Source organism: Juglans regia, chromosome 15, assembly GCF_001411555.2.
Source record: "Juglans regia cultivar Chandler chromosome 15, Walnut 2.0, whole genome shotgun sequence".
NCBI lineage: Eukaryota > Viridiplantae > Streptophyta > Magnoliopsida > Fagales > Juglandaceae > Juglans > Juglans regia.
In genome coordinates this window covers 14723469-14867647 of record NC_049915.1, presented here as the reverse complement: position 1 = coordinate 14867647, position 144179 = coordinate 14723469, and the positions used below count along the sequence as shown (strand labels likewise).

Sequence of the window (144179 nt, the reverse complement as noted above, 5' to 3'; positions counted from 1 at the left end):
AATGTTCACTATAAGTTGTTTTTTTTTTTTTCGAATTCACTATAACTTGGTATATTTTCCATTCAACATCTCTCTTTTTTGTTTAATAAGAACTTCTATTCTGGGTAGAAGGTTGATCAAACTAGAACAACAAGAAATGGTGAACCAGATTCTTAGCATTTGGGGAAAAATTGTTAAAAGTTGGTATATCTGAAAAAATTAATCTTTGATGTTGGCTCAAGTGTAAAGGTCTAGGTTTTGGTGGTATGCTTCCTCTAAGTCTAAGGTTGAGGGTGCAAACAATTTATATGGACCATCATACTGGTGAAACTTCCTCTTGAATTATCCGATATGCAGTTGCGGGAAACTCTTTACTAAGAGCTTGTATACTCCCAAAATTAGTTGAAACTTTGTTTTCGAACATTGGTGCCAATCAAAAAAATAAAATTATTCCAAAAATGGAGAAGTCCTTGGAAAAAATATCAAAGTCTATTGATAATTAGATATAAAAAAGATCATCTTATTGTTTTTATTTAACTTTTATGAATCATAAATGAGAAATGATGCACAACAAACATTTTTTGCTATTTGTTTTAAATGGGGGTAGTTAAATAAGATGTAAAGTTAAATTTTAAAATGAAATATGTTTTTTTATGAATAGACAATATCATAATTAATTGTAAAATGGTTATATGAATGTCATTATTCACTATAAAATAGATAAAACGTCATGTTTTAAATTAGACTGCGTTTGGATGTTAAACTGAATTTAGTTGAGATGATAAAATATTATTATTATTTTGAGATTTGAAAAAGTTGAATTGTTTATTATATTTTATGTTGAGATTTAAAAAAATTATAATGATGAATTGAGATGAGTTGAGATAGGTTTAATAACCAAACGTTATTTCTAATGACACTACTTGTACAGCATGTGAAATCTATAAAATACTTTAAAAAGTTCATAATTGATGAATGAGAAATATTACTTTTTCATCTTAAATGAATAACTACTTAAAATGCATCGTATAAGCAAGTGTGATTGGAGAATGGAGAGAACCTGTGATTGGAGAGAACCAGCAGAGGAGAACCTTCCATTCATAACATGCTTTCAATGTCTCACGCCTCACTTATGGTATATGAGAGCGTATTTTTTTGCATAAAGTAGACGGTTACTGTCTACATGGATCCTCCAAACTGATGACGATACATGATATAATATTAAGATTTTAAGAATGTTTTCTACATATATTTATACAATAGATTTGTTATGATCATGATGATTAAATGTTTAATCAAATTACTATTCAACAGTCTTAGAGTTTTTAGATCAATAGTTGAGTTTTTAACAATTGATATTAGAGCAAAAACAACATCACGAGTTCAATTTACGGAATAAGACATATAGGCTAGATTAAAATGTCTTGGTACTGTATATAGGTATGATGATAAGTCATTAAATTTTGATAGATGAGTGAAGCCGTAAAAAAGAAAATAGTTACCACTACGTCAGATTCGGAAGTTGGGTGGAATGTTATGATCATGAGGGTTAAAGGCTTAGGTCCCGTTCAGATAAAGAAACGGTTTCATCTTATCTCTTATTATCTTATTTCATCATTACAACTTTATCAAATTTCTACGTAAAATATAATAAATAATTTAATTTTTTTAAATTTTAAAATAATAATTAAAAAATAATATTTTAACGATATTTTATTCAACTTTTATCTAAAATTATTTCATCTCATCTTATTATTCAAATATAATTTTAACAAAATTAATATTCAACGGTCTTAAAATTTTTAAATCAATAATTAGGTGATTAACAAAATCAACTGCACTTTCTCACGTAAACTCTCGCAATCACTTCGATATTTCCTTGAATTCACGAGAAAACGTGTCTTTGCTTGGGCGGCGGAAAAAAAAGGAATAATATTAGATATAAATTTTAAATAGGTAAATTTTATATAAATTTTTTATAAAAATATGGTCTTATTAATAAAAAATAAATTTTTTTATACTTTTTAAAAATATGATATTTTTTTTTACAAGGATTGCATGATATTTGTCTCTCGTACAAATCATTCCAAAGAAAAAACAGTTCCTCTTCTGACCGGTGTCTCTTATAAAATGGTGTTATCGGAAACCAATAGGAAGCTGCCACACAAGCCTTCCTCCATTCTCACTTTGGGGACGCATAGCAGGTGATCATCTTCCATCTTCTCCTTCCCGCTCGACTTTCTCTCTCATGCAGGTCGATCTCTCAAGGAAATGACTAGAGTGAAATCGCTTGAAGCTCTCTCTCTCTCTCTCCCCTTCGATCTCAATCAGTCGAATCAATATCGCTGTTCTCTTGAATCTTGGCTCCCCTTAGCAAGCAGATAAAGCAATTACCATCAAAAAAGTAACCCCGCTTGGCTGTATTAGGTTTCATATTGCTAGTAGCAGCATGTGTTGGCTTTGGACGAGTTGAACCTGTACTGCCATTATCTTGATCTTCCTGATCTCCTTTGCTAGATTGAGTGCTTGGGGTATGCGGACCTGAAGAGGGAGAATTTTTCAAAGCATTCAGCTGCTGAAGCTTCCGTATGGTTGCAAGGGGTACAACGTAGAAATTCTTGCCTGGCATTAGAGTTGTCTCAGGTTCGACAATTGCCCATGGCTGCTGGAAAACATGTGGATGGGCGACGCAACATCTTGGGTTCCGATGCATGACCTCTGCTGCAAGGACGGGCCTATCATGGAGCTCAACATTGCGACCAGGATGAACAATTTTAACTAGCATGTTTTGCGTGCTGCTAGTGCATAGCCATATGCTTGAAATGGCTATCGATTCTTTTGTTTGATGCATTGATGTTATCGATCGTCTTGACAAGGTCACCTGAAATTATTATATCTGTAACTTAGTTAGCCAAACATCTAAAATCAAATTTTCGTGTCGTGTTCTAGTTTCAAAGTGGGGATCAACATTTTGTATTACCATTTATGTATGCAAATGCATGAAAGAGAGAGAGGGAGGCTCGAGAGACAGAGAGAGTGAGAAGGCTTCGGATCGAGAGACAAAGAGAGGGAGCAAATAGAGAGGGAGGCTGGAGAGACAGAGAGGGAGGGAGGGTTTTCGCTTTCGGAATCAAGAGACAGTGTGAGAGAGCAGAGAGAGGGGGATTGAGAGAGAGAGAGAGTGAGAGAGGGGGAGTGTTTTGGCTGTAGAGAGGGAGGGAGGGGTTTCGTCTGTTTACGCAGAGAGAGAGTGCAGAGAGAAAGGAAGTGTTTTCGTTTCAGAGAAGGAGGGAGGGCTTTCGTCTGCTGTGCAACTCTAGTGTTCCTTTGTGTACCGCACACGTGGCAAGTTTTCATTGGCTTCCGATATATGAGGATTATAGGAGACACCTGTAAGAAGGTTTTCTTAAGAAAAAATTAGAAGGAAAAGAAAAAGAGAATAGAAACTCGGTTCGGGCCGGGAAGTATCGGGCCGGGCACGATCTAAAAATTGCCGTCCAAGTGAATCGGGACGAAATCGAGGAAAACAACAGGTAGACCTCTTCTTGCGACTTGCCTTTCCCCCTAACACAAATTAAAGATCTCTTCACAGTTCCCAGTAGATCGATCTCTACGTTCTCACCTCCTCAAGGTTTGCTCTTCTTCCCTCTCTCTTTCTGTTGCGTCCCTTCGATTTTCTGTGGTTTTGGCATATTGCTGCAACGACAATTAGGTTTTGCGCTCTCTCTCTCTCTCTCTCTCTCGTTTGGACCAAATAAGAAATTTCCTCGTTAGGTTTTCTGTTATATCTAGGACTTTGTATAAACTAATAGTTTTTTACTCATAGGGGGGAAAATTGCAGAAATATGAATTTTGGCTCGAGATGTCATTCGCAAAATCATTTTGGAGTTTTTTTTTTTTTTTTTTTCACCTCTAAGCCTTAGTTCTAGCAATCTTCAATTTCTGAGTGTACTTTTGCGTTAAGATCCCGCGTTTGCTTGCGGAGAAATTAATTCCACCTGAGTCGCTTGAAGTGAGGTGGATTTTGTTTCGGTCTTCAATATCTGAAGATTTCCTCTTCATTTTCGGAGGTTACGGTTATGAGTCTGGTTGCTTAAGAAATGGTTTTTTTTGTTTCCAGTGACGTAGATCTCTTGAGACCCAATGGCCATGATTGATGAGCCTCTCTATCCAATTGCCGTCCTAATCGACGAGCTCAAAAATGAAGATATTCAGCTCCGATTAAACTCGATCCGCCGGCTCTCCACAATTGCTCGTGCCCTTGGGGACGAGAGGACGAGGAAGGAGCTGATTCCTTTTCTCAGCGAGAACAATGATGATGATGATGAAGTGCTTCTTGCAATGGCAGAGGAATTGGGGGTGTTCATTCCCTATGTTGGAGGTGTTGAGTTTGCGAATGTGCTGCTTCCACCATTAGAAACTCTCTGCACAGTTGAAGAAACGTGTGTGAGGGACAAAGCAGTAGAGTCCTTGTGTAGAATTGGGGCGCAAATGAGGGAACAGGACTTGGTTGAGTACTTCATTCCTCTGGTTAAGGTTGGATGATTGAATTCCCATTTGTTCTCTTTTGAATTTATTTAGTTGGTTCTTGTGTTTACTCCATCCTGCACAATTTTAGATAGGTTTGTAGAAAGTACTAGTGGAGGAGTCAGACATATAGACATATTAATAACTGCATGCTTTTATGCTGCCAAGGCAGGATCAACTTTATAAAACTTAAACATTTTTGCATATATTGGATATTCTTATGAGGTTTATAACGTGCACAAATATACCATGATAAAAGTACCAATCTTTTTTACATTATGCTTAGACCAATTTTATCATCTCAGCTAGTGGTGTTATTCTTTTTTAAGTTACTGGGCCTTTAATTTGCTAAAGATTCCATTGCCAACAATTGTTCTTCTTTTCTGAACTATCATCATACATGATCTTGTGACTCCTCATTATTATTAAAACGACACTGAACTTTCTTTTAACACAAGAATCTCTCAACATTTAGAGACTGGCTGCTGGTGAGTGGTTTACTGCTCGAGTCTCCTCATGTGGCTTGTTCCATATTGCTTATCCAAGTGCCCCAGAGACGTTAAAGACTGAGCTACGAACAATTTACAGTCAGCTTTGTCAAGATGACATGCCTATGGTTAGGAGATCTGCTGCAACAAACCTGGGAAAATTTGCTGCTACTGTTGAAGCTGCATATTTGAAAACCGACATTATGTCTATATTTGAGGATCTGACTCAAGATGGTATGTTACTTCCCTCTGGATCTGTCAGTTTACTCTGTTTAATAGCGTAATTTAATCTGGTTGCATTCTTTGCTGATTGATTTTCATGACGTGGTTCTCTTGTGTAGGCTCCTGTGCTTATTTTCTTTAATCTATTTATTGATTAAAAAGAACATTGGAGATGGGTGTTAATTATTTGATCTCCATTAACATTTAATGGCTAGTTTAGGATAGGTCCCTTGTTGTCCTGACCAGATGAAAGCAGGGGGGTAAAATGCATAGTGAATTCTAGAAAAAGAATGGTGCTGCTTGCGCATACTTACTCTTGTATCCTTCCATTTCTAGATATGTCAATTATTTGGTCAATCATATTTGTGACAATCATATTTGTGTCTTGCATTCAGTTCTATTCTTTGAATGAAAATAATTGTTAGTAGTGTTGTTGGACGTGATTATTTTCCCTTGGGCTCCTTGGTTCTGGTTACATATCTAAGTGGGTTACCTCACTGACTAGATGCATTCCTTGCCCTGATTGTTAATTGTCAACTTCTTTTCTATGATTCATCCATTTAGATTTTAATTTCATTATTTTCTTAAAAACATTGTTTTATAGTTTTTCATTACAATAGTGATTTTTCTAACAATTATTTCCCTCACAGATCAAGATTCTGTTCGGTTACTGGCTGTTGAAGGTTGTGCAGCACTTGGAAAGTTGTTGGAACCTCAAGATTGCGTGGCACATATTCTCCCTGTCATAGTTAATTTCTCACAGGTGTTGATTTAGTTGTTAATTGTGAAATTCTAAAATTAATCATCAGCTTGTATTTTTTTGTTAATCTATATCAATCTCTTTTGGTTGCTTTTTACAAGTTTCTGTAAAATATTTTTAATTACAATTCAGTAGTTCTTAAATGAAAAAGTCAGTAACATTAATCTTTATCGTACTCCTTCAGCTTCTTTATTATGTTTATAATGTTTTGTTGGTTAGCTTATTTATACTAATTTGATCAGCCATTTTCTGTGCTGGTTTCCATATGGGGTTCTATAATATGTTTGAGAGTAAATATTGGACATTTTTTTTTCTCCATGATTCCTTGTCATAAAAAAATATTGGCCATAATTTTATAATCACTGTTGCTAATACAATTCCCAATATTCTTTGGGCCACTGTTTTCGTTTTGACTTACTGCTTTTTAATTTTTAATCCTGAAAAATTTTCTTGAATTTCTGTTCCGAGGAATGTCAATCCAAAATTCTTTTACATACCAAAAAATTCTCTCAAAATAAAAGTTTATCTTATTATTTGCATCGTTTTTGTAATTTGGAAAAACACTAAAACTAGAACAACTTTCACAAAAACCTAAAAGTACCTCAGAAAAATTTCTCCCCCAAAACATCATTTCAATTGATCCCACCACCTTTTCAAATTCCAATAAAACACATCTCAATCCAGATATATTTTTATGGGCCCACCATTTTAACAAAATTTCACAAAAACCCATATCCAAGATTTTCTCGAAGATTTTATAAAATTTCAAGCAAATCTTCAATCCCAAACAGGCCCTAACTATATAAAAAAAATGGAATCTTAGTGACGGACAACAGCTTAAGTTCACCGTGGGAAGTTATAAGTGGCAGTTTTACCCTTAATTTTTAAAGGTTTTTGGTAATCCATCACATTCATTCTCTGTTTAAGGAAAATTTATATGTTTTTGTTTGTGGTTTGTCCTTGCATATATATATATATATCTATATATAGACCTTTGTTCCACATCTTTTACATATAATTTCTATATATATTTCAAATTTTTACTTCTTTTTATTTTGATAATTTCATATCTGAATGGTGAAGTGCATTATACCATGCAAGTTTACCTTTTGCTGTGCCAATTATTTTCCAACCAGGATAAATCTTGGCGTGTCCGTTATATGGTGGCAAATCAATTATATGAACTATGTGAAGCCGTAGGTCCTGAACCTACCAGGTATTTTCACTTTTCTTGCAGAGTTGCTGTTATTTTGAACATTTCTAGACTATTTCAATAGTTTCCAGTCTACTGTCAGGTCTGGTATTTTATTTATGTTTTAATTTCTTTATTTTTTCCATTGCCATATGAAAATATCTTGTGCAGAAACCGAGACCCTTTTTTTTGTATTTCAGTAGTTTCAAAACTGCCTTTCAATATTATTTACTTGTCACATTGCTCTCTTCGTGAGTTGGGCATCTATTTTGCTATGTTTTAAGGACTTGTTGCTTAGATTCTCATTGATGGTTATGGTAATGTTTACATATTTTAGGTCGGACCTGGTACCTGCATATGTTCGGCTACTTCGTGATAATGAGGCTGAAGTACGCATAGCTGCTGCTGGAAAAGTTACTAAGTTCTGCCGGATATTGAGTCCAGAACTTGCAATTCAGCATATCCTTCCCTGTGTGAAGGTATACTTACTCACCAAGTAGTTAGTGATTTGTTGTTGTGAACTTGATAGTATATTGTGTATTTTCTCTCCACTTATAGTGCTGTTCAACTGTTGCTTTATCGATAATTTATGACTACGTTCTTTGCACATGCCACTTGTTTGATATTTTGACTTAATAAGGATTGTTTGCTATAGGAACTGTCAACAGACTCGTCTCAGCATGTTCGTTCTGCATTGGCTTCTGTTATAATGGGAATGGCACCAGTTTTAGGAAAGGTAATATCATGTCCAGGTGCATATGTTGTTTCTCTGTCTTAAATGGAAATATAGTCCCTCCATTCATTTCCATGCGCAAGCAGAAATGAATATGGCTTAGCCACTTAGGCTATGCAATGTTTCTAGCATCAATAATTATACAGATGCGATTTGAATTGTTAAACATAGTTAGACTATTCCGGACCATATTTTGTCTCTCATTATCTGCATCAGCAGTAAATGGTGCTGTAAAATATTGCCTCGTTATTTCCTCTGATTTTTTATGCTCACTTCTTGTGTTGTTTCCTGTTGGCCAAATGCATCTATATATATACACATTTATAGCTAGTGATCTAATTGAAATTTAATTGGGGAGCAGGCTAGTTAGCACTATAACTTCTTTCAGTGAAATAAGTCTTAGGGCATTTATGATATTTCTCTCCTTGAACATGGCATAAATTAAATTTCAGAATTGCATACAAGATGTATCACTGGAATTGACGTGAGTATCTTGGTGGCTTGCGCATTCTTGGTGTAATTCAACTCTCTCTCTCTCTCTCTTCCCCCCCACTTAATCATGCTATAGAATTAAGATGTAACAAGGCCATTCATGATGTAATCAGTGATGGTAGAAGCACAACGTGCTTTGCTTACTGAAAGTACAGCTCATTTACAAAAGCGCACATCAAGGGCTCGTTTGGACACTTGGGCATTCTTTGGTTACACACATGAGATGAGATGAGATAAAGTTGAAAGTTGAATAAAATATTGTTAGAATATAATTTTTTAATATTATTTTTATTTTGGAATTTGAATAAGTTGAGTTGTTTATTATATTTTGTATGGAAATTTGGGAAAGTTGTAATGATTATATGAGATGAGATGGTTTCATTTGTGTAACCAAACCAGGCCTTGGAATATATCAGAATATCTGTAAATAATAGTGAAATGGTTTGAGTTAAAATGTTTTATTGGGTTTTGGAAAATGTGAGAAAAAGTTGAACAAAAATATTATAAAAGTTAAAAAATTGTTTGAATATAATTTTTTAATATAATTTTTATTTTGAAATTTGAAAAAATTGTGTTGTTTTTGTGTTTTGTTTGGGAAAGTTGTATTGGGTTTTGTTTTTGGATAATGATTAGGTAATGAAAAAGTTGAACATTTGAAATTGAAAAGTGTTTTGTGTTTAAGTAATGTTTGGAAAGAAAATATCTGTGAATATCTGAGAATACAAACAAGGCCTAAGTGCATTTTTTCAAGCGAGCTTAAAGTGCAAAAATTGTGCTCTTGTAATTTTTTGAACAAAAAATGTAAATAGTCAGTTTTAAATTGTGAATGTTATATACTTAGACTGACCACTAAGGTTAATGTTTATGTTTCTGTTTATGAGTTGTATCAATATATGTTCTGAAAGTTTATCAATAAATTGCTGAGGCGTTTTGTTTACAGAATCTTGTATTCTTTAAGCTATGCTATGAATGATGTGTAGCATCATAGCCCTAGCGGGAAGGGGGTGTTACACTTCTGAATTTGGATTTTTGTATTTTTCCTGTGTATAATGTACTTGTGCTGTGGGTTTCAGGATGCTACAATTGAGCAACTGCTTCCTATTTTTCTTTCCCTTTTAAAGGACGAGTTTCCTGATGTCCGGCTGAATATTATCAGCAAGCTTGATCAAGTTAACCAGGTATTATCAAAATTTCATGTTCAAATGGTTAAGAGTTCATTTGTTCCAATTTTGACTTTTTATTTTCTTCTTTTCACTTTTCTTTATTGTATTGTAGTAATTATGCAGTTGGAAGCCATGTGTAAATGCAGGCACCAAAAAGACATATATGCATGACATATACACAGGCACCAAAAGCACATTTATGCATGATGTGTAACATATATGTATCCATATACAGTTTACACTCCACTTGTACCCACACATTATTCTGTTAGCATCACAAAATATAAAAAAGGCTTTCACATTTTCGTGATAAAAGTATGAAGATTGAAATACTTATAAAAAAAAGAAAAGAAAAAAGAATGAAGATTGAAATAATGTCAATTCTTCCGCTACTTATAATTTTTCTCATCGTGTATATGAGCTATGTTCCTTGCTGCATTTCATTTTGCTTGGGTTATGACTGATTTCAGCGTTGTCTTATAAATTCAAATCCTTTGACTTGAAGCAGCCTTTTTGTTGCTTAAAACCCGGTTGTTTTTTGTTTTTTTGTTGTTTTTATTGTGGCCTCTTCAAAGTGCCGGTCACCACAAGTGTCGTACTGAACATTGTAATTAAGTTTTAATCAAGTCTTGTTGATGGTTGTGTTGAAGCAGGTCATTGGAATCGATCTACTGTCACAGTCTCTCTTACCAGCAATTGTTGAGCTTGCAGAGGATAGACACTGGAGGGTTCGGCTTGCAATAATAGAATATATACCTCTGTTGGCAAGTCAATTGGGTGTAGGTTTTTTTGATGACAAGCTCGGTGCCCTTTGCATGCAATGGTTAAAAGATAAGGTTTGTATAGATTTGGGTTATTGACTACTGATTATGTCTTATGCTTTTGAGTATCTGTTTTGATTTGAACTTTCCTCATTTTGTAGTAAGGTTCTACATTGGATGTAATCCATTCTCTCAAAATTTTCATCCTCTGCAGTGTTACTATTATATTTTGAACACTATTCTCCTTTTGGTAGGTTGGAAATTTATATTTATAGAACTGTGAAATTCTTTATGGGAATTGGTACTTCAGGTTACAGGATTTTCCTTTTTTTCTTTTTTTCTTTTTGGTAAGTTAAAAATTTTATTAAGCACAATGTAATAGGCGAAGCCCAAGTACACAAGAAGTATACAAAAGAAACACCTAGCTTACAGGATTTTCCTTAAACACCAAGAGTTGAGTGTTGTGAGGGGTGTATTTTGAAATTTTTTGAGGAGGGTGTCTGGGATTGAAAGGGGAAGAAGTGATTTGGCCCCACTTGTTTGGTGGGGTACCTCATATGGGACACCCCTCCACTGGCCCATGATTTAATTGATAGTCTGTTTTTGCTGAAAGGTTTTTGAGAGGAAGCTTTACATGGTTTAACTAATGATTTCTTAATATTTGCATTTAGATATATTCCCAGCATTGATTTTCCAAAATTTAGTGGGAATATTTCTTGATATCCTTTTTGATCACTCGTATACAAATGCAGTTTGCTCCTTCGAGTTATTAGTGTTATATCTCCTCCTCAAGGCTAGCTGGACTGGGTTGCAATTCTTCCAGTTTGTAAATTGTTAAGTGACCCTTACATTTGGATGCTTTTTATATTAAACCAAGACGCTGTACACTATTATCCACTGGAAGTTTCCATAGTCCATATTTTTTAGAGTACTTGTTTTCAATAAATATATTACATGATATTTTGTTCAGCAATAGTGGCTTTAATGGGTTTAATTTCAATGATTTTCTTGTATCTTTTTCTCTTTCTAGTTAGGTGTTTTCTAGTATACATCCTGCCTACTTGTATGCACCTTTTGCCTTTTTAATATTCTTTTATGAGTGCCTTGTATTCAAATTTTTATTACTGAAAAAGAAAGGTGTTGGGTCCAGCAAGGAGGGGCATGCCTGTTGGTTTTAATTACTGTAATATCTGACTTGCACAATAACAAGCACGATTATGCAATATTTATTGGCTTGCATCTTAACATGTGGGATATATTTTGTTTACTTTATTAACTACTGACATTGGCTGTAGGTTTACTCAATTCGTGATGCAGCTGCAAATAATGTGAAACGCCTTGCAGAAGAATTTGGCCCAGAGTGGGCAATGCAGCACATAATTCCACAGGTTCTGATTTGTTACTGATATTGGTTTGTATGGACATATTATCATAAAGTTTCCTCTAGGAAAAAAAGAAAAATTCTCAGATTGATGTTGGTACATGACATGGGAAATTTTATCTATATTTTTTTATAGGTTATCAAGAAGTTTTACTGATAATAATAGCTATGCCAAGTACACAGAACGTATACATGAGTAATTCCTAACTAGGATTTACAACCAAAATAAGAACTCTTGGACATTAATTAAGCCCATTAAAATGTATTACCCCGCCCAAAAGAGCAAGTTTTAAAAAAGAAAGCTGTCAATTCATCCATTGTCCTCTTGCGGTTTTCAAAGCTTTTATCATTTCTCTCTTGCAAAATAAACCAGCACATGCATATAGGGATCATCTTCCAAATTGTAGTCACCTATGGATTTCCTTGGAGACCATTCCAACTTGCTAGGAAATTCACTAGCCTTTTTAGGCATGACCCATGTCATTCCCACAAAGAGATCATTCCACATGGTCTTTGATATAACTGTCTTTGATATATGCAACATGTCTCTTCCTGACCCAAAGAATTTAGATTGTAGCTGTCCTTATGATCTAGATTATATTTTCATGTCCTTGTCACCGGCCACTTAGTGACTTCAAAAACCAGAAACAGTAGTCCCCTTTTCTTGACTAGGTTCTTGGTCTGGGGTCGACAGCCCGTATAAATATATCTTTTTGGTTTCCTGTTTTTGGTTGCTGATATTATGCATCTCATATGAATGGATGGGAGTTTCTTGTTTGGGAGGATTTGGGGTGAGGTTACGAGAGGATTTGTGTTGAATTTGTTTCTATTGATGCTTTATCTTATTTAATTTACTTGGGAATTTAGTTATCATTACAGTTACTCTGATTTAAGGAGGTTGTAACTTGTTTCAATTTTGTAGCATATAAGTTCTTTATTTTTTTGTCTTTGGTGTGATTCTTTTGAACAACTTGAATCTTACAGGTCTTGGACATGATTAACAACCCCCACTATCTGTATCGGATGACCATTCTACATGCAATTTCTCTACTTGCTCCTGTGATGGGCCCAGAAATTACTTGTTCCAAACTTCTGCCCGTGGTCATCAATGCATCAAAAGATAGGTAATGATGGGTCCTAAAGTGTGAAGTGTGGTTCCAAACCTCTTTTATTTATTTTTGTTTATTATGAATTGGACTTGGTTGTTGACAATTGCTTCTTCCAGGGTTCCTAACATCAAGTTCAATGTGGCTAAAGTGTTGCAGTCACTTATTCCCATAGTTGATCAGTCTGTAAGTTGCTAAATCTATTTTGCTTTATTAAATAGATGAAAATCATATCGAGGAATGCATTATATAGCAATATGACGTATTTCGGATCGAGAATTGTTGCAATACTGGAGTTATTTATAATGTTTATGGTGCTTATAGACAATTCAGTGTAGGTATGTCATCTTTGCAAATACTCCTCTCCTCTTCCCTTCCCTTCTCGGGATGCGGTCAACATTAACTTAGGCAGCCCACCAAGGCTTCATTTTATCCCACTTGCCTTTTCCAATAAAGATTGGCTGCTGATTGGGATGCTTTGCAAACAATGCAGGTGGTGGAGAAATCAATTCGTCCATGTCTGGTTGAACTGAGTGAGGATCCGGACGTTGATGTCAGGTTCTTTGCTACCCAAGCACTACAGTCAAGTGATCAGGTCATGATGTCTACCTAGATTGACCACGCCATTGATTTTTTTTTTTTCTTTCCTTCTAATTTTCTGTTCTGTTTCGCTGTCCTATTTGGATAACATACTGATATATGTATTATCTTGAGGTGCTAGAAGATTTCTTTTCTTTTTCCCCGCCCAACATTTTTTTGCCCTCAGATTCCCCAAGACCATTTGTGCATAAAATTATGTCGTGTCATGCAACTACATTTAGCTCATATGATCATGTAATCATCCTTGTTGGATTTTACCCCTCATATTCATACATATTAGGGACCTTAATCGGTTCAACCAGTTTCAAATTCGAGGACTTGTTTGGCTAAAGAAAGATGTGAAAGTGTTATTATTTCAACCTTGATTGGCATGCCATGTACAGCTCATCACGGGATCCAGCTAAAACAGCTGTTTTATGAGCAGAATATCCCAGCTTTACCTTGTCATCTGCCTTGTGAATTCTGAAACGTTTGTGTATCAGAGGTGGTTGTACATCCACAAAAGCAACTGCCAAGTGTCCTGCAAATGATATATATTGAGAGAAATTATACGTAGTTTTATGCTTGCTTGGACCCCTGCCATTGGAGCGATTCTGGGATTCGGACAACACTGGTACCTCCGGGTAATGTTACTCCATCTGTGGATATTGAAAATTTTTTCTCATCAGTCACTATTTATTATTTCATACCCCACACTCTATTAAAAATACCTCCGAAAAAAAAATTATAGGTGGGTGTGTAGTGAATAGGGGCTAATGCATAGTGTAATTAGGCTAGAAGTTCATTGGTGTAATTCAAGCTTCATATTAGCTGACAATATCTTTAACATCTCCTCACCAAGTTTGTTGGTTTTATGTCACAAACTTGGATCATATCCTATCCTATCCTAATCAAATTTGGGAATCCATTCATCGAAACATAACATAATAGCCTAAAAGAGAGTAAAATTGACTTCGGTAAGGGTTTATATCGTGACATGGGTGTAATATAATTGACTTGACTGACTTCTTCTACTAGGCTTAACATCTATGACAATTAAAGGATACAACTAAATTATTATTTCCAATCCGCGACGAATGAGAGATGGCATTCAGCAAGGCATGACACAATCTATTCTCAAGAGACCCAAAATCCTGTTACATGAGTTTGAAGACTGAGAAGTGGATAGTGGATATCTAAGGTTGCGTTTAGATGTTAAGCTCAGTTCAGTTCAGTTGAATTTCTTATGAATAGTAGTTAGTAGTGAGTTGAGTAGTAGATGAAGTTATGTGGGGCTCATCTAAATTGAGTATAAAATGTATTTGAATGTTAAAATGAATTTAGTACTTCTTATAAAAAATTAAAAAAGGTTGTGGGTTCCATGTATAAAGATGTTTTAAATTAAAAAAAGTTGTGGGTCTCACGTGTTAGAAGGTTTTGAGCTAGGATGAGTTTAGTAATTTGAGAGTTGGATGTTTAGATATTAAACTAGCTTAAAATTAGACTGAATTTAACTGAGTTAGAAAACCAAACGCAGCCTAAGATTTTCTTATACAAATTGTTTTCCCTCTAAATGTACGGAAAATAGTTTTAATATTAGTTATCAGTGTGTTAATTTATTATTTTAAAAAAAGAGAATTCAACTAAATAAGAGTATCATGCCAAAAACAAAATGATGGGGATATGTAATGGAGATAATAGAATCTAGAGTTTCACGGAGGTCTTGCATTATTTACTTTTTTATTTTCTAAGCAAGCTCTATATATTATAATTGAGGATATAGAAATATATGAGTAAGGGGTAGGTATCTCTATAAACACCATTTCTTAACTAGTGCACCTATATAAAAAAGAAAAAGAAATTAACATTGAAAATAAATAAATATTTCCTATCGTTCTATGCTAAAGGGAGCTGCATAAAATGATGGTTTTATACCATTCGAGAATGGGATTGTAGTTCCATAACCTTATGTCATGATGATGGTAATGATTGTATTTTATCTTGCAGTATTTACTTGCTTGTCAAGTTTCTTAGTTGAAGTCTTGATGTTGACTAGACCACCTATTCAAATAAAATAAAAAATTGTAGGTCCCTTAACGTGAATGGGGTTTGAAAATGTCACAACCTTCCACACCACTGACCTGTATTGCCACAGGCCCACAAGACTCGCGACTTGGTCTTCATCGGCTGGCCTTGAAATGCCTCCCATTAGCATTAGCATTAGCTATTTCATTAGATAAAACTTGAATCATTATTTTTTTTTCCTTTTACTTCTCTCACTTAATACTTAGATTATCCATTGAAAACTCTATATAATAATAAATTATTATTAATTTTTGAATTTTATTAATTTTCTTTTAATTGATTTATTTTATATCTTGAAGATTTTTCATATTTTATTTTGTAATCAAATAATATATATTTTGTTAATCATTATAATTTATAATGTGCACTTTTTCAATAATTTTGTATCTAATAACATAAATATTATTACATTCATTCAAATTAAATTATTATTTTTGCTTATATTTTCAATAGTCTTTTTTCCCCCCGAATGTAACGGTAATATCTAAAATTATTTGATTACACTCACCTAAAATTTCATATAAATGTCTTTAACTTACCAAGCTTTCTTGACCAACCAAATATCCACATTTTCTATATTTCTTTGCCAACTTTTCTTCTATTAAACAATCATATCTATAATTCCCTCCCTCAATATTAAAAAAAAACAATCATATCTACATTTATGTATAATTTTCTTCTCATGCCAGACTTTCTTGTACCCAACTACTCATAATTTTTGTTGTAGTTAACAGCCTCATTGGCATTTTATAAATAGATCAACTGCTATAATTATTTTCCATTCATCGGCTCTTTAAGTCATGTTGTTGCCATTTTCCATACCTTATCAAATGAATCAAAATTGGATCTTCATCCTTCAAGCCCATCTTGAATGTTGGGCTCTTGCTAAACTTGTCCCAAGTGGATTGCATCAATCATTGCATTACCTTCTCGATCTTCTTGGTTTTTGACCTTATAATTGGCCCATCTGAAACTTGCAAAAGATCTTTAAGACTAGGTTCATGTTGATGTCCATCATTGAGATTTTCAATCTTTCTTTCAATTCTTAAAATTCCACCATTTCGTTTTTCTATGATGATTCTTTTGAGACGATGATTTTTTTGATAATAAATTCGATATGATTGTAGCAATGATTGTATAACAAGATAGAAGGATAGCAGGGGAGGATCTAGTTTTCTTCGTCATCCGTTCCTCCAATGTGATCCATTGGCAGGTCATCAATGCCGTTTCCATGATTATTTTGCTCAACCACCATTATACCCTCATAATGTTTTTAGGACGTTCTGTATGGGTCATGATCTATTTTTACTCATCTATTCTACACAGTAGAAGCTTATGATGATTATATTATCCAAAAAAGTGATGTTAGTGGAAGGTTTGGATTGTCTTCCCTTTAGAATATGGTTGCAACAATTAGGATGCTCGCATATAGAGTAACGAGATATCTTATGGATGAATATTTGAGGATCATATAAAGCATTGCATAGTTTGGTATGAAAAATAATTTGTTAAGGCAATCATGACAACTTTTTCTAACAAGGACTTGAGGTCTCCAAACAACATCAATATAGCAAGATTACTAGATGAAGGACAATAACGTAGATTTTCAAAAATGTTGAGGAGCATTAATTACATGCACAGGAAATGAAAAAAAATGTCACAGTGCTTGAAAATGTATGCACTATAGTCATATTAATGAACGAACTATTATTTTGAAAGTTGTTACATCTTACCATCTTCGAATATAACATTCTTTTTTTAGTTTACTTGGATCTCATAACAACATTAGCATACTGGATTGATCTTCTATATTTGTTGTGGTGACCCAAGATCATGCTCCTCCGTATAGCTACTCAATCAATGGCCATGCGTATACAATGAGATTTTATATTGTTAATGATATATATATTTCTTGAACAACATCAGTGACAACAATTCCTAATATACAAGAAAATAAGAGAAAATATTTTGCTGTACTCTAAAAGTCAAAAAGGAAATATGTAAAGCGTGCATTTGGAGTACTTCAATCTAGATTTGCAAGTACATGTAGACCTGCTAGGTACTTCCATTGTGAAATACTAAAGGATATTAGGTACGCATGCATTATCTTGCATAATATGATTGTTGAAGATGAGCATCATCTATACCTCGAAGCAGACGGGTTCTTTTTTTTTTACAAATGGATGATACTCCCCATGAACCAGTTTCATGAGATCGTATATTTAAATTTATGGAGTTCATTGAGCAACATCATCATATTAGAGATAGAGTAACTTATACTCAATTCCAAGCAAACCTCATTAAGCATTTATGAAGTATGCATGGCTAGTCATAATTTAACTACAATTGCAAGTAGAGGTTTTACAGTGTAATATTTATATTGTCTAATGAGTTAATAAAGACATTTCATTTTAGCTCCTTTTGTTATAGTAAAACATTCATAGGAATTGACAAAACAAACATTCAATTGGAACAAGCATTCACCGAATTGTTTACTAACTTTCAAGTTTTACAATATTCACTAAATATTTAGATTTTAAAAGCATTAATAAAATTGAAAGTTGGTAGACAACTTGATAAATGCTTGTAAAATTTGAAAGTTAGTGAACAATTTGGTGAATGCTTGTTCGATTGAATGTTGTTTTGTCAACTCCTAGGAAATGTTTTACTATCATAGAATGAGCTAGGATGAAATATTTTCGTTAACTCATTCAATAATATAATATTACAACGTAAAAGTTCTAATCACAATTGTAGTCAAATTTATGAAGTCCATGCATACTCTATAAATGTTAGATGAGGTTTGCTTGGATTCGAGAATGAGTTCCACTCTTTAATACAATAGTATTGCTCAAGGAACTTAATAAATTTAGGTATATGACCTCATGGAACTAGTTCATGGGGAGTGTCGTCTATTTGTTCATAAACGAACTCTTCTGCATCGAGATATAGATAACTCTTATCTTCAACAATCATATTCACAATGGAAGTACTTAGCAGGCTCACACCCAATTGCAAATCTAGTTTGAAATACTCCAAATGCGCGCTTCACATCTTCCTTGCTGACTTTTGGGCTGAGTAAAATGTTTTCTCTTATTTCCTTGTGGAGCAGGAATTGTTTTCACTAATGTTTCCTAAGAATGATTTATACCATCATCAAGATAATATCTCATTATATACTAATGACCATTGATCAAGTAGTTACATGGAGGAGAATAGCCCTGGGCCAGTGCAACAAATATAGAAGATCGATCCAGTGCGTTAATAGTGTTGTGAGACTAGGTAATCCAAAAAAATGATATTTGAAAGATCATAAGATGCAATAGCCTCCAAAATAATAGTTGGTTAATTTACATGACCATAGTACATACATTTCCAAGTATGGAGACAAATTTCTATTTCTAGTGTATGTAATCAACCTCACCAACGTTCCTGAAAATCCACACTATTGTCTAACATCTAATAATCTTGCTATATTGTTGCTGTTTTGAGACATCAAATACTAATTAGAAAAATTTCCACAGTTGCCTTAATAATTTTTTTTTCACACCCAATTGTGCGGTGCTTTCTCTGATCCTCAAATACTTGTCTATAAGTTCTGTCGTTACTCTATATCCGAGCATCCTAATTGTTGCAGTAATCTTCTAAAGGGAATATAATTTAAGTCTTCCACTAGCATATTTGTTTTTGACAAAATAATCATCATAAACTTCTACTACATAATAGTTGTGAAAAATAGATCATAACCTATTGAAAACCTCTTCTTGAAAACATTGTGAGGATTTACTGGTGATTTAGCAAAGTAATCATGAAAAAGTCATTGATGGCTTTCAACCTTCAATGGTTTATGTCGGATGAACGTACAAGGTTGAACAAGACGACGACATAAGCTATATGCTCCCTTGCTAACCCTTAATTCTTGTTCTACCATCATTGCTACAATCTTATCAAATTCATTATCTGTATAATCATTATATATAATATGGTCAATATCAAAGGATCTATAAAGAAATAAAAATGGTGTAATTTCAAGAATTGAAATAAGAAGGATTGGAAATTTCAAGAGGCTTGGTTTTGGATGAGCGAGAAGTAGTTAAAGCACTTGATCTATTTATACAATGCCAAAAGATCTCTTAGCTTCAACAAAAATATGATTAGCTGGATACAAAAAAGTGTGGTATGAAAAGAAAATTAAACGGAATTATAAATATGATCGTTGAATAAAAGAAATTTTGGCAAAAAAGAAAAGTTTGATAGAAAATGTTGACATTCAGTTGAAACAAGAAGGCTGGTAAATCAAGAGTCTAATCAAAGAAGATATCACGGACTAATCCGAAAAAAATGACCATTGAAAATATAAGTAAAAATAATAATTTAGTTAGAATGAATGTAATAATTGTTATGTTATTAAATATAAAATCATCGGAAAATAGCATTATAAATTATGATAATTAAAAAATATATATTTTTTTATTAAAAATTAAAATGTCACCGATAAATCTAAAAATTATGACAAAAATAAGTTGTAAAAAAAATATATTTTGATATTATATAGAGTTTAGATAGATAATTCAGTGTGTAGATTAGATTTTGAATTGAATAGGTAAAAGACAAAAAATATGATATTAGATAAACTTTAACCAGTAGGTTAGCGAAGCTGATGCTAATGTTAGGAGGGCATGCATATTAGCTATTTATTTTATTTTATATTCATCCTCTCTATTAAGCAGGTAATGAACCTTAATGCTATGTTGGAGGATTGTATTTTTGGAAAGTTATCCGTATTGGTCTATAATTGTTTCTTTCAGATGATCATGTAATCCTTGGGTAATATACTTTTAGTTCATTCACTACTATTTTACTACTCAACTATTTTTTTCCTTTTACTCTTTAAACTTGGATTAAAAATCTTAAAACATGAACTTCTTACATAATCTAGAAGAAAATAAATTCAATCAACTAATGTAATCATGTAATTTAATTAAAATTCAATTCAATTAAAATCGACTTAAAGAGCAAAAAAATGTTAATTTTTAAAAGGCCAAATGAAAACAATTTGTGCACATGGTTTGATCTCGACGGTTTTGTTGTTTTAAAAGGCCTCGTAACGATGCATTATCTCAAGTCAAGAACAAAGATTATTTTTTCTAGCCTTAAAATCATTGAAGTAAAGATCACATGAACATGACATATATACCCAACTTATAATATTCCAATTCCAACTTACAATGGTTAATAATAGCAAACACTTGAGCATAAAGAGCATGGTGTTAGACTATTGTATCTTATAGCTTGTTTATAACTTTTTGTCATAGTTGATCAACCATATATTCATGCACACTACAACATATTTGGCCTTGTGCCACAACTTTTTTTTTTTTTTTTCCAGCGGATCAAAACTTGTGGTAAATACTTACTTTTACCCACAATAGTGATGTCCCTAGAAATTAATGATGAATTTGTCACTAAAAGCCACTATTTTTTATTTTTGGCAACATAATATCGAAGTAAATTTTCCTGACATTAGAAGTCAATTTTGACGAGTCTTTAGTGTATTAAAATGGCATTTAATTGCCGCTACTCATCTGGTTTCCATTTGGGTGATTACTTAATCCTTTTCTGACGAATCAAATCGCCACAATAGATGGCTTATATAAATAAAGCGTTACTGGAACCTGCGGGACTTTTCCCCTCTTTTTTTTATCAGTCTCTCTATTTCACTGCATACTTCTCGTTTGCCCGAAACTGATAAGATGGCTTGAGAAAATTTATATGACTACAGATCAGAAATCATAGTTGTCCCTTTCTTGTATCCTTGAACCAGAAACCATTGAATCATCTTCGACAGTGACCATTAATCATGGTTTGGTGTTGCAGTTTTCTAGTCGATTGTCGATATTATTGGGAGATTTTCTATCCCTAGTACCGACTGCTCAAGCATCCCCATCCCTTCACTGGTCTTACAAAAATCAACAGTTTCTCCTGCCTTTAATGAGCTAGCAAAGGGAGTAATTGGAAGCTACGATTAGGTAAATCTCCCTGAAATTATATTTAGCCTCTCCTGTTTTGCGGCATTTTTTTGTTTTTCTCAATTTTTTTGCAGTTGGATAATGAAGGGTTAAGAGGTATTGCTTGGTAAGTAGATCTGATATAGCAGGAAAATTTTTAATGGCATCTTATATCTGGATAAAACTCTACAAGCCAAAAGTCTGGGATACCAAGATTGTGAAGCATTTAGAACTCTTTTAATAGTTAGGGTTAAAACTCTTGATTCCCTTTAACCCCTTACACAAAAATCAATTAATACAATATTCTTAAAGAATATACGGCTAAGTTTCTCAGCCCCCAATATTCACATGTTGCTTCCCTTATGAAAAAGTCGATTCTCCTCCTTCTCTTCACCCTGTTGCCATACATAAAGTTATAGCTTCTAGATCATTTTAATATACTGCAAGTTCCATCAAGCAAAATGATATTATTGATTTTTGTGATTCAACTATGTTGACTAAGATGAAATAACTCTGGTTTGTTTGAGTTTTGCTCACTTTGCTGATAGTAATAATATTTTTTATGTTAGCTGGTAGCTAGGTACCTCTAAAAAACTGATATGGCTCATAAGTTAGTGTGGATCCCATTTGCTCCATTGACATTTAAATTAATTCTATTGGATTTGTAGTAATGAACGAAGACTTTGTATTTTACTATATTTAAAGAATTCTCGAAGCATGCCGGAAAGCTAACTTTATATATCTGGGGATCGTTTCATCATGCACACTCCTATAAGCTACTTGGGTATTTTCAATAAGGTAATTTAACATTCCAAAATTAAAATATAAAGGGGTGAAGTATTATAGAATTAATGAGACCTATTGTAAAGTATATATAGAGATAAAAAAAAAAAATAGACTTCCCAGTTTATGGAGGGTTTTGCTTTTGCTTTTTTGTTTTTTTTTTTAAGATTCTATTTTTGTATTCTTATACTTCCTTCATCAATGTTGGTGTCTGCGTTGTCTTTCGTTTTGTCCGACGGTTAACTTGTGATGTTGCAACCTCTTAAATCTTGGTATATTAAGGCTAAGTTGTTTTGGTTCACACTTGGTGTAATACTTGCCATATTTGACTTGATATAGGGACAACTGCCTCCTAATCTCACTTTACACATACTTGGGAACACTTGTGAGTTGGGGTCTATATATTTTCTTTGTGTATATGCAACTTTATGTTTGTTTGTTTTTTTTTTTTTTTTCCCACTTTTGTGTTGCCAACTATTTTTCTTGCTAATTTGCTTAATCCACATAATTTACTAAAAGTGTACTGAATTCTATGATTCAATAGAAGATTCTATTAAGTAGAGCTAGGTTCATGGATATTACTCTCAGATGAGTGGGCAGATTTTAAACTTTACTGGCGTAATTGACTAAAAGACCATTATTGTTTCATCAAGGGGTATGAGCTTTTTTGCTTTTACATTCTTATACTACATGGTTTGAAGAGCTTGATTTAGTACTGAGGATTAATTTAAAGAACCAACGGTAATAAATCAATTTACATTTTTGTAGTTCAAACAATACCAGACCACCTTGCTTCTTGCAACTTTTATGTCATTTAGACCAAAACCAAGTCTACTTCTTGTGGCGACTTTGATGATATTTTTAAATTCGTTAAAGTCTTAAACTTGGTTATATATATATATATATATGTAGGAATTAGCGTGTGTGTTGAACTTTGTGGCTTAAAGGTTTTTTTCCGTCAAATTATAGAAACATAATTGTTACACTTTTTTCAATTGTAGTTGCCATGTTCTCTGTTAAACAAATCATTATTTTTGTATTATTACATGCAAACCATGTAGTATTAACGTAATTCATGGAGCAGTAAACTTCTTTGTTTTTCATAGTTTTCTCATTTGATATTTTGATAATTAATACCTGGTATAAAGATTTCATCTAGATCAGTGTGCCTGTTAAAACAAGTTGGTGTTTTTTTTGCCTTTTTTTTTTTGGTATAGAAAACAGAACTTCATTTAGATATTGGAAACAACAATTACAGACAATTATCAAGCCATCAAGCTTGAGAAATATAATATGGAACATAATCCCACCATAAAGGCTTAACTGTCTGCTAGACAAACATTCCTAGCTAACATATGAGCTACCATATTTCCTTCCCAATACACATGAAAAATTACAACTTTCAAAATGTGAGGAAAATTGTTTAACTTCATAATATACCCAAGCAAAGAGTTATACATGATGTCATCCTGTAAATCTTTAACACAAATCAACCTGTCACTTTCTACAACAAGTTTTGAGATTCCCATCATAGCACACAATTGCATTCCCCTAAAATTGCCATAAGTTATAAAGCTTCTATCCCATCCATATCGGATTCAGCTTTACTTGCAGCCATTAAACCCCTACCAGAAACATCCCTTAATATAACCCCAATACCTATTTGTCCCAAACTCATAAAAAATCACACCATCAACATTTAATTTCAACCACTCAGATTGTGGAGGCTGCCACTTATAGTGCTGCATTAACTGAATCCTTGTCTTCTGTGTTACTTGACTATAGCTTCTCAACATAGATAATGCATTATCTGCTACCTGTTTTGGCTGTAACAATACTTTATCATGCACGTGTTTATTTATGCGAAACCAAAAATAAACATGCAAAAACCAAAGATAAACATGCGAAAGCAAAAAAGATTGGTAACTTATCATGCATTTTCCTCTCACATAGTTCCAGTGCCAACTCACAGATTGTTTTACCTCTATCAAACACCAAACCTGGAAAATACACTTGCATCAATCCCTATAGCAAGTCACAGATCACTATTGCATGAGTAACATCTTCTCTGCCATATAAACAGAATAAACATGCGAAAACAATAGCTTCTCAACATAGCTTCTCAACATAGATAATGCATTATCTGCTACCTGTTTTGGCTGTAACAATACTTTATCATGCACATGTTTATTTATGCGAAACCAAAAATAAACATGCGAAAACCAAAAATAAACATGCGAAAGCAAAAAAGATTGGTAACTTATCATGCATTTTCCTCTCACATAGTTCCAGTGCCAACTCACAGATTGTTATACCTCTATCAAACACCAAACCTGGAAAATACACTTGCATCAATCCCTATAGCAAGTCACAGGTCACTACTGCATGAGTAACATCTTCTCTGCCATATAAACAGAATCTGCATGTAGCCTCTGTCAGAACTTGTTTCTGCACTAAATGTTTCCCGGTCGGTAGACCATTTTTACATGCACATCATGCAAAAACATTGTTATCTTCACTTCATGGGATCCATTTGAAACAAACTTATCTTCACTTCATCTGCACTGAACTCCTTAATCAATTTTTGATTCATATGATCTGAAACTTTTCCAGTTAAAGGTAGTACATTAGTCCAATGAAGCACTGCTAAGAGATGGATTAGAATTAGCATTTAAGTGTTGAAAATAAAACAGAATCACCCTATCCCTCTTATCTACTTCTCCCTCTGAAAATAAGACATAATAACCTATCCCTCTTATCTCTGCATATGCGAACTCCTTAATCAATTTTTGATTCATATGATCTGAAACTTTTCCAGTTAAAAGTAGTACATTAGTCCAATGAAGCACTGCTAAGAGATGGATTAGAATTAGCATTTAGGTGTTGAAAATAAAACAGAATCACCCTATCCCTCTTATCTACTTCTTCCTCTGAAAATAAGACATAATAACCTATCCATCTTATCTCTGCATATGCTATATGTTGTCCATATCCTATCAACCTTTCCACTACATTTGTGTTGCATGATTATTATTTTTTATTGGTTTGGTCTTGTCATTTATAACACTTGCTATGGGATAAAGGTACATTCTTCTTTCTCCTCGTCATGACACCTCCAACTATATGCTTCTCGCTTTGACAACCCTATTTATTTTTTCTCGACTAAACGTTGCATATGTTATTTTTTATTAAATTTATATCATGTCGTTTATAACACTTGCTATGGGATAAAGGTACATTCTTCTTTCTCCTCATCATGACACCTCCAACTATATGCTTCTTGCTTTGACAACCCTATTTATTTTTTCTCGACTAAACGTTTGCATTTGCATCTTTAATAGATATTTTCACCTCAAATTTTAAGTGCTTTCATTACGTTGCCATGGCTTTTCATAGATACATGTTCTATTAAAATGAGAATTATCTGACATAGAGACATATTCATCTAAACATATCAAATTCTATTTCGTAATTACATAGTGAAATTATGTGGGGTCTAAAGTATAGCAATGAATTTCAACTACTTTGCTCAAAATAGATCACTTCCTCCACTTTTCCCATTCTGATTTGTTGTTGAAAAGTCTCATATCATTATACTTTGCTCACTTCAATAAGTCTACGTTATTTTCTATTATGAACATACCAACCGTGTATTTGTTTTATTAAGATTTAGATGGATAAATCTTGGATACATATTGAAGATAGATTGCGGTCCAATGAATATGCTGAAGGAGTTAATCAATTTATATCCATGGCTCAATCCAATGCCCTGAGGGTGATTCCATTAGGTGTCATTGTCAAATATGCCGTAATAACTTTTTCCATTTGATAAATGTTGTGAAAGATCATTTGTTCTTGAGGGGGATTGATACAAATTATACGAAATGTATATTCCATGGAGAAAAAGACCTTTTCACTGCCACTCGTTCATGCAATGAGGATGATGGATCTGATTTCAGTGACTACATTGATGACGTAGACAAGATGTTAGATGACATCCGGGTGGGAACATTTATGGTTAGTACAATTAGTTTAAATGCTCGGGATAGTGAAGGTGATATTGCACAACACAACTTTAGTGCTCCAAGACACCAAACCTTTGAATAGTTGTTAAAGGATGCACGACGTCCACTCTATCCATCATGTACAAACTTCTTGAAGCTATCATTTATGGTGAAGTTGTTCCATGTCAAGGTAGTTAGGGGTTGGAGTGTAAAGCCCTTTAACATGGTGATAAAGCTATTGAAATCCGCGTTCCCAAATGCTCTCTTCCCTGAACATTATAACGATGCTCGTCGCTTAGAGCGTGGATTGAGATTTAGTTACACCAAGATACATGTATGCCCAAATGATTGTATCTTGTTCTGGAAAGATAATGTCGACAAACGTGAGTGCCCTATATGCAATGCATCTAGGTGGGTCTCATTGATAGGTAAAGAAAGACTTCCTCAGAAAGTGATGCGTTATTTTTCTTTGAAGACAATGTTACAATAATTGTTATGTCAAAGAAGACAGCACAAGTCATGAGATGGCATAAAGAAGAACATATTGATGATCCGAGTTGTATGAGGCATCCAACAGATTTTAGGGTTTGGAAAGCTTTTGATAACAAGCATGATTAGTTTGCCAAAGATGCTCGTAATGTAAGGCTTGGACTTGCAAGTGATGGGTTTAACATGTTCAATAACATGAGCAAACCCTACAGCATATGGCCGGTAATACTTTTGCTTTACAACTTGCCCCCTTGGTCTTGCATGAAAGATCCATACTTTATGATAACATGTCTAATTCTTGGTACTAAATCATCAGGAAATGATATTGATGTCTTTTTACGTCTTTTAGTTGATGAATTAAAAGAATTATGGGAAGATGATATTGAGACATATGATGCATTCACTTCACAGAAGTTTCGATTACATGCAGCATTACTCTAGACTATCAATGACTTTCCTGCATATGCCAATCTTTCTGGATGGAGCACGAAGGGAAAGATGGCATGTCCTACATGTAATGGTAAAACCGATTCTATGTGGTTGGTGTATGGGTGTAAACATTGTTATATGGGTCATCGTCGATGGTTGGTGCCGAACCACCATTGGAGAAAGAAAAATCATGCTTTTGACGGTAAAAAAGAATATCATGTTCAACCATCAGTACTTACAGCCCAATCTACACTTGAACAACTATGCATGGTCCCTAATGTCCAATTTGGCAAAGGTTTAAGGAAGAGGAAACATGCACTACAAGATTTAAATTGGATGAAAAAGAGCATATTTTATAATCTTCTGTATTGGCTAGACTTGGGATTGCGACATAACTACGACGTAATGCATATTGAGATAAATATTTGTGAGTGTATTAGGAACATTGCTGAGTATCGATGGAAAATGTAAGGACACCACAAATGCACGTAGGGATTTGGCCAATTTCGGACCGAGGAAAGAATTACATTTATATCATGGTGGTGATCGTTGCTCAATGAGTCTTGCATATTACACCCTAAATTGTAATGAGAGAATATCTTTTTGTGAGTGGTTGTCACAAGTTACATTTCTCAATGGCTTTGTCTCAAATATTGCTTGGTGTGTGAACATTAATGAATGCAAAATTTTAGGAATGAATAGTCATGACTGTCATATTTTCTTACAAAGGTTGCTTTCAATCGTGATTGGTGGTTACCTATGACCCGATGTCCGCCTAACTTTGACCAAGTTAAGTACTTTTTTCAAAGAATTGTGTGCACAAACATTGACTTTTGAATCGTTGAATCAGCTTCAAGCAGATATTTCTATGATCATCTGTAAACTTGAGATGATATTCCCACCTGCATTTTTTGATATAATGGTGCACTTGGCAATTCATTTACCAGACGAGACATTACTTGCAGGACCAGTGTAATACAGGTGGATGTACCCTTTTGAGAGCTACCTAGGCAAGTTCAAGCATTACGTCCGGAACAATGCTCGTCTTGAGAATTCAATTGCTTCAGCTTATGTTCATGTTGAGTGCTTGACGTTCTGTTCAATGTATTTAAATGACATTGAGACTAGATATCACCGTGTTGAAAGAAACTCAGACCTTCTACAACCATCAAGTCAAGAATTTTTTTCTGTATTCTCACAAAAGATGTGTCCGCAAGGGTCATCTAACACGCACATGATGTAAGAAACACTATTTGCAAGGGCCCACTGGTATGTGCTTAATAATTGTGGCGAGATCGAACATTACTTAGAGTAAGTGGTTAGTCAGTATTTAGCTAATTTAGTACTTGTCCAATCCATTTCTAGTGCAGAAAATAATAGTATGTTTTTGCTAGTGAGCATTATAACAAGATTAAAAGGGAAGGCACAACTAACATTGAGAGTAAGCACCAGGCTCAATTTCCCGGTTGGTTTAGGAAACACGTAAATATTTTCAACGTAATTTTTGTAGCTTGCATAAATATTCTCATGCATTGACGTTCTGTAGGCGTTATAATTAAAGATATTACGAGTGCATCTTCAAGTTATATATATACTAATTGTAGTTACATTTGACTTATCTAATAGATTCGAGTGGCGCGTATGATGAATCCAGCCAAAGTCATTGATGAAATCTATGCACTCGCATATGGTCCTGACAAGTGGGTTGCATCGTATGCTGGATGTATAATGAATGGAATTAGGTTTCATACAAAGGGGGTGAGATACATTGTCGAATACAAAACAACGGTGTGGTTGTCCGTGGAGAACTAGAATCAAAGCGAGTGGACTTCTATTAGGTGTTGAATGATATTTAAGAATTACACTACATGAGATGGCTTAAAGTTTATTTGTTTCAATGTGATTGGTGGGACATCGGCGATAGGAAAAGAGGGATATGTGTTGGCGACCACTTGACGAGTGTTAATACTTCTAGAACGTGGTATAAATATGAGCATTTTGCTCTTACATGCCAAGCTCAACATGTGTTTTACCTAAAATATATTAGTTTGATGGGTAGTTGGTATGTGGTCCATAAGATAGGAATGTTTACAACATTTCTTTAGTTCCCTTGGCTGAGAGTGATGATGATGCAGAATCCTCTGACAGTGATGCTTATCAGGAAGATGAAACTAATATTAGAAACATGTCGTATGTTAACTGTAGTGACCCAAACTTGTTGAATGCATAGAGTAGATGAAGAACCCTTGCTCATTGACCCTTCAAGGATATTAGAACATGAAAGTAGATCAAAACAAACTGACCAAGAGGCATTTTTTGAAGATGATAGCTTTGGTGAGGAATTGGAAAATGATAACATAGATGACTATAGTGGTGGCAGCGGGGAAGAGAATAATCTTGATGATGATACTACCTCATATTCAAATGATGGTATGGGCAAGTGCACGATATGATTTTATATAAGAAACATGTCGTTGGTTTTATATGGGTTTAATCTTACTTTGTGTATATATGGGTTTTGACAGAATGAATATTACGGTCATATCAGCCACATAAATTGGATTCAATGTGCATTGAAGAGAACAAACAGACATCAACTAGGGAAATATATAACAAGGTATGGTCAGTCTTTTTTCCCACCAAAAGACTTGCAAACCAACCGGTATGTGCTAAAATACTATTGTAACTTGATAAGCATGGTTTCTATACAACTCATAAATATATATCCCGAATATATTTTATACTACATAAGTTCATAGCCAATACAATAGATGCATGAATCTACATAATGACTCAAATTGCATTACTCTTATATGCAGGTGAAGGCTTTTGACTTTTGTGGCAACCTCATTTATAACGACGTTCATGAGCTGGAGTTGCATTACTATGTATGTTCTAGGGTGTGAATGTAATCTCCAATATAAAACTATTTCTTCTAAGTCCGTCTAATTGAGTGATGGTAGATTTTATACTTTGTGGTGACTATAATAGGTTGGATAAATTCTTGCTGTTTTCATTCACTATAACCATCACTTCCTTTGAAAAATTTGATGTGATTCTCATAGAATTAAGATGGTTTGACAGGTCGAAAGGAGTTATAAAAATCATACATGCATGACCATAGCAGGTTACTACCTCTCCCCCTACATGCGTGCCTCCTATAAATTCTAATAATGAAATGGGTATTCATCAGTTCACTTCCAATTCCAATCAATATTAAAAACTGATTATTCGTAATGCATTAACATTAGGTATGTGATGAAAAGCCAATCAAGTTGAAAAATAACAATGGGCTCATCAACATTGGCTACTTAATAATTGGTGCTAATTTGCTGGGTTTAAGCCTATTTAAAGTCTTGAGATGCAATATTTCAATTAAAAGCCCACTGATTGGCTACAAGATAGAAAATAATGGCTTGAGTTCGTTGTTGTCGTATTCCCAAGGAGGTGCAATATGGAAGTCTTGTTGCTATTGAGTGTGAGACCATTGCTCTTGTTTGAATAAAAATGGAAGTCTCCACGTTCATATAAGTTCAAATTTTTATGACCTATTCATTATTGCGGTCCAATTTATGATCTAACAACACCTAGACGGGGGGTTGAAAGGGATAGAATCAATTTCAACACTTGCTATGGGAAACAATTTTACAAAAGTATTTGAAAGAATATGCAAACTAACTCATTATTAAATTAACATTATTAATGTTTTTATACTTCAATTGTCCATTTGCTTATGGAGCCATCCAAATTAAAAATATATCTAAATCCTACTCTTCTCGTTGGTGGTTTAGCCAACGGCTATGTATGTGAGTTTGTATTTTATTAACCCAATTTATTTTTTTATAACATGGTATAAGGATGTGGTTTTTATTGTAAACTTTTTTATTTTTTTTATAAATATAACACAGTGTTAGCAACTATTTGTAAAAGAAAACTTGCAGTAATATAGCTTTCTACAACAGTTGCCTTAGGACATAGCAGATAAAAATAAGATAGAGCTTAGAGTGGGAAAAACAAAGTTGAGGTGGGCAAAATAATAGATAACCTCAGATATCAACATACTTTGCTAACTCTACCTTTCCCATCCATACAATGGTTAAGCTGACCATGCCACCCCTGGTTCATATCACTAAAAAGAATCAAACCAATCACTTTGGTCATATAAAAATAGAGTGGACAAAGTCTGGAAACGAAAGGTGACGAGTGCATCTGCTCATTTCTCTACTACCTGATACAATTTTACAAAGTGAAGCAAGCTAATATCCAACGTGGGGTCTAACAAAGACCAAGGATCACACTATTGCTAATGTGCACGGAGAGCTTGGGTTTGTAGTTTCTCTCTCTCTCTCAAATGCTTTTTCTGCTCTGTACATAACACTTGCTGTAATGTATTAATAAGAGAGAATCTATCATATATTGTCATACTATGCACTTGCTACTATTGCATTCTAGTTTGAGTGGCTAAGTCTCTTATTAAAATTAAAGTTCATGCAAGATGGAGTGATGGGTTTATTTCATATGGTAGATTTTGATGGCCACTTACCCGTACAAAAGAACTGCATTTTTTTCTCAGCCAACATGTAATAAGCATTCTGTTGGTAAAAATTATAGCTTTTTTTCAATTCGATTTTATTTTGCTATTTGTTACATGCATGTTTCTTAGAGAAGGAGGCAAAATTATAAATTTTTTTCCCTATATTCATTGGGATGTTTGATGGTAGGAATTATAAGTTTTTTTTACATAATTTTGACATGCAATTCCTCTTAAGAGCACTCTCATTGGATTAACTAAAAGCTAAATCTAAAGAGTATTTAGCTATTAAAGAGTAAAATATGCTCACATTGGATTAGTCAAATTCCAAATATTTGGAATTTAGTTACAGTGACTTTGAAAAGTTTTTCCAAATTTGAAAGTTACTGTACATACATCAAATACATATTTTATTAATTATTTCTCTCTCCTTCTTTCTATCACATATTTTATCACAATTAATATATTAATTTGACTTAGTGATATATTAATTTAATAAGAACATGATTATTAATTAACATATAATAAGTAGAATAGTAAAATATAATAAAATTAAATAAATTTAAAATTAAAAAAATTATATATTTTTGAAATTATTAGTTATTCATTACCATATAATGAATAAATGTATACTCTAATATAGAGATTTGATGTGAATAACCAAAATCAAATTCATATTATATTATTTTATTATTATATAATGAAAAAATAGCTATTCCAATGTGGAGATTTATGTGAATGGAATAGTCAAAAGTCAAATTTCTTTTACATTCATCAAAACTCTCCTTTAACTTTGGCTAATACAATGAGAGTGCTCTTTACACATGTTACAAATGTTATTGAGATAACTGGTGTGTAACAGTAACTTTTAGCAACATATTTAACATATAAGTCTTATTTGTTGTTGCAGTCCATTAGCGTAAAATGCAAAATTGATAGTTTGATATGAATTTGACATGAATGATACCATGCTGGAACTTCATTTTCAACTCCATATCACTTTCATTTATACAAATATTTTCACGATTCACCTATCGTAAATGATCCAGGATTCATATACATGTTAGCCATTCACAAAAAAATTATAAAGCATGCATCTTTGCTATGTTTCCAGCTCTTGTTAGGTGAGAGACTTGGACTTGTTCATGAAAATAGGGGAATAAACTAATAACTCATGTCTCTTCCTTATCATAAGTACTGTAGTACACCTATTGCATGTATTGACAATGGTGAGATGGGTAAGAGGAAGACTCCACGGACGAGGTGGACATTGTGGGCACGTATCAGTAGGTAGAGTCTCAAGGTTACATCATGGACCTCCACTATTGCATTATGTATGAGATACAAAGTAGGTTGAATCATCAGATGACTCAACTCAACGAACAAATATGTGTGTGTATGAGGCCATAGAAGATGCTAATGATCCTCCTAGGACTGTGGCCACTGAACGTAAGTTGAAAGATTGACCCTTTTGAGAATAGTAATGTTTATCCCACCTTTTCGATCACTTTGTCAAGAGAGCTCTAATAGAATTAATGATGTTGGGCTCAGATTCTACAGATTTACCAACTTGAAAACGTGGTCGAGGACCATCAAAAGACACGTTATTTGAACGCCTTCGTAAATTTGGGAAGATACCATTGAATATTAAGGATGGACAAAGAGGTCCATTGTGCGAGAATTACAACATATTTTCTGGATGAGTGACAACGGTTGTGAGGCTTCATGCAAACAAGCGCCATGCAAGTTGGAAAAAAGTAGACAAAGAGGAGAAAAATGAGCTCATTGATCGTGTTCGAGTATTAATTTTATTAATTGTTTAGTATGAAACAAAATTTCACTACTGCAAACCAACAGTCTTAAAAGAAATGCAATATTCACTAATATTTTTTTTCATAGGCTGGCTTTATATTGGATTGGACACAAACTTCCCATCGTGAGTGTGTGACAAATGCACTTGCTCGAAAATACAATGCATTCCACTATCTATTGCGTAAGCAATACCTGGGGTATGCAACACAGGAAACGACACTTTCTGGTGGGACAACTTGGGTGGAGAAGCCTGTATGGGAACACTTATGTGCAATGTGGTCAAGTGAAGGCTTCAAGGTAAATATTTATGTATATTAAGTTCTTTCTTTGTTATATCTAATGGTTTACATATCATTTTTTATTACTAGTACGGGAGGGATTATTATAGAGAATGATGAAGTAATGTTTGAAAATATAATATCAGAAAATGTCAAAGAGAAATAGAAAAAATAGGCGAAAACAACGGATCAACCATATAGGTGGCAGGAAGCCTTTCATTAGGATACTAGAGGAAACAGTAAGTTGTAGGTAGTACATTCATATACGAGAAAGAGTTATTTCTATTATATGATTGGAGTACCTAACAAAGTCTTTGATAATAAAGAAGGAACAATCCCCGAATTTGGTAGCTTTTTATAAAGAAGTGCATTGGTCAAGAAAGAAAGGTAGATTTATCACCGACATTGCAGAATACAATTACGTAAGTGGTTAAATCTATTGATGTTTTTAAATTAAAACTTCTTAAATATTACATAATGTTCATTATCTATGGGATGTGGAATCTGATGCTTGAGCGGTTGAATGAGACCGAGGTGGATGAGAACATGGATGAAGTAGCTAATGCAGTATTCAAGGAGGTTTTATGATATCGACCAGGTTATGCAACAGGACTAAGCGACTCTATTATACCTGAACCATCTATTTCATTACAGAATAATAGGGATTATTAATGCATTGTTGAGGAGAACGAGAAGAACAAAAATGATGCAAATTTGTACAAGAACCTGTTAGAGGCCCTGAGATATGATTTATTAGAATTCAAGAACCAATTTAAAAACTATGACAAATTGATGAACACTCGCATAAAAGATTTGGAGTCTCAAAGAGAGTTTCATAACGAGACTCCCATTGATGCTTAGGCATCTTGGGTACATGAAATCATCCCTGCTTTTGATTTTTTGAACTGCTGCTGAAGGTTGATCAGCCAGTTGATGGGGACGATGGTGAACAAAAAAAATTTCTGTTGGGCAATTTTGGATGTGGCTTGGTTGGAAGTGATATGAAGGTCATATAGTACATGAATGTTGACAGGTGCATATTACTCATTTGCATTCCCAGTCCATGTATTTAATTATTATTCCCCATATTATCTGGTTTTTGTCGTACCATGCATTTAGATAAAAGTGGTTATTCGCAATTTATTTTAGAAATTGTAGGATTGGTTTTTGGATATTTAAGATAGCTTATGTAGTTGTAGATATTTTTGCCATTGGATATTTAAGATAGTCCATAATGTTGCATTTTTTTTGCTATTGGATATTTAAGATATTGTGTAATTTCTGCAGATTTTCTTGCCATACAGATATCTAAGATAGCATATATTGGGTTGCAGATTTTTTTACCATTGGATATTTAAGTTAGGAATCATTAAATGAGTCCAGAAACTATCATTAAGGGTAGAAAGTTACTAATGAGCTTTCTCTTCTTAAAGTTATTCCTGTCTGCTAGCCTCCACAATTATTAATAACACGATAGTAATGGATAAGGCTATCTTGTTATTTTTATGCAGCAGGTGTCGATCAATTAGCAAGGGGACTTGAATGGACAACTATTTTAAAGACACAATAATGCCTGAGAGACTAAGTGATTTGGAGTAAAAGTGTTTTTGAGCCAAGACCACAGCTCATGCTTTTCACCATACATTTCTTGAATCTATATGTATGAATTGCTTCTGCAAGTTGCCATATTGTTGTAAACTTCTTTGCTTTGCTATGTTATTTATATTGGCTAATTTTGGAGTTGGTATTTTATGTGGATCATGTTTAATGATAACGGAAGAAATATATAAAATATGGTGTGTATGTATGGAAGTGCTTTACCTAGTTTTGGAGTTGATAGAATTTATATCAATTCAGTTTTTATGATGATGGCATTTTTGAAGCAGTGTTATCGACATAGCATATCAGAGTGTGTGAACGGGTCATTAATGACCAAATGGTAAAGAAGAATAAAAATCAATGGAAAAATGATGGCCAAAGACCATTACAGGTAACAAATATGGGCATCAAATTTGACTAATATGTAAAGCGCAGTCCATATTTCTCCCTCAAATGCAAGCCAATATATAGATATATTTATATATATATATATTATAGACGTATCCTTGCATAAAAATATGTTTTAGTGGCAATATTTTAGACTTGCATGCAGCTTGAATACTATAGTGCTAGGCGAAACTATTTTTTTTTTTTATGAAAAGTTTTTGCCGAAGTTGACTTTTAGCAGCAGGATCAACTCCTTAATAAAACTATTTTTGGACGAAACCAGTATGTCATTTGATCTTTGGTGATGAAGTATCTTTGAGGAAATTGAATTTTAGCAGAATAAAAAATTGCCAAAAAAGTTGTAGAAATTTTTGTTTTAGCAGCAAGATCAAATTGACAATAAAAGTATTTTCAACAAAACGTTTTGTCAATAATGATATATTACTGGTGATATTTGGCTGATGTAATTTTCTTTTAAGGGTGGTATCAACTTGTTAATAAAACCAATTTACAACGATACTTCTCGTCATTAAACTGATGTTTTGATGATGGCTCGTTGTCGAAGAAGACTTTTTTGGCGACGTATGCTACCAATAGTGATGTATTGCCGCGATTACCATTTGTAGGAGAAGGGGAATAGTGACAAAATGGTTTGATGAAAAAGATATATTTTTGGCAACATATTTGCGTGGCAATTAAGTATAGTGTGCGATGTTGAATGATCTAAGAACTTTGTTTCATATTAGCAACGACTAGAGTTGTCATAATAAGTATACATTTTCGACAAATTGTACTTTTGCTGAATTTAAGACTTAAATTGACATTTTATTATCTGCAAACGTGCGGCCACTTGATTTTGTTGGTATTAGTGTTTTATGGTAGTTTTTCCAACTTATTGCGGTAAAAGTCATCGTAACAAAAACCTGCAATCGTTGTAGTGGCAGTTAATTACTCGTGTGTCATGCACAAGGAAGCGCACAAGAGATATAAAATAAAACGCTTGTTAAGAGTTTATATGAGTATGATATCAGTTTAATTAAGTACTCTGTCATAAAATAAAATTACATGCATGCAATAGGTGGCGACATCCAGATTTAGAGGGCATAAAATTAAGAAACTCAAAACAATTACAAAAAAATTGTGGGAAAATTTGGTTCTATGTCATAAAAGAAATGCACATGAATGAATGGGAAGACCTAAAAACCATCATGCATGATAACCATTGAGCCTAGGAGTAAGAAACATATTTTGTAGGCTGCATTATACCAATAACAAACAATTACAAAGAATAACAACATCCGTTCTTATACTTCCGGAATGGATGTCAAGGAACTTGAAGAGCAATCTAAGAATGGTCGACTTGCCTGCAACCATATTACAATTGTAATGTGATATTTTTCAAAGAAATCCCACCGCCAGGGTGAGGAAGAAAAATATAAAACAGTGTGAAATATGCATCATCTCACAAACCAAAAAGAGAAATCTATGGAGAAATTATAATTTGCATATGAAATGTGATCATGGGAAGGCAATGGGATTAAATGGACTCCTATCTATGTTACCGTAATGTTGGGAAGTGAAGTGAGCCTTTCCAAAGTCTAGTTGTTTTGATTATGTGGCAATAATTATTTGAATTAGGATTTGTGAAGAAAGTTACCAGGGAGTGCTGCAAGAGTTTTGAAAAATAAGCCATGGTAGAGGTGTAAAGGACCATGACAATGCATCCTAGTTCCCACCACAACACAGTAAAGTGAGCCCTTCTCATCAACATCACAATCTTAACCAAAAGTTATAAATTTCTAGTAGGTTCGATTCTTGGATGTATATATTGCTTATAAAGTTAAAAAAATCAAATATTTAAGTGGGTTTTTCAAATCTAATACCACATACTGCATGACTAGTGAAACTCTATAGTCCTTGAAAATTTGAAAAACTTGCAAGCATCTCCATGCCCTAAGTCCCAAAATTTGCAATACCCATCTCACAAAATCCATAATACAAACAAACTTTTGTTCCCTCCCTTCACCCCTCCTAGTACACAAGCAATACTCACTAATATGAAGGAAAAATGGTAGTGGAGTTACCTACAAAGCTGAGCAGAGGAGTGGTGAAACAAATCTTACAAACTCATTAGCTATGAATTGGAGACCACAGGGGGTTGGGCAGAGAAGGGGGTGGCACTGGTCAGAGGGAGGTACCATATAGAGATACTCATTTTTCTCCATAAAAGACCTAATAGGAAGAGTGTGGTAACTCATTATAAAGACCATGATGAGTTTATTTTTAACCCGTGTGAGACTTTTCAACAAACGCGGGGTGCTAGGCAGAGGTAGGGGTGAACACGTGACTAGATGAAAGAAAATTCGAAATGACCTCCTGTCCTCAAAACGCGTGTTTCAACATGTAAGAAAAAAAGACAAAACTCACGTTAAATGTGGAGTGTGGGGTGAATAGTAACTGATGTATAGAAAGATTATTTATCAAATCTCATCAATTTGCTAACAAATATTTGATAATTATTCCATATTTCACCCAGATGAGTAGCTGTTTTGTTTGGTATGACAAAATAAAATATAAAAATTGTATATTTAATTGTCTCGAGTGTTGCAAGTGTAAAAACTACACGGAAGAGCATAATATTGTTATCAATCATATATACTATATAATTGGATTTGAAATATTTATTTTAAAATTTAAATTTTAGTAATCAACTTTAAATCTGAATTTTCTACCCTTTTTTTTTTTTTTTCTAAACAAGTAAGTATATTTCATTAGAAAAAATGATATAAAAGGAGGGGATGAAGTTTTTCAACAAACACTCTAGAATGATAACAACAGTATAAAGTGGTAAATAAAAAAAAAAAGTTTTTGCGATCAATTTTTTAATCTTCATCCATATAATACGAAGAGGAAGCTATTTTAAATGATGGAAATAAGCTGTTTATAAAAAATTGTGAACAATAGGTCTCGTTTGTATTCATAATCCATCTTAGGTTACGTTTGGATGTTGAAGTGAGTTGAGTTGAGTTGAGTTGAGATGATAAAATATTGTTAGAATATTATTTTTTAATATTATTATTATTTTAAGATTTGAAAAAGTTGAATTGTTTATTATATTTTATGTTGGGATTTGAAAAAGTTGTAATGATGAGTTGAGATGAGTTGAGAGATGTTTGTCATCCAAACGAAGCAATCTATCTCAACTCATCTCATCTCATTATTATAATTTTCTCAAATTTTTACACAAAATATAATAAATAATTTAACTTTTTCAAATTTTAAAATAATTTTCTTAAATTTTTATATAAAATATAATAAATAATTTAATTTTTATTCTATTATTCATAAATTATTTTAATCTATCTCAACTTATTTATAATTCAAACTACTCCTAAAACTATTATTGATAACGTTGAAAGGTCCATTCAAATAGTGACGGATGTATTATTACTTGTTATCTTGAGATAATTTTTTTTATAGAGAAATAGGCAGTATCTGAATTGTCTACTCTACGCGATAGTCGGTAATACAACACGGTTTTCACGCTGACTAGGGGAAAAAGAAAAAATTATAATAATAAATAAAAGAATACTGTTTCTTATTTGCTTTCCCACTTGGCGCTTCCCGTCCTGGACGGGACGTTCCAAGATCTTTCCTCCTTTGATCCCAAACTCCCTTTACATGCATTGCAGCATTGACTCACGCACAGAGTCTCTCGGGCAGCTTCATGTACTCTGAAGTCTGAAGATTAAAGAAGAACAATATTGGCAGGACACCCAGGACTCTCGCACTCCCTCCCTCCGGCTCCTAATCCTCCTTAGCTTCTTCTGTGGACATGGATTCTGATGATGCACCCCTACCTATAAAAGGGGTTGTCATAATCTCTCTACCACCTCCAGACAACCCGTCTCTTGGCAAAACTATCACTGCCTTCACTCTCTATAACACTCCGAGAACCCAGTCCCAAACTCAGACCCAATCCGGCCAGCAACAACCCCATGGCAATGACAATCACCAAGACCCTCTCCCACTCCAACAACACCAACCTCCAGCCAACCCTCAAGCTCAATCTTCACTCTCAATCAGCAGAACCTCTCTTGGCATCCCAAGAAAACTCTTGGCCTTTCTAGGCATCTCTATGCTCGCTATTATACTCTATTGCTCTGTTTCTTCTCAGACCCAGCAAGAATTGCGCCGCTCAGATGATGATGATGATCATAGACCCAGTTCGTTTCTTTTTCCTTTGTATCCCAAATGGGGGACTAAAAAAGGGGACTTGAAGCTTAGATTGGGGAAGCTTGTGGATGTTGACAAGGGGGATTTGATTTATTCAATTGAGGATGGGAGGGGTCCCCGCATGATCGACAACTTGGTTGCTTCTAAGGCACAACTTGATTCCGCTGCCATTTTACCTGTTAGAGGAGATGTATATCCTAATGGGTACGTGTTGATTACTGTTTTTGTTTTTTTTTTCTTATTATGATTCATGGAGATTGTAATGCTTTCTGTGAATTAAGTAACTAGAGCCAGAAAAGGAATTGTGGGGGGACCACGTTTTAACAATTGAACTTTATATATGTTAGTGCTATCCACTTTTTATGAAAGTTATGTTCACTCACCGGTTATGAGCTTTGCATGCACAATAACTACCTGATCTTCTTCTTCTTCTTCCTTTTTGTGTGGGGTATCCTATGAAGCTTTCAACAGAATTATCTTTATTCATCTTTCATCCCCCCTCCCTCTTCTATCGCCTGACCTAGTTTCAAAGACTGAGAATAACTACAATGATTTGAGGTCCTCATGATGTTTCCCTGTTAGAAAAGGGCACAATAGGAGCGGAATATACAAAGTAAAACTCTACTCCCATCACTTTTTCTACTGAATTGCTTTTTATTTTTTTGTTTTTACGGAAGTGTTTTTTGTGATTTTTTAAAAATGTTTAAGGGGTTCTCATTTAAAACATAATTGTGTAAAGTGTTGTGAAAAATGTTGTGTAAATCATTTTTCTTAAAAAAATGTTTGAAAAAAAAAAAATTGCACATTCGGTGGCTTCCCTTGGTGGGTGTAGCATCACTCATATACAAGCTTATCAGTCACCAATACTGTGTTACTCTCCTCTAAACTTCAAATGACTATTGTTGCTGTATACAGGTCACGGCTTTGTCATGATCATTATGCCTTCAATTGTTGTCTGTTATGCTTGATGTTATTCCTGCCGCTAACCATTTTCTTAATCTTATAGTTTGTATTACACGTACATGCTTGTTGGGAGTCCTCCAAAGCGTTATTTTCTCGACATGGATACTGGGAGTGACTTAACTTGGATTCAATGTGACGCTCCTTGCACTAGCTGTGCTAAGGTAAGGCCTAATTTTTGCTGGTTGTTCTGTTATTTGGTTTTCAAAATCCTTCTATATGTAACTACAGGTATTCCCTGATTTGCATTTGTTTTCTAATCAATGCCTCAGTAGTTCATTGGCCTTTATTACATTAATTTTGCTCTGTTTTTTTGAGATTTGATTCCATTTTCTTTTCATATTTACTAATTGAATGATTTGAATTCCATATATGATAAATGCATTTCTTCTTTCGACATTATATTTTTTTCCAGCTATATCATCTTATAGGGTTTATGGTTATATTTCCATTTTTATGCCCTGTGCGCAATAATGTCCGTACTATGTTTGACAAAAAACTTTTTAATTAATTTTATCTGGTTATCGAGAGTGAGTTTATGGGAAAAGTTCAGCATTTTTCCTTGAGGAGAGTGACATCCCTTTTCTTCTCATTTTTTATGATCAAAATGCTAGATACCACCCCCTTCTTCACCCTTTTTTTGATGATGTGGAACATCAACATGATAGAGCTCTTTGAACCCACTCCTAGGGAGTAAACCCCGAATAGTGGCCTCACCCATCAGAACCATGTATCACGTAGTCTAGGGGGAATGGCTAATAGGGAGTTGAACACAAGATTTTTGAGTTTAGGACTCATCCCAAACCCGTCCTTTGACCATCAGGCTGCACCCTGATGTGTTGTCCAAAAAATAAAATTTAAAATAAAGATGAAGGACAAGAATAAAAAACAAAAACATTGAGAAGGATAGTTATCTGGCAAAATGGGAGACAGGCTCCTGAACAATTATGTGATATTGAGAGCAGCCAATCAGAAAAGATAACCTTTAATCAAATTTTCAGTTGGAAGATATTTTGATTCTAATGTATAAAGTTGATGTAGGGAGCAAATGCTTTGTACAAGCCAACAAGAGGCAATGTGGTACCTTCTGAGGACTATCTGTGCACAGAAGTTCAAAGAAATCAGGATTCTGGACATTGTAAAACTTGCAAACAATGTGACTATGCAATTAAATATGCCGATCAGAGCTCCTCTTCGGGGGTTCTTGCAAGAGATGAACTGCATCTAATAATGGCAAATGGATCATGGACCAGTTTAAATGTTGTTTTCGGGTATTTCTTTCTCTTTTCTCTTTTCTCTTCATACCAAATTCTGGATTGCGTAAATTCTTTAGTTTCACACTCAAATGCTGATTTATACATTTTTTGTTTGTCTCTAAGATGTGGATATGATCAGCAAGGCCTACTCTTAGATACTTTGGTAAAGACAGATGGAATTCTTGGGCTAAGCGGGGCTAAAGTTAGCCTACCTTCCCAGTTGGCGAGCAAGGGGATAATCAACAATGTGGTTGGTCATTGCCTTACCCCAGATGCAGGTGGTGGATATATGTTCTTAGGTGATGATTTTGTACCGCACCGGGGTATGGCATGGGCTCCTATGCTTAATAGCCCAGAAATGTAAGTCAACATTTATGAATATTCCCTCCCCCTCCTTCTCTTTCTTCTATTACTTAGAATATGTGAGGCTTCACTTATGAGGAGACAAATATTTTATGGAAGAGAATACATATTTTGAGATCCAGTCTGCAAGAAATAATAGTTTTCTGGACAGTCTTTTCTGGTAAATGTTTGATTTTCAATTATCGTTAGCTCATTTTTGTCTCATAATATCTGGTTGATTTAAATTTGTGCTTATCTCGTGCTTTAGATGGAAAATAAGTGTTTTATTTCCGTGATAAATTCTTCTGCTTATTTTCCAAAGTGTATTCCATGTCTTAGTATGATGTTTTATTCTGCTTCACAATTGATTGTTTTTTCCATGCTTTCCTTTTCAGAGATTATTATCGTACAGAGATTGTGAGAATGAATTACGGAAGCAAAATTCTTAGATTAGGTGTGCCTGACGGCCAAGTAGTTTTTGATAGTGGCAGTTCTTATACGTATTTTCCTCAGCAAGCATATTCTGATTTAGTTGCTTCTGTAAGTGCTTTTATTCACAACCTCCTGGAAAATTCTAGATATTCTTCTTATGTGGCACTTCCACTATTGTACTGATTACTTATTAACTATTGATGCAGCTTAATGAAGTTTCTGGGTTTGGTCTCATTGAAGATAAATCAGATCCGACATTGCCAATTTGTTGGCAAGCTGAATTTCCAATCAGGTATTATGGCAAGTTTGGTTGATTGGGCTGCACCTGGTATCAGCTCAATTATAATTGTATTTATTACAGCAAAATAAATCTCTGAGCCTCCTAGTTAACCAAGTTACTAATTACTTACATTTTATGGTGGTTACTTCCATAAAGACAGCAAAGAAAGTGCATCTAGTAATGCATTTCTGAATAATTAAAAGGAATAGGAAATTGGACTTCTATGAAAATAAAAAAAGGTTATTAAAGCCAAAACCCTGATTGTCTGTTTTTCTGTGTACTGCCGTTTCCAACTTAACTAACTTATTATAGTAGAGACGTTGAACATTTTCCTCCACTTTAGCCATCTCTTCCAGTTCCCCTGCTGGTGTTCTACACCAGCATGAGAATTGCTGTGGCAACGAACTTCAATGCTGCCAGGGGTTTTATGCCTAGCATTTGCAGTTTTGCACCACTATGCCACTACTGTCTCCACCACCAACACCACCACCCACAGCTATTACTGAGTTAAATGCCTAGCAGGAATGTAATGTGCGGACATGTGAAGACAAGGAAAGATCGTTAGAGGAACTGTTAGCATCATTTTATAGCACTCTTTGTATTTGGGCCATTGCTGTTGATTTCAATGGCGTGGCCCTTCATGATTTTCTTGTCTCTCTTGCGCCCTCTTAGCCAGGGCTCCCTATTGTACATACTGGGCTAGGCCTATTCTTTGAGTAATATAGTTTTCTTAACAAAAAAAAAAAAAAAAAAAAAGCCTAGCAGATGCATGTTCCATAATAAATGACGAAATCTAAAAAAAAAAAAAGAACAACAAAACGAAGATGTTGTCTCTCTCATGGATCTTTCAGGTAATAAAGTCTATCTGAAAAAGCCAGAAAGATGGTTTGTTGTCAACACTGCCAAAAAAATGTTGTGGAATAAATCTTTTAGTTTGATTATTGGACTCCCAAAGGATTTTGTTTGTATAATGCCTAGGCATTTGGAGGGAGGAGTTGCCATACTGATTAGTTCAATGTACTCGGTTACTTTAGATACCAAAAAACTCATTCATCAGGCTTTGATTATAGATTCCCTAAAGGGCATCAGTTAGATAATAATGTGTATTTTAGTATTTTTTACTTTCAGTGAATGATTTAACACCTTGTTATATTATGTTTGTGTTGTTATATTAGAAAGGATTTTTTTTTTTTTAGAGTTGTGGAGGTATTTTTTTGTGTTATGGACTATTATTATAATTGTTGTTTTAGCTGTGTCATTTTGGTGAGTTCTTTGGGCCAGTGGAAGGCACTTTTTTTCAAAGCCATCATCTCATTCCTTGTCTTGACCTTTATTATTTTGGCAGTAGATTGACATTTCACTTTTTGTTCCCGTGACTAAGGGAAAACTTTTTATACATTCTTTTTTCTTGCTTTCTCAAATATTCTGTAATTTAAAAGATTGTACAAACATTGTGATTTATTAGATCAGCCGAAAATCATGTAGGAGCCTAAATGTCAAATTAAAAAATGAGCTTCTAACAAAATTCTGGCATATGAGCAGCTGACATATGGCTACAGATTGATCAATTAAAAAAAACAAAAACAAAAACAAAAATTACAATGGTATCTGCTTTGAGTTACTGGTCCATAAGCTATTCCTGCCTTTTGGTTGTCATGATATGGCCTTGACATATAGCTCAAGTTCTTTGTAACCTTGAACCAAATCCACTCTTGCTCCCTGCTCTGTCAAACAAATGTAAAACAAGCCCAATATCATGTATAACATACAGTTAATTCAATATTCTCTTGCCTCAATTCAACCACACTTTTAATGCTTTATCAATCACGATGGATACAAAATTCTAGAAGCTGCTTCTGTATGTATGCAGATCTGTCTTGGATGTTAAGCATTTCTTCAAGACTTTAGCGCTTCAATTTGGGAGGAAATGGTGGGTTGTCTCCACAAAGCTTCAAATTCCTCCAGAAGGCTACTTGATCATTAGTGTAAGTACTTACTTTCCTTCTACATAGGATTTTATCATTACGGTGTTTGATGTTTAATTTTTTTTTTGGCCATTCTGTAACAAGAGTTCTTCTTGTAGAACAAAGGCAATGTGTGCTTGGGTATCCTTGACGGAAGCAAATTGCTCGAAGGATCAACAATTATACTTGGAGGTATGCCTGGTCTTAGAGACTATTGTAAAATTTTTTTCCTCTTGGCATTAATCATAGCATGAGCCCTCATTCCACCCAAACATCACTCTTGATGGGAACCCGCTAGAACCAGAGCTGGGCTCTCTGGTTTTGGTTTCTCCAACTCTTTTTAACTTATCAGATCCAACTACTTGGTTGGATAATTTTCTGTGTATTACGGAAATTTGTGCACCCAAATCTTTGTACCTGGCCCGATGAAGTCTGGCACTAGGCTTGGAATGCACATAGACTGGAGAGCACGACAAATCCTGGATACTTGAGACCTATGTCTAATCCAAATATTAAAGGTATATCCGTGGAGAATTGAACCCAGGCGTTCTAGCTAGAATGTTGTACCCTTGGCATTTGGTCCACCTCATGGCCTTTATTGGATAGTATTATTGCAAACAGAATCACTTTTGTTTTTCTAGTTTGTTTAGGATATAGTTTCTTTCCACAAAGAGTAATGCTAGATACAGTCTAGGGTGTGCAAGTCCTGTGTATTCCCTTTGAAAAAAATGGATCTACTATTAAAAGAATGATTTTTTCATGTGGGTCTTAGATTTATTCACTTTTTTTAGAGGGAGTGCACGGAGACTGCATACTAGAACTGCAAATATAATTTCTTTTCCACAAATATTGAACTTTTCCATACATTATTATTGGTTATCATGTTATATTATTACCTTTCAATGGGGTGCTGGAGTTGTCTGAATACATGATCTGTGCAGATGTCTCATTGCGCGGGCAACTGGTGATATATGACAATGTGAACCAGAAAATTGGGTGGGCACCATCGGATTGCCTCAGGTCCCAAAGGTCTTAACCTCTCCCCTTCTTTTGACGGAAGGACATCCACATTGGAGTTATGGGACCTTGGAGACCGGTTTCCTTTATACATAAAAACCCGGTTCAGCATTTTCTCTTCGTTTGTGAATATAATATATAGAGCAATTATTAGAAAAAAGGATGAGGATAGTTTAGGAATATGTCATAATAAATAAATAATTTTCCTTATGATGAGCTGACATTATTCATCAATTTTTATTTTATTTTTTAAAAAATAGGGATACTCCTAGTGTGATGAAAAGTGCATATTAGGTATATCATATAGAGCAGTGCTACATCCCCTGAGGGTGTAGCATGAGACCCGTCCTGATAAGAATAAAAATGTTTTTTATTTTTTATTTTTTGATTTTTTTCATTCATTTTTTTGATATTCTTAAATATAATCTTTTTAAAAAAATTCACAACATCACTAAAAAAAATACTTTCTTAATCATTAAATAGAAAAAATAAAAATAAAAATTGTCGGGACCTAACATTGGTGACTAACATTTTTGTTTTATATAACATTACTCAATTTATGATGGAAAGTAGCTACATACTTTATAGCTACACAAGATTCGCTTAGGTGCGTAGGGGCGAGTGTCCCACATTCCCCAATCAAAATGGGATCTTGCTGGTGGTGGATAGCAATGTATGGTGGCAATATATGAGCTCTAAAAATCTGGAAAATGAAGCATGGACCAAATATGGAAAGCTCGTGTGGCTTACATGCGCACTAGAAAGAGCGATGGAAATGGGAAAATGGCCAAGTGGAATGATAGATTGGGTGGAAGGGATTCTGATTGTGGGATGTGTGGTGCATGGAGATGGGTGGACAGATCAATGACCCGAAAAGATAAAGGAGAAAAAAAAATTTTTTGACAATGGGAAGAGGACAAGTCCAAAAAGGGAGAGGAAGAGAAACGAGTAGAATGGAGTAAGAGAAGAGAGAGAGAGGGGGGAGGGGGGAACACTACTACTAGGAAGATTGAAGTCATGGGAGAGAGAAAAAGAACTAAAGAGAGACACCCTTCTAAAAGGGTGGTGGAGCTTAGTAAAGCCTATCATTATATATATATATATATATATATATATATATATGTCAGATGACCCTCTCCTTTCACGTAATGTGATATGTTTGAGATTCTTATTTATGATTTGCTTAATTATAAATAATTGAAAGTAAATGAGGATGGTGCTTACGTGGTTCAGCACTGAGACCTATGTCTACGGGTTTGGAGAGTAAATCCACTATAAACAGAGTTTAACACAAGCTCTCTATCCTCACAAAACTCTCTACAAGTGCTTCCAAGAAGTTTTCTCTGGTCTTCGAGTTCTCCCTTCGATTTTCTAGTCTTCATTCTCTCTTCAAAGAAGGTAAAGTCGTAAGGTGCAGTTTGGATTGAGAGTTAATCTCAACTCATCTCATCTCTTTTCATTTTATCATTATAGTTTTTATAAATTTTTACACAAAATACAATAAATAATTCAAAATTTTCAAATCTCAAAATAATAATAATATTAAAAAATAATATTTTATTTAATTTTTAACTTCTATATCAACTTATTTCATCTCTACTCACTCTCCAAACGAATCTAAACCTTCTTCCCCTTATTTTATAGTCTATCTCCTTACTTTATGTCGTATCCTCTTACTTTATGTCTAATCTCTTTTACTTTAGATCTTTTCTTCCAACTTTAAGTCCCATCATTACTTTATAGTTGGTTCAGGAACAAAAGATCAAAGAAAGAAACTAATGGTTGAGAATTTCTCATTTAACAATCAACAAGAAAAAGCTTGGTTTGGAACATTATGATGCTCTTTGCAACATAACTTGAAAGTAAGTGCAGGGATATATATATTATTGATAGGTACATGTGGAACCACTGTAATTTATATGGCTTATATAACCCTGAGCTTTGCTTCATACAACTACATTATTGGGCATTATTAGTGAGAAACATGAATTTTAAGAATCATTTTGGTGCATCTATGAGAGTGCATGCAGTTGTTCATCAAGCAAGATTTTGAGTCATAAGATCAGATCCCAGCAATCTCTCTCCACGAATTATCACACATGCGATTGCTTTCCTATAACTTTCCTTCCTTCATTTTTATTTATCTTCATCTCTCTCTCTCTCTCTCTCAAGTTCTGATTTTAGATTATATTTCTCTATTTTTTATTCACTCATTTTCTTGTCGAGATTGAAGTCACTCATCTTTGCAGATTGCACGATGTTTTTATACTACAAGTAGTTGCATATTGGGGATTGAAAATAGATATTTGTAAGGTGTCGGAGCTATTTTAACATAGCCCTTATGAAATTATCCTCCAATGGCCGATGTAGCTTATCTGGTTAAGCGTTATTCTTATAACATTAGTAGTGGTTTCTCTATATGCATATGTAAAATTACATTTTTTGGATATTGATTTTATATATCAAGAAAAACTCTCACATTGAATTATGCATCTTTGAGTCAAATAATAATAAAATATTATTATTATTTTGTTTTTCTAAAATTATTATTTTTTATTTCGGAGTTCATTCGGTTGGTGTCGAGAGAGAGAGAGAGAGCGACGAGAAAGAAATGTTTTGAGAGAGGGTTTGTTTCCGTTGGTGTCGAGAGAGAGGGAGGAGAGAGAAAAAAGTAATAAAATACGATTTTGGGAGTGAACTCTGCATTTTTAAATTTGTAAAAATACTGTTCATAGTTATGCAAATTTTTTGATATCCATAATTTAATGCAATCCAATTTAAAGTCATATTATCCAAATATATTGATGCATAATCTAATACTAGTGCTAGATGGTTTAGGATTGACATTACCGATAAATCATGCCCAAGGAAAGCCCTTGTTCCTTCCATCCGAATGCATGCAATAACCAGTGCAGATTGGTCGGCAAATCTCCACACGTATCTTTGATCATCTGTTACAATGCCAGCACGATATGGGCTCGGCATAGCCATTTGAGGCATTGAATATTATGAAGGCATGGAATTTTCAGATTTTTTGCAGACGAAATCCCCTCTCTTACTATCCCAAGAAAAGGCATTGCATTTCCTTCTAATGAATGAATGCATGACATTTTCAGATTTTCTGCATGTCTTTGCGTGGCTTCTTGTCTTTTCTTTCGAAATTACCGAGCAAGACTAATCTTCACAAGAAGTTGCTCAGAATTACTAAGCAAGACCTATTTTCACAAGACCTTGCTCGAGATGAGCGAGCGAAAAGAAAGCATATTCTTACTCGGGATTATCGAGCAAGGCTGATCTTTATAATTGACATTCTAATTTAAAAAGAGAAGTACTTTAGGCAGTAGTACTACAAAATAGGCAGCTTCTCTCTATCACTACAACAAAAATCATATTCACACGAGCACAAGAAGTACAAGAAGTTGATAACTAGGAGATAGTAGTTAAAGGTGACGAAAACCAAAAGTACAAATACTATAAGAATATAACATGGAAAGGCTATAACATATAGCATAAATAAATACATGGAATGTTTTTTCTGTATCTCAAAAGCATTAAATTAGGTTTTGCAAGCCCAAATGAAACAGAAAAAAATACAAAGATAAATGATGATATTTCCTTCTCTTGAGATCATTTTTAATGGAAACTGACAACTTAAAAATTGCCACTATCCGTTCGACACCCGATTTGTCCAACCCGAACAAACACGGGTTCATCGGATCAAAACTTAATACTGGGTTTTATACAATGCAACCCGTCAAAACCGAAAAATACTCTGTCGAATTACATGAAAAACATCTCAGACTCTCTTCTCCCCATTGCTAATCAAGTGTTTCTTACCTCGGCGAAGTACGTACTCAATGTAGAGAAAACTTTTGTGATCTACTTTCTTAGAATTCTGACAAAACTCAGCAATATGAGTAATTACCTACAGAAATTTCGATGAAAATTGCTGGAAATGAGACGTTACTCTCGGAAAAAAAAAGGTAGTTTGGCAAAACCAATATCCGTTAATACACGGTCAATATATATAAAAAAGTAGTTCTCAAATCTAATGTTGTTTAGTGGGCACTTCATATATGCATTCAAGGATACATTCCACTAGTACGGATGCTTTGTATTATTTTTAAACAATTTTATGTAATTATAGCTAGTCTCATGTTTAAGAAAACATCATGCTGTAAACTTATTTATCGACATGATAACATATACATTTTTGTAAGCGGGGTTACTTTAGTTAAGACGAGCTCATAATAAGTTAATTAATCCCCCAATCTTCTAATCTTGTCCATTCACAGAATGTAAGTCGAACTCGTAAACAGTATTTACACATTTATTAATAAGTAAATGATGCTATTTATCATCTTTTCAATCATTCTTATTTGATGTTACTTGAGGAGATGATGAATGAGTAGTGCTACTTACACGTACAATTTTACCACAATAGGAACCCTCTCTCTCACTCCAAAAAAAAAGTCTCCAGATTTGATTTCCTTCTCATAATTCTCCCTACCTTCCCTCCTTTCTCCTCCCTCATTTCTCCTCTTCATCCTCCCTCCCATTCCCTCATTTCTTAGTTTATTTTTCTTCCTTAAGGCAGATAAAGTCAAATCTATAGTTTTTCGACAACTCTCAAGAGACACGTGCAGCACAAGAAGTCTCACAGCTGCAAATCGTTAGAACGATAGTAGCAATTTTGTGAAAATCATAACGGTGCGTGGTTCTCACGCGCCACCCCTTCCAACAGCTATTCTCGTCACACGTACCAGATCACCAAAATCGCCACCACCAGATCTTTTAGATTTGACTTTTGTGGATGAAAAGAGACAAACTTGTTGCCTTCACATGCCATCAAAGTTTACCGGAGTTGGTCCAAACTGTAATACATCATTTTTCTTTCTTATTTTCCTTATTGTATAGTAAAAATAAAAAAAGGGTTCGTCTCTTGGACGGTTGTGTCTGTAGAGGTTGAGTCCTTCATTTCTATGAAGGGTGAGGTTGAGTCTCTGTTTAGATAGAGTGCTGTCTCTTGAATGCTTGTCTGTATAGAGTATCAACATAGTGAAGTCCAGACCATTCCAATAGTAATACTGGTAGAGCTCCAAATGGTTAATATGTGGATACACCTGCATGTATCCGATCATATCTTGATAAATGAATGACAACATTTCATTTAAAAAAAATACTTTACGCCAATATTAAACGTATTGAGTATCCGCCCCATTTTATCATTTTTTTTTATTTTTAATTCGAATTTCAAAATTTTCACTATTTCAATAGCTAACACATCAGCACGTATGGTTATGCAGTGGTGGAACCTGCAATTTTTATGAGGGAGGCCGAATTTTCTACCGTGTGACACATTTATGTAAAATAAAAAGAGATTAACAATCATAAAACATAACTATATCTAAAATTAGATCTCAATAATTCGTTACATACACGCATAAATAAAATTTTAAAAACAAAACTTAATATATATTTCAGATTTCTAACAATAATGTTTCATGGAATAATATTCATCCATTATTATTTTTGTAACGAAATATTTAGAATTTGTTGTCTTCATAAAAACTATCAAGTGATCTTTTAGAATTTCATCTTTTATTTTAGTATTTAAGCTAGTTTATCAAGTTTCGTGTAAAATCTAGATATTTTGACGTCACATTAACCATATAATGCTATTAATGAGACCTTAAATAATTTTTTCTTGCTCAATAAAGTCTAGAGGATAAAACCTTGAACGATTTTTCTTATATTTTCAGTTTGAATTCCATATTAAGAAGTCTAATATTGTATAACAAAATACTTTGAAATCCATATTAATAAGTTTATTATTTCTTTTATTCTAATTTAATTTTGGTAAGGCCGCATCTTTTAAATTAGATAATATATAGAAATTATATATACAAAATCGAGACTATAAGAAAAAATCTAGAGAGAGACATTTCTAAGCATATTGAAATTTTAAAAAATTTTAGAGAGCATCTAGGGATTATAAGTTTTTTTGGGGAGCCATTTTTTATATTTATAAAATTATAAATAAAATCTAGGAAAAATTTATTAGTTTTCAAAAATTTTTTGGGGGTCATAATGTAAACGTAGGTCCACCGCTATGGTTATTACGTGAAATTGTAAGTATATATATATTTTTTATGATAAAAAAAAACTGTCAATAAGATAATAGATACCATTCCTCTTTGTCAATAAAAATAGGGTTACTACTATGTCATCTAAATTTGTTTACTTGGTATGTTCTTATTGTAAATTATATTTTCTTTTGCCTTTTCTTTTATATATTTTATGAATAACTTTAAATATTTAAAAAAAAAAAAAAATATTAATACATTAATAATCAATTTTTTAATTATTAAATTAAAAAAAATAAAAAAAAATGAGCTGTTTTTTTTTTTTTTGAATAAAACCTCATCTTCATTTCATCAAACCCATAAAAATATATAATAATTTTTAAATTTACAATGATAATTTAAAAAAAAAAAAAATCCTTGGTAACCTAACCAAACCAACTAAACTTCCGCCATTAATTTCCTTTCCGTCCGTACCGAGATTCTCTTGCCGCGTCAAAACCACCTCTTGAATCTCCACGACCAAAGCCCGAACTTCCCAGGGGGAGAAAGATGCAATTCAATCCAAATCAAATCTCAGACCGATTGATCAAATTCATATTCATTTGACACTATATTGATCTCAGCCATCTTGCATGCACGGAATTATAAGCTTTTATAGTAACAGTAATGGCTCGGATCTTCGAGTACTTTGTGGTGTGTGGGATCGGTCCGGAGATTCGAACCCTTGACGGCAACAGGGGCTTTCATGGCACCGGGGTCATGTACCTGTCTTCTCTGCTCGATCAGTTCCCTCCGCCCAACCACTCTCTCTACCCTCCTCCACCTCCTCAGCTATCCACCGTAAGTTGCCGCGACCACAACATTACTAGAAAAATGCGTTTTTCACTCATTTTGCCCTCAAATTTTGGCTTTTTAATTTGTTTTAGACGCTTTCTTTTGTGGAAATTTGAAAGTAATGTTGGGACTGTGATTGCAGTGTGTTCTACCAGCTGGGGTGGAGTTTTATTCATCGGGCTTTGATGCCAATGATGCTTCTACTTCACCGAGAAGCTACCCGATTGTTTTAACCGGTGTGTCTAAACTAAGCATAATCTTAGTTAGTTATTTCTTCAAAGAAATTGGTTATAGGATACCAATATGTATAATTATCGTTTGCATGCACTTCTAATTTTTTTTTGGTTATTGGACCCATAAGTTCTCGGATTCATGTTTAGCATAGCTAAGAAATGGGGACAATATGATCCTAATCACATGTACGAGTATCATTGTTTTAATGCCCAATGGGAGGCCCTGGCAACATCTGGGCTCATACTCCAAAAGGACTTGTCAATGGTATAATTGGAGTTCTATTGGAACCATTATAAAGAGCATTAACTTCTCCCTCCCAAGCAATGCATACACTGCCTACACACATCAATCAATAGACAATACGGGATATCACAATCTTCAAATTCCTGACGTCCTTATCAAGCCAGTCCATAGTATATGGCATGGTTCAAGTCCCACACTTCTTCTTAGGATATACTTTGATATCATTTGTAACGCCCAATGGGAGGCGCTAGCCATATCTGGGCCCATACTCTAAGATGACTATTCAATGATACAATTGGAGCCCCATTGCAACCATTATAATGAGCAAGAATTTCTCTCTCCCAAGCAATGTGAGATTCCATACATCACCTAGGCACACAAGTCAATAGACAGTAGGGGGTATCAAAATTGTAAACACCCCCTTTCTCTTGGGTTAGGAACACTATTAACTTAAACATTTCATGAGTCAAGTATAAGATAATTCCATAAACATAGAAAACACTCCAAAACTTTGTTGAAAAAATTCAATTCTAGTAGTTATTGCAAAACCATAAACTTATTAGTCTTGCTAAAATTCTTAGGCCTGGTTTGGATATCGAGATGAGATGATCTTTGAATGGTAGTGAAATGGTTTGAGTTAAAGGGCTTTATGGGGTTTTGGGAAAGGAGAGAGAAAAAATTGAATAAAAATATTATAAAATAAAAATTTTGTTAGAATATAATTTTTTAATATTATTTTTGTTTTGGGATTTGTAAAAGTTGAATTATTTTTTGTACTTTGTTTGGAAGTTTGGGAAATTTGTAATAATTATGTAATGATTAGATGAAAAAGTTGAAAATTTAAAATTGAAAAATGTTTGTTTTTGTGGTGTTTGGATATTGGGATGGGATGGGATGAGATGGAAGCATCTCTCTATCCAAACCAGGCCTTAAACTCACAAAAGAACTTGGTAAAGAAACTCTAATAATAGGATGGTAAATCGAACTCTCGGTATTGGTATCCATGAGCTAAGCTTGGCCTGTAGACCCATTATCAAACTCTTTATCACTTGGGATGTTTAAAACATATAACAAACAATGAGTTGAATACTCAGTAAGTAATGCATCATACAGTAAATACTATGATAAATTAACTATGTTATCACTTATAAATAACATACATAACCTTAACTTTAGTGCTCCAGCAATTGTAAGTGAAGTTTGCATTGTGTTACTCAATACTGCTATTTTTTTCTTGATCCCAGTGAGTGAAGTTTACATCCCTGAACATATGTTCCTTTCAGCTATAACTCATTTAGTGCTCCAGCAATTGTAACTGCTGGAGCCCACAGATAGATGTCAGGCTCCACTTTCCCTAATTGTCCTACAGGTTATGCTTGATTTTTGTTCTTGTTTTCAAGTAAAACCTTTTTTTTAATAGGTAATCTTATCTCTGGTATCTCTTTTTCTGCTTCTCCACAACTGACCAGCAGCATTGGTTATCGTTTCATGCCATGCTAGAAACTATGAAACTAATAGAGAACTCTTTCAAAATTATCTTTGAAAAGGGAGGAATTCTTCCCGACTAAATTTCCAGCTTCAGCCAAGTTTCTTGTCAAAGTGGTTTCGTGTCATCTGAGTTAAGTTTTTGTTTCAAATTCTAAGCATATTTCACTGTGGGGCATGAAATGTTTGAATGTTGATTATGAAAGCCAAAGCTTTTATACCTTTTAAGTGAAGAAGTAATTACAGTTTGGTATCAGTATCATTTAGTCCAGATGTTTCTAATCTTTGTGCTTAGAGTTCACTTTCTTGAGTCGCCTATTAAACTGTTATTCTTTTTGTTTTAAATATTCATTCTTGCTGCAGAGGGTGATGGGTCAAAAATTTATGTTAGTTGCATTGCTTTCCGGGATCCAGTGAGCGAAGATATTGCTGAAGCTTACCATATACCAGCAAATTCTTTTGCTGACAAATGTATCTGTCTTGTTTCTCGCTTGCCCAGTTTCCGTGCCATTAGAAGCACACTTGAGGAACTATTTTCACTTTGCTTTTCCCCAAATGGAAGTAGGTGTGTGCCCTTTAGAGATAAAATTGTGATTGTGTTTCAGTCAGCATTTAAGCTGGATGTAGACATTCTATCTACAATCCATTTAGATTGAAAAATCTTTTTGTATTCTTGTCATTGTATTTAATATTATCAGTTGTACAATAATTTCAGCAAGCCATTGTGGGATGTTATAGCACATATTGTGTCCAATGTACCTTTGCCTAACCCTGGAAGAGATCGGGTTTTATTTGCCATAGAGAATTGTCTGCTTTCTGTGGAGGCTCCAGCCAAGGATGGTCTCCCCCATGCTGATGTATAATCCTCTACTTCTTTATGATTTCTAAGCTTTGTAGCTTCCTTTTCCAATAGCATAATTCAGTAGTTGTTCAAAATAACCTAATTATTTGCTAATAATCCTCTATGTCATGAATGCAGATATCATTTCAGCCACTTGTACAGTGCTTGGATGTTGACAACTTAATTAAACTTTTTGCTGCTGTGTTGCTTGAAAGGAGGATTTTGCTTCGATCAAACAAGTACCCCCCATTACCTAAAGACTTGATATTGTTCCTAGTAAGAGTGATCATTTTATTGAATGACAATGAGCTGTTTCATAGCTGTCATCTGATTTTGTTCCACTCACATCTAGAAGTGATTTATGGATGAGACTCATAACAAAATATCAAACTAAAATTGGATCTTAGGTTCTTTTTTTTTTAAATAATAATCATCCAAATTAATGGACTGATTAAATTGTTCTTGTTTCAAGTATTTTTCTGCTCCATTTTATGGAGTGGCACATGCATAAAAAACTCTGATCCAGTTTTCCATGATGACTCTCATTGGGAAGATCATATAATTGCATTTTGCAAGGGGTGTTACCAGGTGCTTTTTGACTAGCATTTTGGGCTGCAAGGTATCCTCTCTGCTCATGAAATATATTGGCCTTCTCTTGGGTGCTTCCTTCAGGGTCAAGTTTATTGGGATGGTGTGATTGAGAGGATTATGAGCTGATTGGCTCGATGGAAGACGATGTATTTGTCCTACGGTGTTCGGATTAGCTTGACAAAGAGTGTTTCTCGAATTTGCTTTCATATTCCCCCTTTTTGTTTTCTTTGCTATTAGCATGGCCAATCAATTAGAGAGGCTACAACGAGACTTTTTATGGAGTGGGCTAGGAGAAGAGCTCAAATGCCACCTAGTAAATTGGGCTAAAGTGTGCTCTCCATCTTTAGATGGTGGTTTGGGAGCTCGAGACTTACTTCTATTCAACTATGCCCTTCTAGGGAAATGACTCAAGCAGTATCAAAATGAGAGGGAGGCCTTGTGGAAAGCTGTAGTGGATTCTAAATTTTGGCGTGCTTGGGATGGATGGTGCTCTAATGAGGTATATGGGCCATATGGGGTGGGGTTATGGAAGAATATCATAAGAAGATGAGAGTTTTTTTTAGTCACACTTGACTTGAGGTGAGCGATTAGCTAGGACTAGATTCTAGCATGATTTATGGTGTGGTGACGGGACCCCAATAAAGCTTTTATAGCATGCATTTTAGTCGAGTTGGACTGGGTTCTGCCCAAAAGAATAGTAGACCTCTTTGCCAATTGGAGAGGGTTGCAGGGTAGCAGAAAAATTGCAGCAGCATGGAAAATGACCACTATTTTCTAATGTGGTGTATTTGGAGAGAAAGGAATGAGATACGTTTTGAGGATTATGAGCAGGTTTGGGAGAAACTTGAATTTTTTTTTTTTTAATACTTCGTTTCTTTTGGTAGATTCTGTAGATTGTAATGGGCTAAGTTTCCATGATTTTCTTGTCTTTTTTTCCTATTTCTAATTAGGTGTTTCTCTTGTATGCTACCTGTGAGCGGCTTCTCACCATCGTCTAGAAATACTTGGGCTTCTCCATCCATTTATGGGCCTAATGGGCTGAACCTACTCCATTTCGAATATAGGCCCATAATTTCATATCCAATCCTATCTCCTCAATACTATATCCTCAATTAATAGGTACAGCCTAATTGGCCCAATAAAATAGTCTTCCTTCTAGCCTTAACAAAATTGGGCCCGTGGTCCAAACTTATAAAATCTTTATCCAAGCCTATAAAATTTGGGTCTAGGCGTTACAAGCTATTATTCTCTCACAAAGTAGGGTTGAATGGTAGATAATATGCACAAAAAGCAGGATAAGGTCTTTTTAACTTGAGAGTTCACTAGGGTGGTTTGGATTCAAAACTCATCTTAACGCATCTCATCTCATCATTACAACTTTCTCAAATTCCCACACAAAATATAATAAACAATTCAACTTTTTCAAATCCCAAAACAATAATATTAAAAAATAATATTCTAACAATATTTTATTCTACTATTTACAAACCATCTCAACTATTCTCTGAATCCAAACCACCCAGTTCTCTAAAGGCATTCATAACTTTGTCTTTGGTTAAAATCATGGTTCCCACCACTGCTGTTGTCCTGCCAGAAATGGTGTGCTTCCTTGAGGTTCTGTTCACCCTTATTTGTTTGATGTGGAGCTATTTGTTTAAAATTTAATTAACGCCTATTCTGATTATAATTCTTCGTTGTCACCTTATTAATCATATTAATTTATTTTTTTCTTTCTAAGTTGTATAAGAATTTTCACTTCATCTATAATAATTCATTACATTGTTATGATTCTAGCTGTGCAGATCCTGTGTATTAGTTGTCTCTATTGTGTTTTTTCCAGGTATTCGCTTTTAACTCTCGTATCAGAGGCCATATGTCATCTAATTTATCCGTTTCGGTGGCAGGTAAGGTTGGATTTGAAGTCAACTGCTCTTTTGATGGGATAGAAAACAATGTTTGCATCATAAGTTACATTATGTCTGGAAATGGCAACATTTTATTCATTAATAGTAGACTATCAATTACTATATGATGCCTTTTATGATTCTTGTTATGGATTCTCTTCTAATCTTGTTATGTTTGTTTTGCTGAAGCATGTCTACATTCCATTGCTATTTTTCAGTGGAGTAGACTATATTGATGCTCCTACACCGTATATGATGGGTCTCCATTCAGGTGTTGACACGTCTGGTCTCACAATGGATGGCGTAAGTTGTTTTATATAAACTTCAGGGTTAATTTAATTTTTGCCCCTTTGTTATTAGTTATTATTGTCTGGTTCTTATCCCATGGTGTTCAAGTTGAAGGCAGCAGTGCTTCTTCTCCTTTTTGTCCCACCAGCAACAACCCAACTTATTTGGCTATATGGAAAGAATTTTTTAACTGCTAATTTGATGCATGCTCCCCATTTTCAGTTAGTATGCATGAAAAATTCGTAACTTGTAAAAACAGAGAAATGCACTAAAAATTCTAATTAGTATTGATGTGTCATCTAAAAAACAAAATTCTAATTAGTTTCACCACTTCAATATACGCTGTTGCAATTGGGTGAATGTAAATGATTCATTTGAAGTTCCATCTATATGAATGTTTGCAAACAATTTCTTCTCATATTAAGTGTTAACAACTCAATAGATTATCGTGCATTAGCTTAAAGACATTGCCTAGTGTATGCTATGCAGCCTCAGGACATCTGGAGAAAGCTTTTGAAATGTATTCCATGAATTGGTTAAAAGTTGTTTAGTTTTAATGGCCCGACTTTTCATGACTTTCTAGTTTCTAATACTGTGACCTAGATAGGCCTTATCTCTTGTATATCATTTTGTGTACTTGGGCTTTGCCTATTCTTTACTAATAACATTATCGTTTACTTATATAAAAAAAAATTTCTTGAAAAAAGATGGTCCACAGCCAAATTTAGAAGCAATTTATGTTTCGTGACTTTGATTCTCAAGCCTCGGGAAGATGTAAATAGAAGGTGGAGATATTATTTTTTTCAGCCTATACATGGGATAGATGAGAGCCTGTGACAGGTCATCTATATTCTCTGGCCTATTTTTCGGCAATGATATACCCTGACCATGCTTTCTGACAAACATCTTGTAATCCGTGTTTTAATATATATGCATAGAAGAATAGGTATAACAATCAACCCAATTTCTGAATCTAATTTATTTTCTTTTAAAGTAGCCTTTGGGCACATGGATTGATGTGTGGAATGATTAATAGGAAACAAATATACAAATTACATGAACATAGTTGAGAGTGATTGACTGGGAGAGACAGAGAGAGAAAGAGAGAGACCAAAAGTTACCGTGTATGTTTTTGGGAACCTTCACCTATTCTAACCCTTATTTTGTGTTCATTTCCATTTCTGTTTCCTTTTTGGGCCCACTTGCAGTTTGGTTCTGCATGCAGGGTAAGGGTGTTAGTGACCTAGCATATAGTTAACATACTTCCATCTTATTTTTTTAGGTCAGGCTTCCAGGATTCTCTAACTTTTTAAATGGTTATAATTTACCAAAACTAACTCTCCAATGCTAGAACATATTATAAGTTGTTTGCAGAACATTTTAAAAGTTACCCTCCAAGAGGTAATTTAAGAATTAAAATTTTCTTACATTTGACTTTTCAAATTTGGTATCTGTTGTTGTAGATCACATAGTTTGAGGTCAGACTAACATTGCAAGACTAATGTAGAGCATAATTAGCTCACTTCTTATTGCTTAAACTTTCAGGACTGTTGGTTTCTATCATGGTCTAGAATAGCATTCCCCAATTATTCATGTAGTATTGATAGACAACATAAAAAATTGTTGATTAGTGCATATATGATTTCGTTTTCGTTACTACGAGAGGAGTCGTTATCAATATTTAAGCTTAACGATTATCTTGCTAGTTTTTTATTGAGTTGGGCTACGTCCACGGAAGAGTTGCATGGAATTTTTACAGACCAAGATGAAAACAATTACTGTTTATAACCGTTTGCATGAACAGTAGTTTTTTGGTCTTGGTCCTTGTGATTTCCATGCAACTTGTCTGTGCAAAAATCATCTCTCTTTTTATTGAGACTGTTCGCATAGTCTCACACTGTTTGTGCATGGCATACTTTCTTGAATTTAACTCAATTTAATTAATATTTTTCCAACTATAGGTAGTTGTGGTAGAACTCGAGTATAATCGTATCACCACATCGGAAGACATTCCCCCTTTTCCAGAGCCAGAATTAAGCTCTTTGCGTGAGGAGATCATGCAGTTGCTGTATCCCAATGTTGTGGGGATAGATCAGATGGATGGCCCATATAATGCATCCGAGAAATCATCTATATGTGGCAACAAACCTTGGGGAGAGGGTCATGACCTTAAACTTAGGTAATACTTGGACCCCATGTGAAATGTTTATGGTGGATTCTTAATTTCTTAGAGCTAATTATTTCAGTTTTCAACACGTAAATAATCTTTTGTTAAGTAACATGTAAAGAAATATATTGTTTTGGGTGACACTTTGCATTTGTGTTGTTACAAATTTGTGATTTTGTATGCTCTTATTCTAGAAGGTGGTCTCTGTTCAAAATTAACAGAACAATTCTGCTCTATGATTAATGGTTTAAGTTTCCATAGTGTTTCCGTAGAGACCTTTATTCAGCAGATTAAAGTGAGGTTTGTAACAATTACATTGGTAAATTACTAGAATCCCATTTCTGTTTTATGCCTGCTCTAGTTTTTAGCTTGATGGTTGTCCTTTATGACTGACTGCATGAATATTTTAGGAGAATATGAAGCTTTTACTTTGTTTTTAATCGTAGTGGACCTTTAAATTTTTCAGTGTGTTGTGCTTTGAAAATTCTAGTTAGTACTTGCATATCTCGTTGCTTGAAAATTTTAATTTTGTGGTCTTAGAGGTAAATTCCTTGACAATTCTAATATCTGTGAGCAATTAGAGTATATTTGTTTTCTAAAGTTAGACTCTCAACCTTATTACCTATAAGATAAAAGCTATCAACCTTATGGGCAGATGAAGCTGGCTAAACTTTTCCCATTGGCATTCTTAGGATATGATCTTTTTAATAACCAGATTGTTGCAATGTTTTTCGTATGAAAGACCCATTGCTTTATAGGCTAGAGCATTTGGTTCCTTTTTTCAATCTTTTAATCCGTTACTTTTTTCATATGATTTGTTTATCCTTTTTAATATTTCTATTTGAGTAGGATTTTGTCAGGTGGATCTTATAGCCAACTTGCATGTTAACTGAGAAAAATGTGCCTAGTAGATATTTCAGAATCTACAAAATAGATCCGCAACTTCAATTTTAAAGCAAGGGCATATGTACATGTATTTGACATTATAAAGCTGTCAATTAGTTTGCCTTTTTTTTAAACATAATGATATCTATTTTGTTACTGCTTGTTCACTCTGTTGAACTTCTTTAAGATTTCTTATCTTGTACGAATGGTGATGCTTTAATATGCCGATGCAAATTGTTTTATCACATAAAGAACTGCAGTTTTGATCAAATCTGACAGGGAAAGTCTGATTATATCCATGGAATATGTATGTGCAGGTTAATATTTCTGAAGTTCTTTGCTTCACTTTTGAGTGGCTACCGAAATTTCATTGTATGAAACTTTTATCTTGTATCTTGCAATGTGGTTTTAGTTTGTAAACTTCCACTCGTTCATTTCAATTTTTTGTGTTTTGGTAAAATCATCTCAGGAAAATACAGCAAGTCAAGTCTTCAACAGTCCAGCATTTCTGAAGAGGCGCTCTCGGTCAACCAACCAACCATCAGAGCCTATGGTGATGTTATGTTGTTCCACTCATTTTTCTGTTCTAATTTCCAACCTAATTAGCTGAATTTTAAAATTGCTATTATGGATGTTTTTGTTCTCCCTATCATCAGCTTTAGGTAATGAATAATGTTTTTTTTTTTCACTAGAGATTTACTAATACATGTTGAGAATTCAGTATTTCTGAACTGTGTCTCTCTTTGTTGGCTTTTACAGATAACGCAGTTTCTAGATTCTCATGGTTTCTTGGATTATTTGGAGAGAGGTCTGGGCTCTGGTGAAAATAATAATAATAATCTCCTTGACAAGTTACAAGATGCGATTGGAAGGGGTCAAAATCCTATTTCAATACTTCCTTCATCTTTGGTAGAGCCTGAGATTATAACAATATCCGATCCTGATGTGGGAATATCAGGTATATTTGATGTCCATTTTTTGTTGAGATTTCCTGTTGTATAAATCAATAATTTATAAGGAGACAAAAGTGGTTCAAATTGGAGTTGGTAATATTCATTTTCACATTTTCTTTTTCGTTCTTCAGGATCAGGTGCCAAATATACTTATGATCGGTTCCCCTCAAACATTAGAACAGAAGAGCAAGAAGAAAAGCGGAGGCAGATTCTTGCAGCAGCAAGTGGAGCTTTTCAATACTCTGGAAAGCATACTCCTAGGTTTATATTTTCACATGACAAGTTTAAAATACTCTCTGTTTGATATATATTGTATACAGATCATCATGCCTTTTAGTGCAACCCTTAATATGTCTCTATCTTCATCAGTTCACCTTCTATACTGGGGGCTAAGAGTTCCAAAGCAGAAAAAAGTCTCAGTCCATTGGAGAGGGCTGTAAGTTCTCTACACCATGCCCAACATACCCTAATTAGTTTCCAGGTTGAACCTTAGAATTTTCCTGATTTGGTTTCACTTTATTGGTTCTTATCTTTACAGGCAGAAAGGGAGCTCATGGTTTTGGATATAAAAGTGAAGCTGCAGGTGAAACCTTTTTTCATTTTATTTATTTCCCTTTGCATTTATGTTGGAGTTTTCCATGTATGACATACCCTATCTTGAGTTGATTTCATGTTTGAATGGTTCTTTACATTTACTTTCTATAATGGTCAATAAACAAGCAGTCATTATCAGATAATATCTAATTATCTAGTTACCCGGTTTCTGTTTTGACATTTAAGGTTTAAAATGTTGTTATGCTGGGGTTTGAGGGGTGGCCGTTCTGATATTGCTTATTCCTTATTCTCACTACTGCAAATGAGAATATTAAGTTTAAGCTTTTGGTGAGCTCTTGATGTTATATGTTTCTCTGGGATCATCAAAGCGTTGCAGTTTAATATAAGGGCAGTAAACCAATGGGGCTGATTATGAAATGAAATCCTTCATTACAACAATTGATTGTATGTGGGAAAAATTCCTAAAATAAAACTTTTAAGGAAAATTGTATGTGTACTCTATTATTATCATTTTATTTATTGGCACTGGATGTCTAAGAAAAAAGTCCCGACTAATCTTGGGGTGAGGCACTTAGTAAGGAGTTTTCCTCAAGTGCACCTTGGGTAATTTCAAGGGAAAATTCCTTTAGTCCAATGGGCCCTAGAAATGTAGTTCTGTTGATTTGTTGCTGTTCTTCTGATTCTGCAAGTGTTATAAGAGCCTTTTGGCCATTGTCCTTTGCACTTCTATTTCAAGTGTTGTGGTTTTGTTCTTAAACAGGGTTTATGGCTGCGACTTCTGAAATTGGGAGCAACTGATGATCCTCTTTCATCTTTTGAGTATGGCACAATCCTTGGTATGCTCCAGTAAAAACTAACGATCTCATTAACATTATAGGAGAACTCTTTATGTCTAAGTTACTGTTTCAAAATCTGCTTTAATACTTATAAGAGTCACGAAACAATATCTATTTGTTGGCTTTTTGCAGCTATGATTGAATCTGACGCAGAGGGAATTGGTGGTAGTGGGTTTGTTGAATGTATCAGAGAGCATATACATTCAGTATGTAGATCTAGAATGCAATTGTGTTTATTGTTGTTGTTGTTGTTGTTCCTGTTACTTCTACTATTTTGTGGCATTAAGCTGACTTTGTACTGGATTTATGCTCTCAGGGATGGCATTGTCAGCTGACACAGGAACAGTTTATTGCAGTTAAAGAATTAGTATGTATAGTTTAAGTCAAAGTTCCCTGGAAATTGATTGAATATAGGAGTAGATAAGTATATAAATGTCAGAAGTTAGAAAGCTCCATGTTATAACTGGTTTCACTGTATGTGGCAGCATCATTTAATTTCTTCAATTCACTTTTGACATTTTTAGTAATCAATATATCAGGGTTCAGAATACAAGCAATCAAAGGCCAATTTTTTAATTTAGTTTGTTGGAATACTTCATTGAAACTAATTTACTCATAATAATGTGCAATGTGACTTGGAGGCCGAAGCTTGATGACTTACCGTTTGAGACAATTGATTCACAGCTGGTTAATGTATTGGAGAGACCTTTTGTGGAAGATGAGATCTTCAAGGTCATATCTGGTATGGTTAAGGACAAAGCGCCGGGCCCGGATGGTTTTTCAATGGGTTTCTTTCAAACTTGTTGGGATGTGGTGAAAGGTGATGTCTTGCGGGTGTTCAGTGAATTTCATGCTTATCAAAAGCTTGAAAAATCACTTAATGCGACTTTTATCGCACTCATTCCAAAGAAAAGTGGGGCGTCGAATATTGAGGATTTTCGTCCAATAAATTTGATTAGCAGTGTCTATAAGATTATTTCAAAGGTCCTTGCTAACCGGCTCAGTCTAGTGCTGGAAAATATTATCTCCAAGCCCCAGAATGCTTTTATTCATGGGAGATATATACTTGATTCGGTGCTCATTGCAAATGAGTGTTTGGATGCTAGGTTGAGGGAGGGAAGTCCAGGTATTCTTTGCAAGCTAGACATGGAGAAGGCTTATGACCATGTGAACTGGGATTTCCTTTTGTATTTATTGAAGAGGTGTGGCTTTGGAGATAGGTGGATTTCCTGGATGCGTTTTTGCATTTCAACAGCCCGGTTTTCAGTGTTAGTTAATGGCACTCCTGCAGGTTTTTTTTATAGTTCGAGGGGTTTGCGACAGGGTGATCCTTTATCTCCCTTTCTTTTTGTCATAGTTATGGAGGCGCTGAGCAAGATGTTGCAGGCTACTGTTAGTGGGGGTTTCTTATCTGGTTTTCAGGTGGGAAATGGCTCTGGTAGCTCTTGTATCATTTCACATCTTCTTTTCGCAGACGACACTCTGTTGTTTTGTGAAGCGGATAGGAGTCAGGTCCAAACTTTGCGTGCATTATTACTTTGTTTTGAAGCAGTATCAGGACTCAAGGTGAATCTTGACAAGTCTGAGATGGTACCGGTGGGGGTGGTCCCTAATATACGCAATCTAGCTAGTCTTTTGGGTTGCAGGGTGTCCTCGCTCCCAATGAAATACCTGGGCCTTCCGCTAGGTGCTTCTTTCAAGAGTAGAGCTATGTGGGATGGGGTGGTCGAAAAGATAGAAAAAAGGTTGGCTGGATGGAAAATGGTGTATCTTTCGAAAGGGGGTCGTCTCACTCTTATCAAGAGTACCCTTACAAATCTTCCCACTTATTTTTTATCCCTTTTTCCTATGCCTGTTGGGGTGGTGAATAGAATCGAGAAACTATTCAAGGCATTTTTATGGGGAGGCTTAGGGGAGGAGAAGAAAGTTCATTTGGTTAATTGGAAGTCAGTATGTTCTCCAGTTGAGTATGGGGGGTTGGGTGTGTGTAATTTGAGAACTTTTAATAAAGTGTTGTTGGAGAAATGGCTTTGGAGATATCATATGGAAGAGGGTTCTTTGTGGAGGGAAATAATAGATGCTAAACATGGAGTTGATTGGGGTGGTTGGTGTTCTAAAGAAGTGAGAGGGGGGCATGGAGTGGGGCTATGGAAGTTTATAAGAAAGGGGTGGATTATTTTCGTAAATCATATCCGTTTTGTCGCAGGTGAGGGTAACCGAATCAGTTTTTGGCGAGATGTGTGGTGTGGTGAGCACGCATTGGAAAGGGTGTTTCCAGCTTTATATCGTATTGCAGTTAACAAGGACGTGTCTGTGGCGGAAGTGCGATTATTTGCACATGGCTCGCATCAGTGGAATATTCTGTTTAATAGAGATATTCATGATTGGGAATTATCTATGGTTTCAGATTTTTTCAGCTTGTTACATTCTTTTGGGTCTACTATGGCACAACAAGACAGCTTGAAATGGAGGCTCCAGGATCATAAGAAATTCTCAGTAAAAGCGTATTATAAAATTCTGATTTCTCAGGATCACACCTCATTCCCATGGAGGAACATTTGGAGGTCTCGAGTGCCTTCTAGAGTTGCTTTTTTTGTTTGGAATGCTGCCCTTGGGAAGATCTTAACCACGGATAACTTGAGGAAAAGAGGATGTGTTGTATTGGATTGGTGCTACATGTGTAGGAAGAATGGAGAATCGGTAGATCATCTTTTACTACATTGTGATGTAGCAAGAGGGCTATGGGATGAGATTTTTCGACGGGTCGGGGTGGCTTGGGTAATGCCTAGGAGAGTGGTGGAGCTCATGGGTTGTTGGAGAAAATTGCAGGGCAGTCATCAAGTGGCAGCAGTTTGGAGAATGATTCCGTTGTGTATCATGTGGTGTATTTGGACGGAACGGAATATGCGCTGCTTCGAAGACAAGGAACGAACAATGTTGGAGCTGAAGAATTATTTTATGCACACTTTATTGCTTTGGTTTTCAGCTATTGTATTAAATGGGGATGATATACATGAATTCCTATCTTTAGTTTAACACTCGTAGAATGTATCTAGGTGTTCAAATGTATACTTCCGGTGTACTAGGTATATGCCTATTTCATTCACATCAATAAAGTTTATATCTTACTTATCAAAAAAAAAAAAAAAACTAATTTACTTGTTCTATACAAATTCTGACTTACAGAAACAATGCAATGCCCGGAAGTTCCCCTAAAGATGCATTATGCACCAGTTTGCTCTTTACTTTAATACATTTTATATGGATTTTATATGTTTGTGACTCCAATACCTCTTCCTCTCTCTAATTACAATTGATATATAAATTCAGCTTAAAACAGCAATCAGTCGTGCAACCTCTCGGAATGACGTGATGACCATCAGAGATGCTCTTGAAGTCTCGGCTGAAATGTATAAGAAAGATGCGAATAATGTTTCAGACTACATCCAACGACATCTTATCTCTATCTCTATATGGGAGGAGTTACGGTATGAGTTGCAGGCTAGATTTTACCAGATTTTTTTAATAATACTGCCAATCTTGTTTTCCTTCTCAAACTTGGGAGTTATGGTATGCGTGCTTTGATTTCTTTTTACCCATCATTTTCAATATTTCACGTGGAGATGGAATAGCTTGATTTCTTAAGCTACTTTATGCTTTTATATATGACAAATATAATTTCTAAAACAAGAACTTTGTTCTGGTTGAGCCATGATATCCAGTCCTACATTAAATGACCATCAATTTGATCTAAATTTAGAAGATATTGAAAGATCATGTTAATAAATATTAGACAACATATATAATTTTCAAAGCTATAACTTTGTTTTGGCTGAGGCACGTCATCTAGTCCCACATTGAATGACCACGGATTTGATCATTTAATTTAAAAGAACTTGAAAGATCATGTTAATAAATGTTAGACAATTTAGAATTGTTAAAGTCTAGAACAGTATGTGTTCATTCCTGTACAGTGCTTTGTCTTCTTTTCTTTATATCTAAATTCTTATAGTTATCAATTGAAAATGCCACATTCAGAAAATTTATCAGTAAGGTTATAAGAAATTTTAAATTTTAATAATTTTGTCGTGCATGCCACATGTGTGCGACTTGGATCTATATTAATTTTTAAATTACGGTCGCACTTAGCTGGTTTAACTCAGACATACATCATTCCAAAGTACATGCTATGGAGGTTTTTGTACATGATATTGCATGCATTATTCCATGTTTTGCATGATTGTTAATCTCCAATCTTCTGGGAGTTTTACACTTGGGGGGAACTTTGAAAAAGCCTCAATGGTACCTTTATTGCTCTCATACTCAAGAAAGCAAGATGTATGGAAATCATAGAATTCCGCTCTATTAGTCCAGTTGGAGCTGTGTACAAGATTATCTCCAAAGTCCTCTAACTTAATGAAAGTGGTGTTGGAAAGGTTTTGTCTACAACTCAAAATTTCTTCCTCAAAGAGAGACATCCTAGACACAGTTCTTATCGCCAATGAGTGCATTGGTAGCAAACTTTGTTCTGGTGCTCTAGAAGTACTATGCAAGCTGGATTTATAGAAGGCATATGATCATGTTAATTGGGACTTCTTTAGCAGTTCGAAAGGCTTGAGGTAAGGGGACTTGCTATCTCCCCTTTTTTCTTTGTTGTTGTCATGGGGGTTTGAGCAAAAAATAATGCTGGCTGTTGCTATGAATAGTGACTCCTATCAGGGTTTTTGGAGAGCTATAGAAGTTCTGTTGAGTGGCTTGTGTTTTGAAAGCAGCCCCCAACGGGAGGCCAAGATATTTCAAAGGAAGCGAAGTAACCTTGCAACCCAAGATATTCGCCAAGTCCTGGATATTATGTACACCACCCACGGGAACCATTTCAGACTTTGAGAGATTTACCTTCAAGCCTGAAACCGCTTTGAAGCAAAGTAATACAGCCCTCAAGTAATACAAATAATTGTCAAAATACTATGGAAACCAGAAAATACAAAGAAAGCTTTTTGGAAAAACTTGCCCTATTATTTCAGCACGTCTCCTTATCAACATGAATTCCCCCAAATATATAAGGAAAGTAGATAATATGCTATACACGGGAAAATCTAACTGATTTCTAATATTCAGCCTATATACATGGTAATATATCTGTACAGTTAATATTAACAGAGAGAAGTCCTAAATTGTATACATTAACATCCCCCTCTTCATGCTGATAACACTAGTGCTATTCAGATTGCACTAGTGTTATCAGTATGAAGAGGGGTAGAAGTAGTCTGAGGAAACCCAAACTCCTCAAGAAGACCACGTAGCCATACAATTTCAGAACAAGCAGTAGACATGACATGATACTCGGCCTCAGTAGAGGATTTAGAAACACGAACTTGTTTCTTACATCTCCAAGAAATTAAGGCATCACTTAAAAATATACACCAACCTGTAGTAGATCTACACGTATCTAGACACCTAGCCCAATCAATATCACTATAGGCAACAAGTTGAAGAGATGAGCCTGTAGGAAAGAATAACCCACGAGTAGGTGAACCTCGAAGATAGCGGATGATGCGCTGAACTGCAACAAGATGGAGATGTCGAGGAGAAGACATAAACTGACTGACCTGATGAACGACATAGGAGATATCGAGTTGAGTAATAGTCAAGTAGATAAGAATCCCAACTAGGCGCCGATAGAGAGTAGGATCATCCAGAAGGCCCCCTTCATCTTTCCTGTATTTGACATTTATCTCCATAGGAGTATCAGTGGAAGAAGGGTCCTCCAAACCAGCCAAGGTAATAAGATCTTGAATATACTTATGTTGGCTCACGAAAATAACATTAGCCCGATGATGTACTTCCAATCCTAAGAAGTATGTGAGCTGGTCAAGATCTTTCATATGGAAGGTTGCATGCAACAGCTGCTGAAGCTTAGTAATCAAATCATAGTCAATGCCAGTAATGATAATATCATCCACATAAACCAAGAGAAGGACTATACCCGATGCAGACTTGTGGAAGAAGAGAGATGAATCATACTAACTTTGTGTAAAACTGAAGGTAAGAAGTGTATTGTGAAACTTCTCAAACCAAGCCCGGGGAGCTTGCTTGAGCCCATATAGAGAACGCCTTAACTTATAGACATCATGAGGAGAAGAAGTAGTCATACTAGAGGGAAGCTTTATGTAGATCTCTTCTTGGAGATCATCATGAAGAAATGCGTTCTTCACATCCATCTGATGCAATTGCCATGACTGTGAAGCGGCAATAGCTAAGATGGTTCGAACCGTGGTCATTTTGGCAACAGGAGCAAATGTCTCCTCATAATCAACCCCATATTCCTGTTTGTTACCCAGAGCTACTAGGTGAGCTTTGTACCGGTCCAAAGAGCCATCAGAATGAAGCTTTATAGAGAAAACCCATTTACTCCCAATAGGCTTGACTGTAGGGGGACAAGAAACAATATCCCAAGTGTGATTCTCCTCAAGTGCTTGAAGTTCTGTTTGAATTGCTTGTTGCCAACACTCATGTTCCATGGCCTTTTTATAACAAAAGGGAATGAAAATAGAGGATAAAGTAGCCACAAGAGAGACATGGGAGGAGAAACCATATTGATCAGGGGGTTGAGAAGGGCGAGACTGGCGAAGAGTGGTGGAAGCAGGAGTAGGATCAGGCGTCGGGTCAAGATCATGAGGGGGCACAGAAGAAGTAGAACCAGACTCATGTCGACTACGATCTTTCATACACAAAACTAGGTTTGAACCTTTCCATAATTGTCGGGGAATTTGAAAAGTTAGGCAGAAGAGATAAAGATGCAAATGACAACTCAATATGAGATGAAAAGAAATATTGATTTTCAAAGAAAACCATATTTCTGGAAACCCGTATACGAAGAGCATGAGGATCATAACAAACATATCCCTTTTGAGGTATAGCATAACCAAGAAAAGCACACTTAACAGATTGAGCAGTAAGTTTATGCCGCTCAAGAGTAGGGAGATGCACAAAACGAACACAACCGAATGCCTGGAGATCATAATATGAGGGAGAATGACCAATGAACTGAAGTAGAAAGTGCTTCACACCAAAAATGAGGAAGAATAGATGATTCAATTAAAAGGGTTCTTACCATATCAAGAAGGTGACGATTTTTCCTCTCAGCAATACCATTTGGTTCGGTGTCGAAGGACAAGAACTCTGAGAGATGATCCCTTTGCTTTGAAGAAAGTCTTGAAACTCATTAGACATGTATTCTTTGCCAGAATTAGAGCGCATGACCTTGATGCTGGTAGAGAATTGAGTCTCAATAAGTGCAAGAAAGTGCTTAAATACTGAAAAAGCTTCAGCCTTAGCCAATAGGAAGAAAAGCCAAGTAAAGTGACTAAAGTCATCAATGAAAGTAACAAAGTACTTGCAATGCACATGAGAAACAACCTGTGCAATTCCCTAAACATCACTATGAATAATATCAAAACATTGTGTGGCATGAGATGCATGATGAGGAAAAGGTAGAACTTTACTTTTGCCAAGTTTGCATGATGTACAATCAAGAGAAAGATCAAGAGAACATGTTTTATTTCCCAATAAACCAGAATGAAACAAAGTACGAAGTACATCAGAGTTTGGGTGGCCTAGACGTCTATGCCACATCTTATTTCCTGAACCAATAACATTACATGCAAAGGAAAGTAAAGGACACTAGGAATAATGGTAGAAGGAGAAACGAGGAGAGGAAAGAGGCGTCTCACTTTAGACTCTTTCGCGATCATCTTCCCTAACACTTGATCCTGCACAACACAACCAGAATGAGAGAATTGGACATTACAATTATTATCAACCAATTGACCATTAGAAATAAGATTTGTGGAGAGGTCAGGAGACACAAAAACATCAGTGAAGGAAGATGAAAGATCACCAACAACACTGATAGGCAGAGAACTGCCATCAGCGGTGTTAATTTTCAGATTTCCATCATAATTTCTGACATTAGTAAGAGGAACAACAGTATTGGTCATATGGTTAAAGGCTCTGGAGTCAAAATACCATGGCTTAGAAGAAACTTTATGGTTACCTGAGAGCCCAAAAGCAGAAAAAGTAGAAATGATCATTCATCTGTTGTACCATTTCAAGAGTGAGTGTGTTCGGGTTTGTTAAGGCTGTAGGAGCAGGAATATGAACAACTGGCGAGGCAGCAGGCAATGCAGTAGAACTAGAGGCACTAGCAGAGGCATGATAAGTAGTACCCTGCTTCCTTTCAGGTCGAACGGGACAAGCAGAGATGATATGACCCTATTTCTTGCAGTAATTACAAAACTTCTTGGGACAATCCTGAGCAATAAGACCAAAAGCTTTACAACTAAACCACTAGACAGCACGCATGTCTCTATCCTTATTCCTCCTTTGTGCTGCATAAGCCACAGTAACAGGTGCACTAAATTAGCCCGATGTTCCACGCCAGCCTGAGTTACTATACGCTGCTCCTCACGAAGAAGTTCACTCAAACTAGCATCCAGAGATGGTACAAGATGATGATTCATCAGATTAGAACGTGCAATTTCAAAGTCAAAATGGAGCTTCATCAATAATTGATTTCTTTTGCTTGTTTCATGCACTGCTTGGACAGAGAGAGCTGCAGCGAGAACATTAGCATAAACAATGTCTGAATAGTCAACCCAAAGATTTTGAAAACCAGAAAAATATTCCTCAATGGAGAGACTTCCTTGTGTGAAATTAGTCATCTCATACTCCAATTGAAAATGCCAAGCCGTGTTGTCTTGATTGTAAACCTTGTTGAGGTAATTCTATATGTCAGTGGCAGTTTTATAGGGCCTAAGATTGTGAATAAAGTGAGGCTCAATGGAGCCAAGGATCCAGGTCATGACCCTAGCATACTTGATTTCCCATTTTGACAAAGCCTTGGCATCTCGAGGTGTGGGATCACTCCCATCTCTATGACCCCATAACTCTTTTCTCATAACAAATAAACGGAATTGAAATTCGCAGGCAGAGTAGTTTTTACACATGAATTTCACGGTAAATGATTCAGAAGTCATGATGCCCATAAAAAAAATAATAACTCTAACAAAAAAAAAAACCTGCCCACTCTCCCCACAAACTATGCCGATAGAAGCACCTGCACGTGCACACCAAATGCCGACAGCCCAATTGCTGCACAGACCTTGCCGATAAGCACCACACAGCCCCAGATAACGCCGATAGTCTGAGAACTATCACCCACAGCCCACAACGTATCTGTTAGGGACCTCGGTCTAGTTCCTAAACACTATGTTGTCCTCGCCTTGGTTCTCCTTGTGATGACCAAATGCTTTAGCCTTCTTGCTTAGTCTTTGATCAATAATGGCACTTATGATGGCAATGATGGGTTTCTAGGTTGATGAATGTATGGTGTTTAGTTATGGAATTGATGATGATGATGATTTCGAGTGATCTAAGTGATGGTTTGGTGTGTTTGATGCAATGTGAAATGGCGTGAAAGTTGCCCTTGATATTGGGACCACTTGGATGATGCTTAGGGTGTCAAGATAAGGTAAAATGCGATGTATGAATGGCCGAATCAATTGGCCTTTGAGTGATCTGTATATTATATAGAAACTTTACAAGAGAACTATACATGGGAAGAAACTAATTATCGAGTGATTCTAGCATTCTTAGCCTTATATGGAAACTATATTTCTGTACAAGCCTAAGTAACGGAAGTAAAGATGAGATAAGGAAAGAAGAATAGAAGGAAACTATATTGATGATGGACAGTGCTGTCCATTGACAGCCCCCCTCAAATTGATGCGGGTTGATCAACAAGCATCAATTTGCCACTTAAGAAACAGTGTCTATGGCGAGTGAGAGCTTTGGTGAAGATATCAGCAATTTGTAGTTCAGTGGGAACATGTGGGAGAGTGATAACACGAGCTTCAAATGCTTCACGGATAGAATGACAGTCGACTTCAATATGCTTCGTGCGCTCATGATAGACAGGATTGGCTGTGATTTGAATAGCACTTGTATTATCAGCATGTAGTGGTGTAGGATCGGTCTCAGAGAAATCTAGCTCAGCAAGCAAACCTCGAAGCCAAATAATTTCGGAACAAGCAAGAGACATTGCCCGATACTCAGATTCTGTAGATGACTTAGAGACTCTGTCTTGCTTCTTACTCTTCCAGGAGATCAATGCATTACCTAAGAACACACACCAACCAGTAATAGATCGACGTGTATCAGCACAACCAGCCCAATCAGCATCGCTATAAGCAATAAGGCGATGAGAATTGCCTGCAGGAAAGAATAAGCCACGGGCAGAGGTGCCCTGAACATAGCGTATGATCCTACGGACAGCAGCCAAATGAAGATGACGAGGGGTCTGAAGAAACTGGCTGACTTGTTGTACTGCAAAGGAAATGTCCGGTCTAGTAATGGTGAGATAGACAAGACTACCTACCAACTTCCGGTATAAACTGGGATCCTCAAGTAAATCACCCTCCTCTTTGCGAAGCTTGACATTCAATTCCATGGGAGTATCAACCGAAGTGGCCTCCTGTAGGCTAGCTGTAGCCACCAGGTCACTAGCATACTTATGTTGATTGAGTGAAATACCAGATGAACTACGATGCACCTCAAGACCAAGAAAATATGTGAGAGACCCAAGGTCTTTCATATGAAATGACTCAGAGAGATGAGTCTTGAGCTGCCAAGTAAAATAGAGTCGGAACCAGTAATCACAATATCGTCAACATATACCAAAAGAACAACAATACCCACATCTGATTTCCGAAGAAACAATGAAGTGTCATACTTGCTCTGCTTGAATGAGAATTGTAATAAAGCGGTTCGAAATTTATCAAACCAGGCCCTTGGAGCTTGTTTGAGACCATAAAGAGAGCGACGAAGCTTACACACATGCGAAGTCGAAGGAGTACTCAGTCCCGGTGGTGGTTTCATATAAATACACTCTTTAAGATCCCCATGAAGAAAAGCATTCTTGACATCCATCTGATGTAGTGGCCAATCATTAGAAGCAGCAAGAGCTAGAATCGTACGAACAGTAGTCATCTTAGCCACAGGAGCAAAGGTCTCTTCATAATTGACACCATATTCCTGATTATTCCCAAGAGCAACAAGTCGAGCTTTGTAACGATCCAAACTTCCATCAGATCGAACCTTGACTGAGTAAACCCATTTGCAACCCAGAGGAGCAATTGTTGGAGGGCATGGCTCAATGTCCCAGGTATGATTGGCCTCTAGAGCGGCAATTTCTTCCTGCATAGCTTGTTGCCAACAGTCATGCTTGGCAGCTTGTGAGTAGCATGTGGGAATATCAAAATTGGATAAAGCAGCAGTAAGAGCTGAAATAGAGGTCCCAGAAGGAAAACCATACCTATCCGGAGGTACAGACACTCGAGGAGAGCGTCGTACCAAGGGCTCTGGAGGTGCTGCAACTGACTGGTTCTGGAGCATGTTAGGATCAGATATTGGGTGAGCCATGGGAAGAGACTGTGGGCGGGAGCGTCTCGTATACACAATACCTGGTTTAAAGCGAGAGCGGACAGGAGGAAGATTTGAGAGTTGCTGCTCAAAGGAGGGGAGGACCACAGTGGAAGAAGAGGGCACAGATGACACAGGAAAGAAATGTTGATTTTCAAAGAAAATAACATTCCTAGAAATGCGTGTGCGATGTAAATTAGGATCATAGCAAACAAATCCTTTTTGACACACATTATATCCCAAGAATGCACATCTAACAGATTGAGCAGATAATTTATGTCGCTAACAGATTGAGGAGGTAAATGAACAAAGCATACACAACCAAATGTACGAAGATTATCATAACTAGGTTGCTTATCAAACAAGCGGAAATAAGGAGACTCCATGTGTAAGACTTGGGAAGGTAAACGATTAATCAAATGAGTAGCAGTTTTCAGAGCCTCGACCCAGAACATGGATGGAACAGAGGATTCTAACAAGAGGGTACGTACCATGTCAAGAAGAGTGCGATTTTTGCGTTCGGCTACTCCATTCTGTTGGGGAGTAGCGGGACATGAACGTTGATGAATAATACCTTTAGAAGCCAAGAAAGCCTGAAACTCATTAGACAAATATTCACCACCAGAATCTGTGCGTAATGTCTTAATAGTCGCAGAAAATTGATTGTCAACATATGCTAAAAACTCAGTGAAAGTACGAAAAACCTCAGATTTGGAATGAAGGAAATAAACCCAAGTAAATCTGCTATGATCATCAATGAAAGTCACATAGTATTTAAATTTCTCATGTGAACTAACGGGGGAAGGTCCCCAAACATCACTATGAACAAGATCAAAGCAGTGAGAAGCTCGACTAGCATGCAAAGGAAAAGGAAGAGTTTTGCTTTTACCAAGTTTACAAGAATCACACTCAAGAGATAAAGACAAACGTTCTTTATTACCAAGAAAACCAGAGTTCAATACATGAGATAAAATCTGAGTATTAGGATGGCCTAAACGACGATGCCACACCATACTTAGATTAGGAACATTATTACAAGCAAAAGACGTAATAGAAGAAACTGAAGAAAGTGCTGGAACAGGTAAAAATAGTGGAAACAAACGCCCCACTTTAGGTCCCTTCGCGATCGGCTCCCCCGTTACCTGGTCCTGCACAACACAACCATCACCAGAAAATTTAACAGCGCAATTGTTATCCACTAATTGACCAACAGAAATAAGATTAGTGGAAAGTTGAGGAGCAAGAAACACATCAGTAAATGTCGAAGAGGCATCTCCGACAGCAGCTATGGGCAAAGAACTACCATTGGCAGTTTGAATAGCAGATTGACCAGCATAAGGTCGAACATGACACAGAGCAGTGGGCGTATTTGTCATATGATTAGAAGCTCCCGAGTCTACGTACCAGAGTTTAGTAGAATTTTTACCTTGAAACCCCATCGCAGACAATGCTGAAATTAGCATCTGTTGCACCATTTCAGGAGTGCAATAAGTTGCTGCAGGAGATGCAAGATCAGAGGAAACACCTGAGGAAGAGTCATGTACTGCAGAAGTCGCTGAGGGAGAAACAGACACAGAAGTCTGAAATGCGTGAGCCTGACGATTCTGGGGACGGATACGACATTCTTTGATAATATGTCCCTTTTTCTTACAATAAGAACAATATTTTTTAGGACAATTGGCAGCAATATGCCCATAGGCCTTGCAGCAGAAACATTGCAAATTTTTAGAAGTCATAGGTGATCCGTGTCCTTGGGCAGCATAAGCCACAGTCACTGTACCAGAACTACCATGAGATTGCTCCAGAATAGCTTGAGTACTAAGACGTTGTTCCTCGCGAAGTAACTCACCAAAACAAATATCCAGCGAAGGAACAGGAGATCTGTTCAGTAGAGAAGAGCGAACAGATTCATATTCCGAACGTAGTTTCATAAGAAACTGATCACGCCGGCTAGTCTCATGAAGCTTCTGAATAGTGGAAAGTGCAGCAACAGGAACATCCGCGATAACCAAATCAGTATATTCATTCCAAAGAGTCAAGAATGCCGAGTAGTAGTCTTGGATGGAAAGACTACCATGTTGAAACATGGCAATCGCATGTTCCAACTGAAAGCGACGAGCATCATTGTCTTGATGATAAACTTTCTTCAGGTAATTCCACATGGATTGAGCGGAGCGATGAGCCCGCAAGTTAGTGACAATATGTGGCTCCACCGAACTAAGAAGCCAAGACATGATCCGAGCATCAAGTACATCCCAAGAAGGCGAAGACGCGACATCTTTGGAGTTTTCAGGATTGGATGTTTGTGCAACATCCGTGCCATCAATATGGCCCCAAAGGTCTTTTCCCTTGAGGAAAAGTTCAAATTGAAAAGCCCAAGTAGAATAATTTTTGCCTGTAAATTTGACACATATAGGTGCAGAATCCATAGCAAAAAAATGGAACTCGAGACGAAAAGAAATTCCAGAATAAACTTTAAGGAACCCAAAGAAAATGAGTTTCTGCCGACAAATGTGATAAGGCAAAAAAAATAATAATACGAAGACCAAAAAATTAATTTTGCCGAAATCACCCACTCAGAAACGTAAACAAGAACGCAGGAACAGAAGCCCAGACCTTAAACAGAGCTGCCGAAACACACCACTCCAGAAGAAGAGCGTGTCGATGGAGGAAGGAGATGCCGAGAGAGCCCAAAAACGAGACAGAACCTGCCGAGAAAGGCTACCCCAGAAGCAGAGCGCCGAAAAATACGAAGCTCGTACGTCTGTCGATACACGAGAAATCGAAGATGCCGAGAGGACGACGCCGACACACGAAACCGAGACAAATCGAAGATGCCGAGAGGGACTGCCAAGACACAGACCACACCGACACACGTAATCGAGACAGAAGACGATGCACGCGGGCAACAACGAAACCGAGAGAGAAAAAAATCAACCGGCTCTTGATACCATGTCAAGATAAGGTAAAATGCGATGTATGAATGGCCGAATCAATTGGCCTTTGAGTGATCTGTATATTATATAGAAACTTTACAAGAGAACTATACATGTGAAGAAACTAATTATCGAGTGATTCTAGCATTCTTAGCCTTATATGGAAACTATATTTCTGTACAAGCCTAAGTAACGGAAGTAAAGATGAGATAAGGAAAGAAGAATAGAAGGAAACTATATTGATGATGGACAGTGCTGTCCATTGACATAGGGTTGGTATGGTAAAGTGTAGCTAGGGTTTTGGGTTGTGGCTAAGGGGGATTTCGAGATTGGGAAGAGTTGGACTAGGGTTGGAGTCTAGGATGGGTTGCTAGGGTCTGGAAGGATATGGATGAGTGAGGGTAGGGCTCCTAAATTGTTGGAGACAATTTGGGAGTGATAGGAATTTCGAATATGGCAGGAAAGATGAAGATGGATGATGTTTGAATGAGTCTAGGGTTGTTCCTTGAGTTTAGGGGTTTGGAGGTGGAAGATAGGGTTTGGATATGGCAAGAGGATGAAGGTCTTTGGTTGATTTGAGTGATTCTAGGAAATGAGTGATTTTAGGGATGGAGTGATTCTAGGGAAGTTCCTAGAATTTAGGGATTAGCTAAGGTAAGATAATGAAGATCTTTTGGTTGACTTAAGTGATTCAAGGGATTGAGTGATTTGAAGGATGAAGTGATTTTAGGGATTGGATTTAGAAGATGGATGAGGATTCCTAAAATGTAGGAATTACCTTGTGAGACTCTAGGGATTTGGCTAGGGCTTAGTTGGATGAAGGAAGGCTAGGGTTACCAACTATGACAAGATGTGTGTATGGAATGTTGGAGGCAATGTGGATTTCGGCTTGGGCTAATGTGGATGGAGGAAGGCTAATTTTTATAAGAGGCAAATATGGGAATTATGGGATTGGAAAGTTGGAGGCTTAGGGAATTTCGGTTATGGCAATTGGTGAAATGTATAGAAGGTGGATTTGGTCTTGGATGATAAAGGAAAGATGAAGACTTTAGTTTTGGTGTTTATAGATATTTGGGAAATCAAAGGATATGAAGAATATGGCTTAGGATATGTTTGACATGCGAGAAAATGCAAGGAAAATATATGAACAAGTAGAAAATATAAGAACAATATATTTTTGGATTTTTGAATATAGAATGGAAAATATAGACAAGAGATTGGTAAAATGAATCAACACCTATTCATGAATTATAAGGTGATGAAACATAAGATCGATAAAAAGAAAGATAAGTGATTTAACTCCTATTCACGAATTGCAAGGTGATGAATCAAAAATAGATAAATGGACAACACCTATTCACGAATTGCAAGGTGTTAATCCTCTCATTGGGATTCACAAATTTCACCCAAAAGAGCCCAAGTGCAAAAGCACTGAAAGTGTTCTTTAAGAACACACCAAACCGTTCCACAAAGGAAAAATGTCAAATGATCAAAAGATGTAAACTAAGATGCTAAAGGTCCTATATATAGAGATTAAATCCTAATAGGTCCATTGATAAATAAAATAATTAAATAAGTGATAATGGCGTGGGGCCTATGACATTTGCCCTTGGTGGCCTAAGCTGGCCCATGGCATTGGCCATGGGCATGCTGTGCATGGGCCTGGGCGTGGGGTTGCCTATTGGTGCTGCCCACTGGTGCATGGCTGACATGGCCCAGGCAAGGGTCTGGGCTTTGGGGCTGCTTGATGGCATGGCTGTTGGGCATGCCTGTTGTTGTTGCTGGTGGTTTGTAGTCATGGCTTAGGCAGGTGGCCTAGGTGTGGGCTGCTGTTGCTGTGCTCATGGCATGGGAGCTGCATGTTGATGATGCGCCCATGGCCTAGTTAGGTGGCATGGGCGCTGGGCGCTAATGCTGTGTGCAGGCCCAGGTAGGTGGCTTGGGCGTTGGGAGTCTACTAGCCTTGCTGGTGCTGTGTGCATGCGTGTGCGGGGCATGTCCTGACATGGCCCTGGCATGCTGATGGCCAGGCCATGTGCTGCTGGTGCATGCTGAGGCATGTCACTAGCCTCACTTTGTGAGCATATTGTAGAATATTTTCTTCACTTATGCAGTCTTTTCTTATGTGTTGAAGTTGTTCTAGGTATTGAGATTATTTGGCTGAATCAAAATTAGTGCCTATAGGTGTCGTGGCGGAAATTGATTAGTTGCTAGGATTCATGTATGCAAAGTGACATTACTTAATGAAGTACTTAGGACTTCCCTTCCATATGGGTCGCTATTCAAGGCAACAAGCTATTTTGATGATATACTTGAGAAGATGGATTGTCGTTTGGTAGGATAGAAGCAACTCTATTTATCAAAAGAAGGCTGACTAACTTTGATCAAAAGCCTATATCCAACTTGCCTGCCTACAATCTATCCCTATTCTCTATACCAGCAAGTGCAGCCAATCATATAGAAAGACTTCAGAGGGATTTCTTATGGGGCGGAATTGGCAATAAGTTCAAGTTTCTTTCTATTTAGTTGGCCTAAGATTTGTACTTGGTTATGTTAGTGGACTTAGAGTCAGAAATTTGTTAGTTTTTAATTGTGCCTTGTTGGGCAAATGGCTCTGATGCATTGCTACAATTGGGAGGCATTAGGGCGATTAATGGTAGAAGTCAAGTATGGCAGTACATGGGGAGGGTGGAATTCTCTTGAAGTGAGTGGTTCTTATGGGGTTGGTGTGTGAAAAATATAAGGGTTGGTGGATTTTCTCGAGTTTTATCAAATTTGAGGTGGGAGATGGGATGATGATAGGTTTTGGCAAGATGTTAGGTGTGTTGATTAGTCATTGAAGGCTGTTTTCTTGGACTTGTTCAAACTTTCACATGATATCTTCGTGTTAACTTTCCAATATTACTAGAATATCCATTGTATTCGATAGCACATGACCGGGAATTGGAGCTCTTTTCCTCATTCTTCAACTGTTTCTACTCTACTAGGTTGAGAGGTGATATAGTGGATAAGATGTGGTTAGTTCCGTCCAAAGGAAGAAAGTTTGAGGTCAGAACATTTTATCAAGCTTTGCCCCCCCCTTAGGCACTCATTTTCCTTGGAAAGCTATTTGCTGGAACAAAGCTCCATTGAAGGTGACATTCTTTGAATGGACTGCAGCATTTGGGGAAAATCCGTACTGATAAGTTGAGAAGAAGGGGAATGTTATGAATGATAAGAGAAAAAATAGAATAAAAATGAAATCAATCATACACAAACACAAGATTTGTGTGGTTCGGCAACATGCCTATGTCCACGAAGTTGTAGAGGATTTTATTATGATGAAAATTGAATACATAGTGCAGTAGTACAGCGGCTGTACAAAATAATACAAGTTATATGGTAAGACTCTAATTAGCGGATAAACCTAATTAGGGGGTCGGGTTGGTTCAAGAGCCCAAAAAAGGGGTCCAAAATTTTTTCCTTGAAAATCCACCAAATAACATAAGGAATTCTTGTTGGGTCAGGTCATCAAATCGGGCCACACACAAACAGAACCAGTCTCCACACAAACAAACCCAATAGGGAATTTTAGTATAGATTGGTGTTGCGTGTGTAAAATGGGTGGGAATCAATTGATTAAATGCTGATCCATTGAGATGTTGCTAGGAAAGTATGGTCCTCGATACTCTATATTTGTTATTCATGGGTTGATGCCTCCAAGGGTTGTAGAGTTGTTGACATGTTGGAAGAGTCATAATTTTAGTCATTGCAGTGTGGAGGCTTGGCGTATGGTTCCGTTATGCCTCGTGCGGAATGAACATGTTGAAAGAATGTGATGCTTGGAATTTTGAATATTGTTAGAAAATGGTGGATGATCTTAGATCCACAATTCTTAAATCTCCTTTAATTTGGATATCGACTCAATCTTTTCACGTATGCCATTTCAAATGAATATTGCCTTGTAAGAAGCACCCAAAGGGAAACCCAAATATTTCAACAGTAAATAAGAATCTTTATAGAAGGAACATGAGCCAAATTTTTAACATCACCCACAGGAACAATCTCGGATTTTGCCAAATTGATCTTCAACTCCAAAACAACTTCAAAACATAAGAAAGTATATCGCAAGTATTGAGTTGTATTTTGTGTCACAAAAACTCAGTGTGTCACCAGAAAATAATAAATGGGATGTTAACAAACCTGCATGATCCCTCGACCCCACTAGATAACCTGACAAAAAACCTCTATCCACTTTAGCATTCATTATCCTACAAGGTGATAAACAGGTCCTTCATGTCTCCCCGAAGTCACATCTCTTCAACAAATACAGCTAACTAAAAGACAAGTGCATTAGAAGCCTTTTCTTTTGTTTTTGCATTCTCTTTTCCTGTTAGAAGACCATAAAATGTACCTCTTATAGAAGGTTTTTCTAGAAGGCTTTGGTGAGGTATCCTCACCAGCTGTCATTCACTGTGTTTCAGAAGCTCGTGTGTAACTGTTCTTGTTTTATGAAGTATGGGATGAAAGAATGAGGACAGAAGGTTCGCAAGCCCTCTCAATGTGTCCCTAATAATGGTATAGAGAGTTGTCCATAAATAACCGTAAATAATTTCAAGCAAATACAACCTCTCCTAAGGATTCGTGTGCTGTGTTTTGACTAGATGATTGTGCTGAATTCTTTGTTTTTTATAGTGCTCACTATCTCCTTAAGTTTTTACTTATGTGGCTCAACGTAGTTGTTGATATTCTAACTAAATTTGTCAAGAATCCTTAATTAGATTCATTATACTTAGGCATTAGGAAAGGCTCTTGGTAATCTATCATGTATAAATAACTCCTTAAAGTAGTCTTATTGTTTACTTCTTCCCAAATTGGGGTGTTGAACTTGCATAGGAAAAACAGATAGTGCCAGTTCTCTTCGACACCCAATCTTTTCCTCCTCTAATTTGCAAGAGTTAGGAGATTTTTTTTTTTTTAATTAACAGGATTGTTCATGGTCCTTGAAATTTGAAATTTTGGATTTCACCTTCATTCACACAAAAAAAACCTTCATTTTTTGGGGTCTAATGAGTTGTTTACTAATTTAGATTTGAAAGTTTCATCCACTCTTTTTTATTTCCTTGCAGATTCTGGGAAGGATACTTTGACTATCTGATGGAGAGGTCTTCAAGCAAGTAAGGATTCCATACTTCCTTTTTGCTTTTTAATTTTCTAACTTATTTGATTATGTATTGTCCAAGTCTTCTCTTAGTTTCTTTTTTTTTTTTTTTTTTGGGGGGGGGGGGGGGGTGTTTATACATTTTATTCAAAATAAACTCTTTTGCAATTGATTGCATGCGTGCACAATTGTGCTCTGTTTCTTATTTTCTAACTGCACATCAAATTGATCCTACTTTTGGGCGAGGCTTTGCAAACAGATTGCAAAGTGTATTGATTCTTCCATGCACATGAAATTTTGTTTTTAAGCTACTGGATTACAGAAAAAAACTGACAATTTCAACCCACTACAAAACTATATTATCTTGGCCACCACATGAGTGGCCCAAAGTTCGGACCACAAGGAGGATGGCTCAATCTTGGCCACCTTGTAGTGGCCGACCTCTGGCCACCCGTGGTAGATATGCCACCACGCAGCCACCATGTGTGGCTTTTCTGAACAGCAATGGACAAAATTGTAGCAGAAGGGCCTATTGCTAAAAATTTCAAACTGCAAGGGAGCTATTGCTAAAAAATGCGCAGTCCTAATCCAAATCAGGCATAGCATGGGGGTTGTCCTATCAAAATTTCCTTTTATTTTATCCAGGTTCTGACCAGCATTTTTTCCCCTTGGTTTTTTTCTCCTCTTGGGGGGGGGTGTGGCGGATTTGAGTGTTTGGCAGTCTTTTTATTGAGGTTCCAACTTCCATCCACAATTTTTTGGCAGTATTTTCCCTTGGGGGGGAACAAACTAAACGTGCTGGGACTAAGAATGAGTATGGTTGGAAAATCTGATTGTTTGTTGATATCATATATCCTTGAGATACAAAATTGCGTCTGGCTTACTTATCCAAAAAAACAAAAGAAGACAAAACAAAACTGTGTCTGGCCCACATTAGAATACTGGTAAACTATTTAGGTAGGGCATGCATTTTGGGTGGGTTATCCTCATTATCAACCGAAACTCAAGCAAGCTACACTGGCTCAAGTTTATGTCTGCCTGACACATGCAGAGCTTTGGGACGTCTCTCTTTGAACATATCTCTCCATTGTAATCCATATTTTCAACCAGGGGATGTGGATGGATGATAGGATATTATAATTAATGGTGGGGAGGGAATCCTCTTCCTGTCTTGTAATCATGGTGGAGATGACATGAAAAGGTGTCGTATGTTTGAAATGAAGTTAAGCTCTTGAATGGGGCTTCTATTCCAGAATTATAACAGGGTAGATGTAAAAGAAAACTGAAAATATTCCTTGGAGATCCAGCGTGCTGTGCCTGCTCAAAAAGAAAAAAAAAAAAAAGGAAGGATTTATGTTGTTGCATCATACTTAAAAAGGATAAAAACCTTCATTTCTTGAGGAACCTAACATACCATAACTAGGATCAAATTGAGTCTACATGGATGTGGGATTGTACATTTTTGTTCCGTATCAGTTATCTATGTGCAATGTCTCTAAATATTTGTATGCAAACTGAATATTTGCTGTAAGATTTGATTGAGAAGCGAAGGGAAAAAGTATAAAAGGGGTTAAGGCATGCCCAAAATGCAAATTAGGAGGTATGAGTCTTCTTATGCGGGGTTGGTTTAGTTTTGACCATTGGAGTTGTTAATTCCTCTGACTTGTGTTATCTTATTTTATGCCAGTTCTACGAATTATGCATCTCTGGTTACAACGCAGCTAATTGTGATGGCATCACATATGGTAGTGTGTGTTCTCTTTTATTTACTTCTTTCTTTCCCTTTTACCACTTACACCGACTACATGCAAGTTATACTTCATACTTTTGAGTTCTGTTGTTTTTCCCTCTGTGAAGGTTGGGTTGGGACTTTCTGATACTGATGCTTGGTATTTGATTGAAACAATAGCAGATAAAAACAACATTGGATATAAGCAGTTTGTAAGTTCTTTTTCTTTTTCTCTTTTCTCCCCATTTCGACTGCTTGATTATTTCCAATGTTTTACATTTGTCATTTATGGCGGCATGCTTATGCCCTTGTTACCTGGCTTATCTGTGTTTGTGATGAGGTGTTTCGTGATGGCCAGACACGTTTATGTTCATTGGATTTCTTATCTTGTTTCTTATCTTGTTTCCTATGTTATTATTGTTGTTTTTAGATGTTTTCTACTTAATTTCATGAGTTTTTTCATGTTAGTTTCTATGTTGTCTAGATATTAATAGCTATTCAATGAATCAATGTGTGGGATTTGACCCCCAACAACTCAATTCCATTAGAATATATACTACAGTTTCTGTGGAAAGAAAGGATGTAGTATGTGGAATATCGGCATTATACTTTTGTCCCGTGGACCAATTACCAAAGGTTATGTATATGCAATGCTGTTTTACTTCAAGAATGATGATTACAAGGAGAAGGTGATGACTGCTAATAGGATATTTGAATATAGAAAAAGGTAGCTGGAAATACAACGAAGAGCCTAGTATTTGTACTCCAGTAAAATCAAGTAGTTTGGTTTTAATTGAGCATTGTTGGGGAAATGGCTATGATGTTATACGATGGAGAGGGAGGCCTTATAGAGATTGGTTATGGATAGCAAGTATGAGAGTTTGAGGAGTGGTTGGTGTTCGAAGGAGATAACAGAGCCTTTTAGTGTAGGGTTGTGGAAACATAGGAGGGGATTGGGATTCTTTGTCAAAATTTGTTAGAATTGTGATCTCTGGTGTGGGGATCAACATTTGAAGATATCTTAACCAGAGTTCTATAATATTGCTCATTACAAGGATGCATGGGTGGTGGAGAACATGTGAATCCAAAATCGAACTACTAATTGGGATATTCTTTTTACTAGACCTCTGCAAGACTGCGCATTGGTTTTGTTTTCACTTTTTTCAAGATATTAGACAATTCTAGAATAAGAAAGGAGGTATGAATGGTATATGTTGGATTCCATCCAAAAAACACAAGTTTGAAGTGAAATCATATTATAAGGTTTTAGCATTTACTACTGGTTTCTCATTTCATTGGAAAAGCATTTGGCAAGTGAAGACCCCCCTCGAGAGTGGTTTTTTTGTGTGGACAGTGTCTTTGGGAAATATTTTGACTTTGGACAGCCTGAGGAACAAAATGTCATTGTGGTGAATTGGTATTACATGTGTAAAAAGAACGGAAAACTGATTGATCATATTCTTTACTGTGAAGTATCGAGAGACCTTATGGTGTTTGCAATTTGAGGGGTTTGGTGTTGATTGAGTTATGCCTAGATGGGTGAGAGAGTTGTTGGCGAACTGGGGAGTGTAGGGACATGATAACCTTTTGTTAGTATGGAGGTTGATTCCTCTATGGTTCGCATGGTGTATTCGGAGTGCATAGACTTTTGAGGATAAGGACCTTTTAGTGGTAGAGCTGACAAGGATCTTCCTCAACTCCCTTTATACATGGATAGTGGCTCATGATATTTTGCTTTGTTCTAGCTTCACGGTTTTTTTTTAATTGTTCTGTTTCTTTTTATTCTGAGTAGCGGCTCTCTTGTACTTTCATGTGTGCTAGGGTTGGGCTCATCTATGCCTTTTAATGTGATTACATTATTATTAGAAAACAGTGAAGATTTTCCCATTATTTTCCTACAATGGGAGGACATTTATCAGATGGACCTGACATTGATTTGTACCTTTTTACTGCTTTAGTACAACCATAGAGCCTATATAAATAGAAACCATAGTTCTCATATGCGTTGACATCATGAAGTACATATACTTTGGTGCTGAGTAATGATGATTGGGAAGAAAACGCAAGCAAACAATCCGACAAACAAGCTCAACACTCTATGGAAGTCTAGAAAGAGATACTGAGCTATAAAGATAGGTTCAGAACTTATAGGAATGTACAGAAGGAATACAGTGCGAACAAGAAGACCCTTCTTAACACACCAAAGGCTCAACTTTTATCTAAATAATACTCCTAAGTCTTATATACTTAGTGACTGTAGTGTGTAAATGTGCGTCTATACATTTCTGTGCATATGTCCATCTGAGAGAGAGAGAGAGAGAGAGAGAGATCCTAGTTGACGTACAGAACACTCAAAGTGGTTTCGAACAGAGGTCGTTCGGGTTTGTTTCTTTCAACACGAATTTGAATGAGGCTTCGAACAGAGGCCATCTATATATGTTTTACTTAAGTGCATTTGATCAGGGTTTCAAATTGACACCCGAATTTTTATTTGAAGTGCTGCATATGCTCAGAAGGCGCTTAATGTTCCTGTAAATGGTCTTGAACACTTTGTCATCACTGCATAAAACTTTTACCTAGAGTAGTGGTCAGTTTTTGGCTCTGATCTTCTGCAGTCTATTGAAATCCCAAAAAATTCTATCTTCTTTTTCTTCTCAGCCTCTGTATAAACTCACAAATACATCTTTAGCATTAATATGTTAATTGTAATCCAGAAATAGTGTGCTTGTGAATTGTTCTTGAATTTTTAACATGAGCAATAGGACTTGACGAGCAAATCACAATCATCTTTCACCATCTGACTGTTCTGAAGGTTTGGTTATATATGAATTCTTTTGCTTGAAACGTTCTTTCCCTCTTTGTTACAGATAAAACTCAGAGGATTCTTATCACATACCCAGCAACTGCGTGTTGCTTACTGGGGGATCACTTCTATAAAGGCCCAATCCATGTCATCTCTAGGATTGGCATCCCCACGTTCAAAAGAGGCAACGGATGGGAATCAGCCCCCTGCCGAGGCTTCTGGTGTTGGAAGGAGCTGGGTTCAGAGCATGTTCAGCAGAGATACATCATCCAGATCAAACTCTTTTAGTCGTGTTCGTCGATGGGCTTCTGACTCTGGCAGTTCAGGTACCTCTTCTGTTAACATGAGAAGTTAGGTAAATTTTATTCAAAGTGCAAAGGGGTGCAACCCAAGTACACGGGGTAACAAGCAGCTAAAGGGATGAAGAAAAAGAACATAATTCCATAAGGTCTAGAAATCTGTAGGAGCAGAAACTATTGTGCCCCTCCATATATACATAAAGAGGGTTGAACATAATGCTCTTTCTATCACTGTCCTCTCACGTTCTTCAAAAGTCTGAGCATATTGCATTCTCACTGAATACACTGCATTAGATGCTAGGGGACCATCTTCCAAGCCTCTGAGTTGGTTGTGGCTACTCATAGGACTGCACTAACAAGCTGTCAAATCCATCACCAATTGGGGCATGACCGATTCAATCCCAAATGTGTGCAATATTGATGCCCATAAATCCTAACCACCTCGAAGTTAGGTAAAAGATGATGGATGCTTTCTCCACCTTGTTTGCACATACAACACCAGTACATTATTACAACAGTCCTCTTCCTCAAATTATCCACCGTTAAGATCATAACTAACACTGCCAACAAACAAAGAATGCTACTCTTGACAGTTCCTCATCTTTTGTTAACATTACATGCATGTATTATTAATTCTTCTTTGAAGTTAATCTTGCTACAACAACATGGTTTATTGTCTTCCAGCATCAGCCACAAACGAGAATGGGACTCCTCGCAAACATGATTTATCGGCTGCTGGGCAGAAGAGAATTCAAACCAATGTTCGTATACTTAGGGGTCATAGTGGTGCTGTTACTGCTCTACATTGTGTGACAAGAAGAGAGGTGTGGGATCTGGTGGGTGACCGTGAAGATGCAGGTTTATTTATCAGTGGAGGCACAGACTGCTCAGTAAGTTTGCATATTTGTGTATTTTCTTCGGACTTTTTCTTTCCTTGAGGATTTCATAACATATCTGCAGGTCTTAAACATGTCATGGATATTCATTTTCGACAATCATGCAGGTTAAGATATGGGATCCTAGTCTTCGTGGTTCAGAACTTCGGGCAACTTTGAAAGGACATACCAGGTTTTCTTTCCCTCTTTGCTGGGTGGTTATATCAAAACCAATCTGCCCCACCCCCCTTGCCTCCATAGGGTTTTTTTATTCATCTTAGATTAATGCCTTCCTTTTTTGGCTCATGCAGAACCATCCGTGCAATAAGCTCTGATCGATTAAAGGTGGTATCAGGATCCGACGACCAGTCCATTTTAGTATGGGACAAACAAACAACTCAGCTTCTAGAAGAGCTAAAAGGCCATGATGGACAGGTCATTTATATTCAGTGCATATTTTACTTGATTATAGGGTAGGAATGGAATCAGAATGGTGTATGCAGACACTATGCGAGTCAATGAGCAACAACTGTAGTTTATTGTTGGATCAACGAATTCAACACCCCAAATAATATTCGCGAAAAGAAAGCTCTCATGTGTTCTACCTAGATGGTACCAAAGAATAGATGGTTAATATTAGGAGGTGAATAATTTAAAGTTACTTCTTAGGCTTGGTCTCTGAGCTCTTATTGTTAACTCTATATGTTTTAGACCTTTCTGATTTTTCTTTTATTTTTCGGATGAGGGGAGAGGGTTGAAAGTGAGATTACTTTCTGAGAATTTTGAATTAATACATACATACATACATACATAAATAATTGCAGCTTCTAAGAAAAATACCTATCATGAATTTTTCTTCCTATCTTTTCTTCTCAGCAATGAAGAGATTATGTAGAGCGGTGGTGAAGATACATGCAGTTGATGATTGTAACTGAATTACTCTATTTTATCCTTGTAGGTTAGTTGTGTGCGCATGCTGTCGGGCGAACGTGTCCTCACTGCTGCCCATGATGGTACTGTAAAGATGTGGGATGTTAGAACTGATACATGTGTGGCGACGGTAGGTCATTGTTCAAGTGCAGTTCTATGCATGGAGTATGATGACTCAACAGGAATCTTGGCTGCTGCTGGCAGAGACGTGTAAGTATATTGGAAGTCACAATAATGCTTTCTGTCTTTTTTATATGATCTAATTTTACATGTTAATATCGGGCATTTTGACTTTTGCCTTGAACCAAATTGATTATTACTTGCATTACAGGGTTGCAAATATCTGGGACATCCGTTCTGGTAGGCAGATGCACAAGCTGTTAGGGCACACAAAATGGATTAGGTGAGCTGAAGGATCATATGATATTTGCGTTCATGCATTTATATTTTGTTAAGGATAGGGATTAAGACACTGGCTTTTTGTGCAAATATGCAGATCAATGAGAATGGTTGGAGATACTTTAGTTACTGGTAGTGATGATTGGACAGCAAGAGCATGGTCTGTTTCCCAGGGGACCTGTGAAGCTGTTCTCGCATGCCATGCTGGTCCAATATTATGCGTCGAATATTCCCCATTGGACAGAGGAATAATAACAGGTTGAACCTTATCACCCTTTCTGTTTGCTGTTCTATCGTGCCATGCTGGGCCAATATTTGTTAAAAGAAGAGAAATGATGACCTTTTTAGGTTCAACTGATGGGCTGCTGCGGTTTTGGGAAAATGAGGAGGGTAAGAGCATTAATGATCTCTTGACTACAGAAATTTTTTCTTTCCATTCCTTGGACTGTGGCTTCTGTTTGTTTTTCATTTTATCTTAGCTGCTTCCAGGCAATTTCATCAAAGCAGCTACACATGAATAGAATTGTACTTACCTGCCCATCAGGCAACGCCACCTTTTGCTTTAAATTTTGGAATCATTCGCATCCTAGTGTTATGCAGTGATATAATATACATATCACGATTTTATAATATGTACATGTCAAAAGAGAGCACTTGTACAATTTTATATAGCCCTCACAAATTCCCTGCCACTTGACACATGAAACAATAAGAAGCAATAAGTTTAGTTCTTGCAGGTTAAATAACCCTGAGTTTCTATCAAAATCTAGCAAAAACATGGATAACTTCTCTGGGAAAAATGAGCAAAAAATGGGAAACGGGTACCGTTGGTGTGCTAAAAGACATGGTAGTGCTACTGGTTGAGAAAGCCTGTGTCAAGCGGCTTTGCAGATTGCTGTCTATTAGAGTTTAACTAGTACGATTAATTGAATAATGGAAGAATTACTTGTCAATGTTTGAAGAAATGGATGTTTTCTTCTCCATTGTTGTAAATCTAACTAAAAGCACTGGGTGCTACCATTAGCATTTAGCATTGAGAAATGATATTTGCAGTGCGCAAGCGCTGCCTACCTTTTTTAAAACAAGTGAATAAATATGTGACCCACGTGAAGAAATTAATTTTTGAATATAGGACCCCACTCTTTTTCAAAAAGAGTGCGCAACGCTTGCACAACCTATGACTGTATTTAGCATTATTCTTTAGCATTAATTGTGTACGGTGTGCAGGTGGTATAAGGTGCATAAAGAATGTTACCATACATACTGCCGCTGTATTATCCATCAGTGCGGGGGAACACTGGTTGGGTATTGGAGCAGCTGATAATTCTATGTCTCTCTTTCATCGGCCGCAAGAGAGACTTGGTAGCTTCTCTAGCACGAGTTCAAAAATGGCAGGGTGGCAACTCTACCGTACGCCACCAAGAACAGTTGCTGTGGTATGTGTTGTCTTTCATTTCTTGTATACTTCCTGCTTGGTCCTTCTGAGCCAACAGTAAACTTCTATGATACGTTTAAATTCCAGCACTAGTATTTATAACTGAAAATATTATTTGGAAAATAGATCAAATGTGACATGTTCGAGAGAGTGGAAAATATTGCAGATTCCAAATGATCATATATAGTGACTGGTATCTTTTAGTGCATGATATGTAATTTTTACATGAAAAATGTAGAAATGCTGAACGGAATATAATAAATATAATAACTTGAAAATGGACACTGCTACTGGAACCGAGAGTTCCAACTGATGATTTGTACCGACAAGTGCAAATCTACTTTTTTATTTTTTTGTTTTTCTTTCAATAATTTTTTATACATCTTTAAACATTTTAAAAAATAAAAAAAAAATCAATTATTAGTCACTTCCTCAACTATTAAATAAACAAAAAAAAAAAAAAAAAACACAGGTTGATTTTGTCGGTAAGCTTTCTCGGTTCAAGTATAATTTTCCCTTGAAAATTCAGGGTCAATTGTTTATATTTGGTTTGACATTGGCAGTACTATTCTGTGGTATCCAGGTACGGTGTGTGGCTTCTGACCTTGAGAGGAAAAGGATATGCAGTGGTGGTCGTAATGGACTTCTTAGGCTGTGGGAAGCCACCATCAACATTTAAATTCATTTATTGTGTTTTATAGATACTTCTTGTGTAGTTGAAATGATGAGGGAAATGGTTGTGATGGCTTCTCTACGTTTATCTTTCAACTTGTTTGTGTGATATGATAAAGTTTGAATAAATTCTAATTTTTGCATACAGGCTTGCTTTGCCCGCTTTTCCCTTAACTAGCAAGCTGAATTTGTTCGGTTCATTTCTGTATACAAGAGCCTGCATTTCAAAGAAATATATATATATATATATATATATATATATATATATATTTTGGTCATTGTATTGTATCATAAAGGAACATACAAATTAATAAATTTTTATTTTGATTTATTAATTTTATCCCTTTGAGTCAAATAGTTGCACTAATCCACACTCAAGTCCAATTAGTGTTATATATTGATCTTGATGTCTATAGTAGTCTTCTTCCAACACCAAGTTAAGGACAAGAACTTTGGAAAATGAAAATTTTTTGAAGAGTCGTTTTATTCATAAGTCAGTGTGGAGAATACCATGCATCCTCATCATTAACGTGATACGATTTAATATATAAGATTAAGTTTATAAAATTTTGCTGACAAATCAAATTATGCCACATCAACATCCTACACACTAACATATAAATAAAATTTTTTACTTCTAAAATAATTCAATTTCTAAGAAATGCAAATTATGCGTGTCATAGCAAAGAAGTCCTAACGGTGCTGTTAATGGATCAAGATCCTATACAAATTTATAATACAAACACTTTCTATAATTCGAAAAAAAAGAAAGATAAACATTAGTGAATCATAAAGCATTTATAATCACGTCAATGGACAATGTGGACTTTTGGTGCGATTTGAATAGTGAGATGAGATAAGATGATTTTAGATGAAAGTTGAATAAAATATTATTAAAATATTATTTTTAATATTAATATTATTTTAAAATTAAAAAAAATTAAATTATTTATTATATTTTATGCAGAAATTTAAAAAAATTATAATAATGAAATGATATGAAATACTTCCATTATACAAACGGAGAAAATTTAAATAAAAAGGGTTTGCATGTTGCGTTTATGCCCCTCCGAGATATTCCTAAGTCACATCAGTTTCCCAATCTTAAATGGTAAGGTAAAAGAGATTGACTAGGAAATTCATAATGATATATAGCTAGCCAATATATATATATATATATATATATATATATATATATATATATATATATATATACAGTACAAGTACTCCTGCATGTTGGTGTTGGAAAAACAAATTAAATGAATTTGACAGGTCAAAGTTCGTAATTATCTACCCCAGCCCCGGAAAGATCAGAGCGATTTATTCTTAATATTAAAAAAGAATAAAATTTTTATTTAATACGATGGTCATATAAGATCAAGCTTGACTAGAGAATTTAAACGACTTAATTCTTTAAGAATGGAGTTAGAAAGTTTATTTTGTCCAAAATACAGAAGGGTAAGATTTCTTAAATTTCCTAAAGAAGTAAGGATGAGACCTTCAAAATTGTTTTGGTAACGATAAAGGTCGGTTAGAAAATTTAGGCAACTTAGTTCTTCAGGAATGGAGTTACAAAGTTGATTTTGAAAGAGATTTATAAAGGTAAGATTTTTCAAATTTCCTAAAGAAGTAGTAATGTCACTTTCTAAACAGTTTTGGGAAAGATCAAGAAAAGCTAGAGAATTTAGGTGACTTATTTCTTTAGGATTGGAGCCAGAAAGTTTATTTTCCCAAATATATAGAAGGGTTAGATTTCTTAAATTTCTTAAAGAAGCAGGGATGTGACCTTCTAAACAGTTTTGGGAAAGTTGAAGCGAGGCTAGAGAATTTATGTAACCTATTTCATTAGGAATGAAACCAGGAAGTTTATTTTCTCAAAAACTAAGAAATGTAAAATTTCTCAAATTTCCTAAAGAAATAGGAATGTGACCTTCTAAATGGTTTTGGGAAAGATCAAGCACGACTAGAGAATTTAGGCGACCTAGTTCATTAGGAATGAAGCCAGAAAGTTGATTTTGATTGAGGTGCAGATGGGTAAGGTTTCTCAAATTTTCTGAAGAAGTAGGGATGAGACATTCTAAACGGTTTTAGGAAATCTTAAGGTTGGCTAGAGAATTTATATACCCTATTTCATCAGGAATGAAGCCAGAAAATTTATTTTCTAAAGACTAAACCTTGTTTGTTTTTAGAGATGAGATGAGTTCGAATTAAAGAAGTATGAATGAGACCTTCTAAATGGTTTTGCGCAAGATCAAGCTGGGCTAGAGAATATAGGCAGCCTATCTCTTCAGGAAAAGATAAGGATGGGTAAGATTTCTCAAATTTCCTAAAGTAGGAATAAGACCTTCAAAACTGTTTTGGGAAAGATAAAGATTGGTTAGAGAATTTAGGCAACCTAGTTCTTCAAGAATGGAGCTAGAAAGTTTATTTCCCCAAAGATACAGATGGGTTAGATTTCTCAAATTTCCTAAAGAAGTTGGGATGGAACCTTCAAAATTGTTTTGAAAAAGACCAAGCTTAGCTAGAGAATTTAGGCGACCTATTTCCGATGGGATTTTTCCTGATAATAGGTTAAAGGACAAATTAAGATAGATGAGTTTAGACAGGTACCTAATTTGATGCGGAATGTCCCGAAATAAAGAGTTCACAAAGAGATCAAGATATGCAAGATTTAGAAAAGACAAGAAAGTAAATCCATGAAGTGTACCTTGTAGGCCAGAGCTAGTAATGCTCATTCTAACAACACTTCCAGCAGGGTTGCAAGAAATTCCAAACCAAGTGCAGGGATCTGTACTGTGGTTTGAATTTGCAGAAGCATTGGAAAGGGAAGTCCATGAATGAAGGCGAGATTGGGTTTGGTTTGAAAGGGTATTTTCCCATTTGAGAAGAGCAGTAGCTTCTGCAACAGAAGCAACATTTGATGATAAGACCACATGATGAACAAACAAGAAAAAAGAGAGTAGGGTGCATAGTTTCTTGAAGGTTGATGCTACCATTCTTTTCATCTTGTGTACACGTAGCATCTATTAGTTAATGAAGTTATTTATAACAACCACCTGCACCCTGTTAATCGCTTTCTGTTGTTCTATTTTTATTTTTCATAGGACTCTATATATGCAACCGAGTCAAGCTTACAGTTCTACATTGCAGGCCTCATTATAAATATTGATGCTCCAAAGCATGCCGACATATGTCAAAGAGACTATAAACAAAGTACTAGGAAGTAGATGAAAGATAAGAGAGTGGGGGCTGTGCAAAAGTGATAAAAGGGTTAAAATAAAAATAAGATAAAGAGGAAAGATGATGAAATGAGAGAGAAATAATAAAAAATTGTTTAGAGGAATGAATAGTTACCTCTAAATGTAGAAGATTTACTGTAATTGAATGTAAAATAGAAGTAGAATAGATGATCAAATAGAAGAACCTTTTGGCCATCTTTCTTTATATTTTGAAGAAAAATGTATTTTACAAGAGCCATTGGGAGTGCTCTAAAAATCTCCCTTCACATTTAAAGATATGCTTTGTGTATTGTTCAATACTACCAAAGGACTAAGAAGAATTTGAGGAGAAGGAGGTGGTACTATTATGGATGGCAGAAGGTTTGATTCAATTATCACGACAAAATGAGAAAATGGAAGATTTGGGTACCGAGTATTTTTGGAATTTGTTGTCAAGGTCATTTTTCCAATGGTCACACATTAATCAATCACAATTTTTTTATGCATGATCTCATCAATGATTTAGCTCAATCGGTTGTCGGTGATACATGCTTTAAAATGGAAGATAGAGTTAAGGGTAACCAACAAGGGAATATTTCTATGAAGGCACGCCACTCATCTTAGAGCATCCACATTGGCTTCTTCAAATAACATTTCATCTCTAAATTTAAATAACTTTATCAATAGTTGACCCACATTGAATTAGCCAAACACTTTTCATCCTAAATATCAGCTACAGTAAATTCATCTTTTTCTTCAAATATGAAAAGCATTATTTCACCTCCAAATACATTGTTTATTAATATCAACTCTCTCTCCCCCGCGTCTCCTTTCTCTTTCTTCTTCCCTCTTCCTCTCCCGCGTTTCTTCTTCTCTTCTTCGTTCTTTTCTTCCCTATTTCTCTATCGCATCTTCCTTTGTTCTCTTCATCTATTTTTTTTTTCTCTTCTTCTCTTCTTTCCCCCCCACATCTCTTCTTTCTTTCTCTTCTTCTCATTTTTTTTTCTCTTCTTCCCTGTTACCCTTCTTCCCCATTTCTCCTCTTCCCCATTTCTCTTCTCCCTCAACCATTCTCTCCCGCGCCGCAACCGTTCTCTCCCACGACAGCACTCCCCAGCACGGCACAACGGCATCTTTTCTCTAGCACGACAAGCACACGGTAAGATTTGAAACCCTAGCTAAAATTTTACTCTTGATTTTTATTGTTTGGGTTTGATTTTGTTGATGTTGTTTGGGTTTGATTCGAAACTCTAGCCTTGATTCTACTCTTGATTTTATTGTTTGAGTTTGATTTTGTTGATGTTGTTTGAGTTTGTTGATTGAATTATTTGGAGCCTGGGCTGAGCTTCTTGAATTCCCCTGAAGTTTGAAACATGGTCTCGGGTAGTTTGAAACCTGTTTGTAATTATGGTCTCTGGTACTTTCTGAGATCTCGCTTGTCTTCATGTTTGTAAAGAATAGGATACCAAAATGTGAGGAGTGTGTTAAAAGAAGCAAGGAAAAAAAATTGGATGCTGAAATACATAGGCATTCCATCCAGAATTTCCCTTCTCTCCACCATGTATTGTCAGATCATTTGCTGGTCCTTTCTTAGGGAAACAAGTCTCTCTCTCTCTGCTATGATTGTGTTTGTGTAGCACTGAAACTATGAAAATTTAAGAAGATGAACAAAATCAAAACTAATTGGGAAGATGCAGTATAGAGACCAAGAAAGTGGGATTGAAACAGAGAGATGCTCAAAAGTAAGCACCAAAAAATATTACCAAATAGCTGCAATATAGAGTTACAAACATAAAGGGAAGAGGAGGAAAAAAGACCCAAAAAAGAGGGAAAATGAAATATGCCCATTGGATGCAGTCATCTAATCAAAAAATTTTTTGAGGAGCTTAATCTCAACCCATATAGGGAAAGCTAAATGGCATCGGTAATGGATTTGCTCTATTGAAAAGGGAAAGTCAAGTATAGTTGAAGTGCATGAAATGACCTTTAAAAAGCTTCAATCTAAAAAAAAAATGAAAACAAAATATATGGGAAATCCTTTAGGTACAAGTCATGTCGTTTCAGATATAACATATTGGAACATATTGGAAATCCTTCAGGTTGATATATGGGAAATCCTTCAGGCTGATATAACATATTGGAACATTAAAAGGCATATAATTCGAATTTCTCTAACCAGATAAGCCTGTTATTTAAAAAAGATTTGACATGTATCTACTGCCCCACTTTGAAGCATACAAATGAAACAGACAAGCACACTCCCCTATTAATGGTAACTTTTTTGGGCATAAAGCCTATATTTAGTCGAACAAGAGATGACTCACTTTAATTCTTGTCACACCATATTCATTATTTTTTGTGCATTTTTAGGTAATATATTGTTTAATTATAAGATTTAAACTCATCCCACCTCTCTGCATATACAGTCTATATATATATATATATGAACTAAAAGTGAGTTCAAGACACCATAATGAGGTAATAGGAAGAGATTGGCACCATGCACATCTTCATCGAGTAAACAGTACTGTAGCAAAAAGTGAAGCAGTAAAGGCTATGATTAAAACTATGATGAAGTTGGGAATTCCTTTTTAGGAAGAAAGTGGTTCTGTTAAAAAGATGCTTTCTTTCTCACTGCAGTTTTATTGAAACTTTACAGTGCGCATGTAATACCATGAGCAACAAAAGGAGGTCAAAATTTCCCCAATTAAACTACTTAAGATTTTAAAACTCTTCTCTAAAATCTCATGCTCCCCCCGTCTGCAAAAATATACTCTTACACACCCACCAAATTGACCAAAAAGCCTTATCTTTTTCAAACCCATTACACTTGTTTCAACAGTTGCAACTATATTTTATTAAGCTTCTCATTTTCTTACATTTTACATATTTATATGTTCTTCCCATCTATATAAGCATATATACCATTCAATATATAAAACAAAGCACTGTATCAATATTGGTCCTCTATGGCAGGTAGCTCAAGGTTAAAGAAATCTTTGTTTGCTATCTAAACAATAAATGTAACTAAGCATGCCAACACAAGTACCACAGTGCTAAGTGAATCCTTCAATGATCAGTTCCTTTTTCTGAATAGTTGGTCAGCTTATTCGAACGTATTTCTTGTTTGTAAATGTTAGCCCTGCTTGTAATGTTTAATATACCTTTTTTTTTAAATCAAGTATTGTCTTTAAGCAATGGTTTGATTAGACCTGCTTGCATGAGATTATGTGTGAATACTTGAGATTATGGTTGCTGTTCAGTAGTGTTTATGAGTCTAGTCTTGATTTTTTACAATTATACTTGAATCAAGGATGGACACAACATTTGATGAAGATCCTTTCTTTACCACTCTATTGCAAAGTGGTAAACAAGGGAGATCCACAACCGTAATGACTAGTAGCCATGATAATGTTGAACTCCAAGCAACACTATTGGAAGGTGAAAAAAGGCCACCTAGTAAGAAAACATAACGAGGTGTGTCTTTCACCGTAGATGAGGACAATCTCCTCGTGTCGGCTTGGCTCAATATTAGCATGGATGCTATAAGGGGGACGAATAAAAAATATTCTCAAATGTGAGAGAGAATTAGCAATTATTACAATGAGCATAAAAATACTAGCATGGCAAATCGTTCTGGGGGGTCATTGACCAATCGATGGTTGGTGATCCAAAAATGCACAAATAAATTTTGTGCTGCTGTGGCTCAAGTAGAATCTTTGCATCCAAGTAGTGCGACGGAAGAGGATAAGGTATGAGTTTCTAACTAAATTTCATTTTAAATTTTCTTGCTAAAATTCCATTCTCACATTCTTGTTACATTCGCATATTTAGATTGAAAGAGTTAAAATCATGTACAGAGAGACTGAGAAGGCCACATACAACATGGAACATTGTTGATGTCTATTAAGACACCAACCAAAATGGCAGCAACACTTGTCCACGTTGTCAACTAGAAGGAAACCACATGGGAAAATCCCTGCAATGGCGGAGTCGACTCCACTAGGAGACAACACGATAAATGACAACGTAGAGGTCATTTTTGAGAGGCCTCCAGGCAATAAGACTGAGAAAGAAAGGGAGAGAAAAAGGAAGGCTGCAGAATCTTACGATGCAGAATTTGTTGAGGCCTTAACTTGCATGACAAATGATAGAGCTATTTTCATGTCTGAAAAAAGACAAGCGACTAGTAAATTAGATGTTGATAGGGCTCAATTACTAATGGAGAAAAAAAGGAGAAATGATACAGAGAATAGGAAGATCGATATGGAGATAATGAAGATGGATCTTGCTGGCATGAATGGAATGCAACGAGAGTATTTCTTGAATCTTCAAAAAGATGTTTTTGAGAAATCAAGGAAGTGATTTTCATCTCCATCTCAATCTTCATCTTTTGAAGATGTGTAGCCTTTTGTTGGTGGGGAGTTTTGGAGTTGTAGCCTACGCTATTTTGTGATTTTTTTTTTTTGGATCACAAATATGGGTGTGATGTTCATAGTTTTATATGTTGGTTACCACCCTATTCATTACTCTTATTTTGCATTAGTTGGTGATGATGTTTGTGAGAATTGGCTTGGTTGCATTGAAGATCGATATAATTATTTTGATAATATTGATATCATATGATGAAATTTTGTTTATTGGACTGTGAAAATGAAAATGAATATGATTGTTGGAGATTATAGGAGGTTATGAAAATAGAATTAATTAAAAAATAAAAATTAATTATAAAAATATAAAAATAAAAAATAATAATATTTTATTATTATAGAGAGTGGTGACTAATCAAATGTAGACTTTAAGTTTTGAATGGTTAGCTAAAAGTGAAAAAGTTACATATTCTTCAAAATTTGAAGAATAAAATAGCCAATCCAATGCCAATGCTCATCTTACTTGGGTGGCCAGTACGATGTTACTAAAAAGTTTGAGGTTTTTTCTAAGGTCACAAGGTTACGTACATTCTTACCTCTCATGCTACCAAGTCCAAGTAATTGCTATTTGGCTCATCGTGTTCCTCTTGAATTGGTTCCAATGTTACGACGTTTAAGGGTGCTATCTTTCAATTGGTATTGCATAACAGAGCTATCGGATTCTATCGATAATTTGAAGCATCTACGGTACCTTGATCTTTCCAAAACTCTAATTGAAATTATGCCAGAACCAATAACTACTCTCTATAACCTACAAACATTGTCATTAGAGAAATGTATTCGCCTAAAGAAATTACCTTCAATGTTTTGGAACTTGGTCAACCTGCGCCACCTCAATATTGAAGGTTCGAATTCCTTGGAAGAAATGCCCATGCAAATTGGTAATTTAACCTGTCTTCAAACAATGACTAATCTCATTCTGGGAGAAAAGAATCGCTCGGGAGTAAATCAGCTTGGGCCTTTGAAGCATCTTCGAGGAGCACTCCGCATTTCAAGATTAGAGAATATGATTGAATCAAAAGATGCAAATGATGCTGAATTAATTAAAAAGACCCAAATTAATGCGTTGTCGTTGGAATGGAGTAAAGACATTGATGAGTGGAAAGACAACAGAAGTGAACAACAGGAGATACTTAACGGGCTACGACCCCACAATACTTTGGAGAAGCTCGTTATAAGGTACTATGGTGTTACAAAATTTCCGATTTGATTACATCTCCTTCGTTTCCTCTTATGGTGTCCTTGGCATTAGAAAATTGTTACATGTGCACGACATTGCCCCCATTCGGGCAACTTCCATTACTCAAAATTCTTTTGATCGAGGGCATGTCTAACGTGAAGAATGTTGGTCAAGAGATTTGTGGAGATGGTTCGTCGCAATGTTTTAAATCCTTGGAGACTTTGAGTTTCAAGAACATGAAGAAGTGGGAGTATTGGAGTCCTTGTCAAGAATTCCCAAACTCGCGTGAGCTTTCCCTTGTTCGGTGTCCGAAGCTATTGGGAAAGTTACCAAACAACCTTCCTTTACTAAACAAAGTTGAGATAAATGATTGTGGGCAGTTGGTGGTTTCAGTTTCAAGCTTTCCAAATCAATGCAAAATAGTAATCGATAGATCCGAAGGCCAGGGGTGGTGTGCGGAAGTAAGGTTACATTCAAGTCAATAAAATTTGATTCTGTTCAAACAATCTCAGAACTCACTTTATGTAGAATAGAAGGATTTTATGTGGAGGGGCTAGCAAAGTTCGAATATTTGGACATCCGGAATTGTGACAAACTCGTATCTTTGGTGGGTATGCCATCCACACTCAAAACAATTTGGATCGAGAAATGCAAAGCCTTGGAATCCTTACCAAAGGCAATGATGTACAACAACACTTGGCTTGCATTTAATCATATTTATGAATGTGATTCGCTAAATCATTTTGCAAGAGGCTAGCTACCTCCAACTCTAAAGAGGCTTGAAATAAGGGGGTGCAAGAATATGCGGAAATTGGTGGAGGATGATGATGATACCATCTACAGTTCTAGTACCATCCCATCTCTTTTAGAGGAGTTGTCCATTAGAAGATGTCCATCCCTTGAATCCTTAATATCAAATGGAGAATTACCTGCAACACTTCGAGAACTAGAAATTGAATATTGTCCGAAGCTGGAGTCAGTAGCGAAGAGTTTTCTTCATAACTTGTTTCTTCAAAGCATCACCATCGAAGAGTGTGAAAATCTCAAATTCTTGAATGGTGGCGAGTTGCTCCTCCCTTCCAAGCTAAGACAACTTTATATATCTGGCCATGAGAAAATGCAAAGGCACTGCACAATGGCATATACAACCTCACATCTCTTCTAAGTTTGGGTGTAAGGAATTGTTCGAGCATTCAACCACTTCCAGTAGAAGGTTTTCCCACAAACATAACTACACTTGGAATCTCTCATTTGGAAATCCCTAATGCCTTTTTCATTTGGGCGCAGAACAACCTCACTTTTCTTAAGCAACTTCATATTGGTGGATGTCATAATTTGGTGTCCTTTCCAGAGGTGACGTTACTAACCTGTCTAACATGCCTCTGCATCTCAGACCTCTCGAATCTGGGAAGCCTGTCTTCCAAGGGCTTTAAAAAATTCGACCATCTCGAAACACTGCAGATCTATAACTGTGAGAAGCTCAAGTGTTTTTCGAAGGATGGCCTCCCTCCGTCACTCCTAGAGCTTCATATATGTAATTGCAAAAGGTTGAGGTCCTTCCCAAACAATGGTCTACCTCCCTCACTCCAAAAACTTGAAATCTTTCAATGTCCTCCACTAGAAGAACACTACAAGAAAGATCAGGGAGAAGAGTGGTGCAGGATAGTTAACATCCCTTATGTTGAAATTAGTGGCGGAGACTGAAACAGAGTAATCAAAGATGGAGGAGAAGAGAAGTCTGATATGAGAGAGATGAAGTTGGAAAAATGTATTCTCATTAAGTGAGTTATATTACAGAAGAATAAGTCTGTATTTATAACTTGTAATATAGACGTGTAAAAGTAACTGTAATAACTAACTTTTTATGTAAGCCAATGAAAACATTACATGTGTTTATTCTAAATCTACATTTCATTATATCAATCTATAACAATCCCCCTCAAGATGATGTGTATATATTATGCACATTCATCTTGGACAACAAAGTATCAAATGGTTTGGAACCAAGAGGCTTAGTCATCAAATCTGCAATTTGATGAACAGAAGCAATATGTAGAACAATCAGTGATCCTTCTTCTATTTTCTCACGCACCAAATGATAATCCAGCTCTATATGTTTGGTTCGTTCATGATGAACTGGATTGGCAGCTATATGAAGAGTAGCTTGGTTATCACAAAATAATAAAGCTGATTGTATATGTGATTGATGCAAATCCTTAAGTAATACCCGAATCCATATTATTTCACAAACTGTAAATGTCATTGATCTATATTCAGCTTTTGCTGATGATCTAGAAACCGTATATTGCTTCTTCGATTTTCAAGATACCAGAGAATCCCGAATGAAAACACAATACCCACTGACTAACCAACGAGTATCTATACAACTTGCTCAATCTGAGTCTGAAAATGCCTTTATATGCACTTTGGAATCACTTGGAAATAAAAGACCTTGTCCAGGAGCTAATCTCAAGTATCTGAGAATCCTCATTGCAGCTTGAAGATGAGGTATTCGAGGACTATCCAGATATTGACTCAAACAGTGGACTGCAAAAGTAATGTCTGGTCTTGTATGAGTAAGGTAAATTAATCCGCCAATCAATCTCCTATAACCAGGAATATCATTAACCAAGTCACCTTACTCTTTTGACAATTTAACATGAGTATCCATTGGAAACAAAATAGGTTTGGCAGCTAACAAACCAAAATCTGCTAGTAGCTCTAAATTGCATTTTCTTTGAGATAAAGAAATGCCTCTTTGTGATCTTGCAATTTCCATCCCAAGAAAGAACTTGGCTGGTCCCAAATCTTTCAATTTAAATTGAAGAGTTAAGGCAGCTTTGACAGATTCAATTGCCTTTGAATCACTGCTAGCAAGTAGGATATCATCCACATAAAGCAATAAAGCCACAAAAGAACTTCCCTTCTTCTTAGTAAACAAGGAGTAATCTGCCTTTGACTATGTAAATCCAATATCAAATAACACAGATTTGAACTTTGAATTCTATTGTCTGGATGCTTGCTTCAAGCCATATAAGGATCTTTGCAATTTGCATACCTAAGAGTCCCCTTTAGGTAGATAACCAAGAGGTGCTTTCATGAAAACTTCTTCATCTAAGTCTCTATATAAAAAAGCATTATTGACATCTAGGTGAAAAAGATGCCAATTGTATATTGTAGCCAATGATAATACACATCTAACAGTGACCATCTTTGCAACAGGTGAGAAAGTTTCAAAAAAATCTAGGCCTTCTCTTTGAGTGTACCCTTTGGCTACAAGTCTTGCCTTATGTCTCTCAATAGAACCATTTGAATTGTATTTAATTTTATACACCCATTTACAACATATGGATTTTTTATTTGGAGGAAGTGATGTAAGAACCCAAGTGTTATTTGATTCAAGTGTAGACAATTTTACAGCCATGGCATCTCTCCAATGAGTATGCCTAACAGCTTGGTGATAAAAACTTGGCTCAATTTCAGTAGATATGGCAACATAAAAAGCTCTATGTGATTGAGACAATTTGGAGTATGATAAGACATCAGAAATGCTATATTTAGTACCTGTATTAATGGCAGGATCTGTGAAAGAAGATTGAGAAGTAGAATCAGCCAGATTGCAGTGAAAAGATTGCAGGTAACTAGGTGTTTTGTGTTGTCGAGTTGATCTCCTTAAAACAGGAAATTGAGTCTCATCATTCAAATTTGGCGAGTTTGTGTTTTTTGGATTAAGATGATTACTCAATTGTTCTTGAGGATTGGAAGGTATATAAATATTTGTATTCTCAGTAGAATCAGAAGCTGGTTTTGGATAGACTATGTTATCTGATAATGAATAAGGAATAATGTCTAGATTTGAAATGATGGTTGAAGAATCATTCTTTGATATAAAAGAGAAAACTGATTCATGAAAAATCACTTCCCTAGAAATAAATAAATTCTTATTTTCTAAATCATACAATTTATATCCTTTTATACTAGAAGGATAACCTACAAAAACACAATTTTCTGGCTCTCGGTGAAAATTTGTTTCTGTTTTGAGCAAGTGTTGATGCATAAACCAAACAACAAAAAACTTTCAAATGATTATAAGATGGATTTGAATTATAAAGAACTTCATGTGAAGACTTGTTATTTAAAACTAAAGATGGAATACGATTTATGAGATAACATGCAGTTAGTATGCATTCTCCCCAAAAAACTAAAGGAACATTTGACTGAAATTTTAAGGCTTTTGCTACATTTAGCAAGTGTTGATGCTTTCTCTAAACTATAGAATTTTGTTAAGGTGTTTCTACACATGACATTTGATGTATTATTCCTTTCAATGCATAAAAATCTGCCATTTTTAATTATGAACCATTATCACTTCTTAGACATTGTATTTTCTTCCCAAACTGTGTTTCAATTAAATTGTAAACAATTTTGAATATGTTTATGATCTTAGACTTGTTTTTCATCAAATATACCCAAATAAATCTTGAATTATCATCAACTATAATAAAGAAGAATCTGGAACCATTATGGGTTGAATTGAAAAAGGACCCCATATATCACAATGGACAAAATGAAAAATGGAACTTTCATTATGTGGATGAATTTGAAATGGTAATCTTTTCTGTTTTGCCAATGGGCAAACAGTACAATGATGATCAACAATTTTATCAGAAATGTTGATATCTAGTACATTATTGGAAAGAAATGATAGTCGAGATATAAAAGGATGTCCTAGTTTGCTATGCCAGACTTTAGAACTTGTTACAGAGTTTACAAGAGTTGATTTAGGTTGAACAACAACATCACTAGCCCCTGATTTCTACAGTATGTAAAGCCCAGCTGATCTTCTAGCTATCCCAATCATCTTCCATTGGGTAAGTTCCTGAATAAAGCAAAAATCATATGAGAATATAAATGAGCATTTTTTATTTGAAGTAAGTTTACTCACTGAGAGCAGATTATATGAGAAAGATAGTACACAAAGTACATCTTTAAGAATTAGGTTTTCAGATATTTGAATTGTACCAATATGAGTTACGGGTACAGTATTTCCATTTGGGAGTTTAACAGAAATGCTTAAGGCTTTTGTGGTTGAGGTAAAGATGTGAAATGAGTGAGCAATATGGTTTGTAGCCCCTGTGTCTACAATCCAAGTATTTTCAGATATTAAAGATGAAATTGAAGCACTTAAAGAAATACTAGAATTTGATAATATACCTTGAACAGAATGACCAATCGAATTAGAAATGATGTTTGCAGCTTGGTGATTGGTATTATCATCAGGTTGTGGGTGAATTAATGATAACAATTTTTTATAGTCTTTTTGAGAGAGGCATTTGATTAAAATTCTCAAAAGGAGTACTCAAGGTTTTGCCCGAAATCTAATTAGCAGTTGCTGTAAACTTTCATTTCTGTAAAAAATTGGTTGAATTCTGTTCGAAGCCTAGAGGGTAGCCATGTATCTTGTAGCATTTTTCTACTGTATGATTGTTCATACCTCAGTGAGTGCAAAACAACTTATCTCTTTTCGGCTGTTGTTTTCCAGGAACAAACCTCTTCATTGCTAGATTTGTATTTTGAACTTTGCTCATGAAGACAACAGTGTCAATCATGTTGTTCTTGCTAATCTCTCTCTGTTTCTCTTCTTGAACAACCAAAGAAAAAATTTTATTTATATTTGGCAGATGTTCTAACATCAGAATTTGCCCTCTGATATGGGAAAAACAATTGTTTAACCCCATCAAAATTGCATCTCATGTTGTTGATCTTGATAACCCAAGAAAATCTTTATTGCATCACACTTACAAATTCTTAATGCTCCACATGAACATGTTGGAATCTGATTATAATCTAGCAATTCGTCCCATAGGGATTTGAATCTTGTATAATAATCTCGCACTGATGAGTCTTCTTGCGTCAAAATTGATAGATCTTTCTGTAGTTGAAAGATTCTTGGACCATTTCCTTGTATAATTCTATTTTTCAGATCATCCCACATGTCTTTAGATGTTCTTGCACATATTATGCTACAACCTATTTCTTTTGAAACTGAACTGATGATCTAGGAAGAAACCATATTATTGCATCTCTCCCACAATTCATAAGCATATTTTGTTGAACTTGGTTGTGCAATCGATCCATTCACGAACCCAATCTTGTCCTTGGCTTTTGCTCCATGTATGCTAATTTTCTCCAGTGAGGGCGTTCAACACCAGTATGTTTCCTATTGAATCACCACTTTTTAAGTGATAGTAACTTGGAATATTCTCCATATTTGAATCAGAAGCAGAATTAGCCATTTACAATCTGATACCATGAAACAGAGTAATCAAAAATGGAGGAGAAGAGAAGTCTGATATGAGAGAGATGAAGTTGGAAAAATGTATTCTCATTAAGTGAGTTGTATTACAGAAGAATAAGTCTATATTTATAACATGTAATACAGACGTGTAAAAGTAACTATAATAACTAACTCTCTATGTAAGCCAATGAAAACATTACATGTGTTTATTCTAAATCTACATTTCATTATATCAATCTATAACAGAGATACATCTATGACAGCAGCAGAGGAATAAATCCAACGATAAGTTTGTTTTGGTTCTGATCCAAAGGTCCTTCGAATGTTCAATGGCGATATTGTAGAGATCCCGTCACTCCTCTTACTTGCTGCTACTCTGGGCAGTATGCTGAATGTCTAAATATTCTTCCTGTGATTTTTTCTTCTCGTTTGCCTGACGACATAACAGGTGTTTGTCAAATTTCCCAAATCACAAAGCAAAGAGCGAAGGAAGGCCTTCGAACATGCAGTTTTTCCTTACAAATTGGTAAATTGCTCATCTTGATGAACTTGAGGAATGATTGGGCTCCAAGAAAGCTACGTAACTGTATATTTATCTTCTGATTTTGTCAAGATTAGCAATATGCCAATTAGTGGTAAGGAGAAACTGCATGTTCCACGACCTTCTCTCTATGCCAAGTAGAAATATGCCTATGAGTAGGGATAGATCGTAATCGTAATATTACTTTACAAAGTCCATGTAGGTTGAAATATTGAAAAAGTGAGAACTTTTTCGTAAAGGGATGTCATATTTCAGTAAAAGAGTCAACTTTTATTTTGATCCTCTAGTGGGTATGATTCCATTAGCTTACTCACGCTATGGTTGTTTTACTATGGGCTATCGTAATCAGTAATTGGAGCAGTAATGTTCATTTTGTAGTAATTAATTTGGACTTTGGAGAAGTTTTGCTTGTTGGGAGCATATGTTCCTTTTGTCAAGTGATCTATCATCACAACCTTGTATTTGCAAGCAGAAGTTTTGATGCTGAAGATGCTCCTTCTGGATAGAATATTGTTTGTAAATATTGTTCCTTTCATTCCTTCTAATTTATTCCTTGGCAAAACAGGGTTAATTAATAGGTAGTTTTTCTAGAGGTTAGAGGATGTCTGGTCACGTACTCGTTGGGCATGAAGTTGGATATCGCTCGTTATGAAGTCAAACGCACGATCGTTAACTGTGGTGTGACGAAAGGAGCCAGAGTGTGCGAATGGTCCCTAGGGGAGACCATGGTGCATGCATTAATAAAATGATTATATGGACTTTATGTGGATCACGATCCCAAGCCGATATGGGACAATATCTTGGTGAAGCTCCTCTGGTCACTTGGGAGTGACATCCCCTGGCTTGTCACTAGCGATAACTGGCTTGAGCAAGACGATAACACTCTCATACTGACTCTATGGCCTTTCCACTGACAAAGGCTAAAGGATGCTGGTCACGTACGTGCTAGGCGCAGAGTTGGGTATCGCTCATTATAAAGTCACGCGCACGGTCATTACTCGTCGTGTGATGAAGGGAGCCAGAGTGTACGGATGATCCCTAGGGGAGGCCATAGTGCATACCTTAATTAAATGGTGACTTTTTAAAAGAAAAAGTGATTTTGAGTAAGTGGTGTTTTTTTGGGAAGTTTGGGAAGGTACTGGTGATTTATAATAATGGTAGATGTTAGAGCCAAAATCCCGATGCCTCAACTACCGTCATTTTACAAGTTGAGAACGAGGGGCCACAGTTGAATAAGAGGAATCAAAGAAAATTAGTGGAAAAAGACCTAAAAGAAAAAGGAGACTTGAACACAAGTCTTTGGAGTTTGGCATAACTACAAAATCAATTAATGCATAGCCAGAAAAACTTTCAGCTATATTGAAGAGTTGCAAGCCATATTTAGTTTATACAAAGCTTTTTACAAAATAATTTCTACTATATTGAATTTCTTTAAAGTTTTCCAAAAAATCTATTTGTAAAGTCGCAAGTTGTTTGTGTATTTGTTTGTTTATGATATTATTTATTTATTTTGTTGAGTGCAATTGGTCAAAAAATTCATTTAAATTTGCCATCGTTATTGTAAAACACATATTTGCTCCTTCTAGATGTATTGTAGGTTCAATATGAGATTTTAAAAAAAATATGCTTGAATCTTAAGATAGCACTTTTATTTAATTTGGTATGTTATAAGTTGATTGGGTTCTTCTATTTGCAAGCCGATATATAGAATACTCTATTTATATTATTTATATGGCAAGAATTAATTTTAAAAATTTAAAATATAAAATTATTTTTTAAATTAACTCATGCTATATAAGTATTTTATTTATTTTTTAACTTGTATAAGTACTTTATTAAATATGTAATCCATGTCGGCTTTTAAATATATTTTTTCTTATTGAATTAATGTGGTCGACTGTGGTGGAGTATTCCATATAACGTGTGGTTGAATGAAATGAACTAAAGAAAAAGAGAGTACTAGAAAGAGACTTGAAAGAAAGGAGACCTGGACTAATAAGTCAGCAATAATTAATGTCAGCAACATTTTCCACGAAATTTCCACGATTGAGTGCGGTCAAAAAAAAGAAAGGAAAAAGACCCGTGATAACTACAAAATTAATGAATTACTAGAGCTATTAATAATACCTTTCACGAAATTAATTAATGAAGGTCGTTTTGAGAAGAAAAATGATACTTAGAACCTTTTACAAAGTCACGGAGTGCATTAATTTTTTACAAATTAGGATCCAACATTAATTGAGGCAGCTGATCAGATTGATAATGATAGTGGCGGGCCCTATCAGAATACAAAAATGCCATGCACTTGGAAAATGAAGAAATGAATAGTCTTGCTTCCTTCTTTTCTCTCTCACCAAAACAACGAAGGCCTAAAACAGTAGTGTTTCTTTATTTGCATACTTTCTCCTTAATTCGTTTCCTTTCTCTGACGAAAATAATGGCAGAGCTCATTCTTTCTGCATTCCTTCATGTGTTGTTTGACCGACTGGCATCTCCTGAGTTGCTAAAATTTGCTCGCCGAGAAGGACTCGGCAAACAGCTGGACAAGTGGGGTGAAGCCATGGAAAGAATTCGAGAGGTGTTGGATGATGCAGAGGAGAAGCAACAGACTAAAAAGACAGTGAAAGTTTGGCTTGATGATCTCAGAGACTTGGCCTACGACGTGGAAGATATACTTGATGAGTTCGCCACAGAAGCTTTGCAACGCAAGTTGATGGCCGCTGAAACTCAGGCTAGCACTAGTATGGTACGAAATCTCATCCCTGCTTGTTGTACTAGTTTAACTCCAAGTGCTGTTAAGATTAAGTTTAGGTTGGGCTCAAAGATAGAGAAAATAAATACAAGATTTAGTGATCTTGTGACACAAAAAGATCAACTTAATTTGAAGGAAAATGTTAGTCCAAGGCCAAACAAAAGAAGAGAGAGACCTCCCTCAACTTCTGTGGTGACCGAAGGACACATATATGGTAGGGAGGAAGTCACAAGAGCTGTAATTCAATTATTGATCAATGAAAAACATAGTGATGCTTTGAATAAAGTACCCAATGTGATTCCTATCCTTGGTATGGGGGGCATTGGAAAGACAACATTGGCCCAACTGGTATACAATGATAAGAAAGTGGAGAGCTTTTTTGATCTGAAAGCATGGGCTTGTGTTTCAGAAGATTTTGATGTTGCTGCAGTTACAAAAACAATTTTACAATCTTTGACCTCGGAAAATTGTGATGACAAAGATCTAAATTCGTTGCAAGTCAAACTGAAGGAGAAACTACTTGGAAAAAGGTTTCTAGTAATTCTTGATGATGTTTGGAATGAGAACTACAATGATTGGACTCTTCTACGTGCTCCTTTTGAAGCAGGGGCTCCGAAAAGTAGTATTATTGTCACAACTCGTATCCAGAAAGTCTCGTCACTAATGCGAAACAAGGAAGTTGAGCCTTTTAAGTTGGGGGAGTTGTCAAATGAAGCTTGTTTGTCCATATTTACCCAACATGCATTGGATGCAAAAGACTTCAGTGCGCATCCAAACCTTAAAGATATTGGTGAGGAACTCATTAAAAGGTGTAAAGGCTTGCCATTGGCAGTAAAAACTATTGGAGGAGTCTTACGTAGTAAAAATGAAGACCGCAATGAGTGGGAAAAAGTTTTGAAGAATAAGATATGGGATATTTCAGTGAAAGAAAGTGGAATTGTTCCCGCTCTTATGTTAAGTTATCACCATCTACCTTCACATTTGAAGAGGTGCTTTGCTTACTGTTCAATACTACCAAAGGACTACGAATTTGAGGAGAAGGAGGTGGTTCTATTATGGATGGCAGAAGGTCTGATTCAACCCCTACAAGATGAAGAGGAAATGGAAGATTTGGGTTTCGAATATTTTCGCAATCTGTTGTCAAGGTCATTTTTCCAACAGTCACGTATTAATGAATCACAATTTGTGATGCATGACCTCATCAATGATTTGGCTCAGTCGGTTGCAAGCAATACGAGCTTTAGAATGGAAGATAGGGTTGGAGGTAATAAGCATGAGAATATTCCTATAAAGGCACGCCACTCATCTTATTTGGGAAGCAAATTTGATGTAACTAAAAAGTTTGAGGTTTTTTCTAAATTCACAAGTTTACGTACATTCTTACCTCTTATGCTACCAGATCCAGGTTATTGCTATTTGGCTCATCATGTTCCTTTTGAATTGGTTCCAACATTACGTTTCTTAAGAGTGTTATCTTTCAATGGATATTGCATAACAGAGCTACCGGATTCTATTGGTGATTTCAAGCATCTGCGGTATCTTAACCTTTCAGACACTCGAATAAGACTCCTGCCAGAATCAATAACTAGTCTTTACAACTTACAAACATTGTTGTTGGAGAACTGTATTCGCCTAAAGAAATTACCTTTAATGTTTCGAAACTTGGTCAACTTGCGCCATCTCAACATTGAAGGTGCAGATAGTTTGGAAAGAATGCCTATGCAAATAGGTAAACTAACTTGTCTTCAAACACTATCTAATCTAGTTCTGGGAAAAGACAGTTGCTCTGGAATAAAGGAGCTTGGACCTTTGAAGCATCTTCGAGGGACACTCCGCATTTCAAGATTAGAGAATGTGATTGATCCGAAGAATGCAAAGGATGCTGAATTGATTAAAAAGACGAAAATTAGTGAGTTGTGGTTGAAATGTAGTGAATACATTGATGAGTCGAAAGACAGGACAAGTGAACTAGAGGTACTAAATGGGCTATGGCCTCACGACGCTTTGATGGAGCTAGTTATAATTAACTATGGTGGTACCAAATTTCCAAATTGGTTAACATCTCCTTCATTTCCTGATATGGTCTCCTTGAGATTAGAAAATTGTTACAAGTGCACATCATTACCTCCATTGGGGAAATATTTGCCGTCACTCAAAAATCTTTGGATCAAGGGCATGGCTAACGTGAAGAGTGTTGGTTCTGAATTTTGTGGTGGTAATTTAGAGACTTTGCATTTCTATGATATGGAGGAGTGGGAGAATTGGAGTCCTTGTGAAGTACTCCCAAATCTGCGTAAGCTTTCCCTTTGTCTCTGTCCGAAACTATTAGGGAAGTTACCAAACAACCTTCCTTTACTAAACAAAGTTGAGATAATTGATTGTGTGCAGTTGGTGGTCTCAATTTCAAGCTTTCCAGATAAATGCAAATTTAATATTGGGGAATGCGAAGGGGTGGTGTGTGAAAGTAAGGTTACATTTAAATCAATAACATTCTACACTTCACTTTCAGAAATTTCAGATCAAGGGGTTGATATGGAAGGACTGGCAGAGTTAGAAAATTTAAGTATTGAAAGCTGTGAGGAGCTGACGACTTTGTGGTCAGACAAGGTGGGATCATTGCCACATCTCCCATTTTTGCATTCTCTCGACATTTCTAATTGTCCCAAACTAGTCTCTTTGGTGGCGGAAGAAGTTGATCAAGATCGTCTCCAACTCAGAATCACATCTTTTACTATCCATGATTGTATAGCCTTGAAATCATTACCCAAGGTGTTGATGTACAACAACACATGTCTTCAGTTTATTGAAATAAAGAAATGTGATTCGCTAACGCATTTTGCCAGAAGCCATTTGCCTCCAGCTTTAAGGAAGCTATATATTAGCAACTGCAAGAGTATGAGGAATTTGGTAGAGGATGATGATAATGATACAAACAACAGTAGTTGCAGCTGTGGCATCACATCTCTTCTTGAGGTCTTGTACGTTAGCAATTGTCCATCCCTTGAATTCTTAACATCAAGCGGAGAACTACCCGCCACACTTCAATGCCTCGATATTTACAGTTGTCCGAAGCTGGAGTCAGTAGCTAAGAGTTTTCATCATAACTCGTTTCTGACAAGTATCAACATCTCCAGTTGTGAAAATCTTCAATTCTTGAATGGTGGAGAGTTGCTCCCTTCCAACCTGAGACACCTTTATATATTTAATTGTGAGAAAATGCAGGGACTGCAGAATGGCATACACAACCTCACCTCTCTTCGAGATTTGGAAATACGGAATTGTCCGAGCATTTTATCATTTTCCAAAGAAGGTTTTCCCACAAACCTAGCAATACTTTCGATCGCTTATCTTAAAATCACTAAAGCCTTGTTCGATTGGGGGCTTGACAAACTCACTTACCTAAATCATCTTGAAATTGGTGGATGTCAGCATCTGGTGTCCTTTCCAGATATGACGTTGCCTGCCTCTCTAACAAGCCTCCGCATTTCAGATTTCTCGAATTTGGAATGCCTATCTTCCGAGGGCTTAAGAAAACTCACCTCTCTTAAAACATTGTGGATCTTTGAATGCGAGAAGCTCACGTGTTTTTCAAAGGATGGCCTGCCTCCCTCACTCCTAGAGCTTGATATCTCTAATTGCCAAAAGTTGATGTCCTTACCAAAGTATGGCCTACCTCCCTCACTACAGAAACTTGCAATCGGTGGATGTCCTCTACTGGAAGAACGCTGCAAGAAAGATCAGAGAGGAGAGTGGCGCAAGATAGCTAACATCCCTTGTGTTCGAATTAATGGCGTAGACATTTACGACACAAAAACGGAGGAATACGTTTACGACACAGGAATGGAGGAATAAATCCAAAGATAAGTTTGTTTTGGCTCTGATCCAAAGGTCCTTTGAATGTTGAATGGTGGCATTGGAGAGATCCCCCACTCCGATTGCATGCCGCGATTCTGGTTGGTATGTTGAATGTACTATCTAACTATTCTTCTTGTGGTTTTTTTGTTCTCGTTGCGTTTGCATAATGACATAACAAGTGCTTGTCAAGATTTCTAAATCTCCAAGCAAAGAGAGAAGGTCTTAGAACATGCAATTCTTTATTTTCAAATTGGAAAATTGCTGAACTTGACAAATGATCGGACTCCAAAACAGCTACATAACTTGATATTGTTCCACTGATTTTGTCAAGATCAGCAGTATGACAACTACTAAGGAAAAAAAAAATCATTTATGGATTTATTATTTTTTTCATTTATGGATTTGCTTCTTGTCAGATCATCGATTGCATGGCATTGGGTTATGAATATGATTGTTAATTATGTTTTTACATCCACATAAATACAGAAATCAGTATGGAAAAAAATCCTCTGTTTTACCGATTAAGAATATGAATATATATATATATATATATATAGGCTGATGAATATTTATTTTTTCAATGCTTGCATTATGTTCAAAAGACTGATGCAAGCTGTTGCAACTTCAGACTACTATCTAAAAAATGGATGTACAAGTAATATTGGCTCTTGCTATTAATTTTGCTATTCATATCCACATAATCAATGTCTGGCTACCTTTCATGTTACATCGCGAATGATTGAATTTCAACTGTTAATACCATGTATAAACTACTACCACTTCTTGCAACCAATTGGTTAAGGCTTGTCTTCTTATCTTCTTTTCTCCAAAAGAACTGTCTTCCTTGTCCAATTCATTCCTATCGAGTATGGACAAGGAATGATCCTTTTGCTCTCTTATGAATTAGTAGTGGTGGGTCGAAATTCTATTTTTGTGTTTATCATGGTTGTTACAGTTTATCGAGTATACTCAAAATTCATATCTGCATTCCTGACAAAAGATCCAATTTAACATTTTAGAGACCCAAAATTGAGACCCACGTTTGCTGAGATCATGGCTGCTTTGAAGCCGTTGCAGAAGCCAATAACCAGTTCTCAAGTTCCCAGGCCAAGCACATCCACAGGCAGTGGCCGTCAGAAGGCTCTACCATCACAAACTACAGAAGAAGCAGGCTAGAAGAGCAAACTATACCATCATACTCTCTATCATTGGACTGCAAAAATATGGGGTGAAGTTCTAGATTGCCTTGGACTAGTCCATGTAGGTTAAGATATTGAAAAAGTGAGAACTTCTTCGTAAAGGGATGTCATATTTCAGTAAAAGTGACCGCTTTTATTTTGATCCTCTAGTGGGTATGATCCCATGAACTTACTCACGCTATGGATGTTTTACTATGGGCTATTGTAATAAGTAATTGGAGCTGTAATGTTCATTTTGCAGTAATTAATTTGGACTCTGGGGAAGTTTTGCTTGTTGGGAGCATATGTTCCTTTTGTCAAGTGATGTATCATCACAACCTTGTATTTGCAAGCAGAAGTTTTGACGCTGAAGATGCTCCTTGTTCCTTTCATTCCTTCTGATTTATTCCTTTGCAAAACAGGGTTAATTAATATTACTTCTATGGTCTATCCCTAACCATCCACATTGGCAAAGATGAAGAAGGGGAAATAACGAACTTAAGTGGGATTATGAATATGAATAGGTATGGTTTACTGCTCATGCAATCCATTGTTTAACTGATTGAAAATATGAATTGTAGTTGTAGTGGGGAGTCTGTACCTACCTATCTGATGAATATTTCTTTGATCTTTGATCTTTGATGGTTCAGAACAGTTATTCAAGTTGTTGCAAATTCCGAGTGCGATGAATGGCATTTCTCATGGTAATTTGCTGTCTTCACAATTTCTGGATCATGAATTCTTCTTCTCTACCTCAAATATACTCTTCTAAAATTGCAGCAAGCGGTTCCCATTTCAAATATTTCATCCTGCTTTTGCTTTATGTTTCAATGTCAATAGCTAATATAGCAGCTATATGACCTGTCAAGAAGGGGTTTCAAAAGTTCTCTGTTTTTTATTTCACATGTTCAAGTGCTTTGCCATATCTGTTTAGAATTTTTGTTTTATTTTCTATTGAATTTTGTAATCTTCCTTTGATTTGGTAAATGAAAAACCCTATTTCATTGGATTTTTGTACTCTGCCTTTGAACTCTTCATGAACTGGTATTCGGGCAGATTAGAATTGCTGACTTCGAAAGTGATTGAGATTCTTCTTATTTTTAGTGGGATTGTAATTGGATCAATGTGATCTACGCATAAGACACCGCCTTATCTGAAAATACAGTTTGTTCCACCTCTCAGCTTCCTACAGCACTCTCAATGGCTTATCTGTTTTGCAATTTTGTGTAAAATGATTAACAAGAAGCTCTAAAAGTAGAGATTAGGGCCTGAAATAAATAAGGTTGCTCGACCAGCCGACTGAGATCAGCTCTATCAAACTCAGATTCCGCTCAATTCGTTTGTCAAACGAGCATTCATGATTCCATGAATACGAAATTATAATTGATTATTAAACGATACAACTCTTGTAAAATGTGGCTTTACTCGTTCAAAGCTCGTATACACTCAAATAACTTTGTACTTCTTATTTGTATAGTATTATCTCTATATTTATAATGAAAATACATTTTAATATTTAAATAGATTAGAGGAAAGCATGTTCCTAATACTAAACATATTACTTGATTTGTGTATATATACAATTTATAATTTTTATTTTTTTACTGATTCGCCGGTAGCCACCCACATAGCAATCTCGTCCCAAGTTTATTAATAAGCCCTCACTTATGGCGGATATACAATTTATAAATTAGATAATAGCAAAACATCATAACCTGATTGTCGAAACTTATGCTATGTCAAATCAAAGAACTCGTGAGTAAATTCGAACTCCCCTCGAGTACTAAATGAGTTGTTCGTGAACATAAAATCAAACTCCCGGTGGAATTCCTATGGGCGGTGCCGCTGAGCGAAAACACAAAAAAAAAAAAAGACGTTATTATTAATGCATAAAACGGTCATGTTAACACCCTTAAAATACCCTGCAACTAAGCAAGAAAGTTTTATCAAATACAATTGACCAAACTTGTTTCTTTCTTTCTTTCTTTGAATTTGTTGCATGGAGGAAGGGATGGAGTTGTAAAACTTTGAATTTGTTAGTCATATTTGAGCATTGGTATTCATAGGCCTCCTACACCACACACCACAAAATTTTTTTTTAATAATTTTTTTTATAATTTTTTTTTGTTTTATTCTTCTTAAAAACAATTGAATTCTTCTACTCATTATGCATATACCACACATTTAGTAAGAGAAAACAATTAAAAAAATCATAAAAAAGATAGTATGTGGTATATAAGACTTATGAATAGAATTTTTCTTGAAGATAAGAGCATTGTAAGATGATCCAAAATAAATAAAGATAATGATTCCGGGGCACTGAGCAGTACATAATGAAGAGGTGATCCTGAGCTAGAAGTGAGAGCCCGCTTTTCTAATGAGTAATGCGTAAAGGCGATCAGAAAATAAAGAGAAAGACAAAGACTATTAGAAAAAAATATGAACCAAATGGGCAGTAGCCATTAATAAAATAAGAGTAATTAGTTATAAGAACAAATTTACCAATAATAAAATGGTTAAATTTATAAATTTATTATTACATTTGTCAGCTCATCGTTTGAACAAACTTTAGTGGGATTATGAATATAGAAAGAACTCTGTCTTCCGAAAATATCACAAATGGCAGAAAAAGAAAAATAAATCACTTCCTTTCTTATTAAATCTTTTTCATAATCCTCTTCTACTACAATGATGATCAATTATATAAGGAGATCACAAAAGGAAAGTGGACGATTGGTAAAGGAAATACTTGGGAAAGGAAACAATAAATTAAGAAGCAAATCATAGGTGAAAAACAGAAACAATTAAAAGGCAAGTTGACGTCTAAACTTCAGGCATTATCACGGGATGCTGTCGTGGTGCATTGGCTGGAGTTCTACTTTCCCACCGCTTAATAGGATCTTCTACAATCATTGCATGAAGCTGCCACGTTGGTTGCAGTTTGATTGGCATTGATGTCCTGCATCACTTATTCCCCTCCACTTAGAAAGAAACTCGCCTTAGAGTTTGATTCTGCATTAGAGTTGTTCATCAGGAGGATGATATTCAAATAAGTCGGCTACATTGAAAGTGGGGGAGATGGACATGTCTTGTGGGAGTTCAACCACGTAGGCATTATCATTAATTTTCTTCAGAATGCGGGAAGGACCATACTTTTTATTCTGCAATTTATTGTAAGTGCATGCGGGAAAACGATTCTTACGCAGAAGAACCATCACTAAATCTCCTTCTTGGAATATCTTGGCTCGCCTATGCTTGTCTGCAGTGTAGAAAATAGAATGAAGGCAGTATGTGAAAATGTATTTTCTGCTCTCCGCTTGAACGCGTACATAGGCTGGTATTTATACAGCACTTGTTAACAGAGAGCCTTATCTATAGTTATCGTTAGGCTCTTAACAAGATTTCAAAAATCAAATAGTTGTTTACATGAGATAACTACAATGTTTAAAATTCAACCAGGATCCCACGTCCTACTCCTTCGTGATAGGAACAGCTTCAGTAACTACTCCTTCGTGATAGGAACAGCTTCAGTAAGTGAGTTAGCAGCACGTGTTGAGTCTGGTAGGAGTTGGTCCTCAATACGCCCCCTCAATCGCAGGGGAAGAGCTTGAACACCGAGATTGGAAGTTAACAATTGAAACCGAGAGGCTGCTAGTGGTTTGGTGAGAAGGTCAGCAACTTGATCTCGACAGGAAATGAACCGAACAATGATTTGGTGTTTTGCGACAAGCTCTCGCACGAAATGAAAATCTATTTCAATGTGTTTAGTGCGTGCGTGGAACATAGGATTGGCACTCAGATACGTTGCACCAATGTTGTCACACCACAATACAAGTGGACTGTTCATTCGAATACCAAGTTCGCGTGTGAGAGATTGCAGCCACTGGAGTTCGGCAGCAACATCGGCAAGTGCCTTATACTTTGCTTCAGTACTACTTCGGGACACTATGTTCTGTTGTTTGCATCGCCAAGAAATTAAGGTCTGTCCAAGAAAGATGCAGTATGCACCTATAGATCGTCGATCATCTCTATCCCCAGCCCAGTCGGCATCTGAGAACGCCTGAAACTGAAGTGTAGAAGAACGTGAAATGAAGATGCCATGTGACACAGTGTGCTTTAAAAATCTTAGAATTCTTTTCACCGTTTGCCAGTGCGAGACTTTCGGATTATGCATGAATTTGCTGACCCGATGAACCGAGTAAGCAATATCAGGCCTCGTGAATGATAAATACTATAAACCTCCTACGATGCTTCGATAAAGAACCAGATCTTCAAAATCTCCATCATCATTTTGCGAGAGATGCGAGCTAGTGGAAATCGGAGTAACACATGGTTTGGATTTATCCATTTTGGAGCGTTTAAGTAGTTCCACTATATATTTTCGTTGGGTTAAGTATAGGCCTTCAGTAGTGTCTAATGCTTCAACTCCCAGGAAAAAGGACAAATTGCCGAGATCTTTGACAGCAAATTGCTCATGTAATGCATGAATGATTTTACTGACTTGTTGTGTATCAGATCCCGTAATTATGATGTCATCCACATAGATGAGAAAAAATATAATCTGAGAATGAGATCGATAGATAAATAAGGAGGAATCAGCTTTACTCTCAGTAAAACCAAGCTGTAGTAGAGCATCTGTGAGGCGAGAAAACCATTGCCTAGGCGCTTGACGTAACCCATACAAGGATCGTTTTAGTCGACACACATAATGAGGATACTGTAGGTGTTGGAATCCTGGAGGTTGAGTCATGAAAACTTGTTCCTAAAGTGAGCCGTGTAAGAAGGCATTTTGGATGTCGATTTGGCGAAGACACCAACCTTTGGATACTGCAATGGAGAGAATAAGACGGATAGTGGCAGGGTTAACTACAAAACTGTAGGGTTCATGGAAATCAACACCACGTTGTTGATGGTATCCTTTAGCCACGAGTCGAGCTTTATAGTGCTCAACAGCTCCATCGGCACGCCGTTTGATTTTAAAGATCCATCGGAAACCCACGATATTAGCATGTGAATTTGGAGGAACTAATTCCCACGTTTGATTCTTAAGTAAGGCATCAAATTCTAGATTCATAGCAGCACGCCAATGACTATGTTTTGCAGCTTCGGTGTAGCAGGATGGTTCGGTTTCTTCGTGTGAGACTGTAGCAAGGAGAGCTCTCGGAAGAGGATGTACGATGCAGCCATCTGGTGCCTTTTTAGGCTTGCTAATGTTATTTTTGCTCCTGGTTGTCATGGAATGCGTATTGGTGGAGCATTCTGGTATTGCACTGGACATCGGATGATGGGGTTCCTAATTGGAGGGACACGGAACAGGAGGTGGGACGGACGGGATTGCCTCATCACGGATTGGATTCGACGTTGATGGCGCTGCACAAATGCTGATAGGCGGTGGTTCAGATTGCAAAGTACCTGCAGGTTGCAAAACTGGAGAAAACATAGGAGGAGGAGTGTTTAAGGAGGTTGATAAAACAACTGTATTAGAGGGTGGAGAGGTCTCGCCTTTGAATGGTGGATTATATGGAAAAGAATTTTCATCAAAGACAACATGACGTGAGACATATATTTTTCCACTCGAAAGATCTAGACACTTGTAACCGTGATGGTTAAGACTGTAGCCTATGAAAATGCAAGTTTTTGAGCGGAAATCGATTTTGTGTTTATTAAAGGGACGTAAGTAAGGCCAACATGCACACCCAAAAACTTTGAGAAATTGATAGTTGGGTTTACGGCGATAGACAAGCTGATAAGGTGACTTATTTTGTAAGATAGGCGTAGGAAGCCTATTTATTAAATAAGCGGTAATAAGAAAAGCATCTTCCTAAAATTGTTGGGGTAGATGTGAATGGGAAAGAAGTGATAAACCGACCTCAACAATTTGTTTGTGACGCCGTTCAATCGCACCCATTTGTTGATGAGTATGTGGACAAGCAATCCGATGGTGAATACCATTGTTTTTGAAGTGATTAGTTAATTTCCGGTACTCACCGCCCCAATCGGATTGAAACATTTTAATTTTTCTCTCAAACAAGCGTTCAACATAAGATTGAAATTGAAGAAAAATATTCTCGACATCATATTTTAATTTGAGTGGAAAAAGCCATAAGAATTTCGTGCAATCATCTAAAAATGAGACATAGTAACGGCAACCAGAGTTGGAAAGAACTGGTGCCGGCCCCCATACATCACTATAAATTAAATCAAGAGGGTAATTTGATGAATGATGAACTGAACGAAACGGTAGGGAACAGCTCTTTGCTTGTTGACAGTCTGAACAAACTGGAATTGTTTTATTAGAATGAGGAAGAGTGAAGGTAGACACAGCTTTGTTGACGACGAGAGGAGATGCATGACCGAGTCGTTGGTGCCACAGCTGGTATGAAGCACGAACGACAGAAAAACAATGAGGATGAATGGAATGGACAGAGCTAGAGAAGGAATATAATCCATCTTTAAATATGCCGCGATGAAGGAGTTTCCCCAAGTAGTCCTTGACATCAAAAAAATCATGGTGAAACTCAAAATAAACATGATTGTCTTTACAAAACTGTTGGACAAAAACGAGATTTTTTTGAATTTTAGGAACAAGTAGAACTTGATTTAAAATGAATGGTTTGGCAGAATTATAAATGGAAGAAGAACCAATTTTGGATATTTGCAAACCTGCACCATTGCCTATATGAATTTGATCAGTGCCATTGTAGTCTTCACTCCGTAGGTTGAGGTTGGCGAGATCATTGGTTAGGTGATGGGTAGCACCAGTGTCAGGGTGCCAATCTGGTTCAGGTTGTGAGCTGCTGGAGGCAATGAAAGCTAGGGGATTACGCTGGTCAGAATTAGCAGTGTAGGTAATATCAAACCTGTGAAAGCATTTCTTTGCCGTGTGGCCTTGTTTACCACATACTTGACAAATTATGGTATCTCGAGGAGATGGACCACGACCAGAAGATGAATACTGCTGAGAATTGCCACAGAAACTGCGCCCCCTGCCGCGATATCCACCACGACCACGGGAAAAATGTTGTGGAGTCTGTCGGGTAGCAACATTGACAGAGGCTTGTGGCACCTGTGGATTGTTGTGGGACAGGCGTGACTCTATAGTGAGAAGAAGAGAATAAACTTCCTCTAGCGTGACAGGGTCTTTGCACGCAGAAATGGTGGTAACGAATGGGTCATAATCATGACCAAGACCAGCAAGAATGTAGGTGACGATTTTGTCACAGCTTAGTGGGTGCCCAATAATGGCTAGTTCATCTGTGTAGCGTTTAATTTGCATGAAATAATCACTAGCGGATAGGGCACCTTTGCGGGCAGTAGTAAGTTCAGTACGCAATTGAATTATACGAGCCCGTGACTGAGAAGAGAAGGATGTTTCAAGAGCTTGCCAAACTTTAGCCGAGGTCTTGTGGGAGACAACTTGAACTAAAATTGGTTCGGTAATTGCAGAGAAAAGGACAGCAAGAACAATAGTGTCTTGTCTTAGCCAGTGTTCATAGAGAGGGTTAGGGATAAAGGAAGTTGTATGACATTCAGGATTGGTAACAACAACTTCGATAGGAGGTATTGTGGTGGTGCCATCAAGATAACCGAAAAGACCTTATCCACGGAAGAAGGGAATGAGTTGGGCTTTCCAGACATGATAATTATCACGGGAAAGTTTGGTGACATTAATGGTGGGAGGGGTTATAAGAGAGGAAGATTGGTTTGACATGGCTGAGAAGGAAGAGGACATGGAAAGACGTTGGTCAAATGGCAATATCTGATACCATGTAGAAAATAGAATGAAGGTAGTATGTGAAAATGTATTTTTTGCTCTCCGCTTGAACGTGTACATAGGCTGGTATTTATACAACACTTGTTAACAGAGAGCCTTATCTATAGTTATCGTTAGGCTCTTAACAAGATTTCAAAAATCAAATAGTTGTTTACATGAGATAACTACAATGTTTAAAATTCAACCAGGATCCCACGTCCTACTCCTTCGTGATAGGAACAGCTTCAGCAACTACTCCTTCGTGATAGGAACAGCTTCAGTAAGTGAGTTAGCAGCACGTGTTGAGTCTGGTAGGAGTTGGTCCTCAATATGCAGCACTCTTGTATCTCACGTTTGATTGTTCAAGGTTACTGCGCACCTCGGCATGTACTCCTTGAATTCTTTCAGCCATATTTTTAGTTGATGTGCTCAGTCTAGGAATTTTTGGGAGGGGGACTAAATCAAGAGCATGCCTGGGATGTTTAGTATAGACTATTTCGAAAGGACTCTTCCTAGTCGAACGATTACTTATGTTGTTGAAGGAAAACTCAATATGTGGAAGGTTCATGTCTCACTGCTTCGGCTTGTCACCGAAAATACAACGCAACATTTGCCAAGTGTCCTGTTGGCCACTTCGGTCTGGCTGTCAGTTTGTGGGTGGCAAGTGCTACTATACTTGAGAGAGGTTCCAAACTTCTTCCACAGGGTGATCCAAAAATGACTAAGTAACTTGATATCACGATAAGAGGTAATTGTCTTGGGGACTTCGTGTAGGCAGACAATTTCTTTAAAGAATAAGTGAGCCACACTTGATGCATCCGCCATCTTTCAGTAAGGGATAAAGTGCGCCACTTTGAGAAATATATCCACGACTACAAAAATAGAATCAGCACCTCGTTAACTACGTGGTAACCCAAGCACAAAGTTCATGCTTAAATCCAAGCAAATGTTTTGAGGTACTGGTGATGGTGTATATAATCTCGTGTTTTGCGATTGACCCTTCTTCACTTGACAAACAGGGCACCTTTGCACAAACCTCCCAACATCACATTTCAACTGAGGCCAGAAATAATGCTCGGTCACTAGGGAGATTGTTTTGTCTCGACCCACATGGCCTCCTAATCCTCCTCCATGTAGTTCACATAGAACGTGTTCACGCAGCGACGTTTGAGGAATACAGAGTTGATTCCCAAGGAAAGGTACCCCTCCTATATACACTTGGCTTCCCCATTGCGCATTGTTTCCAAACCTCCGCAAAGTCCTCATAATTAGCATACAGGTCTTTGAGCTGCTCAAAACCAATGATCTCGGCCTTCATTGTTACCAGCATGGATGCACGACGACTGAAAGCGTCAGCCACTTTGTTTTGCTGCCCAGATTTGTGTTTGAGCACCATGATAAATTTTTGCATAAAGCCGATCCATCTGGCATACATACGGTTTAAACTATTCTAAGTGTTTATGAACTTTAGGGCGTGATGGTCGCTATAGAGAACAAATTCCCACTAAACCAAGTAGTGCTCCCAATGCTTTAGAGATCATATAACCGCATAAGCCTACTACTCACTCAAAATTGACTCTTTTACGCTCCTACTAGAGATGATTAACTCAACGCTTAAAAGTAAATCACGACTGTACCTATATGTGATGGGGCAATATTCCAGTTCAGTATTTAGTTTCTACACCACTAAATAGAATTACAAAATTATAGACAAATAGTCGATGCCTTAGATACACAACGGATCATGTGTATCTCAGTAATGACATCCGACGATACCTTGAACTGAACATCGTGTATAGTTTCAGTGTGAGATGATGCATCCTGAGGCATAGACAACATCTCCATGTAAAACTCATAGACCATGGAGGGGTATATCCTCCCCCTCAATGTGCAGATGTTGGTCTAACCTTTGGAAATAAAGATGGACCTCAGACTCTTCTCCTCCTATGTCAGCTCATCGAACTTGTTAATATACACTTCGCGTTCGGCCATAATAGTTCTATAGCCTATCTGAGAAATGTTCTAGGTTCCTTCCATACCTCGTTTCCTAGGTGTCAAAAGATGAGCTATATCCTGCAGAAAGAAAGAACATGGGTATACATATATATAAGGGGAAACAAATTAAAACTGTTCTGAAATACGTTCAAATGTAGAACTTAAGTTCGAATGTAGAACTTAAGTTCGAATGTAAAAGGATAACATTCGAATGTATAAGTAATCATGTTCGAACGTTAGGAGTCAAAAGACCCACGAAACATTACATTCGAACATTTCATGTACATGTGTTTGAACTTGCAAGTGCATTCGAACGTATTTGATTGAACATTCAAACTATTACTAATATGCGTTTGAACGTTAGGATTAAAACGTCCCACGAGACGTTACATTTGAACGTTTGATGTATATAGTTCGAATGTGCCTAAACGTTCAAACTATAGAAATGTTGCGTTCGGACGTTAGGAGTCAAACGTCCAGCAAAACGTTACATTCGAACATTTGATTGTATATACGTTCGAATGTAATAGTACATTCGAATGTAAATTAACATACATTTAGAATATAACTAGCACTTTTCTATAATTTAGAACGTTCTTCTTGAGCTAATCGTTCGAACGTTGCCAGTGGCACATTCGGACGTTCAAATCCAATAAAGGCAAAGAGATGGACACTAATTTTTTTTGTAACGGTTGTGGTGGCGATTGCGACGGCTTGTGATAGATTCGATGGCTGAGTGTGACGTTTCAAATTTTGGATGCGGGTGGAAATGATGTTCGACGTTCGGATGCACTACATATATACAAGTAACGTTTGAACATTATAACTAATACGTTCGAACGTTACGTTATTTCCTGTACTGTCCGAACGTCGGTTTTAAACGTTCGAATGTAAAAGGAATTATTATTTTTATATATAGTATATGTATATGTAAATATTATATATAGTATATTTCAGTAGATATTGACTGGGGAAATACTATATGGAGTTATTATATATAGTAATATAATATATATTAGTAATATATATATAAGGTAATAAAATATATAGTAATACTATATTATAATACTATATAGTAATATATATTTACTAATATATATAGTAAATACATATAGTAGTAATATAAGCTTCTATACTAACTATATAGATTACTATACTATATAACCATATAATATATACTATATATAATTTCTATATTATATAACCATATATATAATATATACTATATAGATTACTGTACTATATAACCATATAATAAATACTAAATACATTACTATACTATATAATTATATTATATATATAATATAGATTAGATTACTATATTATATAACTATAACTATATAATCTATAATTTATTATAGTATTTTTTTAAAACAAAAGACATTTTATTAATCACATAGTGTGGCTTTCAGTCAATACAAAATGATAAATACAACTAGCTATAGAGTCAATGTCCAAGAACTCGGATGTGAGTCACAACTTCCCTAGTAAGTGTGTGTGCAACCCCATTTGCTTCCCTTTTGACTTGCCTTATTGTCCAAGTCGAGTTGTCAATTGCCCCACGAATTACAGAAGTCAGACATCTAGATGGGCCATCAGTTTCGTTCTTGTTTAAAATGGCGACAACAACTTTCATATAGTCTACTTCAAAAAGAACAAGTTGTAGATTGAGATCCTTACATAGAGTAGTTGCTTCCAATATGCCCCTTGCATCAGCTATAGAAGGTTCCACACAATAACTTAGAGGTTTCATCAGACTTACTAGAACATGGCTTGCATCATCCCTAATGATAACAACAATACCAATATTTTGATTATCAGCATTGATGGCTACATCCCAATTTGCTTTGACCCAATTTGTTGGAGGGGCTTCCTAATGTGGTGGCTAAGATTGTGTTATCCCCTATCGAGTCCTTATAGTCTCCATAGCAGCCATATAAGTGGAACATTCATTTACAACATTATTATATAGAACAATAGGGATCTTGGAAAGAACCTTCAAAAGTCATTTTATTTCTTCTCAGCTAAATTGATCTAGCAATAATACCAAATAACACCAAATCCTATGGCATTAATCTCTCCATCATCTGAGCAAAGATTTTAACCAAAGCCAGATCAGTGGTAGTTGCTTTCTGTAAAGCCTTTTCACCTAGTAACCACATATCTTGTGCTGAGGGACAGGACCAAAGGATATGGCCTAGAGATTCAAACTCTTGTAAATTGTGGAAACAACATCAACACAAGCACGCCACATGAAGACTTTAACTGCATTTATTGTTTTCAAATACCAGATTTTCTTCCGTAGATACCGAGACACAGATTGTTGTGAAGATTCCACTCTACTGCTTTGAGATAGCTGCATACACAGGTGGTAAGCACTTTTCACAATAAAATTCTTATCTGAATTTCCACACCACACTAGTTTGTCTGAAACCTCTTGACCGATCACAGGGATCTGCGTGATCTGAACTATATCATCATGATTAAAAATAGATTGAAGTAGATTCATATTCCACCATCTAGCCCTTTTGTCAATCAATTCTATAACTATAGCATTTTCAGATAATATACTCACTGAAGATTGAATTCGATTTGTTTTAGTTTGTGGCAACCACTTATCTTTCCAAATGTGAACTTGCTGACCATCACCAATTCTTCATACCATTCCTTCATTCAATAAATGTGTTGCATGCCAGATACTCCTCCAAATGTGTGAAGGCTTTGATCCCAATGTAGCAGCACATTGGGATATGAATGTGGGAATTATTTTGTTTTGGAAAGTTTGCTTGGAAGGGAATTTGGAGAATTTAACATTCTCCATGCCTTTTTTGTCAAGAGTGCATAATTAAAAGACTCTAGATCCCTAAAACTCATTCCACCATATGGCTTCCCCATACACAAGAATCTCCAATTTTTCCAATGTACTCTGGTCTCACTGTCTTGATTGCCCCACCAAAAATTTGAGATCAGAGAGTTTAGCTTCTTACATAGACATTTACGCAACAGAAACACACTCATACAATATGTAGGAATTGCTTGCAAAACTCCTTTAATGATGATTTCCTTCCCTGCCATAGACAGAAACTGTGTTTTCTAGTTAATAAATCTACTCCTCACTCTATCAACCAATCCATTAAAAGCAGCAGTTTTTGATCGACCTACCAAAGAGGGGAATCCCAAGTACTTATCCATGTTAAAAGAAGCCCTTAAACCTGCAATCTCCATTAAATCTTTAGTGGAAGAGCCTATGTTTTTACTGAAGAAGAGGGATGTTTTATCCCTATTGAGGTGCTGTCCTGATGCAGATTCATAAAGTCCCAAAATGCTATTTAGTCTCATCCATTCATGCACATTTGCTTTACAAAATAAAAGACAGTCATCGGCAAAAAAGAGGTGACTCATTTTCACCTCCTCTCTAGCTACAGGCACACCAGATAACAGACCTTGTTGAGTAGCAGCAGTTAATTGAGAACTTAAGGCCTCAGCACAAAGGATGAATAAGTATAGTGACAGTGGTAGCCCTGTCTTAATCCATTTCATGGAGTAAACTTTTCAAAAAGTATACCATTTACCATAACTGAAAAGGAAGAGGAAGTAGGGGTGGCAATATGTGACATGACCTATTAACCCAACACGAACACGATACGATAAAAACGGTTTGAGTTTGACCTTAACAGGTTCAGGTCAAAATGGGTTGACCCGTAAGACATGATTGCTTAACGGGTCACTACCGGGTCAACCCGTTATAACCTGCTATGACCTATTAAGAAAGTTGAATTTACATTTATATCATATTTGAGATTATAACGTTAATATTTTGCAATGTGTGTTTATCATATTTGGGATTGTAACTTTAATTTTATTACAATGTATGTTTATCATATTTGTGTAATTGTGTGTTTATCATATCTGGTATAGTTGAAATTTTAATGTCGATATTTTTATTGTTTGGATTGTAATTTTGGACTTGTAGTTAGTTTTTTATTTTTTATAGAAATTGTTTATATTTTAATATTTATATAAAATCAATTAGGTCAAATATGGGTTTGTTCAATCCATTAATGTAAACGGATTGAAATGGGTCAGGTTGTGTTGTATCGTATCGTATCGTGTCAATCTATTTCGTATTCAGTAACGGGTCAAAATGGGTCGTGTCGACCCATTATTCTAATGGGTCGTGTTAGGGTTTGAGATTTTGGCACGAAATTCTAAACGGGTCGTGTTCGGATTGACCCATTAAGTATAATATACATGTCTTGACACGACATGAATACAACCCCTTAACACGATTTGACACCCCTAAGAGGAAGTAATGCATTTAAGAACCAAAACAATCCACTTATCTCCAAACCCCAATTTAGACAGCACTGATGCCAGAGTGTCTCATTCAACTTAATCATATGCATTGCTCATATCCAATTTCAATGACATATACCTTGTGTTCCATGTAGTTGTGTTTGCATGGTATGAAGAGTTTCATATGCAGCCATGATATTATCAGTAATTAGGAGCCCAAGAATAAAAGCACATTGATTTTAAGAAATAATAACAGGCAATATTAGTTTTAACCTATCTGCAAGCATCTTGGTAATAGCTTTGTAGACCACATTTAACAGACTTATGAGTCGATACTCAGTAACATACTTTGGGTTTCTACCATTGGGGATCAACACAATATGAGTGTAATTGATGTGAGCAATATTTCCCTCACCATTTAGAAAATACAGCATTGCATTACTTATCTCATCACCAACAATAGACCAATGAGTATGATAAAAGCAAGCCCCAAAGCCATCTGGACTAGGTGCTTTTAGAGGGCCCATCTGAAATATAGCTTCTTTAACTTCTTCCCTTGTAAAATGCTTTAACAGATCAAAATTTATTTTAGGAGTAACTTTCTTTGTAAGAGCAGAAAGACATGTCATAATGTTAGTTGGAGAGGAAGAAGTAAATAACCTTTAGTAGTATTTAGTGAAAGCACTGCCAATTCCTTTGGGATAATTGGACACATTTCTTTATTTATCCATTACTTGCATATCTTAGTTCTTCTCCTCCAACTTGCACAATGATGGTAATATTTGGTGTTGTGATCCCCTTGTTGTAATCAGTGAACTTTTGCTCTTTGTTTCCATTTCAGGTGCATTCTCTCAAGACGACTGTTGATCTCCCTTTGAAGACTAGTGTAGTCCTCCACAGAGTCTACATTCAAGTTTTGTTGCATAATCTCGAGTTGCTTAACTTTGGTTTGTAACCTATCATCATTTACAGGATCTTTGCATCTGCTCCAGTTCTTCAAATTCAACATACAACACTTAAGCTTCTTGGTTAAACAGGCAAAACCCCTTCCTAATAGAAAAGTTTGATCTCATGCATTCTTGATCACCTGTTCACAATCAGCATAAGTTGACCAATTAGCCTCTAAATGAGCTAATGTAGTACCAGTTTGTATCTGTTGTATACTAGATTTAGTAGTAACCAATATTGGACAGTGATCAGATGAAGAAGAGGGCAGCACCTAGACATCCCCATCACCAAAATCATCAATCCAATTTTTGTTTGGAACTGCTCTATCTAGCCTTTCCTTGGTGAAGGTACCATCACTTTTGTTATTTGACCATGTATAATTCCCTGTTGAAAAACCTAACTTACATAGCTAACATGTTTGTAATACATTCCTGAAAGCCTCCATTTGCTTGTCACATCTTCTGACTCCACCAGCTTTCTCCTTATGGAAAAGTAATTCATTAAAATCACCTAAACACAACCACTGCACAAGGTCTAAACTTACCAAATGCTTCAAAATGCAGTAGCCTTCATGTCTTCTAGCCACTTTAGGATGCCCATAGAAACATGTCAGCATCCAATTTGAATGACCAACCCCATCTGTAATCTTGGACTTAATGTGCCTAAGAATAACAATGAATGACCAATTGAACATCTTCTCTCCACAACAGTGCCAATCCACCACCTCTGCCAATACCACCAATACTAAAGCAGCATTGATAACCCAATAACCCTTTCAATTTATCAAACTTACTTTTATGCAACTTTGTTTCCATCAGACATATAATACTAGGCGTTTTATCCTTGTACATATGGTTAAGGTCATGAACTATCCAAGGGTTGCCAATTCCTCAGAAGTTCCAACTTAAAAGCCTCATGACTCCCAGCAGGGTTGAGACTCAGCCTCTGCCGATAAATTCAGAACTGGACCCAGGGAACAAGTCCTTCTTGATGGTTTAGATATTTCATCACCAATCAGAGAAGCACCCGCATATAGCTTCCTCTTTATTTTCTCAACCAACATTTTGGATGTAGTAGTAGAACACCATGTATTACCCCTTAACTTCCTTTTCCACTTCAGTAAAGAATCTATTGAACATAGTCAGATTCAGCCATTTTTGCTTTCATTTCCATTTTACTCTCACCAAACAAGAGAAAAGGAAAATCCATTGGACCATTTTCCACTACAACAGACTTTCCTTTCAGGTTCATAGGAGAGCGGTTAGCATCACTCTTATGAGATTCCATTAGTGGAAAAACAACCTCTTGTCGGCTAGGAGAATCAACATCAACCCCTCTGTTGTATCCATAAATATTCTCGCTAACCATATCAGCAGCATTCAGTTGCTTATCCAAACCTGTCTGAAAAGATCCTATCAAATGAATACCCACAAAATCAATTTGAAATTCCTATAGGCTAGTCAGTTTGGAATAGCAGCTCCGAGTACAAAATCAATCTGATACTCAATGCTTCTAATGGATGACAACTCATGTGGCATCTCCTCTAGAAATACATCCTCAAACTCCAGCAACAAAGAAATAGCCAAACTAGAAAGAGATTGGTTAGTTTCATCAAGATTAAGATAAGACTCTTTATAGACATGAAAAATCATAGTGTGATCTGCTAAGAAAACCCTCTTAACCTTACTCTATTTTGCATAGAAAATCACTTTTATCTTTCCTTTTCTCTCCGCAAGCTCTCTTTCTTTTTTTCTCTCGTGGCTCCACTCTTTTTTATTTACTCTCAGCCACCTCTCTATTTTCTCTTTCACTCATTCTTTTTTGCTCAATCTCTTTTTCACTCTTTCTTTTTTTATCACTCTCACTTCCACTCTTTCTTTTTTTATCACTCTCATTTTCACTCTTTCTTTTTTGAGCAACCTCACTTTTCAATTTCAGTTGGTCTTCATGGACCTGTCTTGGAGTTAAAGGAGCAACCTTGATTGTTTTGCCCTCCTTTACAAAGTTGTACATGTTCCTGAACCCATCATAGGTCACCTTCCTATCATACTGTCATGGCCTTCTCAACAAAATATGGCCAGCATGCATAGACACAACATCACAAAACACCTTATCCGGATACTTCCCAATTGAAAAAGCAACTAATATTTGTCTATCCACCTTAACCTCCCTTCAATCATTCAATCACTACAACTTGTATGGTCTAGAGTGTTTCAAGGTAGACAAATTCAATTTCTCAACTAAAGTAGTACTAACCACATTAGTATAACTCCCCCCATCAATAACCATACTACATACCTTGTCGTTGACATGGTATCTAGTATGGAAAATATTCTCCCTATGTTGCTCTACATCATCCATCTTAATGTGTGTATTGAGAGCACACCTGTAACAAGAGACTCACCTGTCACGGTGTATTCCACTCCATCATCATCACTCTCATCACTATTATCCTCACTCTCAGACATCACCTCCCCATTGTCACGCATAATCATCACCCGTTTGTTTGGACATTGAGAAGCGATGTCCCCTAAACCCAAACACTTGAAACATTTAATATTTCTATTCCTTGAAGGTTGGATTTCTACCTTTGCTTTGTTCTTGCTAGTTTCCTCATATTTTTTCTTAGGTGGTTCGGTCTTTCTGCTTGCTACAGTTTGACCATTCTTATCTCACTTTGGTTTCTAAGGAGTACTAGAAACCAAAGTGTACCTCGATGACCCCTTTTTTTTTAACTGTCTCTCTACCTTCATAGCCATGTGCACTATGTCCTCTACCTCCACATAATGCTGCAATTCAACTATATTGGCTATTTCCCTATTTAAACCACTCACAAATCTAGCCATGGTGGCCTCCCAATCCTCCTCTACATTAGTCCGAATCATCACCACCTTTATCTCCTTATGGTAATCCTCCACACTCCTAGACCCCTGTATAAGATTTTGTAATTTCTAGTAAAGGTCTCTATAGTAATAGCTAGGTACAAATCTCCACCTCATGAGAGCCTTTAACTCTCCCCATGTCTCTATACACCTCTCATAATTCCTCCTCTTATTGGTCACTAATTGATCCAACTAAATAATAACATAATCAATGAACTCAATTACCGCAAACTTCACTTTCTTTTCCTCTGAATAATTATGACAATCAAAAATCAACTCTATCATTTTCTCTTACTCTAAATAAGTTTCAGGGTCAGTTCTACCTTGGAAATATGTTATTTTCATTTTGATGCTCCCAAGCTTCCTATCTACTCCATCTCAACCCCTTGGGTTCCTTCTATGTCTTTTTTCAAGCCTAACTCCTCTATGTCTTTCCATTCCACCCATCCCAACTTTTGATGTTACATCTTCCTCATCATCACCATATTCTTCATTATTATACCCATTTTTAACACTAGATTCACGTCGCTTTCTATCTCTCATGCCTTGTAGATTTCTAATTACCGCTTCTTGATTATCCATCATATCTTTCATTTCACCCAACACCAAATTCAACTGTTCAAATTGTTGTTGCATGGCTTACAACACAAATTATGAGTTATCTGCCATCTCCTTTGGTGATGAGTCACTCCAATGAGATATCAAAATGTGCTGCACAAAAAGAATGTTAGTGGAAAACCTCACACACTCCCTTACGTGTTTACACTTGAATAATGGCACTTCACTCCTATTTCACTCTTAATTGACTTTTTTCCAATAATAGTCTTACACTCTCTTGCATTTTACCTCAATAGTTTTTCCGTTTAAGTTCTTTAAGAACTAGTTGAATTAAATTAAGACAATTCAATCTTGTATTATTCTAACCAGCAATAAGTTCAAGAAACAAGGAAGGAATAAAATGACACGAGACTCAATGAATTTATACGAGGAAAAGAGTATTTATAAAACAAGATACCAACTATAAAGATGTATTCAGCCCCTTTGATGATAAAACTCAATCAACAAATGTCTTTTTTTTTTTCCTTTTGTTGTAACTATGTAACAACCTTTGAATATGCTACATTTTCTTCTTTTTCTTTTTTCCTTTTTTTTTCGAATTTTCTTTTCTTTTCTTTTCTTTTCATGTCATTTCTTTTCTTTTCTCTAATTCAATCACAAACAGCAATATTCAATTGTGAAAATCAAGCAATTAAATTCAAACACACAAAAATTGATAATGAATTAGAGGAGAATCAATGGAACGACACTCCATGCAATTGACAAACTTACAGATGCAAGAAACCCTAGAGGTGATGCAAATTTCAGTCAAACCAAAAACCCTAAGAATTTCGGCAGTCTACTTTTTTTTTTTTTTTTGCAACCCTAGAATAATGAAGCCCTAGAATTAAATTTAAAGATGTAAGAATTAAAAGATAGAATCAGACCTGATTAGAAACCTGTCTCTGAACACCAAATTATATGCACCCGTGGGAATGGAATCCTTTGAACCCACAATCAATTTGAAAATTCACTCAGGAAAGCCAAAATTAAGCCAATAGAAAATTTAGACCCTTTGAGGAACTCGTTTCAAGAACCTAGATTTTATGAAAATCTTAACCCGTTGAAGAACCTATCTCAAGAACTTAAGTTATAAGGAAGAACACTATAAAGGTTGTGATTTGCCTTTGATAAGTTCAAAAGTTCATTAAGAACAAGACGAGATAAACTCAACTCACAATAAATAAATTCATCAAATTTCTAAAAACTCATGAACATTGTCGCAGCTACAATAACATATGTATCTCTTCCCCTAAACAAAATAAACCCTAGGCCAAAATAAGGCCCCCTTGTTCCCAAAATACCCTTGGAAAAAATCCAAAGCCTTCCCACAAGAAACCCTAGCTGAAAATTATAACAATCTCTAAACTACCCTTAAAACTTCTCTTGAAACCCTAGTTCAAAAAATATAAAATATATGTGGGCCAAGCATCCTTATGCCCAATTATTCTAAACTAATAAAATAAATCATTTAAATTATTTAAACAAATTGAAAGCCTTCAATAACAATAGGCCCAAATAACTCTAAGTCATGTCTTCCATAGCTTGTATCAAGTAGATCAAAACTGATTCTTCTTCTTTAAAGCCTATCTTATTTGTTAGGCTCTTGCTAGCTTCATTCCAAGTAGATTGCACAAATTCTTACATTGCTTGATTGATCTTCTTAGCTCTTGATCTTGTAATTGGCTCATTTGGAACTTGCAAATGATCTTTAAGACTAAGTCCATGTTGGTGCCCATCACACACAAATCTATCAATTCCAGCACATTGGAAACCACTAGAGGCCCTCAACCAAGAGCCATACTGTTGAAAAGATGGTGATCCTTCAAACATTGACATTCCCTTGCTTGGACAAACCATCCAAGCATGTGTAATTCTTCCACATTTGGAAACAGAACTTGGGCATCTTTCATACTTAAAGAGACAAAAATAGTTTTCCCATCCAAGAACAACATCTTCCCCCTTATTAAAGGTTTCTGTAGTTTCAATTCAACAAGAACACAGATAAATTTGCCCCATCCATGACCCTTAGAGTAAGATTCCACATGCATTACATTGCCTACGGACTTACCCAATTTTGACCCAATAATAGAATTCATACATCCAAACGGAAGATTGTGCAATTGTACCCAAATATAAGTATAGAAAATAGGATATCTTTAGGTGGAGTAATCCCATCAAACCACTTCAAACATATTAGATTTTGATCAAATAACCAGGATTGGCCATCCCAAATATGAAATAATTCCCCTTCAGACACAAATTCAAAAACGACAGTATTCTTGCCCACTTCCACAATGTTAATAGCAGCACCAGTTTTCCAAACCTTCAACATGGTATTTTTTGTTTTTTATAAACAGACCACATTTCATTAATAATCAAGTCCTTACAACAAATTGCTTATCAAGCCATACAACTTGAGATACAAAAGAAAGACAATCAGACCATAACACCATATCTGAAAAATTACAAGCATTTCTTGCCAACAGATGAGCCACACTATTTCCTTGTCTACTAACATGCAAAAATTACACCTCTTGAAAGCCTTGCAATAACCTTCTAATATCCTCAATGATGAAGGCAAAATCTATTAAAATATCAGCAGATGAATTCAGTATGTTAACAAGAACAAGACAATCAGTTTCCACCATCAACTTTGGAATACAACACAAATCTATACACCCCTTAGCACTATAGTTGCTTCTATAAACTTTGGAGAGGAAACCTCACATTCAATTTTACTACATGCAGCAATTAAATTCCCTTCACAATCCCTAAGAACACCCCAACACCTGCTTGCTACATCTCAAAAAATTTGCTCCATCTTACATTCATCTTAAGGTAACTTGTAGGTGGAGGAGACCGGCTTAACACCTTCTGTACCACCTTGCTATGGCAATAAAGAATCTGCACTTTAAAAAAAAACAAAAAAAATCTATCTGCATGGAATCGCACCATTAATCACATGGGTAACACTAAGGATAATATTCTCATAAATAAATTGATTTCACCTATACCATAGTCCCCAAGCCATAGCAATAAATTTAACAAGAATTTCTTCACCCCCCCCCCTTTTCCTTAATTGCCACAGCTAATTCATAGAAGGACATATAAGAATCAAAATCAAAATCAAAGGCACATACTATAAAGCATATATTTTTGTTAGCTGAATAATAGAATAAAGCATGAGCAACATCCTCATTTCTACTTTTACAGAAAACACAACAATCTTCTACTTCAACCCCTTTCCTCACTAGATTATGAAAAATTAGTAAATACTCATTACACGCCGTCCAACCAAAAACCTTCATCTTTTGAGAAATTTTCAGTTGCCAAAAACATTTCTAGAATGAAGAAAACTGATGTGCTCTAGACCCCTCACCTTCAATCTGAGATTTTGCAACCTGTAGCAGTTTATAACCACTTCTAACTGAATAAATACTACTCTTTTCAGAAACCCAGTACCAAGAATCATTCTGAGATACTGACACTTGCAACTTCGGAATCTGACTAACTATCATTGGATTGAAGAGAGCTCGCAATGCATCCACATTCCATCACCCAATATCAGCATCCAACAAAGCATTGACTCTTAGATTAGAATCAGAGCCATTCATCATAGCTTCCTAGATACCTTCCCTTCGAACCCTTGGAATCCAAGGGTCATGAAAACCCTTACAGCCTCCCCTTTACCCACTCTCCACGTACAACTAGATTTCAACAAACTGAGGGAACTAAAAATCCCTTTCCATACATAGGATTAATTAAAACCAACTTTAGCATCAAATAAAGAGCTATTTGGAAAATATCGAGCTTTAAACATCCCATGGAGGAGAGAATCCTCATTTGTTAACAATCTCCAACCCTGTTTAGCAAGAAGAGCTAGATTAAAATCACTAAGTTTTTTGGAGCCATTCCACCTCTAAACTTAGAATCACATAACTTCTCTCACCTTACCCAATGAATCTTCTTACCTTGAGATTGATTGCCCCACAAAAAATGAGCCATCATCATCTCCATCTCATGACACAAGCTTTGTGGAAACAAAAAACAGCTCATGGCATATGTCGGGATGGACATTGCCACAGCTATTAGGGAACCTCTCTTCACCCTTGTGATAACATAGTACCTTTCCACACTTGGAGCTTTTGCCATAATCTCTGCTTAATTCCTGAAAAAGCCTTCTGTTTTGATCTACCAACTATAGGAGGGAGCCCCAAATATTGCTCATACTGTTGTACATTGCTCCCACCCCACATGCACATAATTTCAGCCCTTAAATTCACCTCAACATTCCTACTATAAAGCATAGAGATTTTCTCCTTGTTAATACACTGACTAGAAGCTTTCTCATACTTTGCCAAAAGGGACTGGATCTTCACATTTGTAAAGACATCAGCTTCGCAAAAAATCACACTATCGTCTGCAAATAATAAATGATTCACTCTTGGAGCTCCTCTACAAATTTTAGCACCCTCCACTAAACCCTGACCAGAATTCCTTCTTAGCAAATTAATCAAGCTTTTTGTGCATAACAAAAACAAGGAGACAAATGATCTCCTTGCTTGAGACCTCTCATAGGAACAACTGGTCCCTTTGGACACCCATTAACAAGAACTGAAAATGACACTGTAGAGACACTTCATGATAAGATCAACCAGCTTTTGAGAAAAAACAAGTGTAATCATCATCTTTTCCAAAAACACACACTCAACTCGATCATAAGCTTTACTCATGTCAAGCTTAAGAGACATAAAACCCTTCTTTCCCACTCTCTTAGAACGAAGATAATGTAATGGCTCATAAGCAACTAAATCATAATCGGTGATCTGTCTATCAGGAACAAAAGCACACTGAGTTTCTGAAATAACTAAATGCAAAATTCTTTTTAGTCTATTTGCAATGCATTTAGATAAAATCTTATACAATACATTGCAAGGACTAATCAGTTTGAAACAACCACTTTTGAAGGATCATCTTTTTTAGAAATTAAAGTGATAAAAGTATGATTCATATCCCTAGGAAAATCACCATAATTAAATGCATTTAAGACAAAAACAGTAATTGATTTATCAATCACTCCCCAACATTTCTGATAAAAAACAGGAGACATACCATTCGGTCCCAGAGCCTTAAAAGGATGCATTTGCTTGAAAGCTTCTTTCATTTCCTCTGCCACATAAGGCCTGATCAACTCCTCAATCATCTGCTTATTAACCTTAATCTCCACCCCTGACAAAATATCTTCCATGTCACCTGATCTCTTACTGAAAATAAATGCTGAAAATAATCCGCAATCAAATTATCCATCTGAACCCCTTTCCTCCATGTACCACACTCATCTTGCAACTGAAATATTTTGTTTTTTATTCTTCTAGTAGTAGCTTTACTATGAAAAAACCAAGAATTACTATATCCTTCTCTAAGCCACAAAACCCTCGACCTTTGTTTCCACATAATCTCATCTCTCTCAAGCCACTTGTGGACATCCTCCCGAGCCAATTTATGAGAAGAACTATGTTGATAAGTAGGATCAAAGACTTAGAGATCTCCCAACCTCATTTGTGCAGCAGCCAATTCCTTTTGAACATTACCAAATGAACCCTTATTCCATCTATCCAGATCTGAGGAACATTGAAAAATACTACTCATAATCTGCCTCAAATAATTAAGCCCATCCCCTTGACTTCAAGCCTTCTCCACAATATGAGAGCAATCACCCTGACCCACTCACATTGCCTCAAATCTAAACGGTCTTATCCCGCTCCTCCTTACAATCCCTCCATTAGTATCTAACCATAAAGGGATATGGTCAGAACAGGCTGCTCCACCATGTTGAACTCATAGATTAGGAAAATATTCACACCAGGCCAAGTTTCCCAAAAACTTGTCCAACCTCTCACTAATAACCCCATCCCCTTCTCTTTTATTACACCAAGTGAAAGGGACTCCAGAATACCCAAGGTCACGAAGCCCTCCCCGTTCCAGCACAGCACGAAACAACCTTAATTGCCTCATATTTCTCAAACTACCCCCATTTTTCAGATTGATAGAGGATTTCATTAATGTCTCCAAACACCAACCAAGGACATCTCACCCTCGAACCCAGAGATTTAACATGGTATTTTTGAAAGCATCATAGTTGATACGTTTTTCAACCATTATCTTTCCAATTAAACAACATTTCCCACATTCAAGTGTAGACTGCATATCATCCCCCACAATCAAAAGCTCACTCTTTTCTGATTCTGTGAGGCATGGTTTGTCCCATAACTTAGTAATTTCTTCCGCCATCAGTCCAAAAAATTCCAAGCTTTAGAACTAAGGATGACAGACCAAAAAGAAAAAACAACAAAAGAACTTGCCCGTAGCAAACTCAATCGTTCACCAAGAAGTGAAAGAAAACAACTTCATTCTCATTCAAAGATGAGAAGAAGACCCTTCACGAAAATAACTGTCCCCTTGATTGACGGAGTATTTTGTGACTGCTTAATGCTTATACCGAAGGGCTCTCTCATAATATATAATTTATTATACTATGGAACATTAATATATAAACCACGTTCAAACGTGGTAGGAATTAGAGTTTTGCTACACAACTTCCATCACACTCCACACTCCACATTTGTTATTAACTTTTAAAATTTTTAATATTTTTAAAATTTTTTTTTTTTGAGTTTATTCTTTTTAAATTATTTCAAATTTTTTATTCATTATTTATATAATAAATATTTGATAAAAGAAAAAAATAATAAAAATTAAAAAAAAAATATGGAGTGTGGAGTGTTAGGAGGTTGTGAAGATTTTTTGTTCCAAAATATGTAGTACTACAAAGACAAAAGATGAATTATTTTATTAACTTACAATTAATTTATAATTTTTTTACAACTCTATATTAAATGAAGTGCATAGACATCAGTCTATGGCCAAAAATGAAAATATGGTTGATATTTTCAGTAGCATATATTCACAAAATATATTATACAATAAAATGTTAAAATAAATTGACCAAGATTTTCCACTTAATAATAATATAAAGCTTTTATGAATTGGATTTCATTTGGTTCAGTTCTATCTTTTCCAGACGTGAAAATTCAACAAAAAGAAAATCTATCTTTGATTTCCTTTAATCCATTTAAAATCACGTATATTTGTTATGCGTGATGTTACAAAATTATTGTCATCACTAATCAGAACTGTTACTTTGGGCCGGACCCATAGCTAAGATACTTCAATCATCTTTCCATCCGATTCTCAAGATGGGCCTAGAACTAAGACCATTCTAAACCCGGTCTATGGCAGGCCCTAAGGTAGCTGGACTAGACCTCATAAACCGAACGGCTTGTCAACAATTTTGAGCTCGGTTCATTTGAAATGTTTGCTCGAGCTAGACTCGAGTTCGTTCATTAACTAAACAAATTAAAACAGAGCCCATGTTTAAAGTTCATTACCTAACATGAGCTTGAACAAACACAACTTGAATAATATATATTTTTTTAAATAAAATTATTATATTTTCAAGCTGGTGTGTAGAGTATATCATCTACATCATTTAAATGGTAAGATTTGAGTTGTAAAATTTAAAATTTATTTTTCAAATCAAATTATATCATATAGTTGTTTTATCTGGTCTGATCTACACAACGGCTTAAGAATAAATCTTTTTTTTTTAAATAAGTGTTATTGTGAAAGTGAATATGTAAAAGTTAAAACCAAAAATTATTTTAATATAATTTTTTAAGAGTATTTTTGTTTTATAGTTTTTAAAAAATTTGTATTGATTTTTGTGTGTTGATAATGATTGGGAAATGGTTGGATGGAAAGTATAAAAGTTGAAATAAGAAATTTGAGATTTAATCTAAAAATAATTGAATTTTTTTGAAAATGTTTGTAAACCGGAGATTACCATATATTTTATAGTTTTTTTTTTTTTACTATTTCTATTTTAAATGGAGAGTATTTTTTATAAAATAAAATTGTAAGCTATCTTTATTTTATAACCATTATATCTTTATTAATGGGTCCTCAATTTATTTATTATATCTTTATATTTTTATAAAGATATATCTTTATAACGATTATAAAATAATACGATACCTTGCAATTTTATTTTATAAATATGTCCTCAATTTAAAACAGAGTTGTAAATAGGAATTTTTTTTTTTTTTAATTTTTATGGATTTTGATATGAAAACTTTTACTCATCATTCTTGTACTATACACTATACATAATTTTTTATCTTTTTATTTTTTTCTTTAATAAGTATGTGGTGTAGGGATAATGAGTAGAAGAATTCAATTAATTTAACATGAATAAAATAAAAAATTAATAAAAAAATATAATGTATAGAATGTAAAATGAGGAATAGCAAATCTCTTCTGATAGATATGGCATGTCCGTCTCTCAAAACCCATATAAGTCATCGCAGCTTTAAAAAAGTAAAGATGGCGAATTAATTAGATGGGAAGTGAAGAAACCCGATCCACTTTATATAAAGATTAAAGTTGATTTAACCACTAATTCTTGCTTTAATGGATATATCTAACATTTATAATTGAAGGAGAGGGCAAAAGAACCCAATTATTGAGAAAAATAAAGACAATATTGGAAGACTTGGTCAAGCAAATTAAAATATTAGTATAGGATGTGATGAGTGGCTTGGATCACGTGAAGTCGGTGTTATGTTTGGTTGTTAGAGTGACTTTAATTTATTTTAAATTAATTATTGATGAGATTTATTATTTTTTTAATTTTTCATAAAAGTATTAAATCCATCTCAACATTCTTCATACGTTCAAACTTATATTTCAACTTATGTACAGTCAAACACATCTAAATATAATAAATATGATATTACTATTTACATATAAACTTAAATAACCTGAAATCACCTCAGCATCTAGATGTACGCCGAACACTAGATGTTAATAGAATATTTGCATATATCCTAATGAGTGATCAAGATTTTAAGAAGTTTAAAATCAAATATCGTACTTGTTTAGACATTAATATTAATATAGAATGAAATTGTTAAGAACTTGATGACATATAATCCAACTCTTCATATGATAAATCTCGGTTCGAACCCTCTAATAAAAAAGATAATATATCGTGCTCGTTCGCCTCGAGGAATGCCAATTCGAGCTGGAGGAGTTGGATTTGGAGTTGCTGCATGGCCGGTGAACGCGTCTGTAAGCAGGAATGACGCTGGTGTGTGGGGTAGTACTTTATATTTTGTCTCCTGTTTATAATTTTACGTACTTTTTTTTTTTAATCAAATATAATATTACGTACTTGTGATATTACTTCAAAAGGTATTTAATTATCACGATATTAATTTGTATCTGATATTATATATACGTGGGAAGAAATACATACT

The 144179-nt window shown here is 35.8% G+C and overlaps 5 protein-coding genes across 8 annotated transcripts in view; all 5 read left to right on the top strand.

Moving 5' to 3' along the window:
• Positions 1-3425: 3425 nt before the first annotated feature.
• LOC109013629 (serine/threonine-protein phosphatase 2A 65 kDa regulatory subunit A beta isoform) lies at positions 3426-13718 on the top strand. Its single transcript, XM_035685846.1, has 13 exons — positions 3426-3610; positions 4100-4515; positions 4982-5228; positions 5867-5979; positions 7113-7192; positions 7506-7647; positions 7824-7904; positions 9467-9571; positions 10210-10392; positions 11613-11705; positions 12683-12822; positions 12924-12990; positions 13298-13718. The coding sequence occupies exons 2-13, from the start codon at positions 4123-4125 to the stop codon at positions 13415-13417; spliced, it is 1764 nt and encodes a 587-aa protein (XP_035541739.1). The 5' UTR covers positions 3426-3610; positions 4100-4122; the 3' UTR covers positions 13418-13718.
• A 25709-nt stretch (positions 13719-39427) lies between these two features.
• LOC109013631 (aspartyl protease APCB1) lies at positions 39428-46618 on the top strand. Its single transcript, XM_018995775.2, has 9 exons — positions 39428-40228; positions 41031-41148; positions 42026-42255; positions 42364-42600; positions 42978-43122; positions 43221-43306; positions 45165-45279; positions 45378-45450; positions 46200-46618. The coding sequence occupies exons 1-9, from the start codon at positions 39624-39626 to the stop codon at positions 46292-46294; spliced, it is 1704 nt and encodes a 567-aa protein (XP_018851320.2). The 5' UTR covers positions 39428-39623; the 3' UTR covers positions 46295-46618.
• Positions 46619-52805: 6187 nt separating this feature from the next.
• Positions 52806-93021, top strand: LOC109016591 (DENN domain and WD repeat-containing protein SCD1-like). Of its 2 annotated transcripts, XM_035686141.1 has the most exons (31): positions 52806-53201; positions 53338-53431; positions 55521-55722; positions 55873-56014; positions 56137-56237; positions 58430-58493; positions 58683-58796; positions 60743-60960; positions 62151-62205; positions 62303-62386; positions 62593-62791; positions 62918-63047; positions 63156-63222; positions 63325-63369; positions 64102-64177; positions 64310-64383; positions 64494-64544; positions 67508-67665; positions 83703-83750; positions 85422-85479; positions 85592-85675; positions 88331-88592; positions 89250-89455; positions 89569-89633; positions 89752-89875; positions 90399-90580; positions 90702-90773; positions 90867-91027; positions 91118-91159; positions 91997-92205; positions 92788-93021. In XM_035686141.1, exons 1-31 carry the CDS (start codon positions 53028-53030, stop codon positions 92881-92883), a joined length of 3657 nt encoding a protein of 1218 aa, XP_035542034.1. In that variant the 5' UTR covers positions 52806-53027; the 3' UTR covers positions 92884-93021. The 2 variants fall into 2 exon arrangements, with proteins under 2 accessions (XP_035542034.1, XP_035542035.1); XM_035686142.1 differs by lacking the exon at positions 64494-64544.
• Positions 93022-110902: 17881 nt separating this feature from the next.
• LOC108994561 (putative disease resistance RPP13-like protein 1) lies at positions 110903-117363 on the top strand. 3 transcript variants are annotated; one of them, XM_018969809.2, is made up of 4 exons: positions 111519-115252; positions 116170-116502; positions 116591-116852; positions 116979-117363. In XM_018969809.2, exon 1 carries the CDS (start codon positions 111608-111610, stop codon positions 115145-115147), a length of 3540 nt encoding a protein of 1179 aa, XP_018825354.2. In that variant the 5' UTR covers positions 111519-111607; the 3' UTR covers positions 115148-115252; positions 116170-116502; positions 116591-116852; positions 116979-117363. The 3 variants fall into 3 exon arrangements, 2 of the variants coding, with proteins under 2 accessions (XP_018825354.2, XP_018825353.2); XR_004798436.1 differs by lacking the exon at positions 111519-115252 and adding an exon at positions 110903-111289 and having other exon boundaries at positions 116170-116852; XM_018969808.2 differs by having other exon boundaries at positions 116170-116852; positions 116984-117363.
• Positions 117364-143931: 26568 nt separating this feature from the next.
• LOC118344694 (receptor-like protein kinase FERONIA) overlaps positions 143932-144179 on the top strand; it is a 3550-nt gene continuing 3302 nt past the window's right edge. The window contains exon 1 of the mRNA XM_035685806.1: positions 143932-144010. Within this exon, the coding sequence (XP_035541699.1) occupies positions 143932-144010 (79 nt within the window). The remainder of the gene's footprint in view (positions 144011-144179) is intronic.

What these genes read in the sequence shown, in the direction of transcription:
- LOC108994561 (XM_018969809.2), top strand. Translation starts at nt 111,608, where the DNA reads ATGGGGGGCATTGGAAAGACAACATTGGCCCAACTGGTATACAATGAT.
- LOC109013631 (XM_018995775.2), top strand. Translation starts at nt 39,624, where the DNA reads ATGGATTCTGATGATGCACCCCTACCTATAAAAGGGGTTGTCATAATC. An exon ending in ATGCTTAATAGCCCAGAAAT is followed by an intron (nt 42,601 to 42,977) that starts GTAAGTCAACAT and finishes TTTCCTTTTCAG; the next exon opens with AGATTATTATCGTACAGAGA. An exon ending in AAGGCTACTTGATCATTAGT is followed by an intron (nt 45,280 to 45,377) that starts GTAAGTACTTAC and finishes TTCTTCTTGTAG; the next exon opens with AACAAAGGCAATGTGTGCTT.
- LOC109016591 (XM_035686141.1), top strand. Translation starts at nt 53,028, where the DNA reads ATGGCTCGGATCTTCGAGTACTTTGTGGTGTGTGGGATCGGTCCGGAG. An exon ending in TTTATCCGTTTCGGTGGCAG is followed by an intron (nt 58,494 to 58,682) that starts GTAAGGTTGGAT and finishes GTTTTGCTGAAG; the next exon opens with CATGTCTACATTCCATTGCT. An exon ending in TTATTGCAGTTAAAGAATTA is followed by an intron (nt 64,545 to 67,507) that starts GTATGTATAGTT and finishes ATATAAATTCAG; the next exon opens with CTTAAAACAGCAATCAGTCG.
- LOC109013629 (XM_035685846.1), top strand. Translation starts at nt 4,123, where the DNA reads ATGGCCATGATTGATGAGCCTCTCTATCCAATTGCCGTCCTAATCGAC. An exon ending in TGCAATGGTTAAAAGATAAG is followed by an intron (nt 10,393 to 11,612) that starts GTTTGTATAGAT and finishes CATTGGCTGTAG; the next exon opens with GTTTACTCAATTCGTGATGC. An exon ending in ATCAATGCATCAAAAGATAG is followed by an intron (nt 12,823 to 12,923) that starts GTAATGATGGGT and finishes TGCTTCTTCCAG; the next exon opens with GGTTCCTAACATCAAGTTCA.